Source organism: Cnephaeus nilssonii (assembly GCF_951640355.1).
Source record: "Cnephaeus nilssonii genome assembly, chromosome: 12".
Lineage (NCBI taxonomy): Eukaryota > Metazoa > Chordata > Mammalia > Chiroptera > Vespertilionidae > Cnephaeus > Cnephaeus nilssonii.
In genome coordinates this window covers 75,106,127-75,250,305 of record NC_137083.1, presented here as the reverse complement: position 1 = coordinate 75,250,305, position 144,179 = coordinate 75,106,127, and the positions used below count along the sequence as shown (strand labels likewise).

Sequence of the window (144,179 nt, the reverse complement as noted above, 5' to 3'; positions counted from 1 at the left end):
TGTTCTGGTTTCTACAGGGGCTCTGTGGGGTTTAGGTGTAAGAAAGGATGAGAAAAATTTCACTAGTCGGTGCCCTGTCTTCAGAGTTCATTTTAGCTGTTCTCAGAGATTTTAGCATCATGCTCATTACTTATTTATATCCTCCTTTTTTAAATTCCACTTTGCAGATAATTGCTACTTAATTGATACTCTTCTATGCAGACCTACTCACAAGCACAGTGCTAAATAGAGGAATCATTAGTCTGTGTACATTGTAGATTTCCTTAAAAGGGTGGTTAGAATAAGCAAAGTCATTAGCAGTTTATTTGCAACAGTGCACTTATGAAAAGCTCTATGGAGAACACATCAACAGTCTATATGTAACTGAGCAATTAACACAGGACTTCTGTACTTTGGGGTGTTAGCATGGGAATAAACAGAAGCAGATGTGAAATGTTTGTGCTGATAGCATGCACAGTCTGTTCTGACATATGCAAATGCCACTCATGCTTACAGAACCTGCAACCCCTTTTATGCTTGACCTTCCTGACAAAGCCCTATTACAGAAGTGCTTCTTTTGCAAAGTGCTATTAATTATTAACTGGTCAATACCACCTTTTCTTGTTATTAGAGCTTTGCATAAAGCCAAGTGAGAAAGCATAACAAACAAGGTGACAACACTGTTTCCCAGCTTGCCTTGACTAGGGCTCTCTTGCCAGAAGACTCCCTGAAAATAGAAAAACAAGGTCAGCGAGGGCAGACAGGGTCTTACAAGACTGACAGATGGGACCACTTGTGCAATCCAGACATGAGTGTGAATAGTGTTCTCCCTGGAACTCAGGTAAATTGTGATGATCCCGTGGTTTCTTGATAAAGGCAGAGGAATCCTGGTCTTGGGGTGAATTTGCACATGAGAATTTAATTGACCATTTTCCCCTTCCTTGACAAGGGGTTGGACAATTACTGTTCACTAGGACAATTAAAATTAGAAGCAAATGGCATGGATTTCTGTCCTTGTATCTTTAAAGGACATGTGATAGGCCTCATCATTCATATTACTTGTATTCTGAAAATGAAAGCAACTTTTATAGTGTAAATTGTAATTTTTTCAGTCTCACTATCAGTAATGCTGAGATTTCTCATTGTTAAATTTTACTTAAGTATTTCTAAAGCCATATATGCATCTTAGAAATGGTAACACTTTATTAAAAAAAATTGTAACAAAGATTACTTAGAGCCTTTTTGCTCTGTAAATGGACAACCTACTCATGAGCAGTTTGAGGAAAGACAGTGTTTGATGTTAACAAGTTAGGATTTTAAGAAATTCTTTAAATTACATTACAATATGCTTTAAGGACGATGAGGGGGCATTTACCCTCAATTCTTTATTTTGTAAATAATATTTTTGTGTGATTATGCATTACTGAATATATGCATATATTCCAGACTTCTTAGATTTTCCTATGACTGAGCTTGACCTAGTTTAAGGGCATCCCATTGGAATTAATTAATTCAAACCATTAGTACATTCTACTCTAGATATCCTAACATTTACTCTGATCTTATACCAATACCCTCCATCATCTCTTTGTATAAACATCTTATATAATATACAACCTGACTGAAGTTATTAAACTAAGTGACCAAAACAACATATTTTAGAGTTATTGAGTTGAACTCCTATCTCCACTATAAGAACATAATCAACCAAATGACATATGAGAAGGATTCCTGACTTCTCAACTTCATTCTATCATGCAATTCTCAGATTTGATGAGAAATAGCAAATACAGAATCTTGTGCAGAGTGTAAATTTTCATTTGCTCATAACATAACAATATTGTTTCCATCTTTATTTTATTTGAATACAGCCTATATTTTTCTAGGTTTTTAGATAGCTGTCTAGAATAAAGTCAATTTCCCCCAGTCATATTCTAAACATACTGAGTAGTATAATCTATATATATATAAAACCCTAATATGCAAATAGACCGAGTGGCAGAACAACGAAACAACCGGTTGCTATGATGTGCGTTGACCACCAAGGGGCACGTACGAAACATGGCAGGCATTGACCGTGGCAGGATGGTGGAGCAGGTGAGCAGGGATGCCAGACCAAGGCGGGATGCCGGTCGCTGTCATCGGGGTGAGCCTCTGGTGATTACTGAAAATTCTTTGCTCCCGCCGTCCCACCGGGTGCTTGCACCTGATGCCGGCGCCAGCCCTGCTCACACCCACTGCCGGTGCCGAAGCTGCCGCTTGCACCCACTGCGGAAGCCTGGCACCAGTCTCAATTGCTTGGCGCTGTCATTGGGTGCAAGCAGTGGCTGCTGGTCCCGATCGCCCCTGAGGGCTTCTTCACCTCCCCCTGCTCCTGAGGGGTGATTGGGGCAGCAGCCGCTGCTCTCACCCACTGCTGGTGCTGGCCCCAATCGCTCCGTGCCGTCAGTGGATGTGAGTAGGGCCAAGGCTGTCAGCGCATGGGAGCAGTGGTGGTGGGAGTGGGGCTGCCAGCAGACAGGGACTGGGGGCTGTGGTGGGAGGAGCTGGGCGGGGGCGTGGAGGATGGGTCAAGACCTGCCCCTGTGCCCACCACAGCCTCGCAGCCCACAGTTCCTTTCAAGGTGCATGAGTTTGTGCACTGGGCCCCTAGTACTTAATAAAATCAAATCTATAGCATTTATTAAAATAATACACACATTTTAGAAATGTAATCTATCGAGTATGAAACACTTTCCATGAAAAGGGTATCAATCAATGGTTATTGGAGCCAATTCAGACGCCAACAGGAATCCCCATTTTGGAGTGCGTGAAGATAGAAACTTTAGTGCAAACAGCTTGACCATAACACAGCATGGCCATGTAATCAGCACTGGTGTGGCACAGCTGAATAGTGCTAGGGGGCAGCCGTGATGCGGCACTGGGGCCAGGTCCTTTTTCAGCTAGGCAGCTCTAGTGGAGTAGGCTCCGATCCATGGTGATCCCCAACCATTTGGTCTGCTCTATAGGGAGATGACTTACGTTTTTCAGCTCCAGCCAAACACTGAGGGAAATGCAGTTTTCAGCCTGTGTGCAAAGTGCACCCTGAGCCAGAAGGGAGCTGGCTTAGACTGAAGTACCCACCCTGGCCCTGGTCAAATAGAGCTGCTCTGATTGGTCAGAGCTGTGCAGCTCCCATTGGACGCAGAAAGGCTCAGTCCTGTTGGTTGAAATAGGAATGCAGGAACTCTTTTCTAAGGGCTGGCTCAGATGGCAGAAACAGTGCAGGCAGGCGGTTAACAGCCCATGCAGTCCAGCGCAGAGGCTTCTCAGAGAAGTGCTGTTTGGTTGAGAGGCCCCGGTGCAGAAATTGCTGCTAGGTTCTGTTTGTTTGTTTTTGTACTTTGTTTTTTAAAGCCCAGTTAGCCAGCAGGATCCCTTCTTAGTAGGTATCTTCCCCCTCACCCATCCCCTATGTCAGAATTCAGAAGGATAAGAAGAGGAGTGAATAAGGATTTATATTGTGAAACATTACTTTGAATGCCTTGATTTTCAACTGGCATATGCCTGCCAATATAACAGAAATTCTGAAAGGAAATGTTTATGATCTGAGTACTATGTTAACTATCTATATATATAAAAGCCTAAGAAACCAAACGACCGAACAACTGAATGACTGATCGACTGGTCACTATGACATGCATTGACCTCCAGGGGGCAGACACTCAGTGCAGGAGCTGCCCCATGGTGGTCAGTGCACTCCCACAGCAGGAGAGCCACTCAGTCAGATGTCGGGCTCATGGCTGGCAAGTGCAGCTGCAGCGGTGAGAGCATCTCCCGCCTACACGGCAGCACTACCAAGCATTGGCAGCGGCAGGCACAGTGGGGCCTGGATGAATGGGAGCAGCACCCGGCCTAGCTCGGGCTCCTCCCCAGTCGCCTGCCGCTTCATGCCACATCCCTTGGGGGATGTCGGACTGCTGATTTCGGCCCAGTCCCCGCAGGCCAGGCAGTTCAACATCCCCCGAGGGGTCCCAGATTGCAAGAGGGCACAGGCCATGCTGAGGGATTCCACCGGTGTACAAATCCATGCACCACGCCTCTAGTATATGTATAAAAAACCAAAGGCTCATATATAAATTAAACTGTTATTGGAGAATTGCACAGGTGGAATTTCTCCTTTGCTAGTGGAAGTGGGGTTGTTACAACATCTTGAGAAAATTGATGTGCCTTACTTACTAGCACAACTGTGCTCTCACTCTCTCTGGCCTGATCTCAGCTGCTTTAAAAAGGAATATCATTAAGGAGAAAGGCTAAAGTTTCCATGTATGTCCCTAATGGGGACAGAAGTCCATACAAAGACATCCTAATAATCTGTGGAACTATGTAGAAGTTAAGGACTCAAATTTTTACAGCTTTGTTGAGTACAGGCAGAAAGTCAATTGGGGGCAAAGGAATACCAAAATTTAACTACTGGGGTTTGGGCAAGTTTTGTGGCGGGGAAAGGAAGTTAAAGTGACGTTGTAGCTGGAACTCTGGGTTAATTCAGTGTACTCTTGTGAAGGCTTCCCTTGATGAATGCATAATTGATATTGAGGTTTTATATGCTGATACCATGAATGTTCATAAAGTCCAGGGGGGATTTTTCTGATTAGGAAGAACTATAGCTAGAGAAGTCTCACTGGGACACATAACATACTTTCTAACCCATCTCTGTCTGTCATCTCTGCAGCCTAAAACAAAGCTGCTGAATACATAGAAGCTCCCTTAAATATCTGTTCATGAAAGATTCAGCTGAGCAGAAACCTAGTGGTGTTCACTGGGCTGATCAGTGACAGCTATACAGAACCAAGAATGACTGTGGTTGCTCCAACTCAGTTGGCAGAGCTCAAGACAGTTCTCATAGCTCTATCGATTACTGCCTTTGATGAACCTAGTTATGGTTTTAATGATTCTTGGACGATTGCCAATGGCCTTGATGTTTGGTCTTCCACTTGGAAAACCATAGTCTGGCACACTGAAGGCATCTTCATGATAGATTATCTACATCAGGCTTTTGACCCCACCTCAGAGTTATTAATGGTACCTCACCACCATTGACACTTTTTCAAATTACAATGTTACCTTTCCAGTCAATCCACCAGCTCTTGCTACTGATAGATGTCAGGTTTTCAGCTTTCCAGTCATTTTCAGTTTGACAAATACCCAAGAACAAGGGGTTGATAGTCGAGGTTATTTATAATCTTCCATATACTCTACCATTCACAATCATCTGGTATTGTTGATTTTTGCAATAGTCTACTACAACATTGACTTGAAAAGCTGTCTGAGTCAGTCTAATTCCTTCATCCCATCCTGGGCCACACAATTTAGAAAGGCAGCTTCGTTACTGAGTATGGCTTTCAAATGGATCGTCTCCCCTTAGCCACTTCCTGGATAGTCATAGTGATCAGGACAAAGGGAAAAAGGATATAGACCTTTAGAGACTTTTGGATACTAAGCTATTCTTTTTTTGGGGGGGGGTCAAAGTTAGTAAACTATTTTTAAATTTCAAAAAATAAAACAGAGAAAGGCAGCTTTAGCTTTGTTCTTGAGGAGGGAATTCAGCCCACTCCGAGGACCACGCGGGGGTGAGCCTGCCCCTACACCCGGTCCCTGGACTCGACCCCAGAGCTTCAGCCTACCCGCCCAGGCTCTACCGCCCTGGCCAACCCCGTCAAAGCCCGAGGATGGCTTTGATGCAGCTCCAGATCGAGCTCACTTGCCACTTCTGCCTCCTACAGCTCTGCCCCGCCCCACCCCCAGTTGCTCCACGGCCCAGGCCCACCCCGCAGAGGCTGTGCTTTGATTATAAGCTATTTCTATGGCAGGCATGATTGAATTTTTCTTGGCCCTAAAAGCAAACATCAGGATGGTCTGTTTGGTATACTCTCTGAGTGGCAGCCAACCAAAATGGGACCTAATGAAATCTAACTAAAAAAGATAAATCTTTTAGTCAAAGATAAAGAACTTATATGCCAGGGGCCTGACTACCCTCCATGACCTGCCCAGTTAGAATTTATGATCAGATCGCTCTGTGAGGTTGCATTCAGTTAGGTTCACCACAGGGCCCCCTGTTGGTCCACACTGTGCAGTTACAATCTGACCTCTCTGCAGGTCAGCCAGGTGGCTTATCTTGTTGGATTTACATGGTCTTGGAACATAAGGATGATAACCAGTTAGTTGAGTACAATGGCCAACATGCATCAAAGTGGGGGACATACGGATCTTAATAACTTTTATAAAAATGCCCATGTCCTGCTTTTTTCTTTACCCTTTAGTATGAGTAGAGATAATTAGAAACCAAGTTGAAGTTTTGTGATAGTGGTCAGATTAACCAGAGTGGCTGATGGAATCATGTATTCATGGGAAAATCTTCCAGAAGCCTAGATGGTTTAGAAACAAAAAATGGATATTGTTGGGAGACAATTATCTGCAGGTCTCTCGAGATTCTGCTTATCTTCAGAAGTGAGGTATTGGCTGTATTATATACAAACCTGTTTTTTAAGGATATTTCCCCAGTGAACAGCTTTGAGAAATAGAGATAATGTCTCCACCCAGAGCAAAGAACAAGCTTGCTTACAGTCTTGGAAGAGTGGTGGCTCTCCAGAGCAAAGGGCAAACCTGCTTGCTCTCCAGTATGACAAAGATGGTGTCTTCCTCTGGGCAAAGAGCAGGCACACTTCTCATCCACTTTAAAGATCCAGGTTTGCCCTGGCCAGTGTGATTCAGCTGGTTGGAGGTGGCAAGTGTGATTGGTTATGGATGTGGATTTCATCCCGAGTTAGGGCATTTGGGAGACAACCGATGGATCTTTCTCTCTCACGTCGATCTTTCTCTTTCTCTCTCCCCTCCTCTTCCTAAAATCAATAAAATAAAATGGGGGGGGGGGGGGGGAAGATGCAGGTTTAACAATTTCAGTGTTCCCTTCTTTCAATGCAACCATTTGTGTGCTGTTGACATAAGAGTACAGTTGAGTAGATAATTTTTATGAGTTTATTTGAAACCTGTAGATAATTTTTGAGTTTATCTGAGTCAAACTAACAACAGTACTGGAAAGAGAGATCTCAAATGCTCCAGAGAATCACAGTTTTGCAGCTTCTTTTATGCATTTGGAATTAAGGAAAGAACACAAGGAAAGTTATATGAAGGTGGAAGAAAGCAAGGTGGGAATTGGATTAAAGAACAAGTTAACAAGATTATATGCCTTTTTATTTCAAAGGTGTGTTAACCTAGATGCACAGAAACAATGGGGCTTGCTTAAGGCAAAGATAAACCTTTTACTAAGGAAGTTACATGCCTGGGGCATGACTACCCACCAAGACCTGATTAGAGAGAAATCTGTAATCAGACCACCCTATGAGGTTACTTTCGGTTACATTTACAGCAGTGCCCCTTTTTGGCCCACAATATACAGGTATAGTCTGGGTCTCTTTGCATTCACCTTGTGCCCTTGGGGCACAGAATTTATCTTAAGGAGATAATCACATTGGGTGAAAAGATGTAAAGCTATATGCACAAGGATGGTTCTTACAGTACTGTTTACAATAGCAAAAATTAGAAATATTTATCAATAGGAGAGCACTAAAATATATTGTGGTTTATATATAGAATACAAACTAGGTAGTTATTGATATGAGCTGTTCAAATACTCAGGTATATTATTTTATATGGAACTTTGCCCAGCATAGTTAAGTTAAGCAATAAGTGGTAAGAAATGAGGCTTGAATAGGTAGGCAGAGGCCAGATCTAAAAGGAACTTAAAATGATATGTCAGAAAATTTAATTGAAATAAATTAGATGATTATATTTTTATTTGGAATGAAAACTATGGAAGGATATACAGATTACATTGGAATCACTGAGATTATTTAAGAAGTACTTACAAGAGTCTAGGCAAGATCTAATGGAAGTGATGGGGTGACTTCAAGAAATATATCAAGGGGAAAATTAATAGGATTTGATGAATCACTGGATACCACTATATGAGGCAGGGATTAAAGAAAATTTTGAAGGACAGGAAGGTATTAAAAATGGCACCCAGATGAAACCTGGGAGGATGAGCTGGTCTGGATTACCTTCTTTAAGAACATGTTGAATAAGTAGGTGGATATGTCCTATAGTATTAAAGCTGAAGAGTGAGTTCTGGGCTTGGAGGTGTAGATTTGGGAGCTGTTAATACAAAAAAATATATTTTAAATTACGGTACAATGAGATTCCCTGAAGAGAGCATATGAAACATGACAAAAAATATCAAAGATGAAGATGTACAAAACAACATTTTTGTGGTTAATGAAGGAGTTTTTAGACAATGGAAGCAGGGGCATTGAACTAGAAAGGACTCAGAATTAATGTGCTCTGAAAAACAAGGAAGAGTTTTTTAGAGAAATTTGTTTCCATGGACATTTTGAAAGGGTCAATGAGACACAAAGAAATTTACAGTAAAAAAAAAATGTCAGTGGGATGTATAGATTATATATTTTTAAAATTCTTAAAATACAGGACATTTCTTTTGTAATAAAAAGACTGAAAACAAAACTATGTAATCTTTTTGGCTATAATGAATGTGCAAGACACAGTGATTTTCAAGATAAGGGACTAAGGGAAGATATTATCTATTTGTCTTAAAAAAGAAGGCATGGAATTTTTTAAATGGCTGAATACCTGTCTGACATGAGGGTAAACCCATTTGAATCCTGGTGAAACTCAGGGAGGCCAAGCGAGGCCTCAACCTGATACCAGGACCCAGATTCTTGTCACGGCTCAAGAAAGCATTCAAGAGCATGACAGAAAGATTTAGCAAAGCACAGTAAATTTATCACAGTGATAGCATGCACTCCAGAAGTGAGAGCGGGCTGCCTTGGAGAGCAAAACGGGGTCTGGGTGGAACATTTTAAAATATATATATTTTATTGATTTTTTACAGAGAGGAAGGGAGAGGGATAGAGAGTTAGAAACATCCATCAGCTGCCTCCTGCACACCTCCTATTGGTGATGTGCCCACAACCAAGATACATGCCCTTGATAGGAATCGAACCTGGGACCTTTCAGTCCACAGGCCAACGCTCTATCCACTGAGCCAAACCGGTTAGGTCTGGGTGGAACATTTTTATTAAACTTGGGCAAAGGGGGTGATAGAGTGCTCCTTGGCTTCTGATGGGTTGACTGCCACGCTGCTTGTCCTTGTCCATCCTCTCCAGGTAGCAATTTTTTTTTGGTCCTCCCCGAACTGTCATGATGACTCTGGGGGCAGGGTGGGGGCGTGTCCCCAAAGGATAATGCAGATTTCCTGCTGGTCACTTTTAGGTTGGTATGGCTGCTGAATCTGGTTGAGACCAGTTTTGTTGATCTCAATGGCAGGAAATTGGGAGGAGGTAGTGGGAGAACAGGTGGTCAGTGAAGATCACATCTGCCATGTCCCAGCAAAGACAGAAAAGGGAAGGGGTAGAGTTTGAGGCCTTGTTCCCTGTTCTAACTTTCCTGCCTCATAAGGATCATGCTCATCAAACAAATGTACGAGTGCTTTCTGGTTCTCCGACTAGATGGAAAAAGAGAGCTAAGAATGCAGATGTGTACAACACATGCCTATTTCAGAGTTCTTAATGATCTATTTTAATTCTTCTTTAAAAATATTTTTTTTTTTAAGAAAAAGACCTAATGCCTACTGATAAAGAATATTCTGATTAAGTGCCAACTATCATGATGGTTACATTTGCCAATTATTTGTCCTGCTAAAAAAACCATCAGAGAGTATTATATTTGGTATAGAATTTCAAAGACTGCTTCTTCTATTTAAGTGTTTGGAAATATTATGAAAAGAAGTCCTTAAAAATACAACAAAATATATCAAATAGTTAATTATAAAATATCTGTCCCTTCACACTCTCTACTTTTCTGTCCTCAACCCCATTCCATCCCTCCTGGCATCTTATAGAATTGAAAAATAGAACAAAAGAGTGAGAAGAGACAAACAGAACATAAGACCTGACCTGTTTGTGAAGGATGACAGGTGAAGTAGTCACCTGTGCTATTTAGAGGAAGGTTCATGATAGGATGCCAATTAAATGTGTTCCTTGCACTGGTAAGTTTGAAGAAGCAGGATGTAATATTTCTTCAGATTATTTCATAATTTACTAAAACTTATTCCTCCTGTGTCCTTCTGACAATTTATGCAATGTTCCCAGATTCTTTCCTCATCAATTTTCTTCTTGGTTTTTGAGAGAGAAGCCCAAGTCATTTTCCAGACCTAGTTCCTTGTGCTTACTATTGCAAATTGCCTTAAAACGTATGTGCTATGTGGCTGTACATACTGAGAATAAGGGAGGCTCACTGTGTAATCTATGCATAACATGAAGGATTTATAAAATAAAAGGCTATTTATAAATTATGATCTAAACTCTCATCATGTTCTTTTCCTTACCAGAGAATCCCACTTGGGTTTCTCTTTTTATCCCCTCCCTTGGTAATTAAATCTTTCTTTTTTAATGCCTGTCTTTGTTTTGCTTTTTATGAAGAGAAACTTCAGTTTTTACTCCCGGTTTATCCATTTTTATCTTGTTTTCTAATAGATGGTCTGTTATTTTGTATTTCACTGCTAAGTTGGGAAATTTTCTGCCTCGTTTATTTAATGAACTAATTACAATTCTTCTGACTTTAATTTGATCAACTACAATTTATGTTTGGTTACCTCAAGTTCCTAGACTGACAGAAATTGTGTCACTTCTAGCAGCTACAAATGCCATTGAAAATAAAAATTTGGTGTCGTTCCAATCAGTCAGCTCTCCCTTCTCCTTTTTAATTATTTATTTTATTTTTTAAGGCTCAACTTCTGTCATTAGGAAGCAAGTTGTTCATTATTCCAAAAACTGCTAAGAACATGATTGCTACCCAAGCAGAAGAGAATCTGTTTTAAGTGGTGAGACATTGGGTTGATTGTGGAAGGGAAAGGTGCCTCATACTTTCCCATCACTGGTAGAAATGCTTTATTTTAGAATTCTCAGACCTGGTCCTTAATCACATTATTCTCAAAATAGAACGTAGTGACATTTATAAAGGAGGAATGAGTTCTACTTTGTTTCGTTACACCTAAATGATTTAAAATTTAAACACATCATGAAGAAAGATCAACAAAGTTATCTATTAACAGTAAAATACTTAATTTAGTGGATTCAAGTCTGTAGAATGTTAAAACAATAAGATTAAGTGTTGAAAGAGTTATTCTAAATATTTATTTAGCTCCATCTACCTATATCACTGTAATTGGTGTTTCTCTGAGATACTAAGAAAGCAGAATTTAATTTGATTCAACAAATATTTATTAAGTTACCACTATAACCAAGATATTGTGCAAGCTACTACATAAAATACAAATATAGAAATATAGTCTAGCAAAGACTTGAGTTGGGTTCTGTTTATTTCAGACAAGATTTATTGAGCAGCAAGGTACAGTGCTCAGTATTAAAAAACACAACACATTCTCTATAGGCAAAGGAACTTACAGTTTGGGAAATTAGGGTTGATAAATCTTTAAAATTACATACAAAATCTTGCATGCAGATGATGTGTATGTGAGCCTTGAAGGACATGTAGAGTTAGGGTAACTGGACACAGAACACAGTACATGTATGGTATGGAAAGATGGCCTAAACAGAGATGTAGAGGAAGGAGTGAGCAGCAAATGAACAGGAATGCTTTCCTGATGCTACTGAATACATCCTGAACTGCTGGAGTTCTGGACTCAAACTCTATGGAGTCCAATTGTTCTTCAACCCAGTTCCAAAAGTTGCTATATCTGTTATACTACTGCTGGCTGGGCCAGAAAGCAGACATCTTATGTGTACAAATTGGTATAATGTATGTGCCATATATATGTGTGTGTACATATATGTTGTCAGCTCACACAGCTCTTTTAATCACAGTTCATTAATTAATGTATTTATGAATATATACCTTTTGCTAAGCCTTGTGGAAGAACTAAAGATGAAAACTAGTTCCCATTATCGAGGAGTAAATGGCATCAAGACAAGAGGAAGAAGGTAAACATTGTAAAGAAAACAGAATAAATAAAAGCAAGGAGGTAAATAAGCCCATGTCTCTTCCTGGAATTGACACGTATTTAATTTGAACTATTGTTGAAAGAGATGACCATCCAGGAATGAATGTCACACCTGGGGGCAGGTCATTAGCCAGAATGGGCACGGCCACAACAAAGGTGTGAAATTTGTGGTATTTTATCCCTTAAACAAAGGAGTTCCCTCTCTTGTGCTCTTGGATCCCCCTATGCTCTTGGACTCTTATTGCGTGGGGCACACTCTCCTATATTTGACCACATGGCCCATAGCCCTGTGGACCCCACACACAATGGACTACAACTAGCCTGATGCTGAAGTGGACCCCGCTGGAGCATGGAACTGAACTCTGGACACTGGATTTGCTTCTTGCTCTACTGAATCCCCAGCTACACTTCTCCCAGGACTGGATTAAAGGAAATGGCACTTCAGAAACCCAGGGATGTAATTCCACCCAAATAAAAATCACTCGTTCTCCCGTGCAAGTCTCAGAAAATTCTTTTGCTCGAGATATTTTAAGAACTCCACCCCCCAGAACTCAGTGGGGAAATTAACACCCCAACTTCCCTGATAACAGAACAATGTAATTAGATTTAGATTTTAGACAGTCTCTCTTGTAGCAATGTCGATAGTAAGACTAGAGATCAGGACACATTTCCAGGATTACAATAGATAAAGTGACAGCTGTCAAATAGACAAGGAAATATTGAGTAAAATTAGTAACATTTTGTCCCTTGTTAGATATGGGAAATGAAGGATAGGGAGGAATCTAGGATAAATCCTGGGTTTAAGATTTGAGTGATTAAGTAGACGGTGCTTCTACTCAACAAAGCAGGGGACAAAAGGAAGTAAGAATTTCTTGGGCCAAGTTGAGTGTGAGGGATATGAGGAATTAAATTATGGAGTAATCTGTTTTATAAAATAAAGATTGAAAAAGACCTCTAGCAATCTAGGGCCAGCAGGCTCAATCTGGCCCATCACCTAGTTTTGTTCACCCCGTAAGCTAAGAATATTTTTGCGTTGGCTTAAACAACAGAAATTTATTTTCTCACCTAGAAGTCCCAGGTGTCCACATTGTGTCGGCAGGTTGGCGTCTTCAGAGGTCTCTTTCCTTGGCCGGCTGATGGGATTCTTCTCTGTGTTATTGCACCATTGGTTTTCCTCCTAGATCTGTCTGTCCAAATATCCTCTTCTTATAAAGGCATACTGCATTAGGGCCCACCATAATGAACTCATTTGAATGTAATTGTACCTTAAATATCCTATTTCCAAATACAGTCACATTCTGAGGAGTTAGGGCTTCAACATATGAACTGGGGGAGGGAGAGAGTAACAATTCATCCAAAGCATATGTCATCACATGTTCATCACATATAAAAGTTGCATGAAATTCAAATTCCATTCTTTTATTGAAACACAGGCATGTTCCTTTGTTCATATGTTTTCTATGCGTGCTTTTTTTGCCATAACAGGAAGGTTGAGTAGTTGTAACAGAGAGAGAAAGTTTGCAAAGCCTAAATTAGCCACTCTCTGTCCTTTTACAGAAAACGTTTGCTGTCCTCTACTCTAGGAGGATGAGTTGGTGGTTACCAGTTTAGGACGGGTAATATGAGCAATGAGATTACTAAGGAAGAATGGGTTGTGTGGAAGGAAAGAGTGGAGGCTTGCAGTTATGATGCAGACAGGTAAGAGAAGGAACAGGAAAATGAGTTACCAAGGTAATGGAGACAGAATTAGCAGAGCTGTCAGAGAAAAGGACAGTGTTTCACAAAGAGGGTGCAATGAATAGTGACAAGAAAACAGGAGTGTAATGTCATTGGGGCCAGCATTTCACATAGGAAGAGCTGTTAATTAAAGCCAACACTATACAGAGCTCCGCATAATAAGCATTAAAAATTGCTTTAATGTTTTGGGGTGGGTCTGGTTTGCTGAAGGGCTTTCTCAATGTTCCTATCCTACCCTCAGCTTTGGTCTTGTCTGTGTGCTGTGCCTCTGCCTGAGAATGGTCTCCCTCCATGAGGGTCTCGATGTATAGACTGCTGCAGCTGGTGGTAGGAGTAAAAAATATGGCTTTTAGATTTATTAATTATCTATTTGCTTTGGAAATTTAATATGTATAAATATAATATATGTTAAATAATTAATTTACATCTTTTTAGTTATATATAATTTTAATTCATATATATTTACTTTTATGAATATTTCACATATAAATGTTTTATATATAAATGTTTTATATATATATATATATATATATATATATATATATATATATATATATATGTCTCACTGTGGTTTTCCTTTCATAGGGCTTGCAGAATGTTCCTCAAAAAATAATCAAGTGTCTGTACTATAAGTAATTATATTCTGAAAACATTTCTTGTGAAATTACCTCTAAAATAATATTTTAACTAGTGAGTAGAGTGAGATAAAAAGAATACTTTCCAATACAGTCTAAAGTCAGTCATTGGGTAGACAGTTTAAAGAGTAATATTTGCAAGTATATGTAAAATTTACCAGAAAAATTACCAAATTTCTATTCTACTTTATAGAGAAAATAATTATATTTTTAAATTTATTTATTTAATGTTACTATCAAATTCTTAACTATTCCATCCTTAAACCAAGCCATTTTCATATAAAGAGTGGTTCCTTACACTAGCTTCATATTTTTGGATTTTTTTTTTTCTTTTTGCTCTTCTGATTGGGGGTGTTTTTTGCTCCTTCATATTCCAAATCATTGATTTGATTCTCAGAATCCTCTACTCTACTATTGAATCCCTATAAATTATCTTCATTTCAATTAGTGTATCCTTCCTTTCTGACTGGTCTTTTTTCATGTCTTTGAAATTCTCACTAAGTCCCTTGAAGCTCTCATTAAGATCCTGAGTAACCTAATGACAAAGAAAGAATCTTAAAAGCAACAAGAGAGAAGCAGTTAGTAAAAAGAAGAAGAAAAAAGATAAAAATTATGAACAATAAAATGGCAATAAATACATAATTATAACAATTGAATGAAAAAATAAACAAGGAATCTAATGAACAAAATAAACTGATGAATAAAATAGAACCAGAGGTATGGAAACATGGAACAGACTGAGGAATCTAAGAGGGAAGGGGAGAGGGTGGGTGGGAAGAGATTAACCAAGGAATTTATATGCATATTTGCATTACCTATGGACAGACAATAGACTGGCCAGAGGAGAGAAGCCTGGGTCCTGGGTGCGGGGCAAGGCAGAGGCGGTTAGGGGCAATCAGGCCAGCAGGGGAGCAGTTAGGGGCGATCAGGCTGGTAGGGGAACAGTTAGAGAAGATCAGGCAAGCAGACAGGTGAATGGTTAGGAGTCAGCGGTCCTGGATTGTGAGAGGCAGTCAGACATCTCCCGAAGGGTCTCAGATTGGAGAGGGTGCAGGCTCGGCTGAGGGACCCCCCACTCCCATGCACAAATTTTGTGCACTGAGCCTCTAGTATGCATATAAATTTCCCAGTTAAACTCCCCCTACCCCCACCTTCCCTATGAAATTTGTCTGTCTGTTCCATGGTTCTATGTCTCTGGATCTATTTTGTTCATCAGTTTATTTTATTCATTAGCAAAATCTCAGACATATCGCATAGCAATATATTTACCAATATATCTCTGAGGGCAAAGAAAACTAAGGAGAAAATAAACAATGGGACTACATCAAAATAAAAAGCTTCTGCACAGCTAAATAAACCATCAACAAAACAATAAGAAAGCCCACTGCATGGGAGAAAATATTTAGCAATAATACATCTGATAAGGGGTTAACTTCCAAAATATATCAGGAACTCATACAACTCAACAAAAGGAAGACAAACAATGCATTTAAAAGATGGACAAAGAGCTAAATAGACACTTCTCCAAAGTAGACATACAGATGGCCAAGAGACATATGAAAAAATGCTTAAAGTCACTAATCCTCAGAGAAATGCAAGTTAAAACAGCAATGAGGTATCATCTCACACCTTTCAGATGGATAAATACTTCTTTAGCCACATACTTGATGCACTTAATTGACTTCAAAGCAAAAATTCTGGATTTCTTATATAAATTTATTATTTAATACCTTGACACTAACTCTATCTATCTATATATATAAAAGGCCAATATGCTAAGTGTCTGACTGTCCAACCTGTCACTATGACACACACTGACCACCAGGGAGCAGACGCTCAATGCAGAAGCTGCCGCGACCCGCACTGGCCATTTACAAAGAAGCAGCACCAGGGACATAGAGCCAACAAAGCAACACTCAGCTTCCCCCAAGTGGGACACAGGTCCTGCCACCAGCCCAGAGCGACAGCCCACCAAATCGCAGCCAACACTGCCAAGACCCCATGGCGCAAAATGCAACCCACAGCCCAGCCCAGAAACTGTCGCTGTGGGCACCATGTAATGATGTCATATATCAATGCCCAGCTTCCCCTCCCTAGTGACTAGCCTCCTTGGAGTTTCTTCAGCCCAGGAACACAACTTGCTTTATAGCCAGGTGCAAACATTTTACACTGTAACCAAATGTCTGTCAAGCGTTTTCCTGTGCCTCCTCTCATTTGATCCTTACAGAAGTCCTGGAGTAGGTAGATAGGAGACTCAGTGGAATTCTATTTTCTTCTCATTAGCTGAAAAATGGTGATTTAGAAAACTTAGAAACTTGACCCGACTGAAAAGAAATAAGAAATGGTGGACCTTGAAAATGACTTCAGGTTTTCTCACTGCACAGAATATAGTCAAACACTGCTGCAGTTAAATCTTTTACCCTTTGTTCTCCCTGTGTGATCTACAATAATAATCTGCTTTGTGCTCATATTTTACTGCTGTGTTGCTGACAATTACCTGAAAGAGAAGTTGGGGTGCTTCACTGAGCTTAAAAAAGTTTAGCTACATCAGAAAGCAGGTCTAATTAAGCAAGTTTATTCTATATCTATAAAAAGCTAAGTTGACTCGTGCATGCACGATACATATAAAGCTCTAGCTGGCGCCAATGGTATGCGTGTTTCGATCTGTCACTGTTGATCGTGAATTTGGTTGACACTTCTATTATAAAGGGCGAAAAGCAATATTAAAATATTTCTTCTAATTAATTTCCTTTCAATGTGCATGAATTCATGCACTGGGCCACTAGTCTATATATAAAGAGCCAGGGTCTGTAACATCCAAAATGACCAAAGGGACAACCAGATGCCAGGCTGTGCACGCAGCAGACTCGGGTGGGCAGGGACTGGTGAGCGGGCTGAACTGCTGACCTCTTGGAGAGAGAGAGAGAGGCGGGGCTGATCAGCCACGCCTCTCTCTCTCTCTCTGAGAGGTCAGCAGTTCAGCCCGGTCGCCAGCAGCCTGGGGTGGCTGCTGATCAGCCCAGCCTCTCTTATCAGGCCCGGAGATGCTGACTGGCATAGAAACTGACCAATCAGAACCAAATCTGGGTGAAGTGCGAGAAGCCAATGGCTGCCTAGGAGGTGGAGCTTTTGACACTGACTGGCATAGAAACTGACCAATCAAAACTTAATCTGGGTAAACTGCAAAGGCAGAAGCTAAGGTGGGGGCTGAAGAGGGGTTTTAAGGGCAACAGCTGTTTGGTGTAAGGTGTAAGAAAGCGGTTCAATTTTTTAATGACTGGTTTGGCAGTATAATGCATATGGCTGCCTATCAGTCCAGATATAGGGATTATGTATTTTTCTCTGCCAAGAGCATCTCCTCCTGATGAAAAAGGCTTCCCCCCTCCCAATTTAAGCAATCCTATCCTATATAATCTATCTATACTACTAAAAGGGTAATATGCTAATTAGACCGGGTAGATCGGCCATCTTCCTGACATCCGACTTCCTCTGGACAAAGCCATGGTGGTGGGGGCCAAGGCAGAGGCAGTTAGGGGTGATCAGGCTGGCAGGGGAGGGCAGTTGGGGGTGAGATCAGGTCGGCATGGGGTTAGGGGCAACCAGGCCGGAAGGGGAAGGCAGTTGAGGGCAAGATCAGGCCAGCAAAAGAGGGCAGTTGGGGGTGAGATCAGGCCATCAGGGGAGGGCAGTTAGGGGCAATCAGGCAGGCAGGCAGGTGAGCAGTTAGGAGCCAGTGATCTCAGATTGTGAGAGGTATGTCCGACTGCCAGTTTAGGTCCGATCCCACAGGGATCGGACCTAAACTGGCAGTCAGACATCCCTCAAGGGGTCCCCGATTGGAAAGGGTGCAGGCTGGGCTGAGGGAACCCCCTCTCCCTCCATGCACGAATTTCATGCACCAGGCCACTAGTCTTGAATAACAGCTTAGTATCAATCCTTTAAAATGTGTTCTCAAAAAAGACCGTTTCATAAAAATATGAGCTTATCATCTCTTTGGTTACAGGCAAATTTGTTAAATGGATACTGCATTGATACAACTTTTAGATACATTTCACTGTTAAAGTGAAAAAAGTACTCCTGGCTGTAGAGGAACAACAACAACAAAAAAAGTGTGTTAAAATGTTCTTAATACTGTTCCTCACTCAATCAGTTAGATGTTTTAATTATACTATGCTTTGCAGATTTTAGAATGTATGAATGTTTAATTCAGCATAAACTAAAATCCCCCAAAAGAGAGCAAACATTTTATGAGAACATAGACCAAAATGTACATGCTGGGTGCTCAGCTCACAAAGCATTTATGGGATAGTCAAGGCTAAACTCAAACTTCACTGTGGGACCTACTAGTTGTTATCATGGTATATATTCTTAATTCATTAGGTACAAAAGGGAATTTAAGACCAACTTTTGTTCAGTCAAAATACAGATTGGAGAACAACTGCAGTCTTCAGCTTACTAGTATTTTCTAGTTAATCAAGAGTAAATCCAGAAATAATGGAGAATGAGTGAGTAATCTTACTTTTTAGCAAGTATCAATCATTTGGCATAGGATTTTCAGAAACAGAATTTATGTTTCTATGTGTATCACTCATTGCCCCCCCCCCCATTTTTTTTTTTTTTTGTATAAATCATGAACAATCTAGATTTTGTGAGTTATAGATTTTTGGTTAATTTGCTTGCATGCTTCAACTATACCCTATCTCTCAACACCCTGTACACATGTACTACACTTAGATTGCCAGGTAGCCAAGAGGAGAAACAAAAATCCCAGTCTCAGAAGCTTGTTTTCTAAGTTAAGCATTATTTTCAACTTTCCTAAAGATGTTTTCTTTCATTAGTTTTTGATAAAAATACTATATGGACCTGTGTTCACATAAGAGAAAGTGTACCTACCATATAGACATTTGGACATGGTGAAAAATTTCAAGGCTAACCCAGGTGCCAAATTATGTTATCTTAATCTTCCACACTTAGTTCAGGAAAAAATGTTAACACAAAATAATAGGATCTAGAAGCACTAAAATCGCTCTATTTCATAGAATTTGGAATTGTAATTTTAAACCTTTTACATTTTTTAAGAGGGCAGAACCAAGATGGTGTCAAAGTAAAACAACTAAACTGCCGCCTCGCACAACAATTTCAAAAATACAACTAAAAAACAAAACGTCTACCACCCAGAAACACGGGAAAGCTGGCTGAGTGGTAGATTTACAACTAAGAAGAGAAGGGAGCGCAAATGCTGGAGAGCTGAGGTTCTGAGGAGTACGAGAAGTGGGCTGGCGGCGGGCGACTGGGCGCGCGGCTTTTCCTCAAACCGAAGGGAGACAAACTCCCGATCACTCTGAACTCCAGTTTCTGGGGACACGCAGGGGACCCAGACGCCTACGGGGAGAAGCTGGACTCTCGGCTATCGGTCGGAGAGTGAGAGTGACTTTTCTGCAGAGGTGCACCCAACAATCAGGGTTTGCTGCTCTGGAGCGCAGGACACGGGGACTTGGAAACGCGGAAAGGCAAAGACGGCTGAAGGCAGCCATGGCCGTTGGCCACGCCCCAGCCAAGTGACGCCCTGAGACCCCGCCCCGCCCTGAGACCCCGCCCCACACATTCTACAAACCCGCCCAGGCTCCACACAGTGGCCTTTACATATAAATGGCCTGTTCTGTGGCAGCTCAACCAAATTAACTGCAGCACCAGTCAGACTGCTCCAAAACCGCCCAAGCAAAGAGGAGAAAACTGTAGCTCTTGCTGTAGCTCCTGCTGGGATGCCTCAGACCTGCACCCCATTGGAGATCCAGACACTAAGGTATCTAGTGGTCAGTGTGGACGACACCAGAATTCAACCACTCTCATAAGGGACACATTCAAGAGGCAGACTCAGTGAGCACCAAAGCCCTACTGTGTCTCCAGCACAGCAATTCTTCCCTTATAGACACAGCAGGTCCTCACAGCCAATTGGCCTGGAGGTCAATTCCTCCCAGTGTACCAACACCAATCAAGGCTTTTAACTACACCAAGATTTCCCACTCAGCCCACAAAGGGGTGTACCAAGAGTGACCACCTAGGGTGATTGGGGAAGCTGAGCTACCGGCCCCTATAGGTCACTGACCACACAAAGCCACTCCATCAACACAGGGAGGCAGCCAAAATGCAGAGACACTGAAGTATGGCACGAGTAGGAGAGATAGAGGAAAGCAAACTAATGGACGACACAGTGTTCAAACCACATTTATAAGGTTACTCAAGAATCTTCTAAAAACCTCTGAGAAACTTGAAGAGATCTTCAAGGACCTTAATGAGAATACCAAAAAAATGGAAAAGGACCAGTCAGAAATTATGCATACACTGTCTGAAATAAAGAATATACAGATACTCAACTGTAGACCACCGTACCCGAAGAGTCAAACCAAATATCTGGAATATAAGGAAGAAAAAAACACCCAACCAGAGAGGCGGAAAGAAAGAAGAATCCAAAATTGTGAGGATAGCGTAAGGCACCTCTGGGATGGCTTTAAGGGTACCGATATCCGAATTTTTGGGGTGCCAGAAGAAGAGAGAGAGCAAGATACTGAAAACCTATTTGAAGAAATAATGACAGAAAACTTCCCCCACCTGGTGAAAGAAATAGACTTACAAGTTCAGGAAGCACACAGAACCCCAAATAAGAGGAATCCAAAGAGGACCACATCAAGACACATCATAATTAAAATGCCAAGGGCAAAAGACAAAGAGAGAATCTTACAAGCAGCAAGAGAAAAACAGTTAGTTACCTACAAGGGAGCACCCATACGACTGTCAGCTGATTTCTCAACAGAAACTATGCAGGCCAGACGACAATGGCAAGAAATATTCAAAGTGATGAATAGCAAGAACCTACAACCAAGACTACTCTACCCAGCAAAGTTATCATTCAGAATTGAAGACCAGATAAAGAGCTTCACAGATAAGAAAAAGCTAAAGGAGTTCATCACCACCAAACCAGCATTATATGAAATGCTGAAAGGTATTCTTTAAAAAAAGGAAAAAGAAGACAAAAGTAAAGATAAAAATTATGAACAACAAATACATATCTATCAATAAGTGATTCTAAAAATAAGTGAATTAAAAATCTGAGGAACAGAATAAACTGGTGAACATAATAGAATCAGAGCCATAGAATGGGAGTGGATTGATAATTCTCAGGGGGAAAGGGGTGTCTGTGTGGGGGGTATGGGAAGAGACTGGACATAAATCATACACCTATGGATAAGGACAACGCGGGGGAGGTAAAGGCGGGGGGGGGGTGGGAACCAGGTGGTGGGGAGATATGGGGGGAAAAAAGGAGAAACAATTGTAATAATATGAACAATAAAGATTTATTAAAATAAAAAAAAAGAACCTACAACCAAGATTACTCTACCCAGCAAAGCTATCATTCAGAATTGAAGGCCAGATAAAGAGCTTCACAAATAAGAAAAACCTAAAGGAGTTCATCACCGCCAAACCAGAATTATATGAAATGCTGAAAGGTATTCTTTAAGAAGAGGAAGAAGAAGATAAAGATAAAAATTATGAACAATAAATAGGTAACTATCAACAAGTGAATCTAAAAACCAAGGGAATAAAAAATCTGATGAACAGTACTAACTGGTGAATGTAATAGAATCAGGGGCATAGAAAGGGAGTGGACTGACAATTCTCGGGGGAAAAGGGGAGTGGGGGTGTGGGAAGAGACTGAACAAAAAGCATACACCTATGGAGGAGTACACTGGGGGGGGGGGTAAGGGCAGAGGTGGGGGGTAGGAACCTGGTGGAGGGGAGCTATGGGGGAAAAAAAGAGGAACAATTGTAATAATCTGAACAATAAAGATTTATTTTAAAAAATAAAACAATAATAAAAAATAAAAAAATAAAAAATAAAAATAAAAAAGCTGCCAATTAAGCTGCTAAAGTTTGGAGGATTTTAGATTCAATATAAAACCCCCATAATCCAAATGAACAGTCATGTAATACACACACACACATACACACACACACACACACACACACACACACACACACACACACGAACTGGTTGAATATGAGCCTTGCCATTTTTATTTTTATTTTTTCTGTTTACAGCCTCCACCCTTCTCTCCTTCAACCTTTTCTATTGGTGTGTTCCCTAAGTCCCATTTTACTGCTGATAATCTTAAATTTTGATATAATTACATATTAATTTGGTTTCCTAAAATTCCAAAAGTATCCAGCTTGTATATGATAATACCACATTTTAACTTTATTTTTTCTTTTCTTTTTTTTAAAAAAACATATTATTATTCATTTCAAAAAGGAAGGGAGAGGGAGAGAGAGAAATACCAATGATGACAGAGACTCATTGATCGGCTTCCTCCTTCATGCCCTACTCTGGAGATCGAGTCCAGGGAAGTGCCTTGACCGGGAATAGAACTGTGACCTCCTGGTCCATAGGTGATGGTCAACCACTGAGCTATGCTGGCCGGGCTTAACTTTAATTTAAAAAAAATTATTTATACTGTTTCCAAAATGGTATAAATAAATAGCTTTCTATTGTTTTACACTTTGACCAAAATATTTCTGGAGGAGCACCATGCAAGTTTCAAGAGAAGAAATCAAGGCCTACACCGAGTTGAAAGCCACTTACTTTAGTGTTTTGTTTTGTTCTCTACCAAGTGTCAGGTACCGTGCTTTGTAAGTGAATTAAAAGAAACAGTTAAGATATCCTTGACCTTGTCAAATAGCTGACAGTCTTTTGAGGCAGAATTCTCTTTGCCTCATATATGCATGACAGAGAAGAGGTTTAGACAAAGTACAATGCTGAAACCGAGCAAAACGAACTAGTCTTTTCTGGGCATATAGAAAGGCTTCTTTTAAGGTGTCTGTCTCAATCAATAGAAATCTGCAATTTTAACTTTAAAAATGGTTTACAAAGCCGCCACTTATGCCACTAGAAGTTTGGAAAATTATAACAATGCAAGATAAGACAAAAAATATCTGAGTATATAAAGCTTTAAATTCATTTTGTTTGAAATAAAACATTAATCAACAAATTTTTACACAGAAACGAATGAATTTACCATTTTTATTTTTTCTTCCCCTTTCTTGTATCCTGTCCCTTTTAATTTTCTCCAGCACTATCCAGAGTCCTGTTACCTCAATTCCTTTGCACTTGGTCTCAATCTCCCAAACTAAAGGAAAAGGCAGGTCTGTTCATGGGGAAAATGAACAACAATGGCATTTGGGGGTCAAGCGGCTACCTGCAAAGGTGGCTTTGGAGTAAACCATAAAAGGCCCTGTGTGCCGTATGTGGGGTGTGATTCTTACTCTGTAGGTGCTCTACTGAAAGGCTTTAAGTAAGATACTGACAAGATTCGATCTGTATTTTAAAGATGTCATTGCAACAGCACAGAGATTAAAAAAAAAAAAAGTTCCAATAATGCACAAGAAGAAGAATGAGGGTCTGAGGGCTTTCATTAGGGATTTCATTATCACCTTTTTGGCATAAGAGACTATATTAGTTTGTTAGGGCTGCTGTAAGAAAGTACCAAAAACTGAGCGGCTTAGACATCAGAAGCTTGTTGGCTTACAGTTCTGGAGGCTAAAAATCAAATCAAGTTGTTGGCTGGGTCAGTTCCTCTGAGGACTGTGAGAGAAAGATCTGATACAGGCCTCTGTCCATGACTTACAGATGACTGTTTTTATGTTCACTTAATTCTCCCAGTATGTCTGTATTTAAATATCCTCTTTTTTCTTAAGACCACACATTATATTGGATTATAGCCACTCCAACAACCTCATTTCTAACTTGATTACCTCTATAAAGACCTTATGTCCAATATTCTGAAGTATTGGAGCTTAGTACTTTAACATATGTATTTTGAGGGAATATAATTCAACCCAGAACACAGGCCAATAGACACGAACTTAAGAATTTGTTTACAATCACACAGCTAGTCAGAATTAAAGTCTAGATCTGTTAACTCCTAGTCTAGGACTCTGTCCACTACACTAGAGACAATGCTGGAAGGCCCTCTGTTGCCAGCTGGCACTGTGGTTTCAGTAAGTAGCTTCTAAAGTGTTGACATTGTCCATAAGGAATTAGTTATTAACAAATGGTTTGACTAACGTCTTGAAAATTTTTTAAATTAGAGTGTTCTTTTTAGCAACCGAATTGATTGTTTAATAGAATTTAAAAAGTAGGGTTAATCCTCTTAAAGCAATCATGAGATAATTTGAAGTACTATACCCAAGCCCCCACTCATGCAGTATTACTCAGCGCCATCCCTTGATGCTTTCAACCAAATCCCAGGAGTACAGTTTTGTTTTTTTAAAAATTAGAGGGGACAGTTTGTTTTTATTGGTTAAAATTCCATTTTTTTATATGCAATAAGAGGATAGCAATTTTTTTGCTTTCATAATAATGTCTTAAGGCTGTCATCATATTATCCAAAACAAGCCAAGACAAGGACTCTGTGGAGATAATATGAAGCCTAAATTTGAGAACAAATTTCAAATTCACTTTCCCTGATGCTATATGTCAGCTCATATAATGATTAATATAGGATTTATATTGATGGTACTCAGATGCTATAAACCATTCAACCACAGATAATTCAAATTAGTCATTATACTAAATCATTGCACCATAAAATGGACATTTACTTAGCACTACAAGAAAGACTTCATTACTTGAAGAGGTAGAACAGTGTTATAGTTGCCAGGATTATGTTAAATCCATTTACACATTTATTTTGGTGAGAGAAAGTGTACTAGTATAATAATATTTCTTAATAAGTATGAGGCTACTTGGATCTTGGGAATAAGTAAAATGAACTTGTCCATGGAGAAGTGAATTGTAAAAGCAACAAGTAACACATCAGAGAAGAAGAGATAAGCAGTCACTGAAAGAGATAGGGTGTGTACATTTCCAATCCATATGGAAAGGCAATCCCTCCAGTGGAGATGGATGGAGGTGATGACAGCTGATGAACTTTACTGATTTCTGATACCATTGGCAAACCTTTTACTTTGTGAGGGGGAGGGCCAAGCTACCGTAGAATAAGGCAATTCTAGGAGAGATCCAAGATGGTGGTGTAAGTAAACATCTGGGCTGCTGCTGTCCACAACAATTTCCAAAACTACAACTAAAAGACAGAACGTCTATCACCCAGAACCACGGGAAAGCTGGCTGAGTGGAACCTCTACAACTAGACCGAAAGAGACGGACGCAATCAGGGCACAAATGCTGAAAAACTGAGGTACAGGGGAGCGTGCATGCAAAAAGGGCTGGCGGCGGAGCCCAGCTGGAGGAGGGTGTTGCTTTCTTCAATCCGAAGAGAGACAAGCCCCCAATCTCTCTGAAATCCAGTTTCTGGGGAGAGACTGGGCTGTCTGCCATCAGGTAGGAGAGTGAGGGTGGTTTGCTAGCAGAGCTGTGTGGGGGTAGAATTGTTGGCTGCGCTGAAGCACGCGAGACGGCGGGGATGCGGTTGGAGGCGGCTCACTGCCAGCCATCGCTGTTTGCCATGCCCTAGCCTAGTGACGCCCTGAGACTCCGCCCCGCACAATCTACAAACACACCCAAGCTCCTAGCAGTGGCTTTTGCATATGAATGGCCTTCTCTAGTGCAGTTTAAACTAGTAAACTTGCAACCCGGTACAGACAGCTCCAAAGCCTCCAAGCTCCAAGCAGGGAGGAAAGGACGGCAGTTCTCGCTGTAGCTCCTACAGGGTGGCCTCAGACAGCAGCTGAATTGCACCTCATTGGAGATCCAGAAGCCAGTATACCTAGTGGTCAGTGTGAAACACCAGATTTCAACTCCTCACATCCATAAGTGACACATTCGGGAGGCGGACTCAGTGAGCACCAAAGCCCCACTGAAACAAGCCCTGTACCATAAGCGTGTCTCCAGCGCAGCAGTGCTTCCATTATAGACACAGTGGGTCCTCACAGCCAATTGGCCTGGAGGTCAATTCTTCCCAATGTACCAACAGCAATCAAGGCTTAACTACAACAAGACTTTGCACTCAGCCCACAAAAGGGTGTACCAAGAGTGACCACCTAGGGTGATTGGGGAAGCTGAGCTACCGGCCCCTATAGGTCACTGACCACACAAAGTCACTCCATCAACACAGGGAGGCAGCCAAAACGCGGAGACATCGAAGCATGTCACGAATAGGAGAGATGGAGGAAAGTAAACTACTGGATGACACAGTGTTCAAACCACATTTATAAGGTTACTCAAGAATCTTCTAAAAACCGCTGAGAAACTTGAAGAGACCTTCAAGGACCTTAATGAGAATACCAAAAAAATGGAAAAGGACCAGTCAGAAATTAAGCATACACTGTTTGAAATAAAGAATATACAGAAACCCAACTGTAGATCACCATACCCCAAGAGTCAAATGAAAGATCTGGAATATGAGGAAGCAAAAAACACCCAACCAGAAAGGCAGAAAGAAAGAAGAATCCAAAAGTGTGAGGATAGCGTAAGGAGCCTCTGGGATGGCTTTAAGCGTACCAACATCCAAATTTTTGGGGTGCCAGAAGAAGAGAGAGAGCAAGATACTGAAAACCTATTTGAAGAAATAATGACAGAAAACTTCCCCCACCTGGTGAAAGAAATAGACTTACAAGTTCAGGAAGCACACAGAACCCCAAACAAGAGGAATCCAAAGAGGACCACACCAAGACACATCATAATTAAAATGCCAAGGGCAAAAGACAAAGAGAGAATCTTGAAAGCAGCAAGAGAAAAACAGTTAGTTACCTACAAGGGAGTACCCATACGACTGTCAGCTATTTCTCAACAGAAACTATGCAGGCCAGATGGGAGTGGCAAGAAATATTCAAAGTGATGAACATCAAGAACCTACAACCAAGATTACTCTACCCAGCAAAGCTATCATTCAGAATTGAAGGTCAGACGAAGAGCTTCACAGACAAGAAAAAAACTAAAGGAGTTCATCACCACCAAACCAGGATTACATGAAATGCTGAAGGGTATTCTTTAAGAAGAGGAAGAAGAAAAAAAAAGGTAAAGGTAAAAATTATGAACAACAAAAAGACATCAAATACATACCTACCAACAAGTGAATCTAAAAATCAAGTGAATAAAAAATCTGAAGAACAGAATGGACTGGTGAATATAATAGAATCAGGGACATAGAAAGGGAGGGGATGGTCAATTCTCAGGGGGAAGGGGTTTGAGGGGTGCAGGAAGAGATTGGACAAAAATCTTACACCTATGGATGAAGACAGTGGTGGGGAGTAAGGGTATGGGGTGGGGTGGGGAATCAGGTGGAGGGGAGCTATGGGGAGGGAAAAAAAAGAGGAACACCTGTAATAATCTGAACAATAAAGATTTATTATAAAAAAAGAATAAGGCAATTCTATATGTGATTCATTTAACTACTTTTGTTCAAATTCTACTCTGAAATAACTTCTTCATGATTATGATTTAGTTCTTTGTATAGCTTGATTATAGAGAGAATACAAAACTAGAATACAATATCTACCACCTTCCTCCCTCTCCCCTACTTATTTGAAGTTTCAATTTCCAGGGTTTCAGTTACCTACTGTCAACCAGTCTGAAAATATTAAAATAAAAAATTCCAGGGGTGAGGTAGAATAGGATAAAGGTGGGGAAAAGGTGATGGAAGATCTGATACAGGCCTCTGTCCATGACTTACAGTTGACTCTCAGAGCCTTGACTTGGGGTGGTGAACACACAATACTACATACTGACGGTGTATTATAGAATTGTACACCTGAAACCTATGAAATTTTATTAACCAATGTCACCCCAATAAATTAAATCTTTTTTTAAATCCAGAAATAAACAATTAATAGTTTACATTAATTTATTGACTAGAGAGAGAGAAGAAGAAGAAGAAGAAGAAGAAGAAGAAGAAGAAGAAGGAGGAGGAGGAGGAGGAGGAGGAGGAGGAGGAGGAGGAGGAGGAGGAGGAATTGAGAGAGAAAGAGGGAAAGTGAGAGAGAAACATTGATTTGTTATTTCATTTATTTACGCATTCATTAGTTGATTCTTGTATGTGGTCTCACCAGGGATAAAACCTGCAACCTTGGCGTATTGAGAAGGCGCTTCAATCAACTGAGTCACCCAGCCAGGGCCAACAATTTGTAAGTTTTCAATTGCATAGTTTGCAATAGATGATAAAATCTTGTGCCTTCTCACTCTGTGTCACCTAGGACGTAAATCATCTCTTTTCTCTGGCATAGCCATGCAGTATAAGTTCCCCCCTCATTAGTCAGGTAGTAGTCAGGTGGACTGTCATGGTATCACAGTGCTTGTATTCAAGTAGTTCTTACTTATAATGGTCTCAAAGTGCAAGAATAGTGATGCTCACAATTCAGATCTGCCAAAGAGAAGTGAAAAGTGCTCCCCTAGGTGAAAAAATAAAAGTTCTCAATAAGGAAAGAAAAAAAATCATATGCTGAGGTTGCCACGATCTATGAAAAGAACACATTTTCTATATGTGAAATTGCCCAATTTACAAATTAAACTTTATTAAAGGTATGTAAGTATAAGGGGGAAAAACATTGTGTATCGAAGGCTTGATACTATCCCTGGTTTGAGGCATCCCCTATAGAGGTCTAGGGACGTAGCCCCCACAGATAAGAGGGACTACTGTATAATATTCTAGTCTGATATAATTGCTCTAGTTCTAATAGCAAATGAATACATTGACACTCTAGCATCTGTTACTCAGACTTTTGTGCATGTTAGTCAAAAATTATTCTTTAAAACACTCACACACACAAGTTGTTACTTTAAGAACTTAAAGATTCCTCTCAACATAGCCAGTTTCATCTTAAAATTATAAATTGTACCCCATAATATAATTTACATTTCATTAGTTAATATTTTTAAAATGCATCAAATGGATATGTCTTTGTGAAGTATTTTAGCCTCTTGAAGGCTTTTTATTTTTGAGTAATGCTTCATCAAGAAATGATTTTTTAAAGTAACCTAGTTTTAGAGTTCCATTGATGAGTACAAAGCTTCACAATAGGTCCTTGAACCTCCATTCTTAATAATAAGTGACTTTTTTTTCTCCTTGTTTTATACACATTACATGGAATTAGAGTCCCCTGTAGAGACATTAGATTTAGGAATTATAAAATCAATATGGCATACAGTCAGTTATTGTCCCATTATTTTCAAACCATCAACAAAGAATAGTAGGATCAGCTGGGCTGTGACCTACCATGTGGGACCATGTTATGCAGCAGGGTATCTCTATAAGATGCAATAACTAGCCTGCCTGTGCAAAGTTAGATAAGTGGTAGGCTTAATGTTGAGAAAATCTGTAAATTATTATGTAGTTCAACAATCAAGTTTACATTGCACCTTGCAGGTTCTGAATCAGATGACTCAGTACGTGAAGAAAAATATTTGTACGTAATTGGAATTTAATTTCGTTTCACATCCTCTCTATAGGTTAATTGTCCCTAAAAGTAGGTCACTAAATTGGTAGTGCTTTGAAGTGTTAATTTCTTTTGCCATGTATGTCATGTAGACCAAGTTTTGAAGTTTATAATGTAAATCCATACTGATCCAGACTAATTTAATGCAATGGTGATCAATGATGGCTAAAATGAAGACTACCGTCTCTTAACAAAAGAATTTCAAGTAAAAGTCCTTCAAACCTAATTTAATGAAAAGGGATTCGTTTGTAATTAGCTTCATCACTTTTAAATATGTGCTAATAACTATCTCTAAATATTCTCTGGTTCCAATTTATTTCATTAAACAAGTTGTTTTTCCTTTTCATATATATAAAATTGGCCAAGAAATCTTCAGATCAACCCAGATCTAATTCTTTTAACTCATGAATGGCTTTTGAGCACACAGTGGGTGGTGGGCATGTGTATTGTATTTCTTTACAAGCAAACATAGACATACAGAAACCACCAGGGCTTCCTGCAGTTTTGAAAGAAACATCAATTTTTGCATCCATCCAAAAAGCAATTGTCACTGTTATTTTTACTATTATCTTTTTACTCTTCTTCCGCCATTATATTATTAGAGCCTGAAATTGTAGAGCCAGGTAATACTATGGTAAGTTCTTCTGGTTACTAGAGATGTTTCTAATCCAACTGACAAATGTCCTCTGAAACACTTGAGCTCTTAAATTAACCCGGTAACTCATGTTTTATAAGTGCCAGGAAATATCCCAGTTCACTTTGGCAACCCAAGGAGATTTTATAAACTCAAAAGGTTAAGAGATGCAGCTCAGGATCCTGGGACACTGACTTTACCTTGGGAAAGCTAATGTTCTAATTATAACAGCTATTACATAGGCAGCAAGGAAGAGGAGCTTTTCACAGGTAGGCTTATTTTATACTCACAGGTAGTATCAACTTATCAAATAAATAAATACATTTAGGATTACTCAGGTAACATACGTTCATAACACAGATCTAGTACTAAATTAGATTGGAACCAAAAGAAAGTCAAGTCAGTAATCATGGGATTAACACCCACAGAGTCACCTTGCTTGATCTTGATCTAAAAATAGTCTAATGTACATATCAAATTACTGAGTGTTTTAATTATTTTAAAAGGAATACATCACTTACCAACTACTTTATTTTTAATATGCTAACATTTAGGTACAGGTTAAATTATTAAGGATATGGTTAGGTCATGGAGAAGTGCTGTGAACAATGCAATTGCATATGGCCATATGTAACCAGTCATCCAGTTATCCTTGGGTGTACCCAGGCCTCAGGCGCCCAGCATTTTAGAAATACTCTTTGCTGTGACCCTCAGATAAAAGTAGTTTTATTCCCTTTCCTAGAGAAGAAACTTTAGTGTCCTATAAATATGGAGATTTCTCCATGTTACCTTTTATTTCTTTTTATTTTATTTACTAGTGGCCCGGTGCACAAAATTTGTGCACGGGGATGGGGAGGGTCCCTCAGCCTGGCCTGCACCCTCTCCAATCTGGGACCCCTCAAAGGATGTCCTACTACCGGTTTACAGGGATCGGGCCTAAACCAGCAGTTGGACATCCCTCTCGCAATCTGAGACTGCTGGCTCCTAACCGCTCACCTGCCTGCCTGATTACCCCTAACCACTCTCCCTGCCGGCCCCCAACTGCCCCCCGCCACTGGCCTGCTCACCCCCAAATGCACCCTCCCAAGCCTGATCTCCCCCAACTGCCCCCCGTGCCAGTGTGCTTGCCCCCAACTGCCCCCCCCCTGCTGGCCTGCTCGCCCCTACCTCCCCTCCCCACTGGCCTGCTCACCCCCAACTGCCCCCTTGCTGGCCTGCTCACTCCAAACTGCCCCCGCCCCCCGTGCTGCCTGATCACCTTCAACTAACCCCCACTGACGTTCTGCTCGCCCCCAACTGGTCCCCCTGCTGGTCTGCTTATCCCCAACGGTCCCACCCCCCACCAGCCTGATCACTCACAACTGCCCTCCCCTCTTGGCATCTAACCGCCTCTACCTCGGCCCTGCCACCATTGCATTGTCCAGAAGGTCTCCCAGTCTAATTAGCATATTACACTTTTATTAGTATAGATAGAGGCCTGGTGCATGGGTGAGGGCCGGCTGGTTTGCCCTGAAGCATGTGCCAGATCAGGGTGGGGGTTCCCTTGGGGGGTGGGGCAGCCTGGGCGAGGGGCCTGTGGTGGTTTGCAGGCCAGCCACGTCCCCATGGGGTAAGGGTCCCTGCTGGGGGGGGGGTGTGGCCAGCCTGGGTGAGAGGCTAAGGGCTGTTTTCAAGCTGGCCACACCCCCTTCAGGGTGGGGGTCCCCACTGGGGCTGATGGCTGTTTGCAGGCTGGCCACACCCTCTTCAGGGGTCCTTGCTGGGGTGCCGGCCAACCTGGGTGAGGGTCTGATGGCTCCCAGCCCCTCCTTTTTTTCTTTTCTTTTTTTTTTTTTCAGTGCCTCCTTGAGTGGAGGCCAGGGCCGGCTGGAAGCAGGTATCTGGGATTTATTTATCTTCTATAATTGAAACTTTGTAGCCTTGAGCAGAGGTTAGGGCTGGCTGGTAGCCTGGGTTGCCCCTGGAAACCCAGGCTACCAGACCCTCCTTGATCAGAGGTCAGCGCCAGCCAGGGTGGGTGGGAAGCTTGGCTTCCTCCATCACTGGAGGCAACCCAAGCCTCCTGCATGCTCCAGCTCTGTGGCCACTGCCATCTTTCTTGGGTTAATTTGCATACTTGCTCCTGATTGGCTGGTGGGCATGGCTAGTGGGTGTAGTGGAGGTACGGTCAATTTGCATGTTTCTCTTTTATTAGTGTAGATTTATTGTTAAAAAATCTTTATTGTTGAAGTATTACATATGTCCCCCTCCCCACTCTCCATGACCTCTTCTAACCCATATCCATCCCCATCCCCCCTCAGGCTTTCACCACCCATGGGCTACACATATATGCATACAAGTTCTTTGGTTGATCTCTTCCCATGCACCCACCCTCCCCTGCCATCCCAATATAAAAAGCTTCTGCACAGCAAAAGAAAGGATCAACAAAATGAAAAGGGATCCCACTGTATGAGAGAACGTATTTGACAATAATACATCTGATAGGGGGTTATTAGTAATTTTCAAAATATATAAGGAACTCACACAACTTAATAAAAGGAAGACAGACAACCCAATTAAAAAATGGGCAAAGGACCTAAATAGACAGTTCTCCAAAGTGAACATACAGATGGTCAAGAGGCATATGAAAAAAATGCTCAAAGTTACTGATCATCAGAGAGATGCAAATTAAAACAACAATGAGGTATCACCTCACACCTGTCAGAATGGCTACCATCAACAAATCAACAAATGACAAGTCCATGCTACCTTTTAATTTGCCTGAAATTCTCTCTCTCTGTTCTGTGTCTCACTTATTGTGCATGCTATTTCTATTTTGTACCATATTATTCCACTAAAGTAATTTATTACTTCTCTGAAGCCTATCAGCAACAGATTGTGACCTGGGTGGATTCTTCTATAAACTGAGAGAGCTGAAAATGTTTCTAACAATGACTCAAACTCTAGAAGCAGACAAGAAGAAAGATTGATAAATTTGACTACATAAAAATAAATTTTATTTGCTATATCAATACATACATAAACACACACGCACAACAACAACCACAACAAAGTAAAGATATGTGGTCAAAGATCCTGCCCCCATGTGGACACAAGATGGCTGCCACAAGATGGCCAGAAGGGGAGGGCAGTTGGGAGGGATCAGGCCAGCAGGGGAGGGCAGTTGGTGGCAATCAAGCCTGCAGGGGAGGGCAGTTAGGGGTGACCAGGCTGGCAGAGGAGGGAAGTTGGGGGCAACCAGGCCTGCAAGGAAGGGCAGTTGTGGGGGGACCAGGCCTGCAGGGGAGGGCAGTTAGGGGCAATCAGGCTGGCAGGGGAGCAGTTAGGCATCAATCAGACTGGCAGGGGAGTGGTTAGGGGGTGATCAGGCTGGCAGGCAGAAGCCCCACACTGGGGATCAAGCTGGCAACCTGGGCATGTGCCCTGACCGGCAATTGAACCATGACCTTGTGGTTCATAGGTCAACACTCAACCACTGAACCATGCCAGCCTTGCATTGCTTAGTTTAAATGCAAGCAAATTATATCCTTGGTAAGGCTAAATATACACAGGACAGTCATTTTCAGAAGAAGCTAAAAAGAGCATTGTAATGTTTGGGAATGATCAACATGCGTTGCTTCAGCAATTTCATTCGTCCAATATAAATTGGAATTCATTTTTGCTGCAGGACAAGGACGTTTCTTTTCACCATATGCACCTGAATTGATTAGTTATCAAATTTACTACTGTAATTGAATGTGAAATAGGAAAACAAGCCTAATTCCTTTTTCCTAGAAGCAAGTTCTTTTTGAAAAATAGCACACCATTTATCTAGTTGGTTTGAAAAGGACTCAGTAACTTTTTATTTGAACTCTCCCAAAATACAAGTGACATTATTCCCAATGGGTTAGGTTCTTTCCTAGTTTCACCTGCTCTGAGATTTCTTATTTAATGCAGAGCTTATGTTATACATTTTCATCCTGAGGGAAATTACTATGACTGTTTTTTTCTTTATTTGGGAGTTTTTTCCCATTTCTTCCCCTCCCCAATTATTGGTTATTTCTTCCAGCTACACTCTAAATTCTCATTCGGGTAGGGCATTTGAGCTATCTACTGAAGATGCATCGATAGAATCTTGGCCCTGCCTGTAATTGGCTTTTTACAAGGCTCCCAGTTAAAGACGTTGTGTAATAAAGATAAATAAACTTGTCCCTCTGAGTGCTGTCATTCACCCTCATTAAGCCACTGCTGCCTTATATGGCACTCAGCCGACTTTCCCTTCAGAGTAGAAAAGCTAACACACAGGCACTTTCCCATAGAATTAAGGACAGATGAGTCTTACGGTTCAGTTAATCCACACCTGTGGGTCGCATTCTACATACATGGGTCAGGAACATGCGACCAAACTTCCTAAAGGGAAAATAACCCACCGACGACTTCATCCCAGCATTTATAGATGTACTATCCATAACCTGAAATTCAAAAATCTTTCCGGAGTTGGTATCTCTGGAATTTCTTCAGCTATGTGCTCTTGGCTTTTATAGCCCTGAACAGAAGAGACAGTTTAGTTGCTTTGGTTTCCTGTGGTGAGGGTTCTCCTGACCCATCTGTATGCCTCTCACAACTCCCGCTACTTCCTGGACACAAAGTCCTAGTTGCTAGATACACCTCTGTATGTGTTTCCCTCGCAGAGGTTCAGATTCCTGTAAATAGATTTTGATCATTTGTTTTACGTATTCCTATGAGATGTATATCCTAGTAAATTTTCAAATACATTATTTACATATTGTTTTTTTTTAAAAATATATTTTATTGATTTTTTACAGAGAGAAAGAGAGAGGGATAGAGAGTCATAAACATCGATGAGAGAGAAACATCGATCAGCTGCCTCTTGCACACCCCCTACTGGGGATGTGCCCGCAACCAAGGTACATGCCCTTGACCGGAATCGAACCTGGGACCCTTGAGTCCGCAGGCCGACGCTCTATCCACTGAGCCAAACCGGTTTCGGCTATTTACATATTGTTGATGGGTAAGCAGAAAAGAAACAAAATTGCCTACCATTATATAGTTAATACTAATTAAAACACCAATGATACTTTTCTTGAAAAAGCAGCTATTTATTTATTTTCTTATTTGTTTATACATTTATCTTTATTGTTGAAAGCACTACAGATATTCCCCTTCCCCCCAGCTTACCCCCTCCCCCCCTGCACCAACCCTCCCCCCATCCCAGGCCTTAACCACACTATTGTCCGTGTCTATGAGTGATGCACATATGCATATAAGTTTTTTGGTTAATCCCTTCTCGCCTTCTGCCCTCTTCTCTTCCCTCTGAGATTTGTCAGTCTGTTCCATGAGTCTATCTCTTGATCTAATTTGTTCACCAATTTATTTTGTTCATTAGATTCCATATATAAGTGAGATCATGTGAAACTTGTCTTTCTCTGACTAGCTTGTGTTGCTTACCATAATACTCTCCAGGTCCCTCCATGCTGTCTCAAAGGGTAAGAGATCCTTCTTTTTGATAGGAACATGCGACCTGTTTTTACAGCTTCATAGTATCCAAGGTGTAAATGTACCACAGCTTTTTTACCCACTCATCTACTGATGGGCAATTGGGCTGTTTCCAGATCTTAACTATTATAAATTACACTGCTATGAACACAGGGGTGCAGATATTCTTTCTGATTGGTGTTTCAGGTTTCTTAGGATTTATGCCTAGAAGTGGGATCACTGGTTAAATGGCAGTTCCATTTTTCACTTTTTGAGGGAACTCCATACTGTTTTCCATAGTGGCTGCACCAGTCTGCATTCCCACCATCTGCACTAGAGTTCCCTTTGCTCCACGTTCTCCACAAGATTTGTCCTTTGTTGATTTGTTAATGGTAGCCATTCTGGCAGATGTGAGATAACACCTCACTATCCTTTCAATTTGCATCTCTCTGATGATTAGTCACTTTGAGCATTTTTTTTATATGTCTCTTGGCCTTCTGTATGTCCTCTTTGGAGAAGTGTCTATTTAGTTCCTTTACCCATTTTTAATTGGACTGTTTGTCTTCCTTTTGTTAAGGTGTAGGAGTACTTCATATATTTTGGAAATTAACCCTTTATCAGATGTATCATTGGCAAATATGTTCTCCCTTATGGTGGGATTCCTTTTCATTTTGCTGATTGTTTCTTTTGCTGTGCAGAGCTTTTTATTTTGATGTAGTCCCATTTGTTTATTTCCCCTCTTTGTTTCCCTTACCCTAAGAGATATATTGGCTAAAAACTCCACCAGAAAAATTACTACTTTTAATAAATGAATTTGGCAAAGTAGCAGGATATAAAATTAATATCCAGAAATTGATGGCACTTTTATATACCAATAATGAACTCTCAGAAAGAGAAACTAAAAAACATAATTTCCATGTATCAGCCAGCTGGCCAAGGACAAGGAGGAAATGAAGGGGAAGCTACTGGACCTGCAGGGGCTGGTGCGGTGCCTGATTGGTGAGCGTAATGAATGGTATGGCAGGTTCCTGGGGGCTGCCCAGAATCCTGCTGGGGAGCCCACGACACCCCCCTGACACCCCAGGCAACTGGAACTGCTCATAGCCAGGGTGCCCTTTACCAGGTGAGCCTCACTGACAGTGTGGAGCCGGGATCTGCTGCATTTGAGAACTCCACCGCACAGCCGATCATGTAGCTGCAGTGTGAGCTGCAGAGCCCCCAGGAGTACCCAGGCTTGAGAAAAACCCCCTGCACCCCCTTCTTCTACCAGGCCGATACCAATGCGAGGGTGAAGATCACGGTGATCTAATAACTTGACACTACCCCTGGAGAAGTATAATAGGAGCAGCAGGGATGGGGTGCAAGGACAGTCCCTGCACCCCATCCCTGCTGCTCCTATTATTATAATCTATACTAATAAAAGGGTAATATGCTAATTAGACCGGATAGACCGCACGTCTTCTGGATGTCATTCCGGACCTCCTTCTTAACAAAGCCGGGGGTGTGGCAGGCCTGCAAACTGCCCGCAGCCCTTTACCCAGGCTGGCCCCACCCCCAGCAGGGACCCTCATCCCAATTGGGGGCGTGGCCAGCCTGCAAACCTTCGGTGGTCCCAAGCCTAGGTTGGCCCTGCCCCCCAGCAAGGACCCCACCCTGATCGGGGGCGTGGCTGGCCTGCAAACCACTTGCAGCCCCTTGCCCAGGTGGGCCCCGCCTCCAGTGGGGACCCTTACCCCAATCCGGGGTCCCCTTTAGGGCAGGTCAGCCAGCCGCCACCCATGCACCAGGTCTCTATCCTATATAATAAAAGAGTAATATGCAAATTGATCCTAATGGCAGAACGACCAGAATGACCACTGGACCAGTCACTATGAGGTGCACTGACCACCTCTTAGTCCCTTTCCCCGGCTGGCAGGCTTTGATCACCTGATGGCCACCCGAGGCAGGGGCGGGGCCAGCAAGTAGGCGGGAACAGCCGACCTCTCGGTCCCTTTCCCCGGCTGTCAGGCACCCATCACCGGATGGTGAACGGGGAACTGGGGGTGGGTGTCGGCGGGGGGCAGGGCTGGCTGGGGGCAGCTGGGGAAGATGGCCCTGATCGCAGGCCAGGCCTAGGGACCATACCCACGCACAAATTTCATGCACCGGGCCTCTAGTGTTGTTTAAATATCTATTAAATCCATCTGATCCAGTGTGTCTGTTAGAGTCAGTGTTTCCTTGTTAATTTTTTTATATGGAAGATCTATCCAGTGAAATCAGCTGAGAGTTAAAGTCCTCTACTATGACTTCATTGCTGTTGATCTCTCCCTTAAAGTACTCAAGATGTTTTTTATATATTCATGTGCTCCTATTTTGGGTGCATATATGTTTACCAGGGTTATAGCCTCTTGTTGGATGGATCCCTTTAGTATTATGTAGTGACAATAGTCTCTTGTGATGGCCTTCATTTTGAAGTTTATTTTGTCAGATATGAGTATTGCAACCCCAGTGGTTTTTTTTTTTTGTTTGTTTTGTTTTTTCGTTTGTTTCCATTTGCATGGAAAAATTTTTTCCATCCTTTCACTCTCCTGTGTGTCTTTTGTTCTAAGGTGGGTCTCTTGTAGACAGCATGTATTTGGGTCATGTTTTCTTATCCATTAAACTATCTTGTGTTTTTTGATTTTAGCATTTAATCCATATACATTTAACTTTATTATAGATAGGTTCTTATTTATTTCCATTTTAATTATGAATGCTTATATTTTTCTCTCTATTTCTTCTCATTACAGCATTCCCTTTAGGAATTCTTGCAGTACTGGTTTCGTGGTGACAAACTCCTTTATCCTTTTTGTTTGTTTGTTTTGGTCTGGGAAGCTCAATTTCACCATCTATTTTAAATTTTAGCCCTGCTGGATATAGTAATCTTGGTTTCAGATCCTTGAATACTTCATGCCATTTCCTTCTGGCCTGTAGAGCTTCTGATGAGAAATTGACTGACAACCTTATGGGAGCTCCTTTGTAGGAAAAAATTGCTTTTCTCTTTCTGCCTTTAAAATTCTCTCTTTGTCTTTAAGTTTTGGCATCTTAATTATGATGTGTCTGGGCATGGGCCTGTTTAGGTTCTCCTTGCTTAGGACTCTCTGTCCCTCATGAACTTGTGTGACTTTTTCCTTCACCAGGTTAGAGAATTTTTCTGCCATTATTTTTCCAAACATGTTCTCTGTCTCTTGCTCACTTTCCTCCCTTTCTGGGTTCCCTATGATGAGAATATTGCTACGTTTCATGTCCCACAGCTTCCTTAAGATGTCTTCTTGTTGTTGTTTTTTTAAATTGTTTTTTGTTGTTATTCTCTGATTGAGTGATTTTTTTTTTCTAACCTGTCTTCTAATTCACTGATCTGATCCTTGACTTCCTCTAATCTGTGTATATTCCTTCAACTGTGTTCTTTATTTTTGCTATGCCATTCTTTATAGTTACTACATCTTTTCTCATGCTCTATGTCTGATAAATTTCTTATGTCCATTTCATTTAGCTCTTCTTCTGGAAAATTCTCTGGTTCTTTCATTTTGGGGTTGTTTTTTTGTCTTCCGATTTTGGCTGCCTGTTTTGGTTTGTGTCTCTTATTAGGTAGATATGCTATGCCTCCCAATCTCTATTGCAAGAAAGTGTCAGACATTGTCACAGCTTGTGACACCCTCTGTTGAGGCTGATTGCCTTTAGAAAGGACCAAAATATGCATCAAGGTCTGCTTTTCCTAGATCTGGGCCCTACATTAAATCAGGCAAAGACCCAAAGCCTCCAGAGACCTGCCTCTGCTTTCAGTCTGATTTTATTCAGTCTTGATTAGCCTCAGGCTTTTGACTCCAGGGTGGGGCCAGATGTTTTCAACATGGTGGAGCAATTGCTTCTGCCTGCAGGCTGATTGTTATTCTCAGTCTCTTAATGGGCCTCAGAAACTCCACAGGTTTCCGCAAGGGGTTTTCCAATAGGGTGAGGCCACTGACTTTCGCCCAGGAAAAATTGCCTAGAGAACTATTGGAGAAAGATGTCCTCTGCAACATGCGGGAATGACTCAGCACAGAAAATTGGGGTGTCTGCCTTCTGAGCTCTAACCATAGAGCTCCCAAACCTGGCTTCTGTCACACAGCTCCAGATCACTCTGCCCTCCCTCTACCAGAGCCCAAAGTGAGTGGTTGCACATGAAATTTTGTGCCTTTATGAAGGCACCTTCATTTCCAGGCATCTCTTCCTGGCAGGCAGCAATCCTGCTGCTTTTCACAGCCAGATGTTGTGTGGGTACCTTTCTCAGGTCTCGTGCTCTGACCTATGGTGCCCAGCTTGGGGTTTAGACCCCAGAGTTCTCAGTTAGAACCCCTCACAGTGAAGATATCCCTCCAGAACTTCAGCTGCTGTCTGTGGGAACCTGGCCATCCCTTTCACGCCCCCACACTTCCTACCAGTCTCTGTTCTGTCTCCACTTTCCATCCTTTGTTTTCAGGGTTCTCTCTTACTGGTATTCAGTTTATTATTCAGGATTTTTTTTTTTTTGTATTTTTGTTGTAATTTCATTTTGGTCCCGGAAGCATGTCACTGTAGCTTCCACTTACTCTGCCACCATTTGTGCTCTTATACCACAGCTTTTTTATCCACTCATCTGCTGATGGGCACTTGGGCTGTTTCCAAATCTTAGCTATTGTACATTGTGCTGCTATGAACATAGGGGTGCATATATTATTTCTGATTGGTGTTTCTGCTTTCTTAGGATATATTCCTAGAAGTGGGGTCACTGGGACAAACACTATTTCTTGTTGCGGTTATAAAAAATTAAGTATGAAAGCTACAAATTGCACAATAAACAAAACAAACAAACAAACAAAAACTAGAAACAACTCAAATGTCCACTCATGAGATGATAAACTAAACTGGGATCTAGTCTTCCAAAGGAAAATTATATAGCAGGAAATATTATAGCTGAGTATAACAATAGAGAATATGTACTATTAGCTTTGAAAAACTGCAAGAAGTTATGCCACTTTAATAAGTAATATTTTTATAAATTCTATGGAAATAAAATTATATAAGCAGAAAATAAAAGTTTATAAGAACAATCTTTCTTACTAAAACAAAATACAACACTTTATTAGGTTTTCAGTGAGAAGAAAATTGGATGCTTTCCTTTTGAACTTTCCTCTAGCCTGTATGTTCTTCTATTTAGATTTGTCCTGTTACCACCACCACTAGTTGCCAGGGGTGTCCGCTTTTTCTCTTCTGAGGCCTAAGCATGTATCAAGAATTATTTCTGTATATATCAGGGTTGAGAAATTATCCAATCAGTTTATTTGTCCCACTCAAAGACAAAAAACAATTCTATTAAAATTAAAACATTTCCTGACTCAAATCATGGGAAATTTGTTATTTTATTTCAATAAAAGAAGCTGTTAAATTTCTCTGAGGTTTTCTAAAACATTAAGAATTTTAATGTCTAAGTTAGATGTAGAACTGCAGAACTTATTTTTTTAAGTTCTATAAACAGATCTAAGTATTGCAATACTAGATAATAAATCTTATAGAATCAAGTATTAAAAATATAAATGTTACGGCTAGGCATTATTGTACTTAATTTACAGCTTTTTTTGTCTGTATCCTCAGTGTTGGAGTACAATATTGATTATGAAGGCATACCAGTTTAATCAATACAATTTTCAACCCATATTTTTTATAACATGTAAAGTTTAAATTTTGGTTAGAATGACAAAAGAGAGTAATAAGCTTCAATTTACTAATAACAAGACATTGCTTCACTTGTTATCTATATACACACTAGAGGTGTGGTGCATGAAACTCGTGCACAGGTCCTAGGCCTGGCCAGCGATCGAAGCGCGAGTGTCTGGCATGGAAGGGCAGGTCCCAGCTGACCTCTGGGCCCTGGGCAGCACCTGGGCCCCTGGATCCCCATGTACCTCCCTCCGCCTGAGTCATCGGGCCCTGCTCACACCCACCTTGGCCTGGCGCCACCTGTTCACCTGCTCCACCATCCCGCCGCGGTCCTGCTCTCATCGGGGCCAGCAGTGCCTCCACTGTCGCCCGCTGCCAACACTGCATCACTGACACCTGCCATGTTCTGTGTCACCCCCTTGTGGTCAGCGCACATCATAGCGAGTGGTCGAACTCCTGGTCAAATTCCCGGTCAAGGGGACAATTTGCATATTAGGTTTTTATTGTTATAGCATATAGATATCTACATAATATATACAATTATCATCTATTACATTAGAAACATTTTAATTATATTCATCATGGTTAGTTTAAATAAATATTTTATTCTGCTGATAATAATTATAACTTCTTACACTACATCAGAATCATTCTAAGTGTTTTGCTGCTAAACCTTGCAATCTGTGAGGTGAGTACTGATATTATTCTCATTTTACAGATGAGAAAACTGAGACCTAAGGAGATGAAGTAACGAGATCAGGTCACACAATTCATAAGTATCAGACTTAGTATTGAAATTCACATGTCTGGCTGCAGGGTTCATGCTCTCAAACTTTATCCTATATTGTCTTTACTAAATAACTATATACAATGAAGCATCTTCAAATGCCATTGTAGAGTTAAGCTAACAGCCCAAGGGGAAGCAGATATTTTGATTTTGGTTATGATGCAGAATTTTTGGACTGGAACCTGGATTCTTTGTCTGCCGGAGTCGCAGAATGAATCCACGAACAGAAGATGGTATAGCAAAGGTGGAAATTTATTAAAGAACAAGTACAGACTCCCATGTGGGGAGGGGGAAAGGGCCCCACTGAGTTCCTTTTCCCTAAGGCTTGTAAAGGCTGCAGATTGGTCACTATTCCCTTGGACTGGTTACTATAGTAACTCCTGAGCTCAGATTCTCCCCCTCCTTCCTTTTTGTTTTTTCAATTCCCTTTGGGCTTTCTTCCTCTCTTTCTGGAGGAAGGGCTTCCTTCTCTTTATTTTGTAAATATAGACCTTTTGCTGTTCCCAGCTCCCTCATTCTATGGAAATGTATGTGTTGCAGCTTTTCAGCTCCCCTATTCTATGGAAATATACCTTCAGCTGCTCTTCGGCCCTGTGCTTGGTCCTCTTAATTTCTAAAATTTCTTAAAACCTGTCTTTTTCACCCCCAAAATTCCTGTTTCAGTTTCTTTGGAAATTAATTTTCACAGTCCTTTTGCCTGTGTTAATTAGTGCACCTCCTCACCCTCCCTCCCCCCCCCCCCCCCCCCCCCGCCCCCAATTAGGCACTGCCTGTGAGATTGTGACACTTTCCAGCATAAGGACCACCTTTAACTATTTCTGCTCTCCGGAACCTGATGCGTTGCCTGTCACACACTCGAAAAATTGTTGAACAGGTAAGTGGAGGAGTGATCCATTGAACAAAATGGCAAATTAAAGGAAGCATTTGCAATAACTGGATACTTCAAGGTGAAATTTTGTTCTTGAGAAACAGTAAAATACTTTGGTTGAATTAATCATATGGGTAGTCTATTGTACTCTAATTTATTGGCTAAAAAGAAATTGATAGCTAATTTAATTATCTTAGTCTATTACATGTGCCCTTGCATCATAAACTACCAGATATCATTCCTGTGATTATTTTAACAGAGTCCAAAAAGTCAAACCTGAAAATTTGAATACATAGCTTACTGAGAACACCATGTTTAATAGTATAAGCACAAAGTTTTATCCAAATATGAACATTTTTAGCAAATACCATAGCATATTAAAATGTTACAGTACATTTTAAAAAATCTATTAAGTTACTCATTCCCATTGAAAATAAGTTTAACGTGTACAAAGTTTTCAAGTGAAGAAAAATTTAAAACATTTGCTACTGTGCACCAAAAGAACCTTAGCATTGGTGAAATACCAGTATAGCTGAATTTTCATCCTCAAAATATTTTATGGAGGAAATACGAGGTAAGCATGTGTAAGCTTCCTGTCTCTAGCTCCTGGCACTACCATTACAGAGAGAAAACACGTAAGAGAGGTGAGTCAGGTGCTTGCCCGACTAGTCTGTATAAGAAGGCTGAGCCAGTTATTACAGTGGTTCTGTTCACTCAATTAATGTTTATTGATCTCTCATTATGCAAAAGGCACTGCACTAAGTTCTCTGTAATAGCACATTGTGTGCGTATGGCACTTGAAAGTACTTTCAGCATTCACATTATTGTCTTGTTTTGAGTTAAAAGGTAGGCAACCTTGGTGTTCTTCTTTCATATTATAAACGTGGAAACCGAGGCCCAGCATGGCTCATTATACTACCCAAAGTCACAGAGGTGGTGGTGGAACAGGGGCTACAGAAGCAGTAATAGTAATAATAAAAAGGAGAGAGAAAACAGAAATAGCCCATCAAAAGGTTCTGCTTCATAAACATCTTGATTTGAAAGCAATGTTAAATGGCTTGGTCATACATGAAATACCCATCAAACTCATTTATCATTAAGGGCTAAGTTTCTTTTGATTAATACAGACCAACTTCCTATAACAATACTGCTTTTAGATAGAATTGGTATATTCTTATTTCATGCTTTTTCTCTTTTGCTTAAACTTAATGTAAAACGCAAGCTTTAAAAAAGGCACCCTACGAATAAATAGGGTATGTAATGAGCAGCCATTATACATGATTTCTTCACTCATGTGGAACCCCTATAACCCACTAATGAGTTCACCACTTGTGAGGTACTAAGGCCTTTTGTTACAACTAGGTTAATCATATTTTATGACCAGCCATTATGTCTCTTCCATTCATGTATAGTACTATTTCATTGCTAAGTACAGTATTCATACTTTATGGTCCAATTTATTATTTGGCTGCATGTGAAAATGAAGTCTATATGCATATTTTATTTAATACACAAAATACATTGAAGTTACTGTTACCTTTATAAACATGTAATAAATTAAATAAAAAGGTATATTTTATAAAAGTAAGAAAATTGAATAGGGTATTTCTAAGCTTTCTGTCCTCAATGTCAATACATTAATCTTAAATTGCAAAAATTCATTTGGTCCTTTGGATGAAAGGGGCCACATGCTGACCTGACAAGTTCAGGGGTGGCCTGCATGGTGATCTTGCAAACTCAGAGACCTAAAGTCACCACAAAGGATGTTCTGAAATTAAACTTTAACTAAACGCAGTTATGGTGGGCAGTTACATCCTAGGCCAGTATCTTCACTGACAAGGTCAGCCTTTACCTTAACTGAGCCTATCTGTCTTTTTGCACCTATGATAAGGTGACCAGATTTTAATATTGGTAAAGCGGGACACCATTGACCGGGGGGGGGGGGGGGGGGGGGGGTGGTGGTGGTGTTCTTTTTCTTTTTTTTTTTTTAAATATATTTTATTGATTTTTTTACAGAGAGGAAGAGAGAGGGATAGAGAGTTAGAAACATCGATGAGAGAAACATCGATCAGCTGCCTCCTGCACACCCCCTACTGGGGATGTGCCCGCAACCAAGGTACATGCCCTTGACCGGAATCGAACCTAGGACCCTTGAGTCCACAGGCCGACGCTCTATCCATTGAGCCAAACCAGTTTCGGCCCGGCGGGGGCGGGGGCGGGGGGGTTCTTGATTAAAAATTTGGTCTATATTGTAATTGCTTTTGGTTTTTTAATAAAAGGAAATTCACTTCTTAGATCATCGTTGAATTTGCATCCTCTTTTCTTACTCATTATGTTAAAAATCTAAAAAAAATAATTTCAAATTATATTATAAATTATTATATACATACTGCTTAAAAGCACAGTAACTAGGTACATAATTACATGAACATATTTTATTGTTAGTTTATAAATTAAATTAATTTGATTGTTATAAAGTAACTATATTTTAAAAATTATTTTAATCCTATATTTCTTTCTAAATAATAACAATACTAACTTGTATTATTTTTCCTCTGAATTTGCCATAACGTAAGTCGTGTCACTTTCAAGGCCGGCGCTAGACTTTTTGCCACCACTATAAAATATAAATAATATGAGTACTGTCTGCTAAATTCAAGAAAATTTATGTATTTATGAAATAAGTAAATAAATTACTTACCTAAATTATCTGAATAGCTGATTTGTAATGACATCACTTGTTTAACTAGCTTACTAGCACGCAGTACGATGTGTATCATCTGAGAGACAGTTACAAAATGTTTTCGTCTTTGCCAATCCCAAAAAATGCCATTGTTCATTAAGTCCAAACAATGGTGGTCGAATTCTAACAACTGATCAACAATGCGAACTTTGATAAACAGTTCTCGATAATCAGTTCTCAACAATTATTTGTTATTATTAGAGTTTAACATTATAAAATTAACAAAAATAATATGAAACTCATATCCTGGCTAAATAGCCACATGGCCGCCGAAAACTGTATATTCCCTTCCTGTTCTCCCGCCGTTCCCTAGCTTGTCATGCATTCTTTCCAAAAATACGGGACTTATTTAAAACGCTGTGGGACGCGGGACAAATTGTTAAAAATCAGGACTGTCCCGCCAAAAGCGGGACGTCTGGTCACCTTAACCTATGATAACATACCCTTGAAATGTCTGGGTAACTTGTAACTTCCCTTTTTCTGGAGCCCCTGGGGCACAACCAAATGTGGTAGGCGCCAGGACAGATGCCTCAAATTCCTTCATTATCATGTTAATTGTTCCTACACCCACCTAAGTTTGTGTCCATCATTTCACTTTTTATCCAATCCCAGGGGTTTTCCCGGCTTTGCTTTATCCCACCTCCTTAATCTATCACCAATGAATTTCATGTAATCCACCTATGTCCCTCCTTTGATTGCAATGTATAAATACAGATGTAACCCGCCATTCTTCGGAGCATTATCTCAATTAGTTGAGGTTCTGCTTCCTGGCATATGTCGACAGTTTGGCTCAAATGAACTCACAAAAATTCTTTACACATTTCAATTTTTTTTTTATGTTAACAGTCCAGTATTGATGGTAAGAATGGCTAGTACAAATTGAGCACCTTTTCTGCACCTTATTCTTCATGCATACATTTATATATTTATTATTTCACCTAACAAAATTTTTCAACTGGATATACAAAATAGTTATCTTCATTTTACAGCTAGAAAACTGACATACAACAAGAATAGGTAACTTGCCCATGTCACAGAATAGAAAATTTGAGCTTTTATTCCATCCTGATCATACTGTTTACTACGTCATAACTTTTCCTGTCTCCTACTTCTTCCACCCTCTCAGACCAGCAAGCTGAATGAGGTTCTGTCTTAATTCCTATACCATTATCTGCAGTTCAGCAATTTAGTTATTCATCTAAAACATTTAGTGAATACCTACCTAAGGCTAGGCATGGTTTTAGTAATTGAGGACATAAAGTTTACAAGACAGAGTCCCTGCTTTTAAGCATGTATAGACTCAGGGAAAAGTCAGATAACAAGACATAGATAAACAAGATAATTTCAGAAAGTGATAAGTGTTGGTAAGATAAACAAAGCGAAGAGATAGAGAATGCTGGAAGGGCTGCTGGGGAAAAGGGAGTTTCTATTTTTAATTGGAAGGCCTTTTCGAAGAGGTGCCATCTGAAATGGAGCATGAATGACATGAAAAAGACACCAGGTGATCTGGGGCTGGGCATTACTGTCAGAGGGAACACGGAGTGCAAAGGCTTAAGGCAGAAACAAGCTTAGCATGTTCAAGGAATAGGTAGAATGCCAATGTGGCTGAAATTTAGTGAGTTGAGAAGAAAGTAGTAATGATACCGAATTTCTGGACTGGAACCGGATTCTTTGTCCGCTGGAATTGGAGAATGTATCCACGGACAGAAGGTGGTATAGCAAAGGTGAAGATTTATTGAAGAACAAGTACAGGCTCCCATGTGGGGAGGGGGAAAGGGTCCCACTGGGTTCCTCTTCCCAGTGGCTTATAAAGGCTGCAGATCCTGATGCCTTGATATCCCCTCTGATTGGTCACTATTCCTTTAGTCTGGTTACCATAGTAACTCCTGGGCTCAAAGGTTGAACCTCACGTGTGAGGTTCTCCCCCCCTCCTCCCTTATTGTTTTCCTATTCCCTTTGGGCTTTCTTCTTCTCCTTCTGGATGAGGAAGGGTTTCCTTCTCTTTATTTTGTAAATATAGACCTTTCTTGGCTACTTCCAGTTCCCTTGTCATGGAAATATACCTGTTGCTGCCTCCTTGTCTTATGGAAATGTAACCGCACCTGGCTTCCTTGTGTTATGGAAATGTACCTTCTCCCAGTCTGTGGCTCTGTGTATTTTCCCAGGGACCCCAATTCTAAAAAATCCCTAAGCCTGCCTATGTTCCCCCCAAATTCCTGCTTCACTAAGAGGAGATGAGGTTGAAGAAATGCGCCAATAGTTCCTTCTAGATCCTGGTAAAGAGTTTGGTTTTATTTTAAGTGCAGTGGGAGGCCACTGGAACATGTGGAAATGTCCCAGGCTTAGCGAGGTCTGTAGTTCAGCCTTTTATCACAGCCAGTGTACCTCATGTTTACCGTTAGCCATTGTCTGTGATCTTATCATGATCACAACTACCAATCTCCCTATGAGACTCTCCACGATTTCCTTTTTGTTTATCTGACAAATTTCACCTCCTGGTGCTGATTCAGGAGCCATATTAGCTTGACACACATTTTGGATGCCTTGGCACCAAAGCTGATGATCCCAGCTAGGTGTTAGAGAAACAGCAAGGGGGGTGAAGAAGGGGGGTAATTCACTTTAAAGTAAGGTGACCAGATTTTAACATTGGTAAAGCGGGACACAATTGATGGGGGGGTGAGGTGGGGGGGGGGGGTTCTTGATTAAAAATTTGGTCTATATGGAGCAATAAAAATTTTCATAGAACACAAAAATAGTATCGTAATATATTTTTTAAAATTTCAACATAAGTACAATTTACAAATATAATAAATAAATTTGTATAGTATTATTTTATTCTTTGGCATTTTTCTCATTTGAGTGAATTTTTTTTAGTAGATTGTTGTCATTTAAAAGGTCATGAAATTTTTCACAAGAATTTGTTAAATTATATTTCACACATAAAATGGCTTTCAAAGTCTCAACACTTAATTGTGATTTTTCTGATGTCCACACTTTATTTACCGTAGAAAAGACACGTTCAGTCGCTAGTTCCTGGTATGGACAGCGCGTATTCCACAATTTTTAGTGCATTATTTATCCTGGGTAAATAGCCACATGGCCACCGAAACCGTATATTCCCTTCCCGTTCTCCCGCCGTTCCCTAGCTTGTCATGCATTCTTACCAAAAATCGGGACTTTTTTAAAACGCCGTGGGACGCGGGACAAATTGTTAAAAATCGGGACTGTCCCGCCAAAAGCGGGACGTCTGGTCACCTTACTTTAAAGCATGGCAAGCTGATACCACTTACTAAACTCTGTAAGAAAAACTGACATTTTAAAAGGATAATTCATATTAACCCAAATGAATTTTTAATCTGTAGCATATCATAGCATTAATAAAGTGGCCTGAATTATAATAAGGTGACTTGGAATCATCACATATACAGGTCTCCCCAGGGTTAGCCCTTCTAAGTTAATTCTGCTTTTCAAAGTTCCTTGACTTACTTACCATCTGAACAGTTTTTTATAAGCTCCAAAATTTTTTCTACTCTTATTCTCTTGGCAGTGGTACTCAGAGGAGAGAACCAATGGAGGAGAATGAGTCAGAGGCAACTATTTTCAAGTACAAATTAGTTTTAAATTAAGGATTTGTTTTGTAGGTGTTCAAAAACATATTATGCTTTTATTATATAGATATTTTAGTATGATGGCCTAGTAATTACTTTATTATTTTATGTAAAGATTATCATTCAGAAATGTCCACACATGTAAAATCTCAGAAATTTCACTTCTCTTACACCAAACATTAAGAAGTAGCTCCAGTCACACTAAAAGTCAAGTGTAATTCAAAAATGAAAGAGGGATAGGACCAGAAGTGGATCTAGCCCAGGAGAACAGTGAAAGGAACTTCAGGATAACTGCTGGGCAACAGCCTGGAAAGCAACTAGTCCCAACTGAAGCAGGAAAACTGGAAATAATTTTTTTTGGAAAATGTCATTTGATAGAATTTCTGATATAAAGTTTTCAAAAGTGTACATGACAAAGGCAAAAAATGTAAGAAAAAAGAAATGCAAGAAGAAACACCATGAAAACCAAAAGATAAAACGCTAAGTGCAAATAAATCAAACTGAAAAAGTTAGCTTGAGAGAGTACAATATTTGCAGGCATAATTATGCAAATATTCTTTATTGATTTAACTAAAAACAGGTATAGAACTCTATAGGAGAATGGATGAAGGAAAGCATCATCTCTAACATCTGGTCAGCACAGCTGCTTGGGCACAATAGACAAAACACCTACTTTAGGGTAGACAAATCTTCCAGAGACCCCGACTCTGCCACTTTTCAGGTATGTGTTCTTGGGCAAGTTAGTTAACCTCTATGGTTTTTCAGATTCATCACCTATTAAATGGAATAATATTATTAAGTTGATAGGTTTATTGTAGGGATTAGAGGGAATCTATATGTATAAAAGCCTAAGCGACCATTAGACCATTCAACCGTTTGACCGGTAGCTATGATGCATACTGATCACTAGGGGGCAGACGCTCAACACACAGGCATGGAAACATGGGACAGACTGATGAATCTCAGAGGGAAGGGGGAGGGGGGAGGGCGGAAGAGATTAACCAAAGATCTTACATGCATACTAGAGGTCCCCCAGCCTGGCCTGCGAGGATCAGAAGGAAGCCCACAGTGTGACATCCCCCAAGGGGTTCCGGATTGCAAGAGGGCACAGGCCAGGCTGAGGGACCCCACCAGTGCACAAATCCATGCACCAGGCCTCTAGTTTTTAAATAAAGGGCTTAGCACTGTATTCAAACTACAGTAAGTGCTTAGAAAGTGCTAGCTATTTTTTCATTATCCCCTGAGTTTTGATAATCTATACTCTCTAATTGATAAGCTATTACTTTGCTCTAGGTTATCAATAAGTTAATATACTGGAATAAATATTTGAAAATATGAAATAGAAAAATCCTACTTCACAAAACTCCAATAGTATTATTTTTATCTATAAAAATGTTGCATTTATAAGTTTTATTTTCAATTTACTTTTTTTACAAGTCAGATGAATTTCCAGGTTAATTAGTTATGTAAGAGCATAGAGATTTGGACATTTTTTACATATTAAGCTCTTTTTCTGGTTTTGACTAAATGAGAAGTATATTGTGCTTAGTTCTTAGGATCATTTTCTTACTTTCCAGACAAAAGGTTTTCTGCTGCTAATTTGTCAGTGTTAAACCTCATGGGACAGACTTTCTTTAGCCCTCTTTTCCCTTGTTTTTTGGGTAAGTAATCATATGATATTTCCTCCCTAATGCACACATTGCTTGCTCTAAATCAAAGCTCTCTAAAAGAAAAATTTACATGGAAATGAATTACATAGTATCAATGGTATTTTGAAATAATAAACAGCAGCAATAATGGCTCTTAGCCAAGTCAAACTAAAAATACAAAACAAAACAATGAAATAAAGTAGAGGTTACCGAGTCCAGGCCGATGTTACTTTTCACATCATTTCTCTTGAGTTAGAAAATCCATGAGGAATAACAATAAAATCATCCAAACTGGACGCAACAAAAGAATTAGAAGAGTAAACCCAAGATTTCACACTTGTAGCTCTAAGGACAAGGAGAGTGAGAAACCTGAGCATGTAGATCCATTCAAAGTCTGTATTTGTTTGGTTCCCTTTAACCCCTAATATCACATGTGTATTTCTATGGAGTTGCTCTCCACATCCCTCAAATGAATTGCTGGAGTTTCCACACAGCATCACCTCTTCAGTATTCGCTCTAAAGCAGTCAGCAATCACAATTCGGCCTTTTGAGTTTGAAGCACTTTTATGTGCACTGGAAAGTGTTGTACAAAATTGGAACTTTCCAGGATGTTGTTTATGTTCAAGGACAGAGGTAAATGAGGAGGCATCAGGCTTGTAAGAGTTTCGGAAAACAAAGACAACCTATACCCTGCGTGAATTAAAAATATTTGGAAAATGCTGTGAGTGGATGAATCCCAGCACACACATCCAGCAGGATAATTAACACTGGGATGTCCTGGGTCTTTCACGGTACTCAAGCGACACACTTGCATTGCAGTTTTCAGAGGCCTCCCACATTTTGGAAGCAGTGAGCAGGAGGATTAATGAGTTGCTTAGCCCGCCTCCCTTTGGGTGTATACTTATTAATTCTGACAGAGGCATAGGGAAGTGAATGATAGAGAGTAGAGTTGAATACCTCATATGGCTTTCTGCCTTACTATGTTTTTGAAAATGGATTAAGACTGATGGCAAATAAGACTGTGCAGCAGAAAAGACACAGAAAACTATAATGGTCAGAGAGAGAGAGAGAGAGAGAGAGAGAGAGAGAGAGAGAGAGAGAATCCAGGTTTTAGCCAGATGCTATTTTTATAACCTAGGATTTTAGGCACACATAAGCTATTTTAATACCATGCATATGAATACATTCGCAGAGTTATATGCAGTTTGCAGCCTTAGAAGCAAGGTTTTCCTGACTCACAGCACTGTAAGCTCAATTTCACACATACCTGGGTCTGAAAAAACATCAGATTGTATTCCTTTTTTTTTTATGATTATTAAAAATATTTAATGTTGACATAATTGTAGATTGTGTTCTTTTAGTCTCATATATCATCACCAATAGAGATTTCTAGTGTTCAACCACAGTGGCACTTTTGTTAAAGGTGCACCAAGTCAATGAAATAGACCTTATTTCTCTACAGCTGTGGAGGCTCTTGAGGTCTGGCAGTGATAAACATTTCTTTGTCACTTAAATCAGACATTAATGACTTAGAAGAGAAGGTGCGATTAATGTAGGGGGTACTGGTCTGTTGGCTTTTTTGTTTTGTTTTGTTGTTTTGCCAGACAAAATTAGGTTAATGATGAAATGATATTGGTATTTTCTCATTCCATTTGTCTTTAGCTTCTCTTATTTTGATGAGGTAAAATCGGTAGATTGAAAGCTAGGTCTCCATGTGACTACACCCTTGTATTAGTTTCCTAGGGTTACCTTAGCAATGTACCACAAACTGAGTGGCTTAAAACAATAGAAATTTACTTCTTTTTACAGTTCTGGTGGCTAGAAGTCTGAAATCAAGGTGTCAGCAGGGCTACCCTTCTAGTGAAAGCTGCAGCGGAGAATCCTTTCTTGTTTCTTCTGACTGCTGGTGTTTGCCAGCAGTCCTTGGCTTGTAGACACATCACTCCAGGCTCTGCCTCTGTTGTTTTCTGAGTCTCTCTGTCTTCGTGTCCTCCTTAAAAGGCCACCAGTGATATTGTATTAAGTGTTCATTTCACTCCAGTATGACCTCATCTTAAATTAAGTAATTACATCTGAAAAGACTATATTTCTAAATAAGTTCACATTCTCAGGTACTAAAGGTGAAGACTTTAATATATCTTTTTGAAGGGCAAAGTGAATTCCATGTAATGCTTTTTTCCTAAACCTAATATGTTTGGGGTGATATATTTACATGTAAGGAGCCCAACTTAGCAAGGAACAAAATTGTCAGATTACTTAATGTTATGTTTGAATTTCACTGACTGTCTTTTCTCAATCTAATTACAGCATTCTCACTTTCTTATAACTAGAAAACTGTAGAAACTGTGACTGAAGAACAGTTTTCTAGTTTATAATTTGTTTGATGGAATTAAAAAAAATAACCTGAAATTAATTATTCTGTTTACCAATTAAATGCTAATGAATTAGCATAGCTTCCTTAAACCCCTAATTCTAGCTATGATTCAAATTCTCTTTAGATGGGCCTGCAACTGTTTATAAACTAAATGCCTACCACATGCCAGATTCTGAGCAAGAAGCTCTCCATACATCTCTCCCTAAAATCCTATTATGTTGGTATTTTTCTATACATTTTACATATAAGTGAATAAATTAATTGTAGTTACATGAGGCCAACCCCTTCTTATGTAGTGTTAAACACAGAAAACCTACATTTTTGAATTCTACCTTAAGCCAAACAACTGGCTTGCCTAATTTTTCCTCACTGACTTAAACAGTTGTTTTGGCATTATGTACAGACTAACTTATCATTGTTTTATACTTGGCTGTGGGGGGGAAAAATCACCCTTACTTTCCCTTTTAGAAGATTTGTTTCTCTACCAGTCATTTTAAAGACTGATAAAAAATTTTCTGCGGTTTTAAAATTGATAGGGATATAATTTTATTTTACTTAATTTGCAAAGCACCTGCAGCCATTGAAATATGACAATGTATTTGTCTACCCGGTAAAATCAATATTGAATTCAATTAAATCTACATAAACCTTTCATTTTAGCATGAATATGACAACTTTATATTTTAAAGACAAGAACCCTAGACCTGGTCCATGTACAGAAACCTGAGGAAATAATTGACTTAGTTCTAATGGTAATACTTAGCTTTTATCTATTATCATGTCCTCCTTTTCTATCTCTCCATGCTAATTATCTCCATCTATGATTTATTAGTGCATAGCAGCACAAGAAGGCCCTATTAGTTACAATCTGAAACCCATTACACATTAAGGGAGATTCAAGTTCCCATCATGGTTCATAACATGCTGCCGATCTAAAGCAGCCCCTTGGTCCGGCTGCCCACCACACTCCACACTTCGCAGCTAGGTTCTCAGCAAGAGCAGTTCCTTTCCCTCCCTGGCTCCTCCCTCACTCCATTCCCGGTGCATTTTCAGGGCTGCTCCTTCTAGGGACAGGTGTGGATGCCGTCCTTGCTGACTTTTTTGAATAGATTCCCCCCCCCCCCCCCCAGGTCATTCTCCCGCCTCCAGCACTGTTCATTTCCTGAGGAGTGCTTAACACCCTTCATTACTTATTTGTTTACCTGTCATTACTGCTTTCGCCTCTAGACTGTAAGATCTGTGAAGGCAGAAAATATGTCTGTTTTGTTGACTACAATGCACCCAATGTATATCGCATTGCCTGGCACATATTAGGCCTTTAGTAACTGTTTATGGAAGACATGAATAGGCGCCCTGGCCAGTGTTCTCAGTGCTTAGAGCATCCGGGGCACACAAAAGGGTCGTGGGTTCGTTTTCAGGTTCAGGGCATGCATCAGGTTTGCAGGTTCATCCCACCCCGGGGCACGTGCAAGGAGGCAACCAATTGATGTGTCTCTCTCACATCATGTTTCCCTCTCTCCCCTTCCCTCCCTCCCACTTTCTCTAAAAGTCAGTGGGAAAAATATTCTTGGGTGAGGATTAACAACAAAAACAAAAACAAAACAAAGGAAAAGGAAGGAAGGAAGGAAGGAAGGAAGGAAGGAAGGAAGGAAGGAAGGAAGGAAGGGAGGGAGGGAGGGAGGGAGGGAGGGAGGGAGGGAGGAAGAAAAGAGAGAAAGAGAGAGAGAGAGAGAGAGGGAGAGAGAGAGAGAGAGAAAGAAAGAAAAGGAGAAAAAGAATTGAGTAAGTATTTCTCCTTTGAGAAATGAACTCTTGGCACATTTTAATATTATTGCTGTTTTTGGTGATCTGCTTACGACTATAAGACAGAAATAAAAATGGTAAGTCATTGGATGTTCTGCTTTTATTTTTGCTTTTTGTTAAGTGGTATTTTTGAATGACAACATTGATTTTAAGAGTATATTGACAGCTCTTTTAAAGATAATATTTGACCACTATTCCATCATTATATTCTAAAAGTAACAAAAATCATCATTTTTCTATTTGTGCTTCACATTTTACATAGATTGAGAACATAAAAAGACAAAAGTAAACTTATTACCACAACTCCAAAGCACAAATTTAGAGAAGTAACTCACTATCCTTTCTGAAAAATATAAGAAATCACAAAAATAGTGGAGCTATAAAAACTACTCAAACCACTCATAGGCTGCTGGGGAATTTTAATGTCAATATAAGTACCACAAATAATGACTCCATTATATATATTAAAAGGTTGAATTGGTGGCTACTGAAATTTTTTATTACCACCAGTTAGAGTACCAAACTACACTAGTTTAAACCATTCATGTGATAAATTGTCTTTTTTACAAATTCCTCATGCTAATTGTTTGTTATTTTTCATATTTCTTTAAGGCCCAGCCCATAACGATACATTATGTAAGCAACCCATATATATTAAATAAATGAGTGGTCATTAAATATATGCCATTAAGTTGAGAATTGAAGTATACGTATTGGTTTTGTGACTATTCCTAAATATTATCTATTCCCTGTAGTGTTGGGTCCTGTTTCCTAGCTGTGCCACTTACTACCACTTAACCATCTTCTATAATATGTGAATCATATTACTTATCTTTGTCCAATTACAGTGTACTTTTTTCTTTAACGTTACCTGTAGAGGTCACTGGTGTCACAGGGCAATTTTCCTCTGTTTAGGTTTTGATGGGTAATTACCTGCTGACAGGTAATATATTACAGGAATAGTGATTTACTATTCAGTAAGGAATTCATTAACATAAAGATTATGACCTAGAATATACCCTTGGGACAATTTCATGTTGATATGCTTTTATTTGGAAGTTGAGTCATTGTGTTTGCTAGTGGAAAAGAGTTGACAGAAACTTCATTTTTAACTTACTTCTTATGTAACTGTGGGGTTCAGTCAAATGACAATAAACAAAGAAAAAAGTGAGTCATTTATTTAAAATTTATTAAATGGATATATCCTTGAATGTCATAAGAGGTATATGATTGTCATAAGGAAAATGCATTATGTATACCTAGTTAATGGGACTAACTGTACACATTTTATTATGCATACTAGTAAATTCTAAATAGTAGCCTTCATTCCATTCAGGTTGTTAATATAATAGAGGCTACAAGAGATGCCTTCCATGAATTATTTAGTTAACACGATGGTGACAATAAACCTTTAACATTTTATAGTCTAATGCAAATTCAGTTTTTATATTCATATAACTAATTCTGGTATATGTGGTATTTACCTAAGTATCAAATGTTGATTTTTAAATAATGAATTTTCTAATTGGTGAAAAATGGCCTGATTAGACTTATTGTTGACTTTCATTCTTCTCTTTGAACAAATACTAAGAGATGGACGTGACAGACAAATTGGACTAAATCCAACCCACTTTCTTGTCTGCAACAGAAATGATCGTCAGGGAGACAGCTTAAATATTGAAAGGTGTCACTGCAGCTCCCCTCCGGAGGAAGGTATCATCCGCTGCCAAGTACCCCTCGGCTTTGTTGGTCAGGTAACAGTACCCAGAATTCATTGTTGCTGTTTATCAATTCAGAGGGTTTTTAAAAAATATATTTTTAATTTTTTTTAAGAGGGAAAGAAAAGGAAAGGGAGAGAGAGAAACATTGATGTGAGAGCTAACTATCGATCTGCTGCCTCCTGCACGCCTTCCACCAGGGACCAAGTCAGGAACCCAGACATGTGCCCTGACTGGGAATCAAACCAGCAACTTTTCGGTCCAAGGGACAGCACCCAACCAACTAAGCCACACTGGCCAGGCACAGAGAGTTTATTATTAAGAACCTGATTCTTTTTTGTCTTCAAAGCTCGAATTAGCAATGAGATCATCCTAAATCTATACGATAACTGTGTAACTCTGGGATTGTTAGGTCTGGGCCCATTAGGCTTTGGCAAAAGTAAAATAGGATTTTTAGAGTTAATTTATTAATTCCTTGGAAATGTCTTCAAAACCTTCCTCTGTTTCACAATGGAAAGGCAAACACTATCTTGAAGTTGAAATGCAAATGAATTAATTCTGAAAAAAAAATATTTGTACTAGAACTGCAAATGTTTGACAGAAATTGGAAAGTGGCTCTTAAAGAAACTCTCAGCAGGAGAACCATAACTAGTTTTAAGATTTATTTCTAGTAGCTCCTCAGACCAACAGGACTTTGTTTGCCGTAGCAACTTAAAGTATGTAGGGGACATTGAGGCTTCCAATAGCAAGGCATGCATGTGCTACTGTAGTCCAAAGAGCAATGTGAAAATATGATGTAAAAGTCACAACAAAGGTTCCCAAATGGAAGTCATTTAACCTGAGATCAGCTCTCCCTACTTGGAATACATAACATATTTAGCCTTTCATAATCTTAAAATAATCTTTGTATAATGGTCTCTTACTCTCTGGATTTGTACATGTATTTTGAGGGAAAAACATTCTCTTTCATTTTTTTTTAGTGGTGGTAAGATAGAAAAATACATACAATAAAAATTAATGTATTTTTTATTTTACATAACTAGTGATGGTAAAACAAATCATCATTTAAATTTTACATATCAAATTTGTAAAAAAACTGTTAAATTTTTCAACTCACTGGAAAAGGATCATAATCAAAGCTTAGAATTGCCATTAATCAATTTAATAAGTGAATATTATTTGGCACCTAAATGATATATGAATCGCGTTCAGATATAAGTATAAAATGTGATCTTTCTTTCAATTAATTTACAGTTAGCTGAGAAGTGCAAATGAAGTAAAAATAATGATCTTGTGGTATTATGAGATAAATGAATGTAAACATTAAATAAAAATAATAAATTACCACTGTCATGAACAAAAATTATTTGTGCAAGTATTCAAGCACAAAGTCAAGCATGGAGATTTTATGTCTTCTAGAAGCTGATGATCACATACTTACCAACTTAACTCCTTTGTTTAGTAAATGAGGAAACAGGATGAAAATAATAAGTGGCTTGTCCAGCAACAAACCATACAAAAAATTAAGACCTTGGGGGGCAGGAGCAGGTGGAGGGGGTCAATAAGGAAAAAAGGGAGGACATCTGTAACAATTTCAACAATAAAGAAAAAAAGAAATTAATGATAGAGTATGCTGTTAAAATTATGAAGGTAGAATTTGTCTATGTAAGAATGTGAAAACGTGCAAAGAATTTTTATAAATGTTTATTTGAGCCAAACAGAGGCTATACCTAGAAGCAAGATCTTAACAGACTGAGATAAATGCTCAGAGAATAAGAGTTCACAGTTGCTTTTATGCATTTGAACATAAGGAAGATTACACAAAGGTAGAAAAAAGTAATGGGAAATGGCTTGGATTATTGGATATTTAAAATTAAGTGCTCCCTTGGGGGTGGTCTCGTGGAGATTGAATTATAGGGCAGATAAGATTATGTGCTCATTTGAAGAATCTAAAAGGATAGTCAAGTTTCTTAGGATATATTCCTAGAAGTGAGATCACTGGGTCAAATGGCAGTTTGATCTTTAATTTTCTGAGGAAAGTCCTTACTGTTTTCCATAATGGCTGCACCAGTCTGGATTCTTACCACCAATGTACTTGAGTTTCCTTTTCTACACATCCTTCTCCACTTGTCATTTGTTGATGGTAGTCATTCTGATAGGTGTGAGGTGATACCTCATTATCATTTTAAGTTGCATCTCTCTGATGATCAGCGATTTTGAGCATTTTTTCATATGTCTCTTGGACATATATATGTCCACTTGGGAGAAGTGTCTATTTAGGTCCTTTGTCCATTTTTTAATTGGATTGTTTGTATTCCTTTTGCTAAGTTGTATGAGTTCCTTATATATTTTAGACTAGTGGCCCAGTGCACGAAATTCATGCACGGGGGTGGGTGGGGTGGGGGCGTATTCCTCAGCCTGGCCTGCACCCTCTCCAATATGAGACCCCTCAAAGGATGTCCTACTGCCAGTTTACAGGGATCGGGCCTAAACCGGCAGTCGGACATCCCTCTCACAATCTGGGACTGCTGGCTCCAGCCGCTCACCTGCCTGCCTGCCTGCCCCTAACCACTCTGCCTGCTGGCCTGATCGCCCCCAACTGCCCCCCGCCGCCGGCTTGCTTGTCCCCAAATGCCCCCCCGCCAGCCTGATCACCCCCAACTGCCCCCCCTGCTGGCCTGCTCGACCCCACCTTCCCTCCCCACTGGCCTGCTCACCCCCAACTGCCCCCCTGCTGGCCTGCTCACTCTAAACTGCCCTTCCCCCCCCCCCCCCCCCGCTGTCCTGATCACCTCCAACTGGCCTCCCTGCTGGTCTGCTTACCCCCAACAGCCCCTGCCGTCCCATCCTGGCCTGATCACCCCCCAGTGACCCAAGGTCCCAGCCCCTCCTTTTTTTCTTTTTTCTTTTTTTTTTTTTCCAGTGCTTCCTTGAGCGGAGGCCAGCGCCAGCTGGAAGCAAGTATCTAGGCTTTATTTATCTTCTATAATTGAAACTTTGTAGCCTTGAGCAGAGACCAGGGCCGGCCAGGGCAGGTGGGAAGCTTGGTGTTCTCCATCACCAGGAGCAACCCAAGCCTCCTGCTTTCTCCAGCTCTGTGTCTGGCTGCCATCTTGGTTGAGTTAATTTGCATACTCACTCCTGATTGGCTGATGGGCGTGGCTTGGCATAGCGGAGTGATGGTTAATTTGCATGTTTCTCTTTTATTAGTGTAGATATTAACTCCTTAGTAGATGTATCATTGACAAATATGTCCTTCCATGCAGTGGGCTCCTTTTTCATTTTGTTGATGGTTTCTTTTGCTGTGCAAAAGCTTCTCATTTTGATGTAGTCCCATTTGTTTATTTTCTCCTTAGTTTCCTTTGCCTTAGCGGATGTATTAGTAAATATATTGCTACCAGAGATGTCTGAGATTTTGCTTCCTATGTTTTGTTTTAAGATTTATATGGTTTCACGTCTTACATTTAAATTTTTTATCCATTTTGGGTTTATTTTTGTGTATGGTGTAAGTTGGTGATCTAGTTTCATTTTTTTGCATGTATCTGTCCAATTTTCCCAACACCATTTATTAAAGAGAATGGCTTGACTCCATTGAATGCGCTTGCCTCCTTTGTTGAATATTAATTGAGTGTAATGGCTTGGGTCAATTTCTGGGTTCTCTTTTCTGTTCCATTGATCTATATTTCTTTTCTTGTGCCAGTACCAGGCTGTTTTCATTACAGAGGCTTTGTAGTATAACTTGATATCTGATATTATGATCCCTCCAACTTTGTTCTTCTTTCTCAAGATTGTTGCTGCTATTCAAGGTCTGTTTTATTTCTGTATAAATTTTTGGGGTGTTTGCTCTAGGTCTGTGAAATATGCTGTTGATATTTTAATAGGGATTACATTGAATATGTAGATTGACTTGGATAGTATGGACATTTCAATGATGTTAATTCTACCAATCCATGAACATGGTATGTTCTTCCACTAGTTTATATCTTCCTCTATCTCTCCCTCTCTCTCTTTCTTTAAATCCTCGCTGAGGATATTTTTTCCTTGATCTTTAGAGAGAGTGGAAGAGAGAGGTAAAGACAGAGAGAAATATCTCTATGAGAGAAACACATTGATTGTTTGCCTCCTGCATGCGCATGGACCAGGGCCTGGGCCAGGGAGGAGCCTTCAATTGAGTACATGCCCTTGATGGGAATTGAACCAGACCCTTCAGTCTTCAGGCTGATCAATGCTTTATCCACTGAACAAAATGGCTAGGGCATCTTTTTTTTTTTTTTAATTTTGTTTTCAACATCCTGTAGTTTTCTGAGTATAAGTCTTTTACCTCCTTGGTTAAATTTATTCCTAAGTATCTTATTTTTTGTAGCAATAGCAAATTGGATCGTTTATTTAGTTTCACTTTCTGAGAATTCATTATTGGTCTATAAAAATGCCATCTATTTCTGGGCATTAATTTTGTAGCCTGCTATGTTGAATTCATTTATTAAATCTAGTAGTTTTTTTGGTGGAGTCTTTAGGGTTTTCTATGTACACTATCATGCCAACTGTGAATAATGATAGTTTTATTTTCTCCTTTCCAATTTGGATGCCTTTTATTTCTTCTTCTTTTCTGATCACTGTGGCTAGCACATCTAGTACTATGTTGAATAAGAGTGGTGAAAGTAGACACTCTGTTTTGTTCATATTTTTAGGGGAAATGGTTTTAGTTTTTGCCCATTAAATATGATGTTAACTGTAGCTTTATCATATATGGCCTTTATTATGTTGAGATATGATCCTTCTATTCTCACTTAGCTGAGAGTTTTTATCAAAAATGAGTGTTGGATTTTGTTCAATGCTTTTTTTTTTGCATCTATTGATATGATTATGTGATTTGTGCCTTTTAATTTGTTCATGTAATATGTCACGTTTATTGATTTGCAAATATTGTTCCATTCTTGCATCCCTGGAATAAATCTACTGGGTCATGGTATATGATCTTTTTAATATACTGCTGGATCCAATTTACTAATATTTTGTTGAGTATTTTATCATCTATGTTCATCAGGGATATTGGCCTGTAATTCTCTTTCTTTGTAGTGTCTTTATCTGGTTTTCAAATTAGAATAATGCTAGCCATATAAAAAGAGCTTAGAAGTATTCCTTCCTCTTTGATTTTTTGGAATAGTTTGAGTAGGATAGGTGTTAGTTCTTTAAATGTTTGATAAAACTCCCCTGTGAAGCCATCTGGATCAGGGCTTTTGTTTGCTGGGAGTTTTTATTTTTTCTTCTTTTTTAAATTACTGCTTCTGTTTCCTCTCTTGTTATTGGCCTATTCAGGTTTTCTGATTCTTCCTGATTCAATTTTGAAAATTTTATTTTTCTAGGAATTTGTCCATTTCATCCACATTGTCCAGCTTATTGGCAAATAATTGTTCATAGTATTTTCTTACATTCCTTTGTATTTCTGTGGTGTCAGTTGTTACTTCTCCACTTTCATTTCTAATTTTATTTATTTGGGTCCTCTCTTTTTGTTTCTTGATGAGTCTGGCTACCAGTTTATCAAAATTGTTTATCTTTTCAAAGAACCAGCTCTTGGTTTCATTGATATTTTGTATTTTTTTTTTTAGTCTATCATTTATTTCCATTCTAATCTTTATTATTTTCTTTCTTCTACTTACTCTGGGCATTTTTTGTTGCTTTCTTTCTTTTTAAAAAAATATATTTTATTGATTTTTTACAGAGAGGAGGGGAGAGGGATAGAGAGTTAGAAATATCGATCAGCTCTCTCCTGCACACTCCCTACTGGGGATGTGCCCACAACCAAGGTACATTACCTTGACTGGAATCAAACCTGGGACTCTTCAGTCCACAGGCCAATGCTCTATCCACTTAGCCAAACCAATTAGGGCATTGTTGCTCTCTTCTAATTCTTTAAGTTGTAGGGTTAAATATTTTATTATTTTATTTTTTTAATTTTGAAGGTAAACCTGTAGTGCTATGAACTTCCCTTTCAGGACTGTTTTTGCTGTGTCCCAGAGATTTTGGGTTGTTGTGTGTTCATTTTTATTTTACTCCAGGAAGTTTTTGATTTCTTTCTTGACCTCGTTGGTAATTAATTTCTTGTTTAATTCTTTCTATTAACCTCAATGTGTTTGAATGTGTTTGAGTGGTTTTACTGGAGTTGATTTCTAATTTCACATTCCATTGTGATCTGAGAAGATGCTTGATATGATTTCAATCTTCTTGAACTTGTAGAGACTTGTTTCCTAACATATGGTCTATCTTTGGGAATGATCCATCTGCATTTGAGAAGAATGTATATTCTTCAGCTTTGGGGTGAAATGTTCTATATATGTAAATTAAATCCATCTGATCCAGTGTGTCATTTAGAGTCACTGTTTTCTCTGAAAGATCTATCTACTACATGAGCGGGTATAAAAGTCTCCTACTATTACTGTATTGTGGTCAATCTCTCCCTTAAAGTCCTCTAGAAGATTTTTAAAAATATATTTACATGCTCCTATTTGGGTGCATATGTGTTTATTAGGATTATATCCTCTTGTTGGATCAATCCCTTTAATATTATATTGTTCCCTTTGTTGTCTCTTGTGATGGATGGCCTTCATTTTGAAGTCTGTCAGATATGAGTATTGCTACCACATCTTTTTATTTGTTTATTTCCATTTGCATGAAAATTTTTTTCCATCCTTTTACTCTCCTGTGTGAGTCTTTTGTTCTGAGGTGGGTCACTTGTAGAAAGCATGTATTTGGGTCATGTTTTCTTACCCATTCAGCTACCTTATGTCTTTTGATTGGAGCATTTAATCCATTTACATTTAAGGTTATTATTGATAGGTACTTGTTTATTGCCATTTTAATTTTGTATGTCTATGTTTCTCTCTCTATTTCTTCTCAATACAGCAGTACTGCAAAAAGGGACTGCTGTATTTCTTGCAGTACTGGTTTGGTAGTGATAAACTCCTTTAGCCTTCCTTTTATCTGGGAAGCTCTTTATTTCACCATGTATTTTGAATGATAGCCTTGATGGATATAGTAATCTTGGTTTCAGATCCTTGTTTTTCATTTCCTTGAATACTTCATGCCATTACCTTCTGGCCTGTAGAGTGTCTAATGAGAAATCAGCTGATAGCCTTATGGGAGCTCCTTAGTAGGTAACAAATTGTTTTTCTCTTGATGCTTTTAAGATTCTCTCTTTGTCTTAATTTTTGGCATTTTAATTATGATGTGTCTGGGCATGGCCTGATTGGGTTCTGCTTGTATGGGACTCTCGGTGCTTCATGAACTTGTGTGACTTTTTTCTTCACTAGGTTAGGGAAGTTTTCTGCTTTTATTTCTCCAAATATGTTCTCTATCCCTTGCTCATCTTCTTCTCCTTTTGGCATTCCAATTACGTGAATATTGTTACTTTTCATGTTGTCCCATAGCTCCCTTAAGCTATCCTTATTTTTTCAAACTGTTTTTTCTTTTTGGTTCTGATTGAGTGATTGTTTTTCTAACCTGACTTCTAATTCACTGGTCCATTCCTCAGCTTCCTCTGATCTGCTGTGTATTTCTTCCACTGTGTTCTTTATTAGTGCTATGTCTTTCTTTACTTCCAACTGGTCTTTTTTCATAGTTACTATATATTTTCTCATGCTGTTGAGCATCTTTGCATCATTATTTTGAACTCAATATCAGATAAATTTCTTATCTCCATTTTGTTGAGCTCTTCTGCAGAATTCTCTTGTTCTTTTATTTTGGGGTTGTTTTTTTATCTCCCCATTTTGGCTGCCTGTTTCGGTTTGTGTCTATGTATTAGTAGATCTGCTGTGACTCCAAATCTTGAGTGCAGGACAATGTCAAACTCTGTTTCTGACTGGCCTTGAGTGCCCTGTTTGGTGCTATCAGCCATCCACATCTTGTGGCTCCCTCTGCTGAGTCTGGGTGCCTTTGGAAAAGATCAAAATGTATACCAATGTCTTGTTTTTCACACCCCTGGGCCCAGAAGGAGATCAGGCAAAGACTCAAAGCATCCAGAAATCCTTATCTCCCTGAAGTCTGATTGCTATCAATTTTCATTGGCCTCAGGCTATCAACCACAGGATGGGGCAAGATGCCTTCCAACAGAGTGTGACAAATGCCTTTTCCCCTAGGCCAAAACCACCTGGATAGCAAAGGTCAGTCAGAGAAAGATGTCCTCCACAGTGTGGGGGAATGACTCAGCACAGAAAACCAGGGTTCCTGCCCTCTGAGTTCCACACCTAGAGCCCCCAACCATGGACTCTCCTCACACAGCTCCAGTCCACTCTGCCCTCCCTCTGCCAGAGCCCATGGTGAGTGGCTACACATGAAATTTTGTGTGTTAGACCTTTAAGAGTATGCCTGCATTTTCAGCCATCTCTTACTGGCAGACAGCAACCCTTATTCTTTTCACAGCCACCTGTTATGTGGGCACCTTTCTCAGTTCTGATGCTCTAATATGGGGAGCCCAGCTCGGGTTTTAGAACACAATGTTCTCAGTGGGAACCTCCCACAGCTGAGATATCCCTCCCAACCTCAGCTGCTGCTGTTGGTGGGAGGCCAGGCACCCCTTTCACGTCTCCACACTTCCTACCAGTCTCTATGCAGTTTCCACTTTCCATCCTTGGTTATCAGTGTTCTCTCCAGCTAGTTGTTTTTAAGTGATTTGTTCAGGGTGTTTTTTCTGTATTTTAGTTGTATTTCCAGTTTGCTCCTGGGATAGTGTCAATGTAGCTTTCACTTACTCTGTTGCCATTTTTAATATCTTCCTCAATATAATACAACTTGTTGCCTTATTTTCAAATACAACTAGTAAAGGAAATTAACAATCTCTACTTGGCCTTCAATTAATAATACACAAGTTAATGGAATTAAAGGATGCTTTTTTTTTTTTAACCAAAGAGTGAAAACTTATAGATATGTCAGGGACTGAAGTTTAATACTATTTCAAAAAACAAACAAAATACTCCCAAATAATGGAGTCTAGATATTTCTTTAAATGCCAATTCTCCTCAAATTATTGTACACATTCAGTAAAATTCTTATAAAAATCAAGTGTTTCATAAATCTTGATAAGCTGATCCTTCAATTCACATGGAAGAGCAAAGGGCCAATTGTTACAGAATTTTAAAGAACAAGGTAAAAGAACTTGCTCCCCAAATATCAAAATATTCTATAAGTCTATACAAATTATGGCCATGTACATCTACAAAAAAAAAAGAGATGTCAAAACATATCCATAAAGATTTGAGAATTGGCACATTATAGCTACACATTATAAATCCCCTATATCCACGGACTCTTTGAGAACCTGGAAACATTTCCTTTAAGGTGAGTCCTCTATACCTTCACTATGAGGAAATGGCAAATGCTTGGCCTCTAGTTACTGGGATATCATGGATTGCATCTAAAATATATATCTGATTCATACCGAGCCAATGAATTTCTCTCTTCTAGGAGTTTTTAACTGAGATCCATACCAAACTAACCAGTTAACTCTTGGAAATATCCTACCTAATAAAATAGTAATATGCTAATTGACTGTACCTTCGCTATGCCCACAACCAATCAGGGGGCTATGCAAATAAACCTAGCAAAGGTGGCGGGGGAAGGGGGCAGCGCCCGCCACCAACGGAATCCAAGCCAAGATGGCGGACCGGGGCAGGCGGCATGGGTTAGTACCCGCAGCCACTTGACCAGGTCCCTGATCGGGGCTTGGAGTCAGCCACCGCTGGCGGTGGCTGAGTCCAAGCTCCCATTGCGGACCGGGGCAGGTGGCGTGGGTTAGCGCCTGCAGCCACCTGCCCAGGTCCCCGATCACACATCAAGGACCGGGGCAGGCGCATTGATCAGCACCCGCAGATGCCTGACCAGGTCCCTGATTGGGGCTTGGTGTCTACCGTACTTTCCGGCGTATAAGACAACTGGGCGTATAAGATTTTCCTGGGTTAAAAAGTCATTTTATACGCCAGAAAATAGTGTATATTGGACTATATTGATGGGATTAGATATAATTGATTAGATATATTGGACTACCGTATTTTCCTGTGTATAAAACGACTTTTTAACCCAGGAAAATCTTATACACCCAGTCGTCTTATACGCCGGAAAATACAGTAGCATAACAAAAAGAATATTCAGCAAAAGCAGGAAACAAGGTTTCATAAGTTCTCCCCCAGGTCACCACTGTTCTCTTATACATTTTAATTATCTCAGACTTTGCCTGATGAGATTTGATTTGAATTATGCCTGATAGAGATTACATGGCATGAATTATAGGCTCATTCTTTCTTTTTGTGGTTGCCTGACTGAGAAAGGCCTTGGAATGAGAGAAGGCACTTTTATTTTCCTTTTTCATTCTTTAGAGGCTGAGGAATTACAGTTATATGAAGAAGTTAGTGAGAGAATGAAAGTCTCATGCTGTATTTTTCTGTAAGTTTTATCATATGGACTATCAAAAACTTGGTGGGATCCTTTTCAAGAGGTGTTACAAAAATTATGTTGGAATTAACATTCAAGAGTAAAAGGAGAGAAGTGAGTGGTGGGTAAAGGAAAGAACTTTGTCCTAGAAACCATATAGAAGCCACATAAACCTTCAGATTCTTACTCATTGTGCTTTGGAGGTATTAAAGGATAATTTTTTAAAAAGGTAAAATCATGGCTCATAATCTGTATAGATAAAAGGCTAAGTGACCGACATTTGTCCATCCATCCGACCAACCGGTACATATGACGCACACTGGAAATTTAAAAATAAACTTTGACTTGCACACGTGCCATACATATAAAGCTCTTGCTGGCGCTAATTTGAATGTTGCATTTGGTGGGAAAGTTCTTTTCAGAGGGGATTTTTGTGTCGCCATGCTATACGATTGGCCATAGTACAAACGAGTTTAAAGTACTGTAGTGTTTGGGGATGTTTCAGACAGTTGTCTCTTAAAACAAATATGAGATCAGAGGATTCTGCTTATAGTGAATGGTTAATAAAACTTGGATATGGCAAACTTGATAGCAGTTTTCATTTAGGAATGGATATTATTGAAATTCCCCATGAAATAATTTTTAATGGATCTATTATTGAAGCCACATTTGGAAATAGTATATCTATAGATAATATTAAAATATATATCTAAACGTGCAATTCTTTGTCCAAAAAATGAGCACGTTCAAAAATTAAATGAAGAAATTTTGGATATACTTGATGGAGATTTTCACACCTATTTGAGTGATGATTCCATTGACTCAACGGATGATGCTGAAAAGGAAAATTTTCCCATTGAATTCCTTAAGAGTATTACTCCTTCGGGAATGCTGTGTCATAAATTAAAATTGAAAGTCGATGCAATCATCATGCTATTGAGAAATCTTAATAGTAAATGGGGTCTTTGTAATGGTACCAGATTTATTATCAAAAGATTGCTACCTAACATTATTGAAGCTGAAGTATTAACAAGATCTGCAGAGGGAGAGGTTGTTCTAATTCCAAGAATTGATTTGTCCCCATCTGACACTGGCCTCCCATTTAAATTAATTTGGCGACAGTTTCCCGTGATGCCAGCATTTGCAATGACTATTAATAAATCACAAGGACAAACTCTAGACAGAGTAGGAATATTCCTACCTGAACCTGTTTTCACACATGGTCAATTATTTGTTGCTTTCTCTCGAGTTTGAAGAGGATGTGATGTTAAAGTTGTAAATATTTTATCTTAAGGGAAATTAGTCAAGCACTCGAAAGTGTTTTCACTCTTAATGTGGTATACACGGAGATATTAGAATAAGTTTAATCACTTTATCAGTCATTATTTGCATCAATGTTGTTTTTATATTATGAGTGTGTTATTGTTGTTATATCATTTTGTTATTTATTTATTAATAAAATTATGTATTATTTTCATATACATTGTACTCATTTCCTTTTATTTCTCACACTTTTATTATAGAGACAGGGCAAATAGCAATATTAAAATATTTCCTCTAGTTAATTCCCTTTCAATGTGCATGAATTTCATGCACCGGGCCCCACTAGTATGTGTATGTATATATATATATATATATATATATATATATATATATATATATATATACACATACATACACATACACACTAGATGCCCAGTGCATGAAAATTCATGCACTAAAGGGGGGGGTCCCTCAGCCTGGCCTGCCCCCTCTCATAGTCCGGGAGCCCTCAGGGGCAGGAGGCGACACTGCGATCAGGGGAAGGCAATGCCCCCATCACACCTCTGTTGCTGTCACTGCTGGCAGCGCAAGCCTTGGCCAGCCCTGGTTACCTGAGCCTTGGGAGACCCTGGGTGGCTGGGCAGCCGCCATCCAAGGCTTGCCTGCGCCACCATCTTGTGGCTGTGGGTGCTGCCATCTTTGAGGGCATGACAGTCAATTAGCATATTCCTTCTTTATTAGATAGGAGATATATATATATATATATATTCGAAATGTAAGACTACCATTGGAGAATTCTATTTTAGGAACCATGAATCTTGAAGACATAGTTCACCGAGGAAAACAGAAAAATAAACTATACACAGAAAAAAGAAAAAAAAAAAGAAAGGGAAAATATGAGAGCCAAGAGAAACTCCATTTCTTATGGCTTTTTATGTCCTGGCTTCTGTACTTAGAGATGCCTATTTTCACTTCCAGTCCTGGAGTGCCACATTTCCTTATGATATATTTTTTTCCCCTTTGTTTAAACTACTTTGAGGGATTGTGGTTATTTCCAGATAAAGAGCTTTGAGCAATACAGATTGATTATTATCAAATGGCCTTGGGCTTAGCAATAAAAATGACATTGCTCAACTTTATAAAATATCACAGCCTCTACACCTTCAATGACAGAATAACTTACAGAGATATAAAATTGATGCCACTGATTTTTTTTTAAATGAGGAAAGAGTAGATATAGAAAGACAGTATTTAGAAACTGTTTCTCTATGTCTTATGTGGGTATGATTGGGTTGAAGTCAGCAGAGACACTGCTATAAAGACTTATAGGGCAACAAAGCTAGCCTTTTATCATTTATTTAGCATGAACATGTTCTACAGTCTTAAATTATGCAGTTCTTTGGATAAATTTCCAATGCACATATTCCTTAAGTAGAAGTGAAGGCAATGTAGTTCCAGTGTCACTCACAGTCTCAGCACTGCACATCTGTAAGAAGTGAGACCAAATGTAAAGGCATTGCAAAGGCCAAAACTAGATGGAGTGACATTAATTCTGCATTAAAATGTCCTTGTCTCTTACTGACTATCTTGGACAATTTGTTTATTTATTAATATATTATTGTTATCGTATTAATACTAGCTTACTTCATGATTGTTAAATACCAGTAATATGAGCTAGTTTCTTTCCAAAAAATTTTTTTCTTCTTACAGATGATTAGCTAAATGTATTCTCATAATATGGCTTCCAGGAACTTATACCACTATAATTTTGAGTAACACACAGTGACCACAATAACTTTTGCAAAAGTTTCTTCTATCTTGTTCCACTTTTGCTACCCTGGATGATGGAATTATCATGTCCTGAACCCTCTGAATAGGCTATAGACTATAGTATCTGGTTCCACAGTGATATCATCGTCTGGCATCAGTAATGTAAATGACTTCTTTCCGATGGATTTTGGCCAGTGCATTCTTTACCAAATGTCCCTACTGGTTGCATTCTTTTTGTTTGTTTGTTTGTTTTTGTGTTGTTTTTTTTTTTATTAATCATTGCCCCCTGCATTACTGAATCTGCAAAAATGTTGGTTTACTTTGCCTAGGCCAACCAGGGGCTGGTATATCTGTATTATGTCCTATGACCCTAAGGACAATAGTTCTGTCTTTAAGTTGTAGATGACATTCATGTTGAAAGCTGCCTCATTTATTCATCTGACACAGAGTATTTACACCTATGGGTTAGGATATTTTCTTGGATTTTAGGCTGTCTTTATCATTTTTTTATCCAAATCATGTTACTGTTGAAAGTAAAAGGAATCCTATATAATAAAAGGCTAATATGCAAATCAACCAAAAGGTGGACCGATCAGTTGCTATGACGTGCACTGACCACCAGGGGGTAGATGCTCAATGCGGGAGCTGTCCCCTGGTGGTCAGTGAGCTCCCACAAGGGGAGTGCCACTCAGCCAGAAGTCCTCAGCCAGGCTCATGGCTGGCGAGCGCAGCAGTGGTGGCGGAAGCCTCTCCTGCCTCCACGGCAGCGCTAAGGATGCCCGACTGCTGGCAGTCAGACATCTCCTAAAGGTTCCTGGACTGAGAGAGGGCACAGGTCGGGCTGAGGGGCCCCCGTGAGTGCACGCATTTCGTGCACTGGGCCTCTAGTGCTGTTAATAATTACATTTGGACAGTAGGGATAAATAAGCACTATACCAACCACATCAAATTGTATCTTTGTTACAGGATAGTGAGAAGCTAGGAAAATTCCAGGGCAGGAAGAATAGGGAACTGAGACAAGAAAATTAAACAAGCCCAACAGTTTGGGCAGCTTACAGCTAGCTTGTGACTCCCAAGACCTTATCTTCCCCAAGGACACTTCAGAACAAGTGGTTAATCCCCCTCTCCCCACAAACCAAAGAATTCAGGAAAGAAGGGGGCAGGGGGAAGAAGATTAGGGGGAGATTTTTCTCAAAGAAGTCAGCCATTTGGGGGAAGGAGAGAGGAGGAAGTGTTCATCTTATGGTTTATTTTTGCTTTTTTTTTTTTTTTTTTTTTAATCCTCACCCGAGGATATTTTTCCATTGATTTCTAGATTGAGTGGAAGAGAGAGAGAAAGACAGAGAGAAATATCAATCTGAGAGAAACACATTGATTGATTGCCTCCTGCACGTGCCCGGATACTTCTCATAAATTCTGGGAAAGCCATCACAAAGTAAAAGGGAAACCTTGAGAGTTAATCCATATCAAGATATTTGGCAGAGGAATTTTGAAATCTATAGACAGAAGGATATATAACCTCTTGATCCCCCACCACACTCACTTCTCAGACTAGCTAGGAAGTCTGTCTTTGCTTTCATACGTTTGATGTATTTGATAGATTTGCTTGCCTTGCTTTTTAAATTTAATTTAATAAACTTATTTGTTTTACCTTTTAATAAATTGGCTTTACTACAATGCAATCATCTGGAGTCACTCACTTGAATTCCTTCCTACGAGACTGACAGGAACCAAGGAGAAGACAGCCCTCTTGCTTCAACTCAGGGCGGCTGTCTTACAACACCTTTCCTGGTGTTTGGAGTGCCTATAACATCTTCACTGTACTTATTATGTTTGTAAAACTTAATGTAATGAGACATTTGGTGGGCTTTATTGTGTTTTCCTTCACACCTAAAATTATAGTGTTAAAAATACGGCAAATCTCTGAAACATAAGTAGCAGAGTGCTTACAGGACCAAACAGTCTTTCTTATGTGCTGCCTCTGTTCGTAAATCTTACCTCTATTATTGAACTGGCCACAATGTATTGCAGTTATTGGATTATGTTTTCACCTACTGGGACTAGAACATTGCTTGTGGCCTGGAAGGGAATTGATATGTATTTTTTGAATTGAGGTTATATGAATAAATTGAAAGAACAGAATATTTTTAGAAACCTTTTCTTCTAAGTGCATTAACAAAGATAGGATTATCTGTAAAAGATATGGTGCATTATATATAACGTACTTGGATATTAATATAGCTCCATGAAGCAAGCTAATATATTACTGTACAATTCATAAGATAACTTGGTAGATCTGATTGAAGGCACAACATAGTACAATAGTTAAGAGGATCAACTATGGAGAAAGACTGCTGGAGTCTGAATTTAGACTTTGTCACTTAGTGTCTGTATGCCCTTGGGAAAACTAGCCTTTCTGTGTATCTGTTTCTATCTGTAAAATGGAGTGGCAATAGTATTTATCTCATCGAGTTGTAAAACATAAATGAGTTGTTTCACAAAAAAGAGCTTAGCCAAAACCGGTTTGGCTCAGTGGATAGAGCATCGGCCTGTGGACTGAAAGGTCCCAGGTTCAATTCCGGTCAAGGGCATGTACCTTGGTTGTGGGCACATCCCCAGTAGGGGGTGTGCAAGAGGCAGCTGATCGATGTTTCTCTCTCATCGATGTTTCTAACTCTCTTCCTCTCTGTAAATAATCAATAAAATATATTTTTAAAAAAAGAGCTTAAAAGAGTGCCCAATTATTATAAACACAAAACAGTCAGTTATGGTCTTGTTATAATAATAATTATTATAACTATTATTATTATTAAAGATTGAACCTCACCTCACATGCATAGATCAATAGAGATACAGATGTAGATGTTATACTCAAAGATTCAGACTACAACCTGGTTCCTTGCTTATTCTTGTAATAAAAATTCAATATGTTGCACATAAATGAAGTACTAATTTAAGGATGGGAATAAGAACAGGTAGGTCAATGAATTCACGTGGGAGAAGACAACTGATTTAAGTGGAAACCTATATGCCAGAGCCCAAATATTATTAAAGAATGCAAAATAAATGTAGAGGACATTTATAATCTCTTACTTCCTCTCTTCCTATCCAACTTTCAAAGAGTAGGAATATATTTAAGATATTTCCACATATCTCTGAAAGTAGGAATATATTATCTTTTCTTTAATGCAGAACTATTTTACTTAAACATGGGGAAAGTTTATGTGCATAATAAAAAATGACAATTTCATTTTCCAAAGGTTTTTTAATTAATTGTGAAGATCACTTCATGTTTAGAAACAATATATCTCTATCATTTTAGAGTGTATGTATAAAAAGATTTAAATGTGTAATATTTTCATAAATGCTTCATGTTAAAACATTTTATAAATTGCACATTGAAAGCCTCCTATATAAAATTATTATAAGTAGATTATGCATTATTTAAGTGTTTACAAAGAGAACTTCTAACCTCTTAGAGTTGTTTTTAAGCACCATCTTTCTGCTGTTTAATATTATGTTATAAACTGTGTCTTTAGAAAATTCTAAATGTTTCCATTCAGAGACAAATCAACTGATACAAGATACTGATGACTTCTGCAATACATAAACATGTATCTGACTTTTATGTAAGTCTTAAGAGACCAATTGCTGGTGGTCTGAAGCTGTTATATGACATGCTTCTACATTCCCAGGCCATATACTGCTTTTCTTTAGACTCTGACTCAAAAATAGGCATATTTTTGCATTATCATTTTAATTTTATATCTAAATAGGATAGAATGAGTTTCTTCAAGGAATGGATAAACCTCTTACATATTATATGTATATAACTAAACATTGTTTTAGTTGTCTATGTTCTCTGCTATTACTGTCATCAGATGTTGGAATATTGTGTCTGCATGTATGTACATATATGTATGCTTCTGTGTGCCTATATGTGTATTTGTGTATACACATACTCTTATATGTTAATCAAGTCAGTGTTTTCTTTTTACAAAAACACTGACTATTTTTGCTAGTTGTTCTATTTGCTTACCCTAAAGGTTGACCTGCAGAACAGGTGTGAAATTGAGAGGTCAGCCATTTTCAAAGGGCACGGCAGCAGTTGGGAAGATTGAGTTTCTTACACTTTATACCTTGTGATGTTTGTTCATTTTTAAGCTACTGAGCTACTTTATCTAAAAACATGTCTTGTTCTATTTTCGTTTCCATATTCTCTTTGTATCTTTCTACCTTGTCTTTGGCAGTTTACTAAAACATCCTAGCTCTGTTTTGATTAAGTTTATCCATTTTAAAATCGGGCCTCAGAATATCCTGTCCATGTTTCAGAAACAGGATAGGAAGGAGACAGCACTGCAACTCAATTCTAGCCACAAGTGTTGACTAAGGATTCCTGCAAAACAAACTAGGCCTTGTGAGGTATAAAAGGGAAGGAGAGACCATTGTCTCTGTCCTAAGCAAGCAGACAGGCCCGTTAGCCAAATGCCCAATGCACGCAAGAAAACTAGTGTCCGAAGAGATGTGAAAACAGTGTGATCTCAACATCATCTGAAATAGTAGGAGCCTTCAAAAAGGTGCAGACTTGAGCTGTACACAGAAAATGTGCAGCGTTGGATAGGGAGAGAGGTTTAAAGACATCTGAAAGTGACCTCCAGGGAGAGGGCGCACATGAGCAGTCACAGAGAAACCAGATGAGCATATTCTAGGGACAATGTGACTGGCTTGACTGACAGAGGACTGGAAGCAGAGAGCAGTGGAAATAAGGCTGCCTGGTGCAGGCAGGACGAAATGAAGGGCAAAGCTGATGCACTGCTTCTAACAAAGACTAGTAACTTAACTAGGCATTGAAATGTGTGTGCAAAATCAGATCCTGGCGGAATCGCAGCCAAATAAAAATAATGTCTCTATAATCCGTTATTGATTTGTCCATGCCCCTCTTTATTATGAATATAAATAATTGGATGTATTAGGAAAAGACTTAAGAAAACTTTCCTTAAACTTCCACATAATATATGGTTTTATATTTGAAAAATCAAGGTAATATCTACGTATTTAACAAATATTGAAATGACACAAAATGAAAAGCCTGAACTTTAAAAATAGTTGTTTAATAAGGTTTTACCAAACTACAATAATGACATTTCTTGTAAAACATGATAATTCAAAGTTAGGATGAAAATCTAATGAAAGTTTAATTTGCGGTTTTAAAGAGTTTGGGTAAAGTTATGGAAACATTGGACTAATGAAAAAATCTGTTTTTAAAAGATGAAAACTAAATTATGTTGCCATAAATTAATATAAGTTGTTTCTGAAAATAGAAAAATTAATTAATTTAATAAATAAAAAGAAACTTTCAATAATATTTTTATTGGCTGTATTATTGGCAAATATGTTCTTCTATGTAGTGGGCTCTCTTGTTATTTTGTTGATGGTTTCTTTTACTGTGCAGAAGCTTTTTATTTTGATGTTTTTCCATTTGTTTATTTTCTCCTTAGTTTCCATTGTCCTAGGAGATGTATCAGTAAAGATATTTCTAGGAGAGATGGCTGAGATTTTGGTGCCTATGGGTTCCTTCTAGGACTTTCATGGTTTCACATCTTACATTTAAGTTTTTTTTATCCATTTTGAGTTTATTCTTATGTATGGTGTAAGCTGGTGGTCTAGTTTCATTATTTTGCATGTACATGTCCAATTTTCCCAACACCATTTATTGAAGAAAATGTCTCTGCTCCAATGTATGCTCTTGCCTCCTTTGTCAAATATTAATTGAGCATAGTGGCTTGGGTGAGTTTCTGGATTCTCTCCAAAATATATAGGGAAATCATACAACTTAAATGGGCAAAGGACCTTAATAGACACTTCTCCAAAGTAGACATACAGAAAGCCAAGAGACATATGAATAAATGCTCAAAGTCACTAATCATCGGAGAGATGCAAATCAATATGACAATGAGGTATCACCTTACACCTGTCAGAATGGCTATCATCAATAAATCACCAAATAACAAGTGTTGGCAAGGTTGTGGAGAAAAGAGAACCCTAGAACACTGCTGGTGGGAATGCAGACTGGTGCAGCCATTAAGGAAAACAGTATTGAGTTTCCTCAAAAAATTAAAAATGGAACTCCCATTTGACCCAGTGATCCTACTTCTAGGAATATATCCTAAGAAACCCAAAACTCTCATCAGAAAGAATATATGCTCCCTATGTTCATAGCAGTGCAATTTACAATAGCTAAGATTTGGAAACAGCCTAAGTGCCCATCAGCAGGTGAATAGATAAAAAACAAACAAACAAACAAACAAAAACAGTGGTACATTTACACAATGGAATACTACACAGCAATAAAAAAGAAAGAACTCCTACCATTTGCAATAGCACGATGGACCTGGAGAGTATTATGCTAAGTGAAATAAGCCAGTCAGAAAAAGATAAGTATCACACAATCTCACTCAGATGTGGAATCTAATGAACCAAATAACTGATCAACAACAATATACCCAGAGACATAGAAGAAGCATGAACAGAATGTTGAACCTCAGAAGGAAGGCAGGGGAGGGTAGGTGGGAAGAGATCTACCAATGAACTTGCATAACCCATGGACACAGACAATGGGGTGGTGGGGGCCGGATTGCGGCAGGGGATGGGAGTGGGTTGGAAGAGGTTAATGGGGGGAAAAGAAGGACCTATGTAATACTTTCAACAATAAAGATTTAAAACAAATCGGCAAAAAAGAAAAGAAAAGAGTGGCCCATGTTGCTCCAAGTTTATTAGGTGATGTCACTGCTTTTATCTGGCCAGGCTCAGATAAGCACATTAAAAAAATTTTTTTTTATTGATTTCAGAGAAGAAGGGAGAGGAGGGGTAGGGAGAGAGAAACAGAAGCATCAATGATGAGAGAGAATCATTGCACACCCCCTACTGAGGATCAAGCCTGCAATCTGGGCATGTGCCCTGAACGGGAACTGAATGCCAACCACCTGGTTCATAGGTCACCACTCAACCACTGGACCACATGGCCTGGCTAAAATAACCTTTTGTAGCTGGTCTCTTCATATAGGTGTACAATGGAGGAGATGCTGGAAGAGCATGGCCTGTCATATTTCTTTTGAACCTTGCTGCAAAATTAGAGTAGATTCTATTCTTCAGTTCCACAAGAACTGGCTAAGACAGGATTCAAATAACCAAAGACAAGCCTTATTGTATGTTTCAATTTCTATGTTCACTCTTTGAAAATTTGAAGGAAAGGTCAGAAATCAGTAGATGAATTGGCCCTAGAGACGACAGCCCTCCTACCTCATCTGTATTAGTTCTCTTGCTAGTTGACTTTTTTTTTGGTATTCTTTTCAGTTTTGATTTATGTATATGCAAAAAGTGAGCCTAATAAAGAAAACAACAAGCCTCCTGATACACAATAATATTCATGACTAAAAGACATTATTAAGAACATAACATATATGCTAATAGGAAAAGTAAAGTATTTTATTTATTTCCCTAAATTTGGTGTGTATATTTTAAAGTTTCTCATTTAACCAGCAGACTGGTTTACTAGTAGGATGACAAGTAAAAGATAATCTTGTTTCTCTCACAGAATTGTAACAGAATACATATATTATTTGAAATAGTTCACTATCAAAATATTGGAGCTCAGCAGGGAAACACACTGCATTAATCCAATGTTCTTAAATCTTGAGGGATGAATGTCATATCAATGACATTTCTTCTTACATTAAAAATATATTTGGCTTATACAGATGTGAATTTTTTTCCTTCCTTTTTTTCTGATGCATTTTTTTATTTCTTTAAATTTATCTTTATTGTTAAAAGTATTATAGATGTCTCCTTTTCTCCCCCTATTGATCCCCTCCACTCCGCTTCCTACCCTCCTCCCCCATCATCTCCCAACCTACCACACTATTATCTATGTCTATGGGTTATGCATGTATGCATATAAATTTTTTGGTTAATTTCTTCCTGGCCCCGTCCCTTTCCTTCAAAGATTTTTCCATCTGTTCCATGCTTCCATGTCTCTGGATCTATTTTGTTCATCGATTTATTTTATTCATTAGATTCCACATATAAGTGAGATCGTGTGATACTTGTCTTTCTCTGACTGACTTATTTCACTTAGCATTATACTCTCCAGATCCCTCCATGCTGCCTCAAAGGGAGGTGTTCCTTCTTTTTTTACAGCTACACAGATGTGATTTTTTAAGATGATTTTCCTACCTAAACTTGCTAGAGTTGCCAATTTATTTTCATAATTTTATTTCTAATAGTTAGAAGCACAGCAAGATAAAAGATGATGGCTTCATACATCACATTTATTACCCACTATAAGATGCAAGTGTGCAATGCATCTCCCTTTGCTTATTCTCATGCCACTCCCTCTTTGGGCTCTTAACTAATACTTGGGAAGAGATGGTGAAAGCAGCTATGCTTTGCAGAGGCCACCTTGCCATGATGGTTAACAATCAAATCTTGATTAACCAGGCTTTGACAGTTCTTTCTGAGATCTACTTTTCTTGTTCAACATAGCAATGTGACCAAAACATGTTCCAACAATCTATCTCTCCACCTAGCAATAGTTTTATAAATCCTTAGGACTATGATTTCAAATGCTTCATAAGTAATGTTTGCAAAGTCAAATAAATCACCAATTTTTTCTTTATTGCATGCAGAAAAATACACAACTATTTAGATCCTTTGATTGTCATATTACAAAGATGTATGAGAATGTTAATACATTTATGTTACCAAAAGTCAAATAAACAAAATAAAATAAGTTACATTCTTTTATGCATAAGGGAATAATTACAGTCCATGTACCTGTGTTCATGAAGTAATAGTGTTCTTTGAAGTAGAAAGATATGGCATTTTAACGGAAATTCTTAAAGATAGAATGAAAAAGCCAAACTATTAAGAACTGAAGAAATGTTAACCTTAATTCCATTGTAGTTTAAATCTGTCAACAAAGTTATCAGGACAGCAATTTTAGAGATAATGTTCTAGGTACAGCCTATAGTATTCCACTTGTATTTAATAAAAACGTGCTTTCTCAATCAAACATTTGCCCTACGTTCTACTTCAAGATGTTTGTATTTGTTCAACTTTCATTTACTACCACATGAAAGTCAGTTAAAATGTTTCACTCTAATTTTATCTTCTCATAAATGAATGTTTCTTAGATCTGTGGAATGATATATGCAAGTGTTACTCATTGGATTTACCTTTACAGGTAAATAAACAAAAAACATTTTCTTTCTGGAGATCAATGCTATATGCTCTATGAAAAAAGTTCCTATGGAAAAAAATCACCCAAAGGGGCCCCCTCAATGTGACTCTTTTACATACTCCTGGCTAAGTCATAAGTGTCAAAGTGCATATTTATGCCTCCTCTTGAGGACTAGCCTTTCAGGGTATCAGAGAGAATGCTCTGCCATAGAACAGAGCACAGGGCTTTTCATATAGTAGTCATTCAATAAATGGTTATGTAAATCAACTGTATAAGGATCTTTGCATTATCCCCTTGTGACTAAAATAACTAGTTCATTATTTCACAGACTTAGACATAGATAATAACAACAGCCCAAACCACTGCTATTTTGGGTCATCTCCCTCAGTAGATTTCCATATTGCTTATGTGCCTAGTTTACATTGTGAGTTATTACCTAACAACCTGATTATTATATAATAAATATCACCAGTGATTAGTTGTTTGTTATCTAAATGCATCTGGAAGAAGAATTCATTGTATTATAATGAGAAAAGATTAAAAACATTTTTGAGGACAAAAAAATACTACCAAGTAGAACAGTTCATTTGGAAGAATTTTAAAATTATTACTATTAATTAAAGTTTTATAGGTACAATTCATTATAAAGCAATGTTTGTAGAACTTTTAAATTTTCAACTTTGAATAATAGTTGACATTGAAATCATTCAATTATGTTACACAGTCTCTCTTTATAAGAGAAAAGCAGATTAAAAACAGGCCACCCACAACATTTTGTGGAATTGAAAGGTCATATCCAAATTGTTTCAGTCTTTCTCAGATTTGGTTTATGAATGCCCAGCTTTTGTAGGTATAAAGGAGGTGAAAGGTATGTGTATGTGTAAAGTATTATTTAAGCAAGTCACGTGTTCCTTCAATTTTAGTTCACATATCTTAATATACATGTGTGTTGTTCTTAAAAATCTTAAATTGAAGTTGAAAGGTTTGATCAAAATGTGATGATAAATGATACAGTGGTAAATGTAAATTTCATGGCCAATACTGGAAAAAAAACAGTAAAAGTCCCCTGCTGTTGTCCATGTTTTATCCATTTTTAAAAACCATAGAGGGAAAAAATACTCTCAGGGGGGGAAAAATGAAGCTTTACTGCAAAAGTAATGAATGCAAGAAATGGCACTTGAAGTGGTGAAGAGACGTGAAGCATTGCAACTTCACAGCCTGGGAAGGAGCAACAGCTGTACCTAATTTCAACCTGACGTGCTTCAGATCTCATATTCATATAGGTATTTAATGATCCAAACATAATGGTCCTATATAGGATAATTACTTATATGAAGGAGCAAACTTCATACGCATTCCATTTTAAATGATCCTTTAAGAGGAAAAACTGCACTGGCTCTTTGAATAATGAATAGTCTTTTTCAGTCACCCAAATGTTTGGGGCTAAATAGCTTATCTTTGACGAGAGAGTAATAATAGAGCTGAGGCTACTTCTTTCTGACAGACTCTTTTTGTCTCCCCCCTTCCCAGGATAGCCAGTACAAGGATAAAAGGTAGAAGGCCAAGCCAATCATTAAGTCATACTGGTAGATGGTTACAAGAAATATCAGAAACAATAGGAAATAAGATATTTTTGAGTTGGTGTATTTCAAAAGCAGAGACTGACTGCTTTGAGCTTGACTTTCGTGGGCAGGGAGGTTAGCAGAAGCAGAGCTCTCAGATTCCTTGTCACCTGAAAAACATGGTGATTGTCCAGAGTTTAGTAAGCCTTCATTTTTGTGCCTTACCTCTGCTATGTTTTCAACAGCTTCAGTGATTAAAACCACTGGCCCTACACACTCTTTCACATTGCATTCTCCTATATGTGTTTCTCTTCTGCCAACTGATCTCACTGTTCCTGAACTTTGGGAAACTTCTTCAGTTGTATCCCCAGCATACGGGTATTTGTCAATACCCTGGATTTCGCTTGCTGGATTACAATTATATTCTGATTTAGTACGAATAGATTGGAGAGTCATGGTACTACCTGTATTATCTACAGCAATTGCCTGCTCATAAGATGACACTGAAGTTTTAGCATGGTGATTGGAAACATGAGAGCCATTCTCAGATGCTCTATTAGTGTCTGCGTTTAAAGCAGACTGAATAACAGCACCTGTACCCCTTTCCTTTGATAATTCTTGGACCTGCCCGGGATCTCTATTTTCTGAAAATATTTTTTTATCTACTGGTGACATTCCCAAATTCAGTTTTGAGGCTGTTTTTTGATTGCTGCTAATGACCTGTAAGGATTCTTCTACAGATGTTATATTTCCAGTGCCACGTTTCTTCCTGTCATGTGTCTTTGCAGGCTTGTGCATAGATATGGTTTCGTCACTCTCCCTTTCATCTACATGTACATTACAAACATCTAAATATGATGTTTTTTCAAAATCATCATCATAGGTTACACCTACTGCATCTCCTTGACAAAAGGTATAATGTGAATCATCATTTCTCCCTTCATGTGGATCAAACGCTGTTTCCTTTACCTCGATGGGCCTGTCACTTCGTGCCGTCTCTTGAGGTAGCTTAGCAATTACTGCTTTTTCTCCAGCAGACGTGCTTTCTAGAGTACTTTCTGATATTGTCTTAATTATATAAGCAGTACCTGCTCCTGCTTTCTCAGTAACATCACGATCAGCTAGAGAAGACAGTTCGGAGCTCACTGTTTCTTGGCAGGTAAACAATTTTTCTGTAGGAGTAGCAGTCAAACTCCTTGTATTATCTCTTTCCCCCCACGTATCTTCACAATCTGCATGTTGTTTGACCTGCTGGGTTGTATGTGTCTTACTCTCTCTTGCTTTTCCCTGACTTTCCAGAAAATTCCATCGTTTTTTACGCTGTTTGTTCTTATTCTGATCTTCAGGATTAATCCTATCTACATTTTCTTCTTCAACTTGGAAAAGATAATCATTCTTCAAAATATTTCCATTTCTTGGTGAACACACTTGAGTAGGCATCTCTCCCGAAGTAGTGCCTTTGCTAATTGAGAGATCATGCTCTGTGGTTGTTAACACCGCTTCTCCCCAACTTAGAGTTCCTCTTGGTGATTGAAATGAATCTTCTCTGATTGCCTGGTTGGGAGCTGAGTTGTCTTTACTCTGCAGAACAGTTAGTCCTCTGCTACTAGCTCCAGTCTCTTTCACACTTATTTCAGAGTGGCTTATCTTTTCTTGGTCGTGTAAGATTGATTGAAGATTTTTGCTTTGTTTTTCATTAACACCCAGATGCATTCTTTGCTCCTCATTCTTACCATTTCCATAATCTTCCTTGGAAGAGCCCTTTTCTATTGATTCTTCCAAATGGAAATCTCTTCTTAAACATTCCAAATCTTTCATTTTAATTTTCACAGCTCCTCCTTCATGTTTTTTATTAAGGTTGTCTTCCATTAGTTGATCCGAAGAGGGACAAGATATTTGCACACCGACTCTCCTTTGAGCTGGATTGGCGTTATCATCCAATACTTCTTTGTTGCTAATATGCAATTGCACTAAGTCATCACTACCAGTATTTCCCAATGATGGCTTGATTTTTCTCATATCTGAAGTAATTTCCTCTGAAGGTTGATGACTACACTCATTTCCTGAGAAATATTTTTCATTGCTATAAAAATCTCTCTTTAAGGAGCTTTCTGCTGATGAACTTGGAGACAAAGTCCTTTTAAGGAAGTCACTGTATACTTCATCATGAATATGCTTCTTCTCTAACACCTCACCTGTATTTGGAAAATTGACTGGATCTGTTGAAAATGTATTCTTTTCATCTCTGGAAGCAGTGCTTCTTATTAAGTCTTGATTTATCTTAAGGAATAAAAACAACAAGAAATAATGACCAACCGATTTTAAATATACAAAATGGATTAGATAGGTTTCATTAATTTGGCTACTGATTATCCGGTAAATTTCCTTGGCTCATTTCATTTGTGGATTTAGTACAAATTCTGGAAGCTAGGTGTTTTGGGGGGATCCTTGCAGGCTATGACTTGGGAATCATATTAATAAGAAAAGGGGCCAAAATTAATCACTCTCCTTCCCAGCTTCCAAATATCACATTGTATTATTCAGCTATTCTTGCTTGTCATTGCACTTTCTCCTCACTTAGGATATACACATTGATAGCTCCATGCTAATCAATTAGAGAGCAGCTTCCTGGGTGCCCTTTGCTGCATTCACACTTGCTGTAGGTGCCCCTATTACAGTTTCTCTTATTAATATGTTTTCTGCAAAGCCTCTGCAAACTATTAATAGCAAAACGTCACTCAAAGAAAAGTGAGGGAGTTAATGTCTCTGCAAATTCTGTTTTAATGACCCTCTGCCAACTGGTACTCAAATGTATTTGAGCTCTTCAGTGATGCCAACTGTCAGGATTTAACAGTGAGATGCCTGTGTGTGTTTTTTTTTTCCCTCTCCTCATAACTGACATTTGCATGATCTCAATAATTATATGCAAATCTTACGTTTTCCCCTTCTTCTCACATAAGGCTCATGTTACTTGTCAACTGCACAGCTGTCTTGTAAGCCAATGCCTGTGGGTTCCACAGATTTGGTTGTATTTCCATCTATTATAGAGCTTCATTGTTTTATGCATTAATGTCAGCATGGAGCAAATTAGCTTCTAAATTATAGCTCCCTGTTCATTTATTGGACATTCAATCTCAGTAACTTCTAAACAAACTTTTATATTTGAGCCTGCTCATTGTAATGAGATGTATTGGTGAAGTATGTGATTTTTTAAGGCTCTTTCATTATATTCTGTTGTTTGAAAAAAAATGGCAATGTTAACTTTCAGCTGCTGAGAATTCTCACAATGGGTGACAACTTTGTAGTTTTTTAAAGTTAGAGTAAAGTAAATTGCATACTTCAGTGATGCAGCTTCCATATCACTATAGAAAAGGGAGAATGTGTGGGGAAAAAAGGATGAGCTTTATTTCTTTTCTGTTTCAGCCCTGACACTTGAAAAAGCAAATTTTAATCTTGGATGATTATGAATCTATGTATTTTAATGACAAGAGCTCCAACCAACTACAGTAAAGGATAAATTACATTATATGATTCATTTCTCTTATTTCTTCCTTTGTAATAAAAATGCTATCTAAACCATCCCCCCAAAATTCCAAATAGATTGAATGTTCACCAAGTGTGAAATTTATAACAAATATAATACTACATTTTACAGTACTGCACTTGTTTCCTGTTTAAAAATATGGCACAGGATATTTTCTTCTTATTTTGTAATTTAATACTGTCCAATGATATAGAACATTGAGATTCTCACAAAGATGTAAGTAAGAAAAAATGCTGCTAAATGCAATACTTGTCGTGCTGGACAGAACCCTAACATCATCTAGTGCAGCCCTCTCATTTTACAGATAAGTTTATGCTAAGTGTACACTTGTCACAAAGATTAGAAATGCACATCAGAATAGCTCTACCTCTTCTGTAATTCCTACAAACTATTACTCAGAGCTTCTGGTAAAGAGATAAAAAAATGAATGCTATTAATTCACCATTGTACAGAGCAGAAGCAGCGCACTGAAATCAAAGTGTCTTGTTGATCAAGCCAGAGATGCAAGGACAGAATAGACTGTGCTTTCACATTTGCAAATTACATTAGTTGAAGCTATTGAAAGGCCAGCATTGCAGCATCTTTGAAGCATAAATGGATTCATCTTCTCTAATAACGTGGCAACCAGAGCACTTACCCTCAGCTCTAATTCTTTCCTGTCGTGTTCATCATGGTCCCTGTTTACATCTTTTACATTTTGAATACCGGTTTCCAAGTTTTCCTTATCCTCTTGGGAACAAACGATTATTGGGATATGGGTATCTGAAAAGTTAATATAATTGTACCTATGTAAGATTGTTATAATTGTAGGTTTTAACAAAAGTGACAGATTTTGTTTAAAAGTTAAAATAAGATTACCTGTAATCTTTGAATTCTCAAAGTTATTCTCATCTGATGTTACTGATGATTCTTCTTTACTGTTAAATTTAAAACAAAATGTTATACATTTTTCTGGGAAAATATCTTCTAAGTATTTCTATAAAGGGGGGATTTCAAACCAATATCAAACCAAATTAAAGTTATGTAAACTTTCATCTTTTCTTCTATTACTTTGTATATTTTTCACATAAAATTGATCCCTCAGAATGATGCAAAGGTATATATTATTGTAGAAAAGAAGTCAAAAGTAATTTACATAATGCCATATTTCTAACAAAGAATATGTTGCTTGTATTAAAACTTTAATAACCAAAATAAAAATAAAAGTAAATGTAGATTATCCCATCATTCATGAATTTAATGTTTGCAAGTGAGAACATTTTTCTCTTAGTTTAATTGATAAAGTTTTATGAACTGACAGTTCATTTGTGGCCATGGAAATTGCTTTCTAACATCCCAATTTTTAATTTTTTTGTGTTCTATCTTAATCAAAATTCACTTGGATTGATATAACATTAGCTCTTTCTTTCTAGAAAAGGAGAAGAAAAACACACTAAACTCACTAAAAAATGAAAGGCAGCTAAATTTATACACAGTTAAAAGACTTTCTGTGTGTATTGCCACAGGCAAATTTTACAACCAAGACTTCAGATTGCTCATACGAAAGCATGTATTTTCTTTCTTTAAAATGATTCAAGTTATACTCCCTTTTCTTTTGTATTCTGCATACTGATTGAGAAAGATAAATACCTTCTAATTTCAAATGTAATCTGTTTGTAGGTGTTTTTGTGGAATCATTACATTTAGATTTGTCCATGACACTCAGAAAAACAAAAACAAAACTTTAGTGAAAAAGCCCACTTTGTGAAGTTATGTCATAAGTCAATCTATCAGATTTTCTTGTTCTGTTTCAGCTGAATCTGCAATAAAAGAAATCTAGAGAGTTGGCAATGGCTGGTATGTGTAATATGTATAATAGTCTATTTTCAATAGACAATGTTGATCCAAATCCCAGGTAGGTTAATCTTATTTCAACAAATCATGAGAAAATTACAAATTCTTTCATCCAGACTAAGAAAGTAATTCAGTTTTATTTGTTTTTATGACGCTTAATTTTAAGTTAACCTAAAATATTTGGTAACTTCCAGTGGATCCATGAATGAAAATAATGTTTCTATATAAATATAATTTCATTAGTAGTATTTACATAATTGATACTGAATTAATCTATAAATCTATATTGTTTAATGACACCAATAAGTATGTAAAGGTCTATTTTTGTGGAATATAATTGTAAGCTGACACACTTTTTCTTCTCTTTAAACATAATATCTATGGTTTAAAAATATATAAACCATTAAACATCACTTAATTGTTTCTGCTTCCTCTTTATTCCCATAACAATGCAGAAAATAAATCTCACTTGTAGAGGAACAATAATAGTCATTTAAAGCCTTTTGTTTTTGCCTAACCAAAATGCTATCAATCTTTTTTTGTTGTTGTTAATCCTCACCATTGATATTTTTTCTATTGATTTTCAGAGAGAGTGGAAAGGAGGGGGAGAGACAGAAACATTGATGTGAGAGACCAGGGCCCAGGATTGAGCCTGGAACCAAAGTATGTGCCCTTGACTGGAATCAAACCCAAGACCCTTCAATCTATGAGCCGATACTCTATCCACTAAGCCAAACCAGCCAGGTCTAGCAATTATTTTTTTTAACTCAATTCTCTAAACTATCTCATTTTAAAAAAATGATTGAATCAAAAGGAAATGACCCTGCTTTTAATTCATTTTGGGGACAAATAATTAGGTAACATATTTTGTATTTATTATACACAAATATAGGGGGAATATTAGATTCAGTGATAAATACAAAAAAGAGAAGCTGAAATAGATGAAATTTAATGTCTATTAAAAAAATTAATGGAAGATGTGTAGTAAGAATTCCAATTAATAAAATTGTATCAAGACATAGAAAAACTGAGAAATATACCATGTTCATAGATAGGAAGAACGTAGTATGAAGATATTCTCTCTCAAATTGATCTATTTTCAATTAGATTCTAATAAAAATTCCAATAGAATTTTTTACTAAATTTGAAAATCTGATTCTAAAGCACGTAAGTATGGGACTAAAGATAGCTGGAATATTTATGAGAAAGAGCAGGAAGGAAGAAACTACCTTTTAAGAGATTTTTTGAAGATTTATTTAAGACAGCTATTTTGGCACAGAGACAGATGTGAAACTCAGTGATAGATCTAAACATACTGAACTTTGGTATACGACAAACATAGCATGTCAGACAGCAAGGAAATAAGGAACTTTTTAGTAAATTGAGATAGGGAAAATGCAACTCTTATGGGAAAAGATGAAATTACCACACCATATATTCAAAAATCAACTCAAGATCAATTACTATCTTAAATGTCACAAACCTTAAAATTTTTAGTAGAAAATAAATGTAAATATCTTTCAGATCTCAAAATAAATTATCAGTTGAACTTTCTCAAAATTTGAAACTTGTTCATTAAAAGATATCCTATTTCTGGGTGGTGTTTTGGGATTCTTAGGATATATTCCTAGAAGTGGGGTCAAGGGGTCAAAATTGGACATCCTTTTTAATTTTTTGAGGAAACTTCACATTGTTTTCCACTGTGGCTACACCAGTCTGCATTCCCCTGGCAGTGTACTAGGGTTCCCTTTTCTCCACATCCTCTCCAGCTCTTGATTGTTGATTTATTGATGATAGCCATCTGGCAGGTGTGAGGTGATACTTCATTGTCATTGTAATGTGCATCTCTTTGATGCTTAGTGACGTTGACCATTTTTTCATGTCTCTTGGCCATTCATATATCTACTTTGGAGAAGTGTGTATTGAAGTCCTTTGCCCATTTTTCAATTGGATTGTTTGTCTTTCTTTTGTTGAGTTATATGAGTACTATACATATCGTGGAAATTAACACTTTATGAGATGTATCTCTAACAAATATATTCTCTCAGACAGTGGGTTCCCTTTCCATTTTGAAGGTGGTTTCTTTTGCTGTGCAGAAGCTTTTTAGTTGGATGTAGTACCATTTGTTTATTTTTCCCTTTGTTTCCCTTGCCCTAGGAGATGTATCAGTGAAAATTCTGCTATGTGAGATGCCTGAGATTTTTCTTTTTACATTTTCTTTTACGATTTTTATGGTTTTAAATTTTACATTTAAGCCTTTTATCCATTTTGAATTCATTCTTCTGTATGGTTTAAGTTGGTGGTCTAGTTTCATTATTTTGCATGTACCTGTCCAATTTTCTCAACACCATTTATTGAAGAGACTGTCTTTACTCCAGTGTATGCTCTTGCCTTCTTTGTCAAATATTAATTGAATATCCTGAAACACCACGCAGAAAGAATATATGCACCCCTATGTTCATAGCAGTGTTGTTTACAATAGCTAAGATCTGGAGACAGCCCAAATATCCAGTAGTAGATGAGTGGATTAAAAAAGCTGTGGTACATTTGAAAAAGGTTACATCTGTAAAACTTCAACAATAAAGATAATTTTAAAAAAGATATATTTATAATGAAAAAACATAAATTACAAACTTGAAGAAGATGCTTGCATTGCACAAAATCAACACAAATACATACTAAAATATATAAAGAACTCACACAAATCAATGAAAAAGCACATAGATTTCAAAAGAATCAGGGGAGAGGGGCAGACACTTCATAGAAGATAAAATGCAATTAGCCAACAAATACATAAAGAGATGGTCAGCATTATTAAAGGACAGAGAAATAAAAAGACCTAAGGAGTTGCTCTTTTATACCACTTAATTGATAAAAATTGCTATCAACAGCATAAACTTGAATCCACCCAAATGCACATTAAATGAGTAAACATAAAACTATGTCATAACACAAAAAGAATATTATATACCACTCAAAGATGATAAACCACAGAGAACTACAACAATATGAATAAATCTTACCCAAATATATTAAATGAACAGTTCCAAACATTACATCAGAGGATGTTATTTTATTATCTAAACTAAAAATACCTAAAATAATTTAAATGTATATGCCAAGGAACACATAGAATATAATAAAACTAGAGGCCCAGTGCACGAGATTTGTGCACTGGGGGGAGGGGCATTACTCATCCCGGCCTGCACCCTCTCGCAGTCCAGGACCCCTCAGGGGATGTCCACCTGCCGGCTTAGGCCTGTGGGGAATAGGCCTAAGCCGGCAGGTGGACATCCCTCTCACAGTCCAGGACCCCTCACTCCTTACCGCCTGTCTGCTTGCTGCTCCTTCCTTAGCACTGCTGCGGAGGCGGAAGAGGCTCCTGCCACCGCTGCTGCGCTCACCAGCCATGAGCCCAGCTTCTGGCTGAGCGGTGCTCCCCTTGTGAGAGTGCACTGACCACCAGGGGGCAGCTCCTGCATTGAGTGTCTGCCCCCTGGTAGTCAGTGCACATCATAGCGACCAGTCGTTCTGGTCATTCTGGTCATTCCGCCACAATGGTCATTTAGGCTTTTATTATTATAGAAGTTATATAAACAAGAAAGCCTGGTTTTCAAGATAAGGTTTTATCAGGTGGGGCAAGTTGGGGGACAGAAATGGTTAGAGTCAGTTACTGTTTTGAGCAGTTGTTTTGAAGGTGCTTATTACATTATTTATAATATTTAAATAGTTAAATTCTAGTTTTAGATAATTCTCTGGTCTAGATTAGAAGATATCTATAAATAAAATCCCACTCTGAAATTCAAGTTATCCATCATATTACCAACTATATCTAAAGAGTATAATTAAAATAACTTTAGACAACTTGAGGCAAAAGACAAACTGAGGGTTGATGATGGTAGGGCCCAGGTTTATATACAATTGTGATATAAAAGAAAGATATTATTAAATGTTTCTAGTCTCCCCTTTACGTTTCCTGAGTCCTTTTTGAATTTATTATTTATCTGTACTCCCAGTGGCTAACACAGTGCCTGACACATAATAGTGGCATAAAAAATGCTGATGAATAAATGTGTAGCATTCTTTCTACTCTCCCCTTCTTTCCATGTCTTGTGAATATCATCATAACATTGTTCTTCTCCTTCCATATTAAATTTTAATTTCAGAAAAGGATCTATATAATAAAGTAAAGTATGCATATTTTTGTATGTCTTTGTAAAGCTTCAAATATCACTCCTTCCAAAGTTCAGGACAACAATTTTAATTAAAGAAAATTTTAAACATCAAATATAAATTTAGAAATTAAAGAGTCAATAATGTCAACATTAAAATCTATTAAAATAAAAAAGTCAAAGAGAAACAGTTAATTTTCAGTGAACCTTTAATTATAAAACATATCATTTAATTATAAGAGGGGTTATTTATTCTTCTAATAGATATTTTGAATACCCACTATCCACCATAAATTATAATAAGCGCTTGGGAACTCACATATGGATAATCTATAGCCTCTTACCTCAGGAAGTTATAATTATGGAAAAACACATCAATAGGCAATTGTTATAATAAATGATAAATATAATAATAAACTAGAGGCCCGGTGCATGAAATTCGTGCATGGGGGTGTGTCCCTCAGCCCAGCCTGCACCCTCTCCAATCTGGGAACCCTCGAGGGATGTCCAACTGCCCGTTTCGGCCCGATCCTACCAGGATCAGGCCTAAATGGGCAGTCAGACATGCCTCTCACAATCCAGGACTGCTGGCTCCCAACTGCTTGCCTTCCTGTCTTCCTGATTGCCCCTAACTGCTTCTGCCTGCCAGCCTAATCACTCCCCAACCACTCCCTTGCCAGCCTGATTGATGCCTAACTGCTCCCCTGCCAGCCTGTTTGCCCCTAACTGCCCTCCCCTGCAGTCCTGGTCACTCCTAACTGCCCTCCCTGCAGGCCTTGGTCCCCCACAACTGCCCTTCCTTGCAGGCCTGGTCGCCCCCAACTTCCCTCCTCTGCTGGCCTGGTCATCCCTAACTGCCCTCCCCTGCAGGCTTGATTGCCCCCAACTACCCTCCCTTGCAGGCCTGGTCCCTCCCAACTGCCCTCCCCTGCTGGCCATCTTGTGGCGGCCATCTGTGTCCACATGGGGGCAGCTATCTTGTGTGTTGGAGTGATGGTCAATTTGCATATTACTCTTTTATTAATAGGAGTATTATTAGATAGGATAGAGGCCTGGTGCACAGGTGGGGGCCAGCTGGTTTGCCCTGAAGGGTGTCCCAGATCAGGGTGGGGGTTCCCTTGGGACATGGGGTGGCCTGGACGAGGGCCTGTGGTGGTTTGCAGGCTGACCACGCCCCCCGGTGACCCAAGCAGAGGCCCTGGTATCTGGGATTTATTTATCTTCTATAATTGAAACTTTGTAGCCTTCAGGGGATGCCTGGGCCGACCAGGGTGTGCAGGAAGCTTGGCTTCCTCCATTGCCGGGGAAACCCAAACCTCATGCTTGCTCCATGGCTGCAGCCATCTTGATTGAGTTAATTTGCATACTTGCTCCTGATTGGCTGGTGAGTGTGGCTTGTGGGTGTAGCGGAGGTATGGTCAATTTGCATACTACTCTTTTATCAGATAGGATAAAATGATAGATATTCTCTTAGGAAAAAAGAGGAGAGAAATGAGGAGAGCACTCTGTTGGGAAAAATCAGAAAAATTTTCACGAAGATATCAATATTCTGAGTTAAATATTAGGGAAAGTAGAACTTCCCCAATTAGAAAAAAATGATAAGGTAATTCCAATTAGAGGGAATAACAAATGGACAAAGATTTAAAGGTAAGAACATCCGCTTGCCTCTAAAAAAAAAAGATACACATTGGAAACAATGAGATGTTCAGAGTTTTGGACTGTGTTTTGGGAAAAGAATGCCAAGGAACAGAACTAGGGGTAGTGTCATCCAAGGTTAAATATATCAGCATGCCATGCAAAGTGGGGCTGAGTTCTTTATACACTTTTTAATCAGAATTGGGGCACGAGGGGTGGGGAGTTAAATGGGAGACAGACATGGTCACATTTGCACTTAAAGACCAACCTCTGGAGATACATTTAGAAAGCCTGGATGGAGTGAGTCACAATATGGCAGAAAGACGAGTTATGAGATTCCTGCGATATTTCAGGCACAAAATGATGAGGATTAAAGGTCACAGCAATGAGGAAAAAGAAGAGGAATAAAATTTAAGTTACAACTTTTGATGTAGCATTGATGAGGAAGGGCATGTAATAGAAATAGAATCACAGTTGTTTAATAGCTACTCACTATGAAGAAGAGATTTTCTTACAGACCCTGTGGAACTGAGGGACGTGTTAGAAGCAGGCAGACCCTGGGGAAGTGAGGGATGTGTTAGAAGCAGGAGAAAAGGCCCTGAAGATAAGGTAGTCTGGAGCCCAGACCAAGGTCAGAACCTCTCTGAAGGGAGACCGTGTTCCAGGTTTATCTTTGCGGTGCTCCGGGGCTGATCTTTGCAAGGACAATGGGAGTAGGCAGACCCTGGGAACTCACTAACTTCAGTTTTTTTTCCACCACTAATCCATAAATAATCTGTCAACTGGTGAGGGGAGAGAGGGCAGAATTCCAGGGTGACCTACTGCTATCCCCATACTGCCACAGTATTGGAATAAATGTTCATACATGATTCAAGCCTGTTTCTGCTTAATTTGCCTCAAGTAGTGACAGGAAGCCTTGGACTCATTGGGTCCAGTATCAGTATCAATATGATTTGTAGATCAATTTCCTATAAGTACATTTTAAAAATGCCTCTCTCTGTCTGAACTTAGTTCCATGCATGAGCTTTAGAAATCTAGTATTTTTCCTTCTAAGACCAAGGGAGAGTTAAGTCTGGTGGTTAACTGTGGCTCTTGCACTATAAATCAATAAGGTCTTAAATTAATCTGAAGTCTGATTTCTGATGTCTTATAGGCTATGTGATTTGTTTCCCAGGTGCTCATAAAAACTACCTTCCTCTAAAAACTACCTTCCTCTCTAATCTCTGGTGCATGTGCTGAACAGTGGACCAAGAAGTAATGCCTAGGTCCCTGACTTTTATTCTAGTCTTACACTGGGGAAAATTAAGATGCTTTATCAGTCATATTCTGTTCATCTGGGTTTATACTCATCTAAGTAGTTCTTAACAAACTTGTAAGTGGTAACCAACCTGCTTTGCTAGATTTAGGCATTCTTCCTAGAGGAATTTCTAAAAAACTAGAAATTAAGCTCATAAAGGAACTTTAAGCATCTCACTTGTTCAGTAGCCCTGCTACCTTGGTGCTCCCTTCTACTATAACACTGTAGCTTTTAAATATAACAATAGTTGCCCAAATTATGTTTCATATCAGAAGCACCAGGTTCTATCTCTGTAAATTCAAAATTAACAGACCTGCACATGGTGGTGGGGAAAGGGAATGGAGTGTGATGGTTCTAGGAATCTCCTAAGATGGTTTTGATGTGAGGCCAGATTTACAAACTCCGGATATATACAATGATGTATCTCGGAGCACTAAGCCCATTGGACTTAGCTGTTTAGACTGTCCCTTTCCTAGGCAGTTAGGAGAATCGTGGGGCCCCAAATCTAGTTCTCCTATTTTGTATTAGTTTTATATGTGAGTAGCATTCTTTGCTACTATCTAGGAAATATGTCTGAATGAGGCAGAGGCTTTTAATCAAGAATTTAAAGATGAAACCCACGTTACTTGAGATGGGGAATTCAGGAGGTTAAACAAGGTGAAGGAAACAGGATGATTTCTATTGAAGGAAATGTGTTAGGCTTAGAAGATCTTTGGGATATATATTGAATGCCCACAAATTTCCAAATATTGTACTAGATCACCACAATAAACAAGACAGAGTCCCTGCCCTCAGAGTGCTCACAAGCCAGTGGGGAAGATGGACAATGAAATAAAAACAATATAGGCCCTGGCCAGTGTGGCTCAGTTGGGTGAGAATCATCCTATGCACTAAAAGGTTGTTGGTTCATAGAGAACATACCCAGATTGTGGTTTGATCCCCAGTTGGGGTGTGTGTGGGAGGCAACCGATGGATGTTTCTCTCATATTGATGTTTCTCTATTTCCCTTTCTCTCTCCAAAATCAATAAAAACATATTTTAAAAATAAATAAATAAATAAATAAATAAATAAATAAATAAATAAAGCAATACAATCATCCCCCATTATGTGAAGTTTTGTTTTCGAGTTTCACTTACCCATGGTCAACCATGATCTAAAAATATTAAATGAAAAATTCACTAAGTAAATGGTTTATATGTTTTAAATAGCGTACAGTTTTGAGTATTGTGATAAAATCTTGAACCATCCTGCCCTATCCTTCCCAGGACGTGAAATACTGTCCAGTATTTCCACACTATAAAAGCTCCCTGCCCGTTAGTCACTTAGTAGCCTTCTTGGTGATTACACAGACAGTCACACTATTGCAGTTCTTGTGCTCAATTTCATTTAATAAAGGGACCAAAGTGCAAGAATAGTGAGGCTGGCAATGCAGCTATGCCAAAGAGAAGCCAGAAAGTGCTTCCTTTAAATGAAAAGGTGAAAGTTCTTGACTTAATAATGAATGAAAAAAAAGCCATACACTGAGGTTGCTAAAATCTTTGGTAAGAATGAATTTTTTTATCTGTGAAATTATGAAGAAGAAAGAAATTTAGGCTAGTTTTTCCTTTGCCTCTCAAACTCCAAAAGTTACAGGCATAGTGCATGCTAAATGCTTAGTTAAGATGAAAAAGGCATTAAATTTGTGGTTGGAAGACATGAACAGAAAACATATATATAATTTGGTACTATCTGTGGTTTCAGACCTACACCAGGCTCCCCAGTCCAGGGCTCCAGTACCAGGCACAGAATTCCCCATAACTTCTGGCTGTAAAAACCAATGGAGATTGTGACAGAGTGAGACAGAGGCTGCTGGAATCCCAGGGATTCCTCTTGAAGGGCCTGCACATGGATTTACTTGTGACGGACTCAGTTGTTAATGGGCTCACTCGCTCTGAGATGCAGCACTGAGGCAAGAACTCAGAAGGCACCAGGAAAATAGAGGAGGGATTGCATTGTTTGGCTTCAGGGAAGGGGCTGGAAGAGCAGCTTTCTCCCAGACAGAAGTGCCGGCAGAAGAAAGAGAGCAAGGGATTTAAAACTGATTGAAAAAATAATGACAGAAAACCTCCCTAACTTGGAGAAGGAAATAGACATACAAGCCCAGAAAGTACAGAAGGTCCCAAACAAGATGCAACTGTTAGAAATACACTGAGCCCCCCAGATCAGGGGTCCCGGTAGAACACAAAGGATAATGGGGAGCCAGACAGCAAGGCAAACATCTTTACTCCTGCAGGAGGGTACACAGCTGCACAGGGTCTGGGAGCATGCACACTAAGCTGACCGTGCACTTGGGCTGATGCACATCATCTGTCCCTCACTCTTCATTGGGAGAGCTCAGGCTCCCACTTTTGCACAATTAGCTCATTTAAAGGAAAAGGGGAGGGGTTGACTTTTGCCATTTCAAAATGGCGGCCCCCAGGGGAGCTGCAAGTCATAGGAGCCAAAATGGTGGCTGCCTAAACTCCCTTCTTTGACAGAGAAGATTACTTGTTTATTCTCACAAAATCAAAGAGGCCCACACCAAAATACATAATTAAAATGCCAAAAGTTAAAGACAAAGAGAGACTCTTAAAGGAGCAAGAGAAAAGCAGTTACTTGCCTACAAGGGAGCTCCTGTTAGTCCATCAGCGGATTTCTCAAAAGAAACTTTGCAGGCCAGAAGGGACTTGCACAAAATATTCAAAGTGATAAAAAGCAAGGACTCAAAAACAAGATTACTCTATCCAGCAAAGCTATCATTTAGAATAAAAACCAATAACACACAAAGAGCTTCTCAGGAAAAATTAAAAATACAAAAAAACAAAAAGAATTCATCACCACCAAACCAATATTACCAGAAAAGTTATTTAAGAAGAAAGATAAAATATACAAATAATAAAATGACGACAAATACATTTCTACCAAGAATTACTTTAAATGCAAATGGATTATAGGTTATAATCAAAAGAAATACGGTGGCTGAACGCATGTATATATCATGGAGAAATATGCTAATTAACTGGGACGCCATAATGGGTTGACTGGACAGGAGAAGGTTGCGTGTACAGTATCGGGGCAGGGCAGCAGGGGCCTCCGTGCGCCTGTGCTGGGGGAGGGACTGATCAGCAGTGGCTGTGGCTGCTTCAAGGGCCGGAGAGGGAGGCAGGGCTGGACTGGCAGTGGCTGCGGCTGCTGCAGGGCCTGGAGAGTGAGGCAGGGCCAGACCGGCGACCTGAGGGTGGGTGGCGCCACACAATTTCGAATCACGCTCTGGGCTCCTAGTAAAACAAAAAGCTTACGTATGCTGTCTACAAGAGATTCTCTTCAAATTGAAAGATATGCACAGACTGAAAGTAAAGGTATAGAAAAAGATATTTCATGAAAATAGAAACAAAGAAAGAAAAGCTGGGTTAGCAATACTTAGACCAGACAAAATAAACTGTAGAACAAAGGCTATAGCAAGAGGCAAAGATGGACCCCACAATTCTACTTCTGAGTATTTGCCAGAAGAAACCCGAAACACTAAATCAAAAACACATATATTTCATACTAGCGGCCCAGTGCACGAAATTCGGGCATGAGGGAGGGGGGTGCGCTCAGCCCAGCCTGCACCCTCTCCAATCCGGGAACCCTCAGGGGATGTCCGAATGCTGGTTTAGGACCGATCCCAGGGATCGGACGTAAATCAGCAGACATCCCTCTCACAATCTGGGACCACTGGCTCCTAACAACTAACCTACCTGCCAACCTGATAGCCCCTAACTACCCCCCTGCCAGCCTGGTCGCCCCCAACTGTCCCCCCCCCCCCACCCCCCGCCGGCCTGGTTGCCCCACGCAGCCTGCTGTTCAGTTATTTGGTCGTCCCTCACTAACCCTTGTGCCAGCCTGGTTGCCCCATGCAGCCTGCTGTTCAGTCATTTGGTCATCCCTCATTAACCCCCCTGCTGGCCTTGTAGCCCCAGGCAGCCTGCTGGTCGTTACTGTCACAGTGATGGTGTCTTGGATAATTTGCATATTCATCTATTATTAGTATAGATGCTCATTGCAACATTGTTTAAATTAGCCAAGATATGGAAGCAACCTAAAGGTCCATACATAGATGAATGTATAAAGAAGAAGGGGTGCATATATACAGTGGAATATGTCTCAGCCCTAAAAAAAAGAATGAACTCTTGTCATCAGCAACAACATGGATGGACCTAGAGGCTATTCTGCTGAGTGAAACTAGGAAGACAGAGAAAGGCAAATGATCACACTTATTTATGGAATATAAAAAACAAAAATATACAAACACACGAGACAGAAACAAACTCATAGATACAGAGAACATTTTGATAGCTGCCAGCTGGCAGAGGGGTTGGATGGTATGTGTGAAAAAGGGGATGGATTAAGAAGTACAAATTAGTAGTTACAAAATAGTCACAGGGCTGTGAGGTACAGCATATGGAATAGCAAATAATGTTCTGATAACTATGTATGGTGTAAGATGGGTATTAGATTTATCAGGGTGATCACTTTGCAAGTTATATAAATGTCTAAACACTATGTTGTACACCTGAAATTAATATAATATTATATTTTTAAAATAAGTGAGTGAAGAATGTTGTATTTGTGTCCTCTTATCACCCTTCATGAAATTATTCAGCACTGTCTAAAGGGAACAAAACTTGTAATTCTTAAGCATCTCCTCTCACTCTATGATAAAAAGATAAAAAAATGAATGTTGAACTCTTCAAGAACTTTGCTCATCATCTATGTTCAGAGTGTGATCTTATTTGATTTCCTCTACCTTCCTCCCCTAAAGAAAAAAAAAAAGTAAAGAAAATAAATGGAGAAATTTTAAATTAGAAATAATATGTAACTCATTAGAGATTTGTTTTCTTAAAGACATTTAAAGAGAGAATATTAGCATTGACATTGATAAGTGGGTATTTATAGAAATACTGAAAAGGTTTTCCTAAGATAAATAATTATATATTGTATGCTATTTCTAGTACTTGACATTTTATATCCACTTATAAATTGGAGGAAGAGGAAAGCAGAAACTTGTGCTTAATGAGAAGAGAAGTTCATAATAAATAAATCAACTGCTAGAACTTAATATCTACCTTTTGGTGTTACAATACCTATAGTCTTCTCTTGATCAAGAATAAAACTAAAAACAGAAGGAAAATATTTCATCAAAAGAAAGACAAATTGATAAGTGTTTAAGTATGAAGAGAAGAGTCTAAGAAAAAAATGTTAAAGGAATGATGCAGAAGTAATTAACATAAATTACATCTACTTCCTTGATGATAATGCCAGGAAAAAACCAAATGCGTTCATTAGTTATGTATTAACAGGGGTTTGTAAGAAGCAACAACTTATCTCAAACAATTTTTAATGACTTTATATTTCTATTAGATGTGGAATAGGGAGGCTAAAACTAACATGGCAAAGAACATGGCTTTTGTGCATATCACATTCCTTATCTTCAAAGATAAAGCTCTGGATTAGATAAAGGATATCAAATACATTCCTTCATGTTGGCTTTTCTCTCTAGCACCCAAGGCAAGCACTGATACAGATTCAGGGTGACCCTTCTCTGCATAAGCAAGCAGCTACTGATCTACCCCTCAATTGCTCAAAGTGGAACCAATTCTCAATCCTATATAATAAAAGGGTAAAATGCAAATTGACCCTAATGGCAGAATGACCAGTTGCTATGATGCACACTGACCACCAGGGGGCAGACGCTCAACACAGAAGCTGCCCCTCGGTGGTCAGTGCGCTTCCACAGGGGGAGCTCCACTCAGCCGGAAGCCGACTCATAGCTGGCCAGCGCACAGCGGCAGTGGCAGGACTCTCTCCCGCCTCCATGGCAGCACTAAGGATGTCTGACTAATGGCTTAGGCCCACTCCCCATGGGCTCCCGGGCTGCCAGAGGGATTTCCGACTGCCAGCTTAGGCCCAATCCCATGGGAAGCGGCCTAAGCCATCAGTTGGACATCCCCTGAGGGGTTCCAGACTGTGAGAGGGCACAGGCCAGGCTGAGGGACCACCCCCGACGAGTGCACAAATTTTCATTCACTGGGCCTCTGGTTTTAAGAATAAATAACATGAATTCCAGTTTTAGAGTTCTATATTTATATAACTAACAGGAGCATTCTATAAATATAATTTTGAAATATTTAATTAAAAATTTCTTAAATTTTTTTCCAAAAAAATATAAATACTACTAGAATCAATATAAATAACTGTTAAAATTGCAAAAGTAAATTCTCAAACTTTATGGTCAGCATTATCAGTTCAAATTGATAGAAATCTTACCTGCACATTTTGCTAGCTAGTCTTACATTATTTGTAGTACAGACTATGGGATGATTTATTCTTACTTTATTTTACTTATGTCAGGGAAAATTTTTCAAATACTGAAACATTAGCAATGTCTACCACTGACTGGGATAAACAAATGAATTGGGTAATACATTTCATACAAGATAATATATTACTTTTAAAATATAACCATAAGATATGCCAACCCACAAGTCTGTTGAGTATACACTAGTGAAGTGTTCAAGTATTCAAGTATGTAAGAATATTACCATTTTGCTAGTGACTAGATAGTTTTATTGTCATTTTCTTATTTTCCATGAAGTGGAAATATTACATTTCTAAAACCTTTTCTATTTCTATTTCTAAATTAGGACATTGCCTATTACCTTGGTGCTTGATCTTGAAAATGTACTGGAAACAATGGTACCGTGCCTATTTGATGCAAAAGATTTTAATAGTGTAGGAAGAAGAATTCTTGTTTTTTTTCCCCAAAGTTTCTTCATTTCCTAACTCCTTGTTTCCTACCAAGGATTGCCCATACAAATCTGATTTGTCATGTCAAAGTGGTGGGTGTTATTTTTTCACGCTCACCCCACAGGAATCAGGGAGAAGAACCTATTTAATTTTGTGATTGAATTTGTATACCACTTGTAATTTTGTAGATATATGTATATTCTCAAGAGGGACTAACTAAATTGTGAGAATCTAGTGCATATTTAAGTAGAATCCTGAGGGTCAAAGCACAAGCCAAAAAATTGTAGGTTGCTTGGGTATGAAATATCCCAAGCATAATTCATGAATTTTAAGTGGAAAAAGATTTGTAGGTAAACCTGGCTCAAGGGACACTACCTACCAATTATATTCTATTGAGAAAGAAATGTAAATGTTTTTGTTTTTAAGTGAATGGCATTGGAAAAAATAAAAATATATATATACACTAGAGAGAAATCAGAAAAAATTCTTAAATTTGTTGGCTTAAAGTCTTTATTTTACCTGATTTCTTTTCTTTTTTAAAAAATTAAATTTATTGGGGTGACAATGGTTAATAGGGACATATAGGTTTCAGGTGTGGAATTTGATGTTACAAGATCTGTATATTGCACTGTGTGCCCACCAGCCAAAGTTAAGTCATCTTTAGTCACCATGTATTAGACGTCCCCTCCCCCCCACCAATTTCCCTCTGGCAACCACCATGATGCTGTTTGTGTCAATGAGTTTCATTTTACATTCTACCGTATAAGTGAAATCATATGGCTCTTAGCTTTTTCTGCCTGACTTATTGGACTTAGCATAATACTTCCAAGGTCCATCTGTGTTATCCCAAATGGCAGTATTTCATGTTTTCTTATGGCTGAGTAGTATTCTATTGTGTATATGTACCACATCTTCTTTATCCAGTCGTCTGTTGTAGGACACTGGTTGTCTTCATGTATTGGCCACTATGAATAATATGCTGTAATGAACATATGGGTACATATATCTTTGCAAATACATGTTTTCGAGTTTTTTTGGGTATATACCCAAGAGAGGAGTTGCTGGGTCATATGGTTGCTCAATTCTTAATTTTTTGAGGATTTGCCAGACTGTTTTCCATAGTGGTTGTGCCAGTCTACATCCCCACCAGCAGTGAGTGAGGCTTCCTTTTTCTATAAACCTCTCTAGCACTTGTTATTACTTGTCTTGTAGATTATAGCCATTCTAACAGGTATGAGGTGGTATAACATTGCAGTTCTGATTTGCATTTCCCTAATTGCTAGTAAGGTTAACATTTTTTCATATATCTATTGGCTGTTTGTATGTCTTCTTAGGAGAGGTGTCTGTTCAGGTCCCCTACCCATTTTTTAATTGGGTGTGTTGTTTGTTTGGTGTTGAATTTTATGAGTTCTTTATATATTTTGGATACTAAACCTTTGTTGGAGTTATTCTTTAGAAGTATATCCCATTTGCTCATATTCCTGTTTGTTTTGTTGTCAGTTTATTTTGCTGTGCAGAAGCTTTTTAGTTTGGTATAGTCCCATGCATTTATTTTTGCCTTTACTTTTCTTGCTTTTGGAGTTAAGTTCATAAAATGTTCTCTATGACCAAGGTCCCTAAGTTTAGTACCTATGTTTTCTTCTATGTAATTTATTACTTCAGATCTTATATTTAGGTCTTTGATCCATTTTGAATTAATTTTTGTACATGGGGACAAACTGTAACCCAGTTTCATTCTTTTGCATGTGGCCTTCCAGTTTTCCCAGCACCATTTATTGAAGATGCTTTCTTTACTCCATTGTGTGTTTCTAGCTCCTTGCTCAAAAATTATTTGCCCATATTCATGTGGTTTTATTCCTGCCTCTCTATTATGTTACACTGATCTATGTGTCTTCTTTTCTGCCACTTTCTACCATGTTGTTTTGATTATTGTAGCTCTATCGTATAATTTGAAGTCAGGTAGTTTTGTTCTTTTTTTCTCAGGATTGCTTTGGTTATTCAGAGTCATTTTTGGTTCCATACAAATCTGATGATGTTTTGTTCTATTTCCTTTAAAAATGACATTGGTATTTTAATGGGGATTGCATTAAATCCATATATCACTTTGGGTAGTATGGCCATTTTAACAATGTTGATTCTTTCAATCCAGGAACACAGGATATTTTTCCTTTTTGTTGGGTCTTTTTCGATCTCTTTTAATAATGCTTTGTAATTTTCAGTATATAGGTATTCATGTTCTTTTTAAGTTTATTCCAAGTTTTTTATTTTTTTGTTTGCAATTGCAAAAGGAATTTTTTTTTCATTTCTTTTTCTGAAATTTTGTTATTAGTATACCAGATTTTTGTACACTGATTTTGTTATCTGCAACTTTACTGTATTTGTTTTTTGTTTCTAATAGTTTTTTTGGTGAAGTCTTTAGGGTTTTCTACATACAAAATCATGTCATCTGCAAAAAGTGACACTTTTACTTCTTCTCTCTCAATTTGGATGTCTTTTCTTTCTCTTGCCTTATTGCTGTGGCTAGGACTTCCAGAACTATCTATATGTATAAAAAGCCAGTGTCTGTGACAACCAAACAACCGGTCGCTATGACACCCACTGTGGCCAGTGAACCGCCTGATCAAGGGGTGGGGCTGGCCAGCCAACCTCCTGGCCCCTCCGCTCTGCTGGCCTGCCTCTGATGGGACTCTCCCATCCATATCAAGAGCGTGGCTGCACAGAGCCTGGACCCTTCCTGGCAGCTCTGAGTCCCTGGGGTTGAGAATTCTGATGGCCCTTCCCAGAGAGCAGAGGCACCTAACAGGCAGGGACAGGGACCACAGGCCTCCAGGGAGCACCACAGAGTTGGCAAGGAGAGGAGAGGGCCTGCAGAGGGGGAGGAGGCGAAGCCAGTGGACATCAGCCCAGAATCCAGCCCTTCCCCCCAGAGGCAGTGGGCCCTCAACCCAGAACCCCAGCTGGAATCCGAAGAGCCCAAGGAAGGCTTCAGGAAGCTCTATGCAGAGCTGCTCCTTGAGATGGAGAGACTTCGTGAGGCCCTGACCAAGACCACGCTGCAGCTGGCACAGCTCAAGGTGGAGCTGGAGCACGCCACACAGAGTCAGGAGCGCTTTGCAGAGAGGCCGGCCCTCCTGGAGCTGGAGAGATTTGAGCGCAGGGCACTGGAGTGCAAGGCCACTGAGCTGGAAGAGGAGATAAAGGGCTTCTCCAACCTCCGGGCTGACAACCAGTGCCTCAAGGACGAGAACGCGGCACTGATCCACGTCATCAGCAAACTGTCCAAGTGACCCCGGAGGACTTGCCCCTGCACACGCATTCATACAGCTTCTGCCACACTCACGCCTTCCCCTGTGTGAACACGAGTGACAGGGCTGCCGGGGAGTCTCTGACTCCTTTGGGACCTCCAGGCTGGGAGGGGAGGACAGAGCCCCCAGCAGCCAAGGGCGTTATCTGACGCCAGGATGGAGATGGGAGGCTGAGCCAGGAAGGGGGACCAGGGCTGCAGGCAGGACCAGGAAGGAAACGAGGACCAGGAAGTGCCAGGACCAGAGTGGCCACTCCGAGGTCCCCTCTCACTTGTGCTGCCACCAGTCACCCCTCCCGCCCCTGAGCAGGGATCCAAGAATGTGCCAAGCATCCTGCCACCCTGGGCTGGGTGGGCCTAAATATAGGGTCCGTGTGCAATAGGGAGGGACATCTTCTATTTTTTGCTGCCCCCTCCCTGATGCTGTCTGGGGCAGGGGGAGAAGGTATTTTCGAGACATAGCACAGGCACCACAAATAAAAGTTGTGAAGTTGCCAAAAATGGAGGGTGGCCACTGGCCAAATGCCCCATCCCTTCCCCCTGGCCAGCCCCACCCCTGATCAGCCTGCCCCACCACGATAGGCCTGCAGCCCCTCCCCCAAGCTGCCCTGCCCTGATCACACACCACACCCCAATAGGGGGCAGGGCTGGGCAACCAACCTCCTGAAGCCCCTCCTCCTGGGCAGCCCTGTCCCTGATCGCCCCCACCCCCACCCCAATAGGGAGCGGGCTGGCCAGCCAATCTCCTGCAGCCCCTCCCCCCATCCAGACCCAACCCAGATAGGCCCCCAACCCTGGCCAGCCAACCACCCATGGCCCCTCCTCCAGACCGCTGGCACCCAATCAGCAACCCCCACCCCATTTGGGGGCATGGCAAGTGGCCCACCACCCACAGCCCCTCCCCATGGCCAGCCCCATCCCCAATCGGCCCCCCAACCCCAATTGGGGGCAGGGCCTGGCAGCCAATCTCCCATGGCCCCTCCCCCCAGCCGGCCTGGCCATGATTGGGCCCTGATCCAGGCCAGCTGGCTGGCCAACCTCCTGCCATCTCCTCCGGACAGGCCAGCCCCAATCAGTCCCAATTGGGGCCGGGCCAGCCAGATCCCATCTATGCACGAATTCGTGCACTGGGCCTCTAGTCCTATATAATAAAAGGCTAATATGCAAATTGACCAAATGGTGGAACCACCAGTCGCTATGATGCACACTGATCAGCAGGGGACAGATGCTCAACACAGGAGCTGCCCCCTGGTGGTCAGTGCACTCCCACAGGGGGAGCGCCGCTCAGCCAGAAGCCAGGCTCATGGCTGGTGAGCGCAGCAGCAGTGGTGGGAGTTCTTCCGCCTCTGAGGCAGCGCACCTGACTTCTGGCTGAGCAGCACTCCCACAGGGAGTGAGGAGTCCCGGACTGCGAGAACCCTGAACTGCAAGAGGTATGTCTGACTGCCAGCTTAGGCCCATTCCCCGAGGGCCCAATCATTCAGGGGATCAGGCCTAAGTCGGCAGGCGGACATCTGCCGAGGGGGTTCCAGACTGCAAGAGGGTGCAGGCTGGTCTGAGGGCCCCCATGCACGAATCTTGTGCACCAGGCCTCTAGTGTTGAATAAGAGTGGTGAGAGTGGGCATCCTTGTCTTGTTCTTAATTTTAGATGAAAAGCTTTGGTTTTTGCCATTGAGTATAATATTGCTGAGGGTTTATCATATGTGGTCATTATTTTGCTGAGGCACCTTCCTTTTAGTCCTATATTATTTAGGGTTTTCATCATAAATGAATTTTGCATTTATCAAATGCTTTTTCTGCATCTATTGATAAGATCATATGATTTTTGTCCTTTTAATTGTTGATGTAGTATATTACATTGATTGATTTAAATATATTGAACCATCCTTGTGCTCCTGTAATTAATCCCACTTGACTGTGATGTATTTTTTTTGAATAAATTATTGTATACATTCCCTAGTATTTTGCATCTCTATTCATTAAAGATATTGGTCTTTAGTTTTCTTTTTTTGTGTGTTATCCTTGCCAGGTTTTGGTATCAGGGTTATGTTGCCCTTACAAAGGTGTTAGGGAGTATCACCTTTTCTTCAATTTTATGCAAGAGTTTGAGATCTTCTTTGAATGTTTGGTAGCATTCACTGGTGAAGCCATCTGGTCCCAGACTTTTATTTTGGGGGAGGTTTTTGATGGCCATTTTAATTTACTCACTGCTGATAGATCTACTTAGATTCACCAGTTCTTCAAGATTTAGTCTAGAAAGGTTATATATATGTAGAAACTTACCCATTTCTCCTAGGTTATTGAATTTGGTAGCATATAGTCTTTCATGGTATTTTAATATGATTATTTGTATATCTGTGATGTTTGTGGTGATTTCTCTTTCATTTCTGATTTTGTTTATATGGGTCTTTTCTCTTATTTCTTATTTCTTAAGTGAGTCTAGCCAGAGGTTTATCAATTTAATTAATGTTTTCAAAGAACTGGCTCTTTCTTGTGTGAATTTTTGGTATAGACTGCTTGTTCTCTATCTAATTAAATTCTGCTCTGATTTTTATTATTATATTTCTTTTGCTGACTTTGGGTTGCTTTTGTTCTTTTTCTAGTATTTTAAGATGTGATGTTAGATTGTTTACTTGGAATTTCTCTTGTTTCTTGAAATATGCCTGTAATGATATAAACTTTCCTCTTATTGTTGCTTTTGCTGCATCCTAGAAGTTTTGATATTTCATATTATCATTCTCATTTGTTTCTATATATCTTTTTATCTCACCTTTCATTTTTTATTTGATCCAGTCATTTTTTAGTAATATGTTGTTTGATCTGCACATATTTGTGGGTTTCTTCACTTCCTTTTTGCAGTTGATTTCTACTTTCAAGGCATTGTGGTCAGAGAATATACTTGTTATAATTGTAATCTTCCTGAATTTGTTGAGGCTAGTTTTGTGACCCAAAATATGGTCAATCCTTGAGACTATTGCATGTGCCTGTTGCAAGAATTTGCTTGAAAAATCATTTTCCACCCCTGAGTTGGTAGTGAGAAGAAGTCTGCTAGAAAGAAAACAGCGGGGCAGGAGAGACAGGAGAAGCTGCTGAGCTGGAGAGTTCGTTACCAGTGTGCGGCTGCTCAGATAATAGCTGTGGTACAGAGACTGATGCTGCTTTATGGGAAAGACACATGTTCACCAGCCGGTGTCCGGCTGCTTGCCTGTATGGACTTTGCTGTGAGGACTGTTATATTTTGAGGAATATGTTGCCACTGGCCTCAGCAATAAAGACTCATTCCTATTTGGCCACAACCTCTCATGGCTTCTTTGTCTAAGACCCGGCGTCCTAGGAGGCCAGTTCCAGGAAGACGGGCTCGGACCCAACACCTGTTACTATTGAAAAGAAGATAAAGGAGGAACTTGGACTAAGTTCCCAACAGTTAGTACAGTGGGCAGGGTTCGAAGAAGAACCAGCCCTGGCGAAGTCAGATAGGAAAATTTAGAAGAATACGTGGACTCACAGCCACTCAGAGCCAGTCAAACCAGCAGAGCTGTGAGGTGCTCTTGCTATTAGCTCTGAGAGTTTATTTAACAAAAACTCTTTAAATAGGAGGCAATATTATTTTAACATAATCTTTATTAATATAATTATTACAAACAGCAAATTACTTTCATATTCTGGCTCATGTTATTTTCAATACTAAATGCTGGAAAACATCCATCCAAGTTCTAGAATGGAGTAAGCAGATTCAGAGATGATGCAAATGAACGTATATATTGAAGGAAAGCAAGCCAACTGACCTAGGAAACTTACAGTACAAACACCATCTTAATTTCTCTAGAGCCTACCACTAGAAGAGATAGAGTGGGCAGGGAGGAAGAGCTCATCCAGTTAACGGCTTTTGGATCTCTGATTAAATAGAGAAAAGTACATAATCAGGAAATCCTAAGAAAATAAAGTGAGGAGTGCTCACTAACTTTATTGTTGGAGATTAGTACGGAGATTAGTACAAGAGCAATATGGTGCTTAGGAAGAACAAGTTGAGAACCAGATATGAACCGAAAGGCAAACAGCAGGTGACTGAAGAAGCCGGGCCATAGACAGATTTTTGAAGGAGTCATGGGCAAGAGCCAAATTCTGCTGAAATGCAGTACATTGTTGAAGGTGGAAGTCCCTGCCACATTTTTAACAAGACAGCATAAGACTTCCAACACTCTGGAAAACACTACTATCAATGAGTTTAAAAGAACTTAGACCTTCTACTGGCTATCATACTGATTCAGAATAATGTTGAACAAAATGCAATGTGTATTAATTCAACAAATATTTAATATGTGTTAAGCATCATGTTAGAAGTTAAACCAGAGCACAGGCCAAGATTAAGCAAACTTTGCCTTCATAAAGTTTACAATCTAAAGAAGGATAAAGGCAAACTGTCAGTTTAAAATCACAATTATACCTTTCATAATTGGGGAAACATGAGGTCTTATAGAAGAAAGTGTGTGATCACTTAAACTCAGTGAAGACAATAGCACATGTGTATATACATGTCCTTATAAAGAGAGAACACAGTGGAGGATGGCCAGAAACTGTAATAGATTACAGATCCTATTAAAAAGTTTTATTTTCTGAATCATAATATATACATTTTTCAAAAAAATGAATATTTTCTACAGGTTTATTTCATTCTAAATGGAACATAAATTTTCCATGCTATTTAATGTGTTCTTTTCCTCTTCCTCAAGTCAGCACAGGGACAAAAGATTTTTAATAAATTCTTATTTGTAAAGCTTACATTTTCTATCTCAGTATCCATAGTCCTTAATGTTGCTATTATTGCCTAATAATTTCTCAATGCATATTGTAAACGTGTTGTTTTGATTTACTAATTTTTCTTTGTTTAGTATTATGCTTTTGGTGGATACTAAGACTAGATGACTTTTAATTTAAAAAATAATTATAACTTAGAACAACTGTGTTTATGTCTTTTTTGTACTAGTCATTCTCAATCCTTGTACACATCTACATCTGAATCATGTGGGAAGCTTTTAAAATATTTATGCATATTTATATATTATATATAAAACATAAACATAAATATATATATCCTATATAATAAAGAGGTAATATGCAAATTGACCCTCATGCCCTCACACAAGATGGCTGCACCCATGTGGTCAAAGATGGCCACCACAAGATGGCCAGCAGGGGAGGGCAGTTAGGAGCTATCAGGCCAGCAGGGGAGGGCAGTTGGGGGCAACTGGGCTGGCAGGGGAAGGCAGTTGGGGGTGACAGGGCCAGCAGGGGAAGGCAGTTAGGGGCGACCGGGCTGGTAGGGGAGAGCAGTTGGGGTCGACCAGGCTGGCAGGGCTGGGCAGTTGGGGACGACCAGGCTGGCAGGGCCGGGCAGTTGGGGGTGACCGGGCTGGCAAGGGAGGGCAGTTGGGCCGGCAGGGGAGCAGTTAGGCATTGATCAGGCTGGCAGGGGAGTGGTTAGGGGGTGATCAGGCTGGCAGACAAGCGAGCGGTTGGGAGCCAGCAGTTCCGGATTGTGAGAGGGATGTCTGACTGCCGGTTTAGGCCTGATCCCACAGGAATCGGGCCTAAATCGGCAGTCAGACATCCCCCGAGGGGTCCCAAATTGGTGGCCAGATTATTATGATTTCTGAACGCATAATAATCTGGCCACTCATTGTATATCCTATATAATAAAAGGCTAATATGCAAATTGTCCCCTCGACCAGGAGTTTGACCAGCAGGTAGGCCGGGCAACCGCCCATGTCCCCTCCCCCTGGCCAGGCTGGCCAGACCCCACCCATGCACAAATTCATGCACTGGGCCTCTAATATATATATGTACATATATATACATACAGCCTGGGACCTCCCCTAGACCAATTAAATTAGTCTTTGTAGTAGGATCTGGGTACAGGTACCTTATTTTCCCTTTCCTATGTGCAGCCAAGTTTGAGAAACCCTGGTTACACTAATCTATTATATAAAAAGCCTGAGATCATAATAATCTGGCCACTCAGTGTGTGTATGTGTGTATGTGTGTGTATATATATATATATATATATATATATATATATATATAATATTATAAAACGCTAATATGAAAATCAACTTAATATGAAAATCAACTGAATGGTAGAATGACTGGTCGCTATGATGCGCACTGACCACCAGGGGGCAGACGCTCAACGGAAGAGCTGCCCCCTGGTGGTCAGTGTGCTCCCACAGTGGGAGAGCCACTCAGCCAGTAGCTGGGCTCACTGCTGGCCAGTGCAGCAGTGCTGGCAGGAGCCTCTCCTGCCTCCTTAGCAGTGCTAAGGATGTCCAACTGACAGCTTAGGTCCCTCAGTCGGACATCCCCCAAGGGCTCCTGGACTGCGAGAGGGAGCACGCTGGGCTGAGGGAACCCCACCCTCCAGTGCATGAATTTCATGCACTGGGCCTCTAATATATATATGTACATATATATACATACAGCCTGGGACCTCCCCTAGACCAATTAAATTAGTCTTTGTAGTAGGATCTGGGTACAGGTACCTTATTTTCCCTTTCCTATGTGCAGCCAAGTTTGAGAAACCCTGGTTACACTAATCTATTATATAAAAAGCCTGTGGCAGTCACGCCATCATGCCGTAACAACCAATCAGGAGAAGGCTGTGTGTGGGGGGTGGGCAGGGCTGTGTGCGAGATGAGGCATGAGTGGGTGGGTGGGGACTTGCCTCTGGAGGACTTGAACGGAGGTGCAGGTGGGTTTCTGGGTCCCGCTGAGCCACGGGACTCTGGATCCTGGTTCGCATGCAATATCGCACACTGGGCCCCTAGTCTATATCATAAAAGGCCTGTGGTTGTCATGCCGTAACACTGTCATGACCAAATGAGTGGTGGCTCTTGTGGCGGATGGGGTGGGGCATGAGCTATTAGAGGTGGAGAGCTAGGAGTAGCAGAGGGTGGGGCGTGAGCTACAAGCGGCGATGGGCAGGGCGACCAGCTGAGGCAAGCGGAAGTGAGCTACTCACACACAATTTCATGAGTGCCGGGCCTCTAGTATTCTATCATGGCTTTTACTATGTGAAGGCATGTTGGTGTAAAATTAAATCCATCAGTAAAAAATACTCTACTATTAAGATATTCTATACAAGGTGAAGTGGAGAGAGTACACAAAATCAAAAGGGTCAGCATTAATGTCAATTATATATGGATTGTACTCCAGCAACTATTTGGTGTATAAAACAATTAATTCATCATGGGGATTACAAGGCCATACTTTCCCTGAATTTAAGTTTATTATTTTTTTAACTAAAAAGAAACCTAGTGCTATTTGGGGTAACAGATATTCATCATTTCTATGTTAACATTTACATTGGACATTATAAAATTGACCATATTTGTGGCCAGAGATAATAAAATATTTCTAGTTGTACCATGTAGCAAATTGCCCAAATAATTATTGTAAATGTAAGCAACATAAAGTATATTGTCAAAGACACTACTAGAGGAGATCCCATAAAAGAAACAATTAGTCTTGACATGAACATAATAGAGATGAGGTAATAGTCACTGAAAAAAAAAGGTAGAGTGCAATATAATAGTTTAAATACAAGTTCATGTGTAATGCTGATATTTTCATGTTTGAAGTGTATCATATGTAAGAGACTGCTTCATATAAAAATATAATAATTACATATATTATGATTTTTTTTCCTGATTTGGTAATAAGTTAAGGTGCTGCAAGATTATACTTGCTGTCTTTCAGAAACATCCCTTTACAATAGTTTTCTTTTTATTTTTTATTTATTTATTTTTATTTATGTATTTATTTTTTATTTTTATTTTTTAAATTTCTTTATTGATTAAGGTGTCACATATTTGTCCTCATCCCCCCATTCCCATCCCACACCCCTCCCCATGGAAGCCCCAACCCTCTGTTGAACTTAAGCATTGGTTAGGCTCATATGCATGCACACAAGACCTTTGGTTGATCTCTCCCCCCTCCCCCCACCCTCCCCTATCCTCCCTCTGAGGCCCGATAGTCCGATCGATGCCTCCTTGTTTCTGGTTCTGTTCTTGTTCATCAGTCTATGTTGTTCATCATTTCCCCTAGATGAGCGAAATCATGTGTCACTAGAGATATACTTATAAGAATTGAATGTGCGACGAGCAATAATAGTTATGCTGACAGGCAAATGAATCAGTCTGTAGTGAGTTTCTTTCTGGACCAACAGTTCTTTTGAGACCCAATATCAATGTCCACCAGTTCCTTATGAGTACATGTCGGCACTGACCCCTCAGCTCTGGATGGTGGACAAATGGTGGTAATGCAGGTCCGACTCCCTCTGGTTTGGTCTCGGCCGGACCCAGGGGCACGGCTTCACCCAGATCCAGGGGCCCACGGCCTCACCCGGACCCGGGACCCAGCCCCACCCGGATCCAGGGGCACACGGCCTCGCCCAGACCCAGGATTCAGTTTCACCCGGACCCAGGGGCGCGTGGCCTCTCCCGGGCCCGAGATCCAGCCTCACCCGGATCCAGGGGCACACGGCCTCGCCCGGACCCGGGCTCCAGCATCCCCCGGACCCAGGGGCACGTGGCCTCACCCGGACCCAGGGGCGCGTGGCCTCTCCCAGACCCAGGGTCGCGCGGCCTCACCCGGATCCAGGGGCCCACGGCCTCACCCGGACCCGGGACCCAGGCTCACCCGGATCCAGGGGCCCACGGCCTCACCCGGACCCAGGATTCAGTTTCACCCGGACCCAGGGAGGCATGGCCTCACCCAGACCCAGGGGCACGTGGCCTCTCCCGGGCCCGAGATCCAGCCTCACCCGGATCCAGGGGCCCACGGCCTCACCTGGAACCGGGACCCAGTCTCACCCGGATCCCGGGGCCCACGGCCTCACCCGGACCCGGGACCCAGCCTCACCTGGATCCAGGGGCACACGGCCTAGCCCAGACCCAGGACCCAGCTTAACCTGGACCCAGGGGCGCATGGCCTCTCCCGGGCCTGGGACCCAGCCTCACCCGGATCCAGGGGCACACGGCCTCGCTCGGACCCGGGATCTAGCTTCCCCCGGACCCAGGGGCACGTGGCCTCACCCGGACCCAGGGGCGCGTGGCCTCCCCCAGACCCAGGGTCGCGTGGCCTCACCCAGATCCAGGGGCCCACGGCCTCACCCGGACCCGGGACCCAGGCTCACCCGGATCCAGGGGCCCACGGCCTCACCCGGACCCGGGGCCAGGCTCACCCGGATCCAGGGGCCCACGGCCTCACCCGGACCCGGGGCCAGGCTCACCCGGATCCAGGGGCCCACGGCCTCACCCGGACCCGGGACCCAGGCTCACCCGGATCCAGGGGCCCACGGCCTCACCCGGACCCGGGACCCAGGCTCACTCGGATCCAGGGGCCCACGGCCTCACCCGGACCCGGGACTACAGTAGTTTTCTTGATTTATATGTTTATGGTATTATTATACAAAATTTTTTTTTCTTCTCATAAATACTAATTTATATAAACTTAATCTGACATGTAATACTTATTCTATATTTGGGATAATAAAAGCATTTGAAAATAAAAATAATGATAGATACAATTATCTAGTACTTTTCAAGTTAACTCAAATGCAGAATTTCTTCTTTGATTAGATTAACTAAGCACAACTCTACTTTTGCTAAAAGAGTGACTGGATCTATCTGTGGAAAAGATAAGTCTAGCGAAAAAAAAATGGTAGTGGGGTAAGTGGATGATACACTGACAAGCTCCCAGAATCAAACTGAAATTACAACTAAAATACAAAATAAATGATCCTGAATAATCAACTGAAGACTAGCCGGACAGAACTCTGATAACCAAGGATGGAAAGTGGAAACTGCATAGAGACTAATAGTAAGGACAGAGGTGCTAAAGTGCTGGCCAGGTTCCCAAAGACAGCAGCTGAAGTTCCAAAGAGATATCACAGCTGTGGGGTTGCCACTGAGAACTCTTGTGTCTAAACCCCAAGCTGGGCACCCCAGCAGAGAGCACCAGAACTGAGAAAGGTGCCCACATAACACCTGGCTGTGAAAAGCAGCAGAGTTGCTGTCTTCCAGCAAGAAATGGCTATAAATGCAGACATTCTCTTAAAGGGCCAATGCAGAAAATTTTGTGTATAGCCACTCACCTTGGCTCTGGCAGAGAGAGGGCAGAATGGACAGGAGCTGTGTGAGCAGAAGCCAGGGTTGGGGCTTCTGGAGTTAGAGCTTAGAAGGCAGACACCCTGGTTTCTTATGCTGAGTCATTCCCTCATGTTGCAGAAGACATCTTTCTCAGTCAGACCATTGCTATACAGGCAGAATTTGCCTGTGGGGAAGGCAGTTGCCACACCAATTGGAACCCCCTTTGCCACACCCTATGGAGTTTCTGAGGCCCATTAAGAGACTGAGAAAAACAATTAACCTCCAGGCAGAAGCACTTGCCCCACCCTGTTAGAAAACCTCAAGACCGAATATAATCAATCTGCAGGCAGAGGCAGGACTCTGGAGGCTTTGAGTCTTTACCTGATCTAATTGTTCAGGAACAGCATTTGGCACTGTCCTACACTAGAGATTGAGAGGCATAGCAGATCCACCTAATACACAGTCACAAGCCCAAAAAGGTAGCCAAAATGGGGAAACAAAAAAACAACAGTTCTCAAATGAAAGAACAAGAGAATTATCCTAAAGAAAAGCTAAATGAAATGGAGATAGGAAATATATCAGATATAGAGTTCAGAATAATTATGGCAAAGATGCTCAACAGCATGAGAAAAAAAATATAGTAAATATGAAGAATGACATGGCACTAATAAAGAACACAGTGGAAGAAATACACAACATATTAGAGGAAGTCAAGGTTCAGTGAATTAGAAGACAGGGAAGAAAAAAATCACTCAGAGAATCAAAAGGAAAAAAAAACAATTAAAAAACAGGAGGACAGCTTAAGAGAGCTGTGGGACAAGATGAAATGTAACAATATTTGTAAAATTGGAGTACCAGAAGGAGAAGAAAGTGAGCAAGGGATAGAGAATGTGTTTGAAGAAATAATGGCAGAAAACTTCCCTAACCTGGTGAAGGAAAAAGTCACACAAGTCCAGGAGGCACAGAGAATCCCAAGCAAGAAGAACTCAAACAGGGCCATGTCCAGATACATCATAATTAAAATGTCAAAAATTAAAGACAAGGAGAGAGATTAAAAGGCAGCAAGAGAAAAACAATGTGTTACCTACTAAGGAGCTTCCATAAGGCTGTCAGCTGATTTCTCATCAGAAACTCTACAGGCCAGAAGGGAACGGCATGAAGTAGTTAAGGTAATAAAAAGCAAGGATCTGAAACCAAGATTACTATATCCAGCAAGGCTATCATTCAAAATAGATGGTGAAACAAAGAGCTTCCCAGACAAAAAAAAAGGCTGGAGGAGTTTATCACCACCAAATCAGTACTACAAGAAATGTAAATATTAAAGGGACTGTTGTAATGAGAACAAGAAATACAGAGAGAGAGAAACATAGGCATACAGAATTAAAATAACAATAAATAAGTACCTATCTATGATAACCTTAAATGTAAATAAATTAAATGCTCCTATCAAAAGACATAGGGTAGCTGACTGAATACAATAACATGACCCAAATACATGCTGTCTACAAGTGACCCACCTCAGAACAAAAGACTCACACAGGATGAGAGTGAAGAGATGGAAAAAAATGTCCATGCAAATAGAAACTAAAAAAAATTAAAAAATCAAAATGCTGGGGTAGCAATACTCATATCTGAAAAAATAGACTTCAAAATGAAGGCTATCACAAATGACAACAAAGGTCATTACATAATACTAAAGGGAGCAATCCAATAGGAGGATGTAACCCTGGTAAACATATATGAACCCAAATATATATATACTTCTAGAGGACTTTAAGGGAGAGATTGACAACAATACAGTCATAGTAGGGGGCTTTTTCACCCCACTGACTTCATTGGCTAGACCATCCAGATAAAAGTTAACTCTAAATGACATACTGGATTTAATTGACATTTATAGAACATTTCACCCCAAAGCTGCGGAATATACATTCTTCTCTAGTGCACATGGGTCATTCACAAAGATAGACCATATTTCGGACACAAAACAAGAGATACAAATTCAAACAACAATGGCATATCACCTAACACCTGTCAGAATGGCTACCTTCAACAAATCAACAAATGACAAGTGCTGGCAAGGATCTGGAAAAAAGGGAACCCTAGTACATTGCGGTGAGAATGCAGACTGGTGCAGCCATTATGAAAAACAGTATTAAGTTTCCTCAAAAATTAAAAATGGAACTCTTATTTGACCCAGTGATCTCACTTCTAAGATTATATTTTCAGAAACCTGAAACACCAATCAGAAAGAAAGTAAGCGCCCCTATGTTTATAGCAGCACAATTTACAATAGCTATGATCTGGAAATACCCCAAGTGCCCATCAGATGAGTGGATAAAAAAGCCATGGAACATTTATACCATGGAATACTATGCAGCAGTAAAAAAGAAAGATCTCTTATCCTTTTGGACAGCATGGAATGATCTGGGGAGTATAATGCTAAGCAAAAATAAGCTAGTCAGAGAAAGACAAGATTCACATGATCTCAGTCATATGTGGAATCTAATGACCAAAATAAACTGATTAACAAAATAGATCCTGAGACATATAAGCATGGAACAGAGTGTGAAATCTCAGAGGGAAGGCAAGGAAGGGTGAGATGGTAGGAAGTGATCAACCAAAGAACTCATATACATACAGTATATGCATAACCCATGGACCCAGACTTTAGGACAGTGAAGATCTGGGGTGGGGAGGTGTGTGGGTGGGCTAGAAGGGATCAATGGGGGTTGAGGGTTGGGAAAGGAGCCATATGTAATACTTTCAACAATAAAGATTTAATTAAAAAAAAGATGAGTCTAAAATATAGCATATGGGGATCCAGGAAGCTGTAAAGCAGCCAGAGAAAGCTGAAAGGGACCCTAAAAAGCTTGGTGTCCAAGACAATGGGTAATTTTATGTTTCATCTATGCTTTTGCTGCAGTCTCTATTTCTCTCAGAGACTCTATGAGTAGTACTGGTGCTATGGGAAATAAGCATAAGACTCTAAAAGAGATCTAAAGTAAAGGAGAACCCTATGCAAGCAGAAGGGGAAGTCCATCACTTGAACTTATTTAGTGTACTTGCACTGTGGCTTCTTTTAGCATGGAACTCTAGTCCCCCAGATTTCTTCATGACTATCTTTGAGTCTCTAATCAATTTTAACCTTCTCACTGAAAAATATACTTTGCTCCTTATTCTTCTAATGCTGCTCTGCATTTTATATTCTCAATTGTATGTATCACCTTTTAATATATTTATTCTTTATGTTTATTACTTACTAGTTTTCCCTCCATTAGAATATAAGCTACATGAGGACAAGAATTATATATATATATACTAGAGGCCCAGTGGATGATTAAATCATGCACGTGTAGGGTCCCCTAGGCTTAACCTGCCATCCAGGCCATATCCACTGCCCCGCAAAGCCTAGCACGCTCTGCGGACACTGCTAGCAGCCTGCTCCCCGCTTTTGATGGCAGGGGGTCCACTGGTGCTGGAGCGGACACACAGCTCCCTGCTTTCGATCGCGGGGGAGCTGGCTGTCTGTCCGCTGGTGCACCAGGCCTTTTGAAAGCCTCCGGCGCAGTGGAGGCTTTCGAAAGGCCTGGTGCCGGAGCAGACAGACAGCCAGCTCCCCCGCTTTCGCTCCCCGCTTTTGATGGTCTGCAGCAGGACGTGGGCTCGCTGCCCCAGAGGCCCCTTCTGTGCCGCAGCACAGCCATGGCGCAGACGCTGAGCTCGCGCCACCGCTGGTGACGTGAGCTCAGCGTCTCGCCAGACCAATCGGCCACCCCGACCACCCCGAGTACCACCCCCTGTGCCTCCTGCTGGCCCAATCGTGGGCGTCGCGGAGTGATGGTAATTTACATATTACCCTTTTATTATGTAGGATATATTGCTGATGTATACTCAGTGCTTAGAATAGTACCTGACGTGCTCACTTCGGCAGCACATATACTAAAATTGGAAGAATAGTACCTGACACATAGTATGCTTCAATAAATATTTGTGGAAGGTATAAAGATCCTATGTTAATTTCTTCTAGTTATTGATTTTTTACTCCCTATCAATACATAAACTAAAGAGCATAATAAGAGCTTTGTAGCTGCCATAATTATTTTTATTTCATGTTAACGAAGACCAATACCTTCTCAATTTTTGAGGTCATTAGTATTATAAAATAAATCATACTAGTGGAATTATTTCCATGTGATTTCCATATATCCAAGAGGGTAAAGATTCAAATACCTGAGCTAATCTTTTTCACTAAGTTAAAATATCAACCTTAATTTTTGAAGGACTAATTGGGATCAAAACTAATTGTAAAAAATAAATCTAAGCATGACAAAAGTAGTATAATAAATCACTCATGAAATAGGTATATATCCTATATAATAAAAGCCTAATATGCTAAGTGTACGGTCATCCAGTCGGCCGGTCAGCCATTCAACCAATCAAAGCATAATATACTAATGATGATATACTAAGGCTGCTCAACTGCTTGCTATGACATTCATTGACCACCAGGGGCAGACAGTTGACCATCGACCATATAATCTCTGGCATAATTCATATCTACTTACTTAGGTTAAAGATGACCTATAGTAGAATTCAAAATTAAATTGATAGTGAAAAAGGATAAAATTTTTGTTTTAAAATTCCAGTTTGTAGAGACAGTAAGTGAAAATGATTATAAATATAGAAAATATTATTTAATCCATGATATAACCCAAACACAGTCATAAGTATGGTGATATTCATAAATGTCATAAGAAGTTTTCAAGGCAATGAGAATCTTTAAATAATTAATGAAAATATCTAAAAAGAAAAATATTTAGGGAAGTTATAGTTAACATTTGCAATTACTTTCAAACTAGTTCATACTTTTTCTCCATTCTAATTTACCCAGCATACTTTTCTGGATTAATAGAACTAAACTGCTACTTTGTCCTTTGAACTCAAGTTCAAAAATTTTAGCCTACCAAGATGTACAATTCTTTTTCAACTTTGTTCTTCAAATTTGAGTCCCACAGTTCTTTCCATTCCCAGCAGTCTGATTGACTAACAAAACTTTCAACTTGTCCTTTTGCTGCCATTTCAAAATTTTTTTATTTTACTGTGTGAATGCTCTCCTACCATTTTCTCCACTGACCCAAGTTTTAGCATTTCAAGGTCAAGTTCAATTCCTTTTGATGCTGTTTCTAGTTAGGTCAGCCTGTAGTATAATCTCTAATGCCTGTTGCTCTTTAACCCCTACGTTTTCCTCTGAGCATATGTTATTCAGTTTGGCACATAATGTGTTGGTTGCTAGCATATCATGTGTTTAAATATTGTCCCTTAACCAAATTAATGCTTGAAGATAGAAACTTTCTAGAAGAGTTCTATATAAAGTAAGAACTCCATAATTTCTTCATGAATAATTGGCTTTTTGGAGCACTGTTGGTCTGAGCTACAGAGAATTAGAGATCTTAACTCACAAAGCCAGCTTCTCCTGTCATATATTTCCTGCACTTGATCTAATGAATCCTTTTGCCTAAATTTCTTCTCATATGAAATGGGACTGGCTTTGCTTACTGCAACATATAAAAGTGACCTAATGAAAGGTAATTTTATATCACTTAGGAAATAGTAATAAGAGAATTAAAACATACATTCTTTAAGTTTATATGGTTAGAAATTTTTAAATTAAAAAAACAAACTAAGTCAATGTAGCAGTAAAATGTCATACAATTAAAGTTATCAATAGGCTTTGGTCCATACATGCGATGAAAGTATCACCTGGTTTTGCAAGCAAATTCTCACAAATGTTACAGATTCATAGACACAAAATTAGGAGAATGAAAGGAAATTGGTCCAAAATTACTATAAGAGGCTAAGGGATTCTCCAGGAATTAAACACACACACACTTGACCATTGTAATCATGCCGACATAATTTTAAAAACGTTTCCAAAATATTAATTACCTCAGAGGTTACAATTCATCACAGACAAGTACATTATATTGTACAACAAATTATTGCTCAGCCAACAGCTAAGCCTTCCCCAGAAAATATTTAATTTAGACTTATATGTAACATTTCCAGTGGGAGCCAGTCTACATATAGCAAATTAATTGGAAAACAGCAAATATAAATGATAAAATATTAATTTTCAACTAATTTCATTGAGAATTTTCTGAGAAAGTGAAATATACCTATTTGCAAAAGACATGCATTTTCCTACCTCAGCAATACATGTATACTTTGGGTGAAGACTTTAGGTTTTGTACAATAAATTTGTTTAGGATATTAAGAACATTATAGTTAAAGTCTTAATGAAAACTAATATAAGAGTTATATTATAGATATGTTATTATTTTTACCATGTAAAGTATATAATTATTTATGCTATTTCCTAAAATATGCATTTGTCACAAAATAATATGATTTTAAAAGTTTTAAAAGCATTATAATATGTTGATATTAGTACTATTTCCAATTGTTTTGTTAATATTTTCATAAAACATTTAAAATGCATTTTATATTCTGCAAAATAAGCCATTAGCTGCAAACTAGAAAATTACCACTGCTTAAAGTTTTCAAAAGTCAAAGATTTTACCTACAAGAATCAATGCAACTAGAACCCTCTGTTATATAATTTTAAAACATTTGTATATAGGAATATGGGAAGTCTTCATATTCTTCCTGTTGCTTTCTTTAAAATCTAAAATTATATCAAAACAAAAGAAAGCTTTTTAATAGTGCTCAGTAGAATGTTGCAGATTGATCACACTGTCTTTTTGTAGGTTTTAAGGTTAAACATTTTAGATGCATTGCATTGCTCTAGGTTACATGTAGGGTAAGACCAAGAGTGCACTCTAAAGACAGAGATGACAGTGGTACACAACTTGATGATGTTTAGGTACATAGGAGGAATCTGGGAGAGGTAAAAGGGAAGTAAATACAGTAAAAAAAAAAAAAAAAAGCAGACAGGACGACAGGACAACCAGGTCCAGATCCACTAGTGTCAGAATCTGTGAGCGCCACATTAGCAGCAGAACTAACAGGAGCTCTGTTCCTGATCCTGGTCCTGGCAAGAACAAAGAATGAATGACTCAGTTCTGATTAGTGGACAAACAGTATCTGCCTTTGGTCTTTTATTACTCAGCCTGTTGTATTTTTCTGGTTCTGGTCCCACTGGTCTAGACCACAGCATAAAGAATGTCAGAGGCTGACCAATAAGTATTTCTTTCTGTGAGATGTTAAGATTACCTGATATTACTGAAAAGTAAAATTGTAGTGACTCAATGAATCATCTACTTAAAGGCATTAAAAAAGTGGAAAGACAATAATGAGATTATCAATTTATTCCTCAACTGATCCTTCATTGATACCATGGTAACTGAAAGTAACATCTAAATTTAGACTGTCTACAAGACTAACATGGTTAATATGTTTAATTTTATATTTAATTTTGAGTTAATTTAGGCAACAAATATGTGGTTATTGCAGAAACAAAATTCATTTTCATCTGTTGTTTTTATAATATACAATATATTTTAAAGTGATTTTTATTTTTCATCAAATGCACAGTTATTATCTCCACAGCCATAGAATAGAATATGGATGTGAAATTAAAAGGTGTTGGCAAAAGAAGAATCAGTAGTTATGTTGAAGTTTCTTATTTGTCTGAAAGAAATGATGACTATGATTTTGAACAAAATGTAGAATAAAGGAAGAAGAATTAAGATTGTAGGAGAAATGTAGTTTTGTTTTGGGACTTTATGGAAATTAATTTGACACCTGGATATCCAGATGGAGATGTCCAGAGGCATCTTATTTTTAAAGATTATGAAAACAATAAAAGCACTCAATATTAAAACTATAATAAACACAATTCATTCTCTGAATATTTGGAAGGCACTTCTGTGTTTTACCAGGCCTCAGCATTATCAATGAGAAAACCAGTTCCTTTAATATTTTTTCAGAGTTTTTTATGTGAAAAATCCTGAGTTGGTCACTGTGGGTGATGATGCCTAGACTAATATACCATTCGTGACCGCAAGGAACTTGCAATCCACTTGGCTAGATGGCACACACATAAGGTATTTAAACGTGCAGGAAAAGGCCACCATTTTTTAAATGATACCATTGCGAACATTCCGACTAAATAGATATAGAGGGCCATATAGCAAAAGTCCTCTTCCTTACAGACACACACACAAAAAAAAATCTGATAAACATGAGGTCTTTTGCTAAATGTTAATTTTGTTACCTATAAATATATTGCAACAGATGCAAATGTAGCCAATACAAACCCTTTTATTTAAGAAAAGTTTTTATTTTTGTAGCATAGGTATAGTTACATCATGGGAAAATATTGCTAACATACTGGTAATTTAAAAGAAGTATAACAAAGAAATGAAATGGCAAAAGCAAGTCTCACAATATTGATAAATCAACAATAAGAGCAGGGGTCTTATTGAACTACATAAATTTTATGAGATTTGGAAACAAATGCCTTGTATGTTCATGTAACTAGCATTTTCTAAAAACAACTTGGTTTGCCAAAGTTTGTTTTGATTGACATATTACTAATACAGAAAGTGTAACATAATAGAAAAACTGAACTAAATGAAAAATATTTTTATTATATTTAATACACATATATGTATACACAAGACAAATTTTAAGTAAAGCTCATGCATACATATGTATGTATTTTTTCCACTTAAAAAGAAACACATCAAGGATAATTAAATGTAGATGTTTTGAATGCATACTGCTACTTATGTTCAATTTGCTAAATAAATTATCAAGTGGATTTGCACATATTCATTGACCAGAAAAAATAGCTCTTAGTTAAAATTGTATACACATACAAGCATGTCAAGAAATTTAACATATATTAAATGAATTTTGCCTATAGACGCAGTATTAACCTTTCTACAAAAGGATGCACTTATAACAAACTTAAATTTCAGCTGATCTATATTAAATTTTATTTTTACAAATCTAATCGATATTTCTTTTCAATGTCTTACTTATGCAATTATATTTTTGAGTGAAATTTTATTTAAAAATTAGATATCTAGAAATTAGTGTAACTAGTATTTCAAATTATTTTTATATGTTTAAGAGGGGTTCAAAAACTCTAACACAGCTATCATTTTAGGTAGGATTGGGATATAAACTAAGTAATCTTCTAGAAATACTTCAATTTTGTAATTTAGTAAAAAAAATAAAAGAGTATCCTTCCTGTCTCTGACTACCAGAGGAGGTATAGTAATAATATAAATACTACCTGTATTACTCAGTCCTATAAACTAAAGCGGGAGAGCTCCTTAGCTAGCCTGCTATTAACCTACTAGAGGCCCAGTGCATGAAATTCATGCACCGGGGAGGGGTCCCCTCCGCCTGGTCTGCACCCTCTCGCAATCTGGGAGCCCTTGGGGGATGTCTGACTGAAGGCTTAGGCCCACTCCCCAGGCCTAAGTTGGACATCCTTAGCGCTGCTGCGGAGGCGGGAGAGGCTCCCATCACCGCTGCTGTGCTCGCCAGCTGTGAGCCCGGCTTCTGGCTGAGCGGTGCTCTCCCTGTAGGTTCAGGCTGAAACTGGCTCTCCGACATCCCCCGAGAGGTCCTGGATAGTGAGAGGGTGCTGGCCAGGTGGAGGGACCCCTCTGTTGCAAAATCGGGCCAGGGAGAGACGCAGGAGGTTGGCCATCTGGGGAGGGACTGCAGGAGGGCTCCAGGGCATGTCCAGCCCATCTCGCTCAGTCCTGATCGGCCGGACCCCAGCAGCATGCTCTGACCAGAGCATCTGCCCCCTGGTAGTCAGTAGACATCATAGCGACTGGTTGACCAGTTGACTGTCTGCCCTCTGGTGGTCAGTGCATGTCATAGCGAGTGGATGAGCAGCCTTAGCACATCATTAGCATATTACACTTTGATTGGTTGAACAGCCGACTGGTTGACCAGACACTTAGCATATTAGGCTTTTATTATATAAGATTGGGCTTTCTCTTGATACATTAGTCCTGGCAAAGCACAGTCCTTAAAATAGCAATATAATTAATTGCTTAAGAGAATCCAGTTGGTCATGAGTTTCTTTCTTTCTGAATTCTGCATTAAAATACTACAAATTATTTTTATTTTTTGTTAGGACTTCAAAGAAAAAAATTCTAAAATTATTGAGTAACTTGACATAAAAAAATAAAAACCAGTGATAGAAACAATATAATTTTGCTAAATTTTATTTTATTTTTGTTTTTTTTTAAATATATTTTTATTGATTTCAGAGAGGAAGGGAAAGGAAAGAGAGACAGAAACATCAATGATGAGAGAGATTCATTGATTGGCTGCCTCCTGCATACCCCCAACTGGGGATTGAGCTTGCAACCCTGGGCATGTGCCCTTGACTGGAATTGAACTTGGGATCCTTCAGTCCACAGGCCTATGCTCTATCCACTGAGCCAAACCAGCTGGGATAATTTTGCTAAATTTTAAAGTATAATGATAGGGACTCCAACATTTAATTTGAGTGAAAAGCAGAGAAACAAATGACAAGATTAAAGACATAGATAGAACAATATGAATGGCTGCATAAAATGCACAGTATTTCCTATAGAATGCATTACTGAAGAATACTATCTTCCAAGGAGATGATTAAGAAATTTATAACTATTTGGCTTGAGTGGTTTTCAGAATTATTCTGCCTTAAACAAAAGATAAAATTAGATGGTATCTTCTGTAACAATACAATTCAATGAAAATTGTTAAGAAACCATTAGAGACAATGATTAAAACTTTAAACTAAATGCAATAGTTTTATATATCCACTTAAGATTCAATGTGAATTGATTTCACTCATATGTGGGATATAATGATCAACATAATTTGATGAACAAGAATAGATCCAGAGACAAATGGTAGGGGTGGGAGGGGGTTAAAGAGCAACCAAATGACTTGTATGCATACACATTAGCATAACCAATGGACACAGACACTGGGGCGGTGGGGGCTTGCCCAGGGTAGGAATGGCTGGGGGAGGGGGTTTGGTCAATTGTGGAAAAAGGAGACATATGTAAAACTTTAGACAATAAACAAAACAAAACAAAAGATTCCATGTGAAGATTATATTCTTTTTCTGCTACACCTCAACATGATTTTTAAAATTTGTGCAACTTTTCTATTGATAAATTCTCAAAAGATTTAAGTTGTAACAATATATTATGAAATTATTTATAAATGTTCTCAAAAGAAGATATTAGCAAAATGTGCATTTTTTTGCCCAGCTTCATTTTACATATGGCTTATGAGGCTGAAATGTATCTGAGCAATTCTATGTGATTTGTATTTGTGTGAAGACATCCACAGTAATTTTTAAGAATGAAAATCAGCTTGAAGTTTTTCTTATAGATTTTGAGTCATTAGGGTATGTTTGTATAATGGCTTAATTTTGTTAAACGACTCAGAATGCCATGAGTGTTAAATGGGCTCTAAAATCTGTTTCACATACTTAGGAAAAGCATCTACTATTTGGCAGGCTTTACAAATATAAATTGAGCAAATATTTTATCTTTTTGACTACCACAAATTCCAAAAGGGATAAGTAAAATTCAAATCCACAACTGCACATAAGACAATCATTGTCTTACAATGTTAAATTCTACTTCTAGTTGTGATTTGAACAGACTCTTATACAACACATATGGACCATTTTCAGAGTAACTTAATGGGGGAGGGAATAGTAAAATTTTATAAGACAGGTTTGTTTAATGTACAATTAGTGGTTCTCACTAACCAATGCATAACTATCTAGCAACTTATTTCTATTTGTCATACAACCTTTAAACAGCAAGACGGTATGATGAAGGTGTCAAAACCAGTTATTAACAGTACCATGCCAGTTATGAAGTAAGGCTATTAGAGAAGTAGAACAAAAATGTGAAAACAATTGAGAGATATTCTGAGGAGATTTTACTTTTTTATATGGTGATGAGGTACAGAGAATGTTTAAAACAATGGAATGGCCAAAATGCAATGGTATATGATGTATTTTTTTGGAGGAAAAGATTTATGTAAAATGCAATTTTATCTTCTATTCATAGATATACTGTACAGGAGTAATAAGGTGAAATTCTGCACAGCCAACCCAGTTATTTAATCCAAAAGAACCACTTTAGGAAGAACAACTTAAAAAAAAAAACCACACCATATTGTAGTTTACTTTAAAAAAGTGCCTAGTGTCAACTTCCTGTCAAGATGGCAGCATAGATAAACATGATATTCACCTCCTCCCACAACCACATCAAAATTACAACTAAACTACAGAACAACCATCATTCAGAACCATCTGGAACAGAACTGAATGGAAGCCCTACAACCATGAAATTTAAGAAGAAACCACATCAAGTCTGGTAGGAAGGGGCGAGGCATGGAAGGGCTGGTCCCACATCCACATGTGATGGATAAAAATGAGGAGGGTAATCTCAGCTGTGGTGGTTCCCCCTGAGGAGCATGGGAGTCTCAGTCCCACCCCAGGACCCCCAGTGCCAGGAAGAGAAGTCCCCATAACTTCTGGTTGTAAAAACCAGCATGGATTGAGGAGGGTGGCTGAGGCTGCTGTAGTCCTAGGCAGTTCCTCATAAAGGGTTTGTGCTCAGACTTACTCAGACTCACTCCCTCTGAGCTCCAGCACTGGGGCAGCAGCTTGAAAGGCTCTAGAGACCTATGGGGTGGAACTGAACTGTTTGGCATCAGGGTGAGATGAACACTGGAGGGGCAACTTTTCCCCAGAAAGAAGTGCCGGCAGAGGTCATTGTTCCTTTGATGAGCCCTTCTCCCCACAGAGCCAGCAGGTGGGTGCCATATCTGAGATTGCATCAACCTAACTCACACTGTTTGCCCTACCCTGGTGATTCCCTGAGATCCTACCCCACCCAATTTTCAGGCCCACCCAAGCTGTTTTAGTGGCTTCACCATAGGAATGGCCTATCTTAGCACAGGCTTCAGATTTTCCTATAATCTCTCAAACAAGAAGCATCTGGCATCAGGGCGTGCCATACCTATTGTAAGTGGCCCCAGGCCTGGCACTAGCAGTGCTGGCCTTGGTTCACAGCTTGGCCTTGCTGGGGCACCTCCAAGCCCAGCACAAGAAGCAGCCATCTGCAGAGCACTTTGCTACTTATGCAGGCTAGACCTGGGCAGAACACAGGTTGTGGCTGACCTTGGCCTGTGCCTCCTGGGAAGACCCAGAGCCAGCACATCCAGTGCTCCAGACAAAGAGAGAATATTAGAAGCAGCAAGAGAAAAGCAGTTAGGTACCTACAAGGGAGCTCCCATAAGACTCTCAGCTGATTTCTCTAAAGAAACTTTGCAGGCCAGAAAGGAATGGTAAGAAATATTCAAAGTGATGAAAAGCAAGGACCTATAACCAAGATTACTCTATCCTGCAAAGCTACCATTTAGAATCAATGGACATATAAAGAGCTTCTTATACAAGAAAAGCTAAAGAATTTCATTACCACCAAACCAGTATTATATGAAATGCTGAAGGGTCTTCTAGAAGAAGATAAAAAATATGAAAATAAAATGGCAATAAATACATATCTATTAACATTTGAATCTATACACAAAATGGACAAGCAGAATAAGAGACAGACTAATAGATATAGATAATTTTTTGTTGTTTGTCAGATTAGAGGTGGGGGGAAGGAATATTGGAGGGAAGAGGGGTGGGGTGGGAAGAGATTAACCGAAGAACTTATATGCATATATGCATAACCTATCAACTCAGACAGTAGAATGGTGAAGGCCTTGTGGAGTAGAGTGAAGGGGGTCAGTGGGAGAATAGAAGGAGAAATCTGCAATATTTTCAATGATAAAGATAATTTTAAAAAATTGAAAGAAGATCTGAACAATCAGTTATAGAAAATGAGATGAAAATCACCAGTAAACAGTCTGGGCAGTGTTGCTCAGCGGTTGAGCATTGATCTATGAACTAGGAGGTCACTGTTCGATTCCCAGTCAGGGCACATGCCCTGGTTGTGGGCTTGATCCCCAATAGGAGTGTGCAGGAGGCAGTTGATCAATGATTCTCTTGCATCATTGAAGCTTCTATCTCTCCCTCTCCCTTCCTCTCTCAAATCAATAAAAATATATTTTAAAAAATCACCAATAAACATAAACATTTTTCAAGCATTCAAGAAATGAAAATTAAATTTTCATGAAATGAAATTTAAATGAAAATAAAAACAATAAATGATTTTTAAAAAGTTACCTAGTGTCCAACTTATGAAGTGATGTTTCAAAATCTTTTATAATCCAGAAATTGCTAGAAGTTGGAAATATTTTCCCCCCATAGAAGCAATGCCATAAATATACATTAGTTTTCCTGGCTAATGACTAAAAACATTGAACCCATAACAAAACTAATTTTGAAACTATTTATATTACCCTGGGTCTTGGCAGCAGAAATGATATTGAGAGAAACAAGCATTTCTCCATTAATCTTGGGCATATGACTTGCCAACACAAGATTTTAAAATGTAGAATTTATCACCTGTGCTATTTTGAGTCTCTACAAATTGTCAGCAACTGGGAGACATATATATATATATATATATATATATATGTATATATATATATATATATATATATAAATTTAAGTATTTCTTGTAGTAATTCTGGCAAGTAGAAATTATCATCCCTATTTTACTCCTGAATAAAATGGATACAAAATATAATTTATCCAAGTTAACAGTAATTAGTTAGAATAAAAGCCCCACTTTAAAGCCTGTGCTTTTCCATTATGCCTCCGTTTGAGTCCTCCTTCCCTTCAAACACACACACACACACACACACACACACACACACACACACACACACACACACTCCGTACTCTCGGAGTCTTCAGGCTTCTATAGAGCCTTAGCTTATAGAGTGTACTCAAATCTGCCTGAAACCTCATAGTGCTTTCTGCTCTTAAATTATCCATATCCATGGTCTCAATCCAACATCAAAGCCTGTTTGCCTAACAACCTTAATTAAATAGAAGATAGGGATCGCTCCTGACATTGCTGACACCTTAGAGGTGTCTGCCTTTAAAGAGGGGACATTTTATGTGTGTGTGTTTGTGTGATAAATGTCTGAGTACATACCCATATAAACACACACATACATATGTACACACACACGTATGTGTGTATCCATATATATTATATTTTTAGGCATAGTTTCAAAGTGAGGTATCATAGTAGAGAGGATTTTTAAGTTTGACAGGATGCTGGGCAATTAGGCCCACCTCAAGTCTGTGTCATTTAGGTCACTTCCCTTACATTATTCCTGTTGAGGCATTGGGATAAGAACTTGGAAAAAGGATGAGTCACAGTCAGCAGAATGGGAAGATAGTATAAAACTGTGTCCCACTTCACAATCTTGTTTTTTTTGTTTTGTTTTGTTTGTTTGTTTGTTTGTTTTGTTTTGTGTTTGGTCTGGAGCTTTATTGGCTCAGAGTTCTTAAGCCCTCCTCCATTTTCTACGGCTGCAGATGGGCTTTGGGTGAGAAGTTAGGTTCAGAGAGATCCCAGAGGATCCATGTCAGGCATGATATCCATAGTGCTTCTCTTCGGCTCAAGCTGAAGAGAAACCTTGTGTGAACAAACCCTCTTCTTCATCTCTCAGAAAAGGTTCACAAATACTCTAGGGAAAGTCTAGGCCAAATGGTATGAATTTCCAAAAACCAGTAAACCACGAAACCCTGGTCGATCTCCAAGGAAACACTGAGCTATTTGGCTCTCCTTTCTGCAACCAGCTGGCAGCTTGCATCTCGTTGGGGCCTGTGCAGCTGTGTTTTATGTTTCTATATGGCCTTCACCGAGGTCCCTCCACAATTAGTGTGGACTCAAAACAAGTTAGCTATGGAATACATGAAGCCCTAAAGGCCTCCTGGGGCCATTTACACCTATTTGGACTATTTCCAGGATCCCAGATTATACTGCAAGTGTACATTAAGGAAGTCTCACAATTCAATGGCACTGACGGAACATGCCACATGACCATATCTTATGCCCCATTTTCCAATGCTTTCCTTGGCCTCCTTTTAATGATTTTACCACCCTGCAATATAAACTCTCTGTAATCATAAAATCATGCTTTAGAAAGTATTTCTCTCCCATTCTTGAATGTGCTCAGTTCTACTCCTCAATTAAAAAAAAAAAATTTGACCACTGATCAATTTTCTTCTTTGGCATTAAAATTTTTCAGAAACGTATTTGCATTCACCTGGCCAAGTTATACATACCATCCAACACCTATATCATGCAGTTTCTTTATTTAAAATAATAAGTTGGTTTCACTTACTAAAATATAAACCAGGTGAAGTTAGTCTATGTACCCAATTGTTGGGAAACATGCATAGAGCAGCTGGTGGAAGGAAGAAAAAAAAAGATGTTGAAAAAGTAACTCTCTTACCCAATGCACAAGATCAGTTACAGATCACACACTGTAGAAATCTCTAAATGTACTCTAAATGGTTCTTATTTCATTTTTATCCATGGCTTCCATTGTGTACCCAAAGCACCTGAGCTTGGTTTGGGAATGTTCTCTCTCCAGCTCTCTGCTTTCATCCCCTGTGAGGCCTTTTCTCTAGGGTCTTCTCCTTGTTTCCACAGGATCACATTTCCCGCCATGCTTCTGAGTTGGATACTGATGCTTAACAACAAAGTACCTGACACCCAAACACGTGTGAAATGAGTTTTGGAACCTGAACAAGGATGGCTGTGCCATCTGGGAAACAATGCAGGTCCAAGAATCAGGAAATTAGCTGAATGAGAATATAGTTGGCTTTTGAGGACTATTCTATATATGCCCCAAACTGTACTGAAAACCTTAAAAGTACAATCTCATTTTACTTTAATCATCGCAACATCAGGCATCATTACCCCATTTACAGATGAGTAAACTGAGGCTCTGAGAAATTGAGTAATATGCCCATGGTCACATAGCTAGTAAGTGTACATTTACTGGGATTAAAATTGCACATGTCTTTTTAAAGGCAAAATTAATGGCTTTTTAACCTTTCTGATCTGGTCCTCCATCATTTTATCTATTAAATATGGAAATATTAATAATCCCTAAGTTCTTTTCCAACTTTAAGATGTTCTAGATATAAAGTGACACATGTCTCAGAAAATTTGCAATTCAAATAGTTTTGCTTATTTATTGAAATCCTGCAAGAGACAAGGAAATGGCTCTCGACAGTTGAATATTTAGGAACCCTGACAGGAAAGAGGAGAGGACCTTTGGGGCAGGTTGAACTCTTCTGGGATTTTTCAGATCCACCTAAAGCTAGATTGAACCTTGTCTTTTTACAGCAGTTCATATTTACTGGTAACTTACTATGTGCCAGACACTGTATCAAAAGTTTATAAATATGATGTCATGCATCTCAAAAACCCCTATGAGATATTACAATTATTGTTCCTAATTAACAGATGAGGAAATGAAGTTTAATTTGCTCAAGGTCACATAGCTAGCATGTGATAAAGCTTGGACTCAAATACAAATATGATTGACTCTGAAGCCCATAATTTTTTAAAAAAATATGCTTTTATTGGTTTCAGAGAGAGGAAGAGAGAGAGATAGAAACATCAATGATGAGAGAGAATCTTTGAGGGGCTGCCTCCTACATATCCCCTCCTAGGAATTGAGCCCGAAATTCAGCCATGTGCCCTAAATAAGGATCAAATCATAAGCTCCTGGTTTATGGGTCAATGCTCAACGACTGAGCCACACCAGCCAGGCTGAAGCCCATAATTTTCACTTTGAGGTTATTATACTGCTCCTGAATGCTACTTTTAGACTATTTATCTATGTACATTTAATGCAAATTATATCAATACCACTTATTTCTTTGGAATAAAGTCCATGAGATGTAGATCAGAAATCTGCTTAGTTCGTTAGCACATACTTGAGTGTCATATATTTGATGACACTTATCATGTATCTCATGAAGCATGACTTATTGGTGCAGTTAATTGCCTTTGGGCAGCTCTCAGTCACATGCAGTTACAAAGTCTGCTTTCTGCTCCCTCATGCTGTTTCTTTTTGTCCAAAGTGGATAGATTAACAAGCATCAAAGAAAATAGATAACTACATCAAAGAAAATAGGCAATGTCTGATCTGAAAAAAAAAAAATCGCTATAGAAAGAACTTATTACCTAGGGTGATTGACTTAACTGAAATCCTACCTCACTAAACACATTCCCACGGTTCATTCTGAACATTATAATTAGAGGGGTTATTGACATTATCAGAAGATGCAATCTCCAAGACCCTGATAGCAAGTTAACCTTGGTATTAACAGGAATTCAAGTGAGATGTTACTCTCTACATTAGGGCAACTTTATATTCATTTTAAGTCTGACATATTATACACTATTATTAATCTACTTGAATGTATGAAGCTAAAATTCACATACATTTCCCTTCTGTTTATCTTCAGAAGCAAGTGACCTCCAAATTAAGCTACATAGAAAGTGTGGGAATGTGTTTTTTTTTAAAGGCCCATTGAGATTCTGTTACTTTTTTAGGGGGAGGAGGATATTTTAGAGGTTATAACTATTTATTAAATAAGCATTAGTTCATTTTTACTTTAGCCAAATACACATTTTGTAAAATAGCATTAATGCAATGTGGTATTTTTCTCTAACCAAATTCTTCAGAATGAAATCCATTTGTAATATTCATTAAACATTTTGATAATGCTCTCTTGTGTGAGTTTTGGGAATATTTGAAACTCCACTGCATGTAAACTATATCATGGAAAAGCTGTATAAATATTCTGTAACGGGACATTCTCTCCTAAGGACCTGTCGGATTTCCTTTGTACACTTCCTTGTGAGTGGCATATAAATCAGGTGTAAACATTCCCGTTGGACTGAAACAGCACAGATGACCTCCTCGAGAGGCAAGTGCTTCTTGTCCAAATGTGGCTGGAATGATGTTGGTGATTTTTAAGTTAGTTATAGAAGTGCATTCAATGTATTTGTAGTTTTGAAGGAGAGATTATTTTTTCCATTTTTATAATTCATTAAGAAAGTCTACAAGCCTTCAGACTATTTTGTGGTTTAGTTCTTCTCAGGTTTTCCCCCAAAGCAATGTTGGCCTGGTGGGGGGAGGGAGTCAATGGGGAAAAAGGGACACATCTGTAATACTTTCAAAAGTAAATAGATAAATAAATAAAAACTTTAATGGTGTCCCCTATGAATCCAATGATTACTGTTCTGAATACAAATGTGTGTATGGGTATATAGATATAGATATAGATATAGATATAGATATAGATATAGATATACAGGGTGGGACAAAAAACAGGTTTACAGTTGTGAGTACACAAAGCACTGAGTTTATTCTTATGTTATTATTCATTAAGTGCTTTATTATTTTCCATATAAACAACTGTAAACTTACTTTTGCCCCACCCTGTATATAGTTGCACATATCTTACACTTGAAGTTCCAATTATATAGTGACTAGGATAGATTAGGCCTATCAGTTGCCCATTTGTTCTTGATATCAGATGAAAGTTTGGTTTATCAAAGAAATCCCTTCTATATACCATAGTTCAGCATATATTTCTTGTCATTTTGAAACTACATCTTTAACTTACACAAAAATCCCAAGTCAAGCTTTGCTTCTCTTATGAGTTCTTTGATAATAAGGATGTGCCTTTTCTAAATTTTGCTTTCCTCTAACATATAGAGCAAGTTGTAGCACGTTTAATAAATATCATGGTGACGATCTCATTTGAAAGTATTTAACACATAAATGTTTATGTATAAAAATTAGTTTGTTAAGTAATGTTGAACTTATTTTGTCTATATAGCTAACATGCTGCTGAGTAATTTCAGAAACATCTAAATTATTATTTCAGCACATGCAGAGATTATGATTTCTCTCTTAATAACATCAGTTAAAGTCTGAGAAGGTTTTCTTTAGACCAAGAAAGTTGGCATAATTCACAAAGTTGAGTAAGTTAATCTTTCAAATGACTTTAAAGGATAAGGAAAATAGAAATATTTTATATGGTTAATCGTTTCCATCTATTTTATATTTAGCTCATTAATGCATTAGAATTACACATTTAGGTCAGAACATTAAAGCATAAAGATGTTTAAAATGTCCCACATTATATTTTAGGTTTTTATTTAATTTTGTTTAGAATCCTTAATATGGTTCCCTTTTCATCATATTATACTATTTCTGGAGCAGTTATTTGATCTTGGACAACCCAGAAGATAATCAAACATTTGCCTGTGGCTGGGGGAGCACTGTGGACTTTCCCATTGGGACACTGCACAGCAGAAGAGATCTATCTCCTCCTCGGTGTTTCACTACTGACGCAGTGCCATGGAAATTAGCCACCTCTACAATAAAGAGATGTGAATGCCAGTTTTCTTTTTTTCATATTAATAGGAGAGCAAGGTTACTAGTGAGGGAGTCATAGCCCAAATCTCTAATCTATAAAGCTGAATATTTATATTTCTAGTTGTTTTTATTTTAATTCTGCTCCATTTACTTTTATTAGCTTATACTACCTTGTGTTCCATGTTACATTTGATTATAATTATATTATAATGTTTTATGTGTATTCATACGTCACTCATATGTTTATGTGTTGCTCTTAGTTCACTGTGAAAATCATAGCTTTGATGATTTAACTTAAAACATATCACTCCAAACAAAAATGGGGATTTCTTTTTAGGGGAAGGCTATGTTTTGAAGTAAAACAAATGCATTTCAAAACTGCTGAAAATAAATATATTTTAAAAGACAAAATAGTTTTACATGTTAAGAATCTGGATTCCATAGTTTCAACTGAAGGGATTTATATCTCATTAGGCAAGCAATACACACATTGCATTCCCCCTTCCAACTATTACATTATACCCTATTTTTTCTTATATTTGTAGGAGAGATAACACAGTGCTATTATCTAAATAGCATTGACCTTGTTAAGGCCTAACAGCATTGTTTCATACATAGCAAGCAGTATATTTTTAAACAGAATCGCGATCCCTTAACAGCCCATGAAATAATGACATAAAAACTTTAAGATTTTAAAGAGTAAAGAACGTAAGATGTATTCTCACCTTGGTTTCACTTTTAAGCAGCCTTTTATTTGTTTGTTAGGAACTTCTTCCGAAAGTTTCACAGGCTTTGGCTCTTGTTCTTTCTTTTTATAAACCAATACATAATTTGTGCCATTATTATTTGACCAAAATGTACCAACAGAAGTTTCATAACGTATACAAAACTCAACTTTACTGCCATCTTTTTGATAATGAGGAACCAATGAAATCTTAAAGGAGAACTGGTCAGTTTTTCCATCACATGAATTTGGCACATATTCTGCTAAAATGTCAAAATGTGTCTTCCAGTCATCTAAGGACATTCTCACATATACTGACTTCTCAAAAGAAATATTTAAAACTCGAATAATGCCCTTTATACTTGCAGACTCGGGAAGATACTCCGCTGACTCCAATATTGCTTTCTGTACTTGAAGTTGTTGCATAAGATCTTTCGGAGAAGGCAAGTCAAACAGTGGAGATAAAACATATTCTTCCAGGTGGAAAATGTCATTTGTTAGGTTGAAATTGGTTGAAACACTTGGTAAATCCCAGCAATCAAATTCTTTGACAGATACAAGATCGAACCCAAAGGTGTCAGCAAATGAAACTCTTCTTGTACCGGAAGACGGAGTGCCCAGATACGTATCATCAGAGGAGTCAGAACCTCGTCTTCTAGGCTGAGGGGAGAAACCAGGTTTCAGAGTAGCTTTAACTTCTTCATCTTCAGAAAGAGAATCAGATAAATTAGGAACTTCTAAAAAGTTATCTTTGCTAATCTGACTAGGTGCTCCAGAAGGCTCCATTGGGCTCTCTGATATCAAATAAGAGAGAACTGTACAACTAGGAAGGCTGATATTCGAGATCCAGAGGCTAAAATAAGTGTAACGTTACAGTTGACATTAAAAGAAGGAGTCAGCTCTATAAATAGGTTCGTTGACATGTAAACTATTCCAGCTTGCCTCCAAAGGCCTTTAATATGATAACATCCATGCTACTCTCACCAGTATGTTTCAAATTTACCTCTTAGTTTTAAAGTTAATGTGTTTATCAGCTGAATTCCAAAGAGACACTTAGCTGTGCTAGAAAATCTGAAACTTAAGAATAAAAATATGATTTTATTCAGTTGTTAGTAAAAAGTAAATCCAGGCCCATTTATTTTAAAAGAAAATAAATGTAGTCTCACAATATTAAATATGTAGTTTAACTTAAACAAATCCATTGGAGCAGGCAAGCACAACAGGGGAGAACCAGAACATTTATAGAACTGAAAATATTCAGTACCTAATGATAATAATAGCTACCATTTATAAGGGACTTATTACGTAAAATGTGAGGTATAAAACAGTTAAATAGGAGTGCTGGGAATTCTGAGGAAGGAAACATGACTTAAAAGGAGAAGGTACCATTTAAATTAAACCATGAAGGGCAGGTAAGACATCGAAGTGAAGGTTTGAAGTAAGGTGGATTTTCCAGGTGGAAGAAATAGCATGAATCAATGTCTAGAACAAATCTTTGGTTAAATACATTATTTTGAACATTAGTAAATTTTTTTAAATCCATGGAAAAATATGCACAAGTAATGTGTTATTGACTTGAAAATATAAGTGAGCAATGGTAAATGTTGCCCAGGAGTAAAATATTTATGTAGAATAAAATGTTCATCTTTGGAAAATTTCCATTTTATGCCCACAAAACAAATTACTCACATCGTGGACTTCAATGTGAGTTTTAAAGTTTGAACAGCCTGTTTAGATGCTAATTTTTGTGTGTATTAATTTAAAGTCCACTTTGGGGACAGCAATTGAGTAAAAACCTATAAAAATGTTATATGCTTTGACCCAGAATGCTCAAGCTAGAATAATGCCCTATCAGTATGGGATAAGTATGCAGAGGTAATTGAAGATATATGTTTATAACAGACTTTTTAAAAAATTCTAGAAATATCCAATAGGTAACTGAATAAATAATGTTACAGCCATATGATAGAATGTTTTACAGCCATTAAAAAGTTTAAAGTAACACTTCGTGTGTTGAAATGAAAAGATAACTAAAATAAATGGCTAAGTGGAAAAAAAGTGCACATATATGTGCATAGAAAATTCCTGAAAAGATCTAAGATGCTATCATCAGTGGTTATATCTAACCACAGCAGTTGAGGGTTGTAGGAAAAATTTTCATTTATTTCAGTTTAACCATGTGTACGCCATAAGCATCTATAGACGCAAGCAGTGGACCTTTTGTAATTAAATTAAAAATATTGTGACAGTTAACTGGTTAAAGTCTTCTGTACTGTTTGAAATGTTAGCCATGAGCAAGATTTTTTTCAATTTATCTTCAACTGGAATAAATTTAAATATTTTTGAGAGTCAAAGATGGCTATAGAGTAGATGGAAGCCACAGTCACCAGCTCCTGGTCCCAAACAGGATTACAGATACATTATAGAGCCAACAACCTGAATAACCAACTGAAAGCTAGCTGAAATGAAATACTATAACCAAGGGTTTACAGAAGAAGCCACTAGAGACTGATAAGAAGGACAGAAACATGGAACGGGCTAGTCCCCCGCACCTATGTGCAGTGGCTAAGAAGCCAGAAAGATATTTTGGCTGCAAAACATTCTCCCAGACAGACCCTTTCTCTCTACTCTGCTCATGGAGTCTCAATCCAGAGCAACAAAACCAGGAAGAGCAGCCCACATAGAAACAGGTGGTGAAAGTCAGTGGAGATTCAGCTGCCTGGGAGAGAAGAGGGTCTGCTAGAGACCCAGAGACCACCTTCCCAGGATTGAGCACTCCTATTGTTCTAACATCAGCCTGCGGAGTGCACTGCCTGGTCCTCCAACTACTGGCAACACCACTCCGCCATGCTCAGGTCCTGCAAAGATGCCTGTGGCTGCACGAAGCAGGGACCTTTGGGGCTCTTTTTCTGAAGAAGCTCTTGGCAAAGACTCGGCAGTGATTGAACTGTGTAGCTTTAGAAATAGGACCATTCTTCCCCACCTGGAGGACACAGCCAGCACCCCCCTCTAACTTGTTGAGTCACTTGCCCTGTCCTTCCACTTTGTGGACCTGCCCTGTGCATTCAGTCATGCAAAGAGATCAGAGTACTGCACAGAGCTGGGACTTTACCAGAGTATCACCCAGAAAGACTTTTGTCTGGGAATCAGGGTTGTGTGGCTAAACTGCGGGGTGTGCAACTTCTACTTCCCCTGTGAGCTCAGCCCTGGCTGTCCTGGGAAGGGGAAGAAGTGCCTGCTGTCCTCCCCCAGGCTTGCCAGCACCAGCCCAAACAAGGGATTCTTTGGCTTTGTCCTCCCAAGTCCCAGTGGCCATTCCCTGCTGAGCTCAGTTATACAGGGGGAAGGGCGTGCTGCTTGGAGCTGAGGTATTTAGAGTGTGTGTCCCTCAAAGTCTATCGTCTGGGACTGGAACAAAGTGGTTGACCTCCTCCTGCGGGATTGGCCAGCACCACCCCCAACTGGAGATTTTTAAAAATCTGTCCTCCCTAGTCAGGGTGGCTCTGCCCTGCTGAGCTTGCTCCTACAGAGCAAATGTCTGGCTGAGCCCAACCCAAACCTATAGCTCCTGGGGGAGCTAGAGTTAGAGACTCTGGCAGAGACTGAGTGGTTTGGCTTTGGAATAGGAGCCATTTTCCCTTCATTGGATGCCTAACTGTGCAATGCTCTAGTAGGAGATCCACTAGTCCTTTCTCTCTACTCTGGTCATCCTGCCCTACCAAGATCATGAACTGTGCAAGTGTCTGCATTGAGACCAGCCACAGCCCACTCTACAGTCTTCCTTCAGAAGGCTCTGGAGGAAGACCAGGCAACCTCAGAGAGCCTAGGACTTTTTATAGAACTGTCCCCACACTTAAGCTGGAGGAAGCTGGCTGTCTGACACAGATTGGCCCTTCCTACACACACCAAGGCCAAGTAGATGCAGCCACAAACAGCATAAAGCTATGTAGCTCCAGACAGGTAACCCAAGGCCAGTTAAACACAATGTGTGAAATCAACCTGTACCTGAGTCTTTCCCAAAAAGACCCAGAACCAACAGAACTAGTGGTGATCTTCAGAACACACCAGAACTGAAAGGGAATGCCAGGAAGCACCAGACCCTGCTGAGAACAACTCTTCCTCAAGGGCAGCCCCTGCAGAGTGACTCATACACAGTGATCAAGATTTATCCTTACAGGGAGCATTATCTCAATTCGTTGAGGATCTTCTTCCTGGCATATGTTGACAGTTTGGCTCAAATAAACTCACAAAAATTCTTTACAGGTTTCAATGTTTTTTGGGTGTTTTTTTGTTTGTTTGTTTGTTTGTTTGTTTTTTACATTAACATTACTTGGCATAGTCGCAGCAGGATTCCAAAGAGGCTCACCTAGGACCATCCCTTGGAATTGGACTTGGACTTGGTGCTAGGATCTAGCAAAGGGCCCACTGAGCCCCGGTTCTCCACCCATTGGATGAATTTGGGTGAGTTGTCTCTTGGATCCAGGACCTTCCCTTTGCTTTGGTAGAGGGTCTGACTTTATTTGAGCTGTGTTTTAAAATCCTCGAGGTGGAACCAGGGTTGACAGAACCCCTGGTTAAGTGTTGACAGAACCCAGGCTAAGGCGGGACTGGAGGGAAAAATCGGTGGCTGGTTTTGATTTTGGCTTTTCAATTTGAATTGCTGAGAGTCTGAGCAAAAATAACCTTTGCTGTATAAATGAGCTGAACTCATTCAGCTCCGAAGATAAAGGGGCAACATTTTTTTAGAATAGTCCAATTCTGGGGTGTTCTTAGGTGACTAAGAATCTTTGTGGAGGTGTCAGAAATGCAGGAGCCTCATAGGGAAGTCCCAATGCAACTGTAATTAACTAAATGACTCATCTAGGGGGCCACCATAAGGCTTGGTCTGCCTGGGCCCCGAAACTTTCCTGTGGTTTTAGACAGCCAGGAGGGAAACCGAGGCCACATTTGACCCACTACATAACATGTCTAAAGATTGCTCAGACTACAGATATCCAAAATTAAAAAAAAATTAATATGGGAAATGTGCATCCAAGGCCAGAAGCTCCCAAACCCCAGCCCTCATTTAATCCTCCTGATAGGAAGCCTTTACTTGCAAGTACTTAACAGAAATGGGAAGATTTCGCTAGAAAATATTAACTGAGAAGTGGCCAAAAATGCAGTTTGTTTGGGGTACCTATGTTAATATTTTTGCATGCAGAAATTAGAAAATGCCGGCTCTGAAATTAAACTGAATGAGTATATGGGAAGCATCTCTTGATTTGGAAATTAGAAGCTTCTAAGGAAAAGCATAGAAAAAAAAATTCTTCCAATAAAATGGAAATTAATAAAAAAATTAGAGACTGTCTCAGAACTATTCTGAATAAATGTCAAAACCCCATTTTTCCCCATAGGAAGCATGCCTCTGATTTATCTTCATAGAAGATTCCCCTAGACAAAGGGAGGTAGAGGCAATTAGAAAAGACCTCAGCCCATTTTTTTTTTAATAGTTCATTGAGAGTATACTGAAATTCTAGAGAGGGGCAGTTCCCAAACCAGGGACAAAAGACATTGTTTTGGTAATTTTAATGCTGGACATTCTCTGGTGTAAACGTTTAGTGTGTTCTGCGTGCCTGTATAAGAGTGTTGCTGTTTTTGTGTCTCTTTGTTGTTTAACTTATTTAAAGAAGAGGCAAGTCCTGCTTGGGGGAAGCCTAGTTAAAAAACCTGAAACCAATACAATCTCTCTCAAAGTGTGAGAGAGATTGCAAGAATGTCCCAGCAGCTGCCAAGAATTCTTAATCTTGGGGGCTCTTATTGCTCTCCCTCTCAGGGTTCAGCCACCAGAAACAGCTAGTGAGATTTCCGTTTGTCTGCAATATAATTTTGGCTGTCTATCTTTTAAGGATTTTGGTTTGCTCTTTCCTTGTTTATTGTGAGAATAAACAAATCATCTTTTCTGTCAAAGAACAGTTTAGACAGCCACCATTTTGGACTGTGTGACTTGGCAGCTGCCATGTTGGACACATGGCTTGCCACTCCCTTGGGGGCCACCATCTTGAAACAGCAAAGGCCAACCCCTCCCTTTGAATTAGCCAATTGGGAAAGACCGTGCACCTGAGCTCTAATCAAGAGCAAGGGACAGGTCACATGTGTTGTTAAGGCACTCTGCTTCAGAAAGGAACTTGCAAAGATTCAGAGCCAAGTTCAAACAGGAAACTTTCAGGGGGTAGCATGTGTCCAGTCAGGGATACAAGGCAAGCCAAGAGTGATGATTCTCTGTGGGGGCATCTACCAGTGATACTCTGGGTATTTGCATTTCACATATTGGGAGTTTATGAATTATTTTCAACCAGAGGCCCGGTGCACGAAATTCGTGCACTGGGGAGGGTGTCCCTCAGCCCAGCCTGCACCCCCTCCAATATGGGACCCCTCAGGGGATGTCCAACTGCAGGTTTAGGCCCGATCCCTGTGGAATTGGGCCTAAACCTGCAGTTGGACATCCCTCTCACAATCCGGGACCTCTGGCTCCTAACTGCTCACCTGCCTGCCTGATTGCCCCCTAACTGCTCCCTTGCTGGCCTGATTGATATCTAACTGCTCCTCTGCAGGCCTAATTGCCCCCAAATACCATACCCTGCTGGCCTGATCACCCCCCAAAATTTTATTAGTATAGATATGACCCTGCACAGAAAATTTTACTAACCCTGCTTTACAATAAGGGCTTGATGATTGAATCATTAGGACAAGACACCAAGAGTTCCTTTCTTTGAATAATGGAGGGAACAATTATCTTGTCTTTAAGTTGCCACGAAATTAAAATGAGATAATGACTTAGAAAAGTATAAAAGCACCATATAAAGACAACTCTTTAAAATGAAAAACACTATTTTTATTCTCCCCTTCCTTCCTTTACAGCTTTTATTTAAACTTTGAAATTTATAAAAATTTCACTCCAATTTTCATTTCTTTACATTCAATATTATTTTGTATTGGTTTCAGGTTTTATATTAGTTACAGAATAGTGGTTAGATAATCATATACTTTACAAAGTGTTCCCTGATATTTCTAGTACCCACCTGGCATCATACCATCATTACAACACTATTGACTATATTCCCTATTTAAGTGACAATGGGTTTACAGGTTCCTTTCAGTCTTTCTTTTGTGTTGCTCGTCCTTCCTTTTCTTTCTCAATTCTTCCCTCATTTTCTTTATATAGTATCTCAATTGGCCATCAAAGCTCAGTGAAGGGACTGGGACACACTTCATCCATTTTACAGACCAGGAAACTGAGGCCAATTCCAGTTGGCTGTGGAACTTGACTCAGCACACAGGAAGCCCTCAGAGCCATGCTCTTTGTGCTTCCCAAGGGGCAGCTGCCCAGCAAACAGAACAAACCTTCCAGTCAGGCTTCCAAGCCTCTTTCTCGAGCACATCTTCATTGCGGATGCTCCACATTCTTTCCTCTCCCCGTCCCCTGCCCCCCATTCTTTACTGCCCCTGCTTCTCCAGAGCAGGTGGAAGGCTTCGCACTCACTGCCTAGGCACGCTCTGCCATGGGACAGGGCACTGCGGGCTTGCTTTTGGGTCAAGGCAGGAGCAGGAGTCACTGCCTCTGAAGTGTGAAGGCCGCCTGAGTGAGGCCCGTTAGCACTGGGAGCTTCTCTGAATCACATCAGTCAGTCCAGTACCCTGCAGTGCAGCACCCCTCCACTGAAGTGGCACCACCCCTCAACCCCTATCTCAGGGGTGAGGGTCCTTTCCCCTCTGCCTGGGAGTCCTTCCATGCCCCTTGATCCCTGGCTGGGCTCTAGTACCCACCTGGCATCATACCATCATTACAACACTATTGACTATATTCACCCGCGTCTTGGGGCCACTGCAGAACCTCTGTCTCTCTGCAGATGAGGCAGATTCCCTTGGTCTCCATGAAGCTATGAATCTGTGGCCAGAGGCCAGGTCTGGGTCTCAGCAACCCCATGCCTGAAATGTTCCCAGGGACCCCCGGGAGCAGCTAGGCGGGTCCGGCCTCACCTCCCCGTGGCGGCGATGCTCCCAAAGCCCCATGGGAGTGGCTAGGCAGTCCGGTCTCGCCTCTCTGGGGTGGCGATGCTCCCAGGGACCCCCGGGAGCAGCTAGGCAGGTCCAGCCTCGCCTCCCTGGGGCTGCGATGTTGCCAGGGACCCCCAGGAGCAGCTAGGCGGTCCGGCCTCGCCTTCATGGGACGGTGATGCTCCCAAAGCCCCATGGGCACGGCTAGGCAGTCTGGCCTCGCCTCCCCGGGCGGCGATGATCCCAGGGACCCCTGGGAGCGGCTAGGCGGGTCCGGCCTCGCCTCCCGGGGGCAGCTAGGCGGTCCAGCCTTGCCTCCCTGGGGTGGCGATGAACCCGGACCCCTCCTGTGCCATCTGGTGCTGCCCACCCCACCGCCTCCCCGGCCGATGGACTGGTACTTTGTGGGCGGTGTCTGGCACTGCTTGCAGGGCCTCCTCCGCCCCCGATGGACCCGTACCCCCAGAAGCAGGCCATGGTGCTGCCTGCCCTGCCTTCGTATGCAAATTAAGCACCATCTTTGGTGGGTAAATTTGCATACTCACTCACTCTGATTGGCTGTGGGCATAGTGAAGGTACGGTCAATTTACATATTTGTCTATTATTAGGTAAGATGCTCAATACACTGCTTGCAATAAGCCATGTGCCTCATTTTAAAATCTTACATATTATTTATTCTTTATATGCTGAAATTATAATTGAATCTAAAGGTATACAAATTATTTATTATTCTTTATGTCATTTTATGGGGATTATTACTTACCAAGAAAATGTTGTCTTGGAATGTTATATTTTATAGAAAAGCAAAGTTT

General features: G+C 39.4%; 1 protein-coding gene across 1 annotated transcript; it reads right to left on the bottom strand.

The window, feature by feature from the left end:
• Positions 1–81,398: 81,398 nt before the first annotated feature.
• PPP1R3A (protein phosphatase 1 regulatory subunit 3A) lies at positions 81,399–136,119 on the bottom strand (the record flags this gene model as incomplete). Its single annotated transcript, XM_079786230.1, has 4 exons — positions 81,399–83,753; positions 85,655–85,779; positions 85,876–85,934; positions 135,335–136,119. 4 exons carry the CDS (start codon positions 136,117–136,119, stop codon positions 81,399–81,401), a joined length of 3,324 nt encoding a protein of 1,107 aa, XP_079642356.1.
• Positions 136,120–144,179: the final 8,060 nt, after the last annotated feature.